This window comes from Heterocephalus glaber, unplaced genomic scaffold (assembly GCF_053883595.1).
Source record: "Heterocephalus glaber isolate CG9 unplaced genomic scaffold, H.glaber_assembly_v1.0 deba00000676, whole genome shotgun sequence".
NCBI classification, from domain to species: domain Eukaryota; kingdom Metazoa; phylum Chordata; class Mammalia; order Rodentia; family Bathyergidae; genus Heterocephalus; species Heterocephalus glaber.
Window position 1 is genome coordinate 19,063,473 of NW_028258156.1, and position 144,179 is coordinate 19,207,651.

The following is a 144,179-nucleotide window of genomic DNA, read 5'->3' on the forward strand; positions in this document are numbered from 1 at the left end:
GTATGAATTTTTATAAATATATAAAGAGTCTGCAATATTTATATAATATATAAACGAAAATATGAAATTGTAAATATATAAACTTTGTAAATATATATAAAATATAAGAATAAACTTTGTACTTTTTAAATATTTATAAAGTTTGTAAATATATAAAAGTTTGCATGTAAACTTTGATCAATTTTTTGTGGTTTCTCTACTGATGTTTCAATAGTTTTCTCCAAATGGTGTTGTAATTTTACAAGGTATTTTGTCTGTGGCATCCAATATATTGCCATGTACATAGTGGGTGAGCTGTAATAGCTGAAGGAAAATAGGCAGAAAAGGGAGGAAGAGAGTTGACAACAGTGTATAAGTACAAGCTTGTATTGTATGATGTGAAAGGTTTTGAGAGATCTCTGCTAAACTACATCTTTTCTGTATATCTTAAATTCCATCTTAAAACTGATTTCAGAATATTATGCACTGTTTTTGTCAAGTGCATCTAGAATGAATCATCAAATCTTTAGAAAGAGTGAGTTTGTGGGGACTGTCTTATAGAAAAAATTGGAATAATATGAGAATACCTGTTTCTATAACAACTATGAACTTGGTATTATTTATAAATATGAGAATACTGCTAACATAAAGGCAAACTTCGTTAGTCCATCAGTATCTAATCCTAAGGAAAAAGGGCTGGTGTAGCAAGTAATTAGAAACTTCTGTAAGGAAAGCAAAATCCATTAGCTCAGAGACTACACCAATGTACTCTGGGTTGTATTTTAAAACAATGAAGAAGGAGCTTTGGCACTTATGGGTACATCTCCAGAGAACTGAACCCCAGATTTCTACTTCTGGCAGGATGTTCACCTTTCCACACCCAGAGCACCAATTATATCTGCGTTGCCTCTGCAGCTGTAAGCCCGCGTGTCTACTTTCTTGTGAATTTTACTGTTTTCAAAGCAGCCTCCAGCCATGCCTAGCATCTGCCTGGCAGTGCGTCTTATCTCTGGAGGCACCAGTTAAGGTGATGGTTAGTGGCTCTGGTTTCCAAACAGACTAGACTTTGAATGATCCTGCCAAAATTTGTTTTTCCTATCAACCACATTATGTTGATGTGATTTTGAAGAATACAGATTTTTGGAAAACAAATACCCAGTTATTGTAGAAGTGACACTAAAGATCATCGAAGTGGTAGGTCGTGTGGGGACCTGGGTAGTTGTTCAGGGAGAGTAAAGGGGTTAGAGACACACATGTAGCTGTGCTTCACAAACACGGTGGACTGGCCTCACCCTGGCCTCTTTTTCTAATACAAATGCCAATTCAGAAGGTCTGGGTGAGATACGAGATGTTTGCTTTACTGCCAAGTTCTCAGGCAGTGCTGATGCTGATGGTCCAGGGCTGATGCTTTCAGTAGCAAGATCCTGAAGGACAGGTCGTGATTAAAACTGGCATCTTCTAGGAATGGCCAATATAGGGCATATTGTCTCAGCCAGAGAAGTGTTTTCTTGATTCACAAACACACCAGGGCCATTATTAAAAGCTTCAATTTGAAACTAATCAAAAGGGATAAAAAGGTTGGTTATATGTGTCTTCCTTTATTTTTCTCACATGTGCCCTTAGGAAGCTTGGTTCATCAACTGGCTATTAAAATATTAATTACTACAAAGAGATTCTTTCTTTGATCTGGTGTTATAAACAGGTTAAGTTATAACCTCCAAATGTCTCCAGGGATAATGAAAGAGGCAGGAGAGATAACTAGCTCCAATCACTCTTATTGACTGAGCAAGCTCTCCAGCTTTCCTTTTAGATCTACACTTTTCACTTTTACTTGTCTGGCTTCTCAATAATTATATGATTTCAATGACATTCAGCATGGCTAAGAGACACCAGAATGTATTGTAAGTTTGGGCTAGCATTTCACAGAGAAAGTGAGGCCTACCCAAGCTAAAAATTTCTTATTTTAACTTTTAGAAACTGCAAAGCATTTAGTGTATAGATAGATGTTGCATGGTTGTATGATTGTACTGAATGAAATCCATTCTTGGCATAAAACAAAGTAATAATGAAATTTTTAAAAAAATCATAGTTACAATTTGTGATATTGTTTAGCATCTTATTGCTTTTCTTATCCAGAAGAACTTTGTGAAGAGATGTTATTAGCTTCATTCCACAAAAGAAGCCAAGTCTTGGAGAAGTGAGTTAATTCAGTGTCACATAGCTAATGAGTGACAAGCCAAGATTCAAACTCAGATTTGTCTGAATCCAGTATCTATCTGCTTAAGCACTAAGCTCTCTATCCATTTGGAGCCACTAAAATTTAGGTAGAAATTATATCTGATTTATATGTTATGACAAACAAAAAGAGCATGAAATTCTCTTTGGCATGGAGCCCTTCCTTTCTAGCAGTTAGCTAAAGTCGTTTTTGGAAGTAAGTGGTGTGTAAATTTTAAATAAAAATTTAAAATGTCCTCTGCTCACCTCAAAGACTTCTTAATACATTTTGTTTTTGGAGAAATAAGTGGGTGCCCAGAGTCCATCATTCCAAGGACCAATGTGCTGAGTGTCCTTGGGGATCACTGTGATGAGACAGTTGAAAAGCACCTGCAGAAATCAGATGCCCAGGGTTTGAAGCAGATGCAGCTGTTACTGTAGTCTGTTCCTTTGTAATTTATTTGATTTGAATCACCTCATGCACTATTGGTAAACTGAGTAACTTTCTTTAAGAATAAAGTAGATGTTGTAGAGGTTATGTTGGCACAGGCACAATTATCCCCAACCTATTAATGTTTTGAAGTAGTCAGGGGAAAATGTGTAAAAATTAAAAAGGCACCTTGACAATGAATGAGGAGTTTACAAAGGGGTAGAAAACCTTAGAAGTGGCTTCCTTTAGAGCAAGAAGTAGTTCTTTAAATCAAAAAGTGTTTGGCTTTCCACCATGTTCAGCTGTCTTGGGAAGTGCAGATGAGACAGATATGGATACATTTCACCTTGAATTAAAATAATGTATGACAGAGGAATTCTGATGAAAACCCTCTATCAAAAGTAAACTCTCCAAGAACCTGACTCTGGAAGCAGGAAACACAGAGTCTCTTATATTGCAAAGGGTTTTCTGACAGTCATGCTTGCAGAGATTTAACTTTACTGGCTCCTTTGTTGGTGCTATTATTGTTTTTGTTATTGCTCTGGTCACAAAGTTCCAAGATAGCTCCAATTCTATTTTTTCATGAATCTTGTTATTTTTAATGGTCAGTTCTCCACGATGTGAAATTGTTCAAGACAAGCCTGTATTACATGAAGCTAGGTAGAAGCAACAAATGAGCAATTTTCTTAAGAGCATATTTTTCTTTCTCTAGAAGGTTCTTGAAAGTTCTGTGGATGAAGTGCTGATGCTTCTCTATGCAGCAATGAGTGGCTTAAACATTTGCTTGACTATCCTGTGGATTAATCTTGGGAAAAGTACCTTGAAGGCAGACAATGTAATGTGGCCTACATGGAATTAACAAGCTTTGAATTTGTCACAAAGAAGTTCCTGGTGCCATTACTTTTGGCATCAAATCAAAATAAGTACATTTATACTGGATTACCCCAGCAGGCATTAGTAAGACAAAATATACAAGTAATAAAAGGTAGATCCAATGAGATAGAAAAACATTTAAAAATTAGTCTGTGAATGGGTTGGCCAAGCTTGTAAGCTCCTGGTCAGGGGAGATGTGCTAATGTAGACTGGAGAAATCTCATTCAGGAGCATTGTGTCGTTGCCACCCACACTGTTTGGGATGTTGGTTATAGTAAAAAAGTTGTTTCTGAAAATAAAAGCTACTATTTCTTGTATTTGACCAGGATTTTTACTCTGGACTAATTTTGTATGCCACTTTCTACATAAGGGATAGATCCCTTTGTCCTCAGTCTACAAATGAGGAAAATAGGGCTGAGAGAAGTTAAGTAACTAGCCCAGGATGACAAGCACCAGAGCCAGCATTTGATTTCGTATCAATAGGACTTTACTGTGCAATGGGATCCCCTGCTGAGGGATATTTGGTGCTCTGTGCTCTTGGTAGTTAAGTCACCTTTAGAATTCTGTGTCTCTTGGTAAACAACAACTACTTATTCTGAGGTAAAGTATGGATGTTGCATATCACAGGAAATGTAAATATTTGATATAGTTGGTGTGGTTAATACTTGCTTTATTTCTAGTGATGTAAAAATATTTAATAACTAAGAACAATGAGATGAAAACTAGGAAGTGGTTTCAAATTCTTTCATAGTATAAAAGAAATATTGAGTAAATGAATGAAGCTGATATTTTGTGTTCTTTAAAATATGCTAAAATTAATATTACGATTTCATATTCTAAAACAAGTGGTACTGATCTATAATTTTTGCTTAGCTTCATTTGCCCTTTGTTGTTGTTTCTATGATATAGTTTATAAAAGTTCATAGGGTTATTCACTTTCCTAAGTAATAATTGATCTTACCTTTTTCTTACACCATGGTCTTGCCCCAGTATTTTACTTAGTTTACCTGCTCATCTGTGGTATTGTGTCATGGCCAATGTGTGACACATAAGAACTTTGTTTACCTCAGGAAAAAATAGTGGGTTATAAAATTAGCTTTGAATGAAAATGATTGTCAATGTCGAGTTAATTTCCTGAGGACTGTAATTGATTTTATGACAGTTTGTTCAAAGATGATGAAGTATATAAATGATCCAGGAACTTCTTGGGGTGTGTAAATATTATGTCACATATACATCAATTTTGATCTCGAGCATCAATATTTATGATGAAAAAGGAGCTAAGTGGAATTGGAATTTTTCCTAGAACATCTGAATCAAGTTTAGAGATTAATCAAATTTATTGCATTATTTGATATGAAGCAGTTACATTACTTATTCATATTAACAAAAATGAAAAAGATAAATTTGCAGTTGTTATGTAAAGGCAAACAGCTTTCATAATTAAGAGTTCTGAAAGTTTTCACCTATAATCATTTCAAAAGTTTATTATCAATTGAGGGTGTCAAAGCTCTGTGGAAGTGATTATCATTAGGTCCTTGTGCTTGCATCCCCTGCTGAGGGATATTTGATGCTCTGTGCTCTTGGTAGTTAAATCACCTTTAGAATTCTGTGTCTCTCGGTAAACAGCTACTACTTATTCTGAGGTAAGCTACAGAGCGAGTTTCCGTGTAGTTGGAACGTAAACAAGAATCTGGCTGTGGTCAGTATTCTTGGAAAAGACAGGGGCAATAAAATTTTCTCCCCTTTCCTTAGCATGAGGGTCCAAAAGACCATTCCTCCATCTCAATGCTTTTCAAAGTTTAGCCTAGTAGTCACTTTCCTGTTACTGAGACAAAATACCCAACATAACAAGGACCTGAGTTCAATCCCCGGTACCAAAAAACAAAACAAAACAAAATACATTATTGCAATGACTCAACTGCCACACAGTTTACTTTTCTTTTTAATATGTGACATTTAATTGTCCATACAAAGAAAACTCACTGGAAGCTTCTTATGGTTCGGATTTGAAATGTCCTCCCAAACACTTGAAAAAGATTTCATTGCCAATGGATGGGGTCTTGAGGAAATGATTGAATTGTGGGAGTTCTGACTTCATCAGGTATATTCATCCATCAGGAAAATGTGACGGGATCATGGGGCATTATGCTCAGCAATGGAGTCATCCATTGATGAGTTTAGTAGTGGAATGTGCTGTTGGGAAGTGGGCCCTCATGGCAAGTGGCCCACTGAAGGAGTCACTCAGAAGGATGTGTTCCTGTCTCTATCCCTTCCCCTCTGTTTCCTGGATGCCATGGGTTCAACAGCTTTCTTCTATCATGCCCTTCCACCATGCTGTTTTTGCCTTGTAGCCAGCCCACCATCAACTGAAACCACAAACCAAAAATAAACTTCTCCTCCCTTATGTTTTATTTAAAAAGAACATGAATTGGTTATGTAAGGGTACATATAGAAAATAAATGATCTGAGAAACAATTTGGAGATGCTTCAAGGTTCTAAGTATAAAAGCTGATAGTTGCTTGGCAAGTATGAATTTAGGGTATTATGAAATATAAATGAAACATATTTTGAAAATTATTAGTATAAAAGTAAGAGATACACTTTGGAAAAGTTATAAAATTTAGAAAAATATATTGTCTCTTAATTTGGACTGCTATAACAAACTACTAGGTATGGCTTAGAAATCAAACTTGCTCCTCAGAGTTCTGGAGGCTGAGGTCTGAGTGAGGTGGCCAGCAGATTCGGAGTCTAGGGAGGGTTTTCTTCTGTGTTGCACACTTCCACCATCTTGTTTTATCTCCATATGGTAGCAAGACAGTGACAGAACTCTTTAGGCTCTCTTACATAAGAGTATTAATCTCATTCATGAAGTCTCCATCCTCATGACCTGACCACCTACTTAGCTGCAGTTCTATTTTCTAATGCCATCATATTGGAGGTTAGGTTTTCAATTTATTATTTTGTGTTCGGCTCAAATACTCAGTCACTTCCATACTCCTATTAATCACTATTACTGGTTTTACTCTCTAATGTTTGAAGTGTAAGTTCCTAATACAGATGGTCCTTATTTAGTGACCTATCCATTAAACAACACTTAGGATTTATGACAGAGAAATGCTGATCGGACTTTCCACCTGCCACTTGGACTTGGGACCAGTCTGTTGTTTGGTTTAACTCTGTACATCTTGTTTAGAGAGACTCAGTATCTTTCTTTACAGTATACTTTGTTTATACAGTACTTTAAGTTGCACTGATTGTATTGTAGAGTATGACACTATACTTTGTGTTCTGTTATACATTATAGCACTGTTATGTAAGAGTTATATAAATAAAAGCAAAGACATCAAGTTGGAGTTTCCTTTGACCATTTCTTTGTTCTGAATATTGTAATGTTCATTCTATATATAATTCCTCTTTTACCGACCAATTCATATAATGACCAACTCGCAGGACTGGACCTTGGTCATTAAATGAGGAATAGCTGTGCTAAATAATGTATATATACCTACCTTGTTTATTTATGGAAATCAAGCTTGAGGAATTTATTACATTTACATTACATCTCCTCCTTCCTCCTAATTTTGGCATTTACATTATTTGAAATTCATGTATTCATCTTTTTAGCTTTAGGTAGAATATGAAAATAGTCTAATTTTGACAGTGTTTCTTGGTTTCCTATCAACTTTTCATCTAGTGTGAAGAGGAATAGTTAAATCTATCGAAGGATTCCTTCAATGAGACCATTGTGTTTTTCTCCAGTCCTATCAATTTCCTTTTGAAACAAGAAAAAAGTTATGAAAAGACTAGCATTACTTTATATATAATTTTAAGTCTGTTGTTTTTTGGCTTAATGAAAAAGAGCTGTATTCTCATATCTCGGCTATTATTTTCAATCTGTTGTAATATCACATATCATTTAGCTCCTGGAAACTTTCATATTATTCATAAGACACAGTTAAAAAATCAAATGTTTTATTATAGTAATCAATGTAAGTTTGCAGATTTTTTAATAATTTCCTTATTTTATGAAAAAATAAAATAAAATTTCATAGCAAGTGAATAACAAGAGTTAATACATGCCATATCATTCTCTTCAAAGTAGTTACACTGAGTACAAGACATAGACAAAAAGATTCTCTTACAAAGAAGAAATAAACAGGTAATAGCACAAAATTTTCTTTTCAGGAAACTAAGAAACTAGTAGTATAAATGAAACAAATCAGCATCTATATTAAAATATTTTTGGAACAACTACAAAGATAATTTGGGGATATTATTTGAACTTCTCCCTACTTTTTTATTTTGTTGTGTGTGTGTGCAGGCTTGTGTGTGTAGAGTAAGTTTCTCATATAAGAAAAACCAGATGATATTTAATCTTGTGAGTCTGACTGACTTCACTTAACATTACATTCTCAAATTGCATCCACTTAACTATAAATGCCTCAAGTTTACCTTTCTTTATAGCAGAATAGTACTCCATTGTGTATAAATACCACATTTTCCTGATCCATACATTGGATCCAAGAACTAGCTCTTATAAACTGTGCTGCTATAAATATAAACATAGATATGCACATATCCCTTAAATATGCTAATTTTAACTTTTTTAGACATCTAAAAGAGGGAGAGCTGGGTCAAGTGGAATTTCTATGTTTAGTTTTTTGAGGAATCTCCATAGATTTCCATAATGGTACTGGTTTCTGCTCCCAACAAAAAAATGTAGAAGAGTCCTTTTCCCCAATATTCTTGCCAGCATTTGTTATTAGATCTTTCAATGACAGCTATTCTTTCTGGGGTAAAATGGTATCATAATGTACTTCTGATTTGCATTTCTCTAATGGCCAGTGATGTTGAACTTTTTTTCATTTATTTATTGGCCATTTGTACTATTTCTTCTGAGAAGTATCTATTGAAAATTTTAGTTGCTCATTTTTTGATTGGGTCTTTTATTTTTGAGGGATCTAATTTTTTAGTATTTTATATATTTTAGATATTGGTGAATCTAACTGTAAGACTTAAAAATTATCATTAGGTTTATTTTTCTCATTGAATGAGAGTGGAAAAACTTTAGTTCCCATCATTTGCTAACTGTATCATTTCTCATTTTCACTTGCTTTTCTGTTTTCTCTACTTTTGGTTCTTTACTTAGCTCTTTTTTATTTCTTTGTCTGCCTTATGAAAAAGACATTTCAGTTTGAGCTATACTTGCCTAGACTTTTATTTTCTTTGCAGCACAATATCTTATTTACTCAATCTCACAAACAATGTGAGAGGAAAATTTCCTTTCTACTTATTGTCCTGACCTGAGTGTCCAAGTAGGCCTACCTTTTACCACCTCGAGCAGGAAACTAATCAAGAAGCCAGTCTGAGTGGGTCATCGAGATAATAGGACCAAAGCATACTGAGCCCAGATGGAGGCCTAGTGTGAATCGTACCCATGTGGAAGTAAACATTTCACCTGAAGTTGATATAGTGTCTCTATTACCTGATGCAAGGCTAAAACAAAGAAGGAAGGAAATGGAGGAAAGGCAAAGTAGGCGAGAAGAAATGGGATAGCTGTATGTATAAAGAACTAAGAGAAAATGAAAGATAAGTGTTAGTTATTCATGATCTTGGATTAGTCAGAGACATCTTCAGATATGATGCCAAAGACATGATCCATAAAATAATTTTAAAAAAGGACAAGTTTGAGTTCTATTAAAAAAAAATCTTAAAACTATTGTGTTTCTAACAATCCTATTAAGAGGATGAAAATAAAGGTAAAAGCATTCTTAGCAACTGATACCAAGTACTCAAAAGTCACACACTGTATCAGGTAAAGAGCTTGTATACGAGTATAAAAGGAGCTCTCTAGTTTCAACTGTAAGAAAATCACCCATTTAGAAAAGTGAACTGAAGGCTTCCATGGGACATTTCATCAAGGAAGATAGATGAAGACCAAATAAATAAATGAAAATATGTTCAGCATTGCTTACTTTGGAGAAATGCAAATTTAAATCCCTATGTCATTATTCACTCTATCAAGATGATAAAAGAAGCAATGAGAGTACGAGATGCAGGCAAGGATGTAGAAAAACTTGGTCTCTCATACACTGCTAGTAAAGTTAAATGAGAGGACCACATTGAAAAGAGTAGGGCAGTTTCTTTAAACGTTAAGTATGTACTTAACATGTGACCTGTCACTTCCCTCCTGTCTTCTCCCCAGGGCTCATTCAATAATTACACCTGTGTTCCAGTTATTGTCTTGAACACAAAGATTTTTAACAACTTTAATACATGCTGAAGTTGTGTTAAATAGCCATCTATTAAGCATGTGTGGGAAAGGTGTTAGTTGCAAGTAAGAGAGTACTTTATGCACAACTGTACAGTAATACCTCCGTTCATGAACACTTCTGTTTGTGAACAATTCAGTTCCATTTGGCAAAATTTTGCTTCAGTTTGCAAACTCTGCATTGGGCGATGAACACAAGGTGGTTTCTTTCCAGTATGAACATGAATGTGGCCATCTTTCCCAGAATGGCAGAAGAATTAAGTTCATGAAGCGAGGCACCACTGTAAGTGGCCAAGCTTTAGAGGCAACAAAATTCAGTGGTGTGGCTTCTATTTCTTGATAGCTTGTTGGTTTCTTATTTTTTGGTTTTAGATTTCATTCTTAGCTGTTCCCCTGTGGCTTTAGAACCACACTTCAGTGACACTGAGATGAAAAAAGAACATTGCTTAAATAAACTTTCAAAATGAGAAATCATCATTTCTAGTTGAACCCAGAAAACATCTGTTGAAATTTCAGTATCTTAGAGTAACTAAAAAAAAAATCATCTCTGCATCAGTGACTTTGTTCAGAAAAATTCCTAGTCTCTGCAGCCTAAACCAAAATTTTTAACAAAGTTCATGGGATTATTTCGCAGTGTCATCATAAAAGTCATGTAAACTATATTTAAGAAGATGACAAAATTTGAGCTTGTTCTGAAAGTTTGTATAATACATATTCTATTAAAATACTACATTTGCTTATATCAAGCAGAGTAATGGAACATCAGAGAATGAATGTGAAACATTCAATCAGTTGAGAATTCTGTAGAATCTATGCTGTCTACCTAGATAGCACTTAATGTTTTTGACAATTGAGATGTCATCTTTATGATAATACATGTAATATAATTTTCTGCAATAAGTGCAATTTTCTGGCTGAGATATCCATCTACAGTCATTATTGAATGATGATAAAAAAGATTGCTTTGTAATAATGAGGCTCATTGCCAATTCATTGGTTTCTCTTTCCTGAAGTAATAATAAATGTGCTTAGAGCCATTTATACTCAGGGCCAGATTTTTCTCAGATTTCATTTGTGGTATAAAGTTTGACTAAAGGCTTTTTCTCTTGCATTGACTGACCTTATTTAGTGACCCAAGCCTTCCTTGCTTTGTGATTCAGTGTCAAGGCATAGATTTCCCATTGAGTCAGATAACAAATCAAACTTGAGTAGACTTGAGTCAGGGAGCTGGGTGAACAAACTTGTCTTCACCTGCAGTACCTTCCAGAAGATTAACTACCTGCCTTATCTTTTCGGTCTGCCTACTTCCTTCTGGATCTTGGCCAGCTGAGCCTTTTAATATTCTCTTTGTCACAGTGCCTGTGGACTAGTGACAAAGGAGCCTGCTCAAGATCCTTGCAAGTAATTGTGCGCATTCACACAATAAATTTTCAGAGTGACTTGATATAAGAATATATTTAAAGCTGAAATCTTGGTGATGTTGGAGGTGCTCCAAGGGGATCGAGAAAATTAGCTCTTTCTCCTTCTGTCAACATTTTCAGCAGGGTCCTCTCACCTCTCCATTACCATCCGTTGCTCACTTCTCCACCTTATTGTTTCATTTTTCACTTTGTCATGACGTCTATAGTTAACTCCTCAGTTCTGTAAAGAAAGACTAAAAACCTAATGAGTAACATTATAAAGCCTGCCATTACCTTATATGCTAATTATTCCTTCTGGCAATATGTACTGATCACATATGCAAGGCTTTGGTAAGGTGTTTCAGAGGATTAAAAAAATAAGACATAAAACAAATTTAAAAAGCTTATCTGGGCATGCTTATTTTAAGCTTAAATATAAATTCATTCTTGTGAAAGGAATGAATGAAGTGCCTCGGCAGATGATTGAGAATGAATAACTAAATGGAAAACAATGCAATGAGCATGGATCCTTCATGGTATATTATATATCCTGCTCCCAAATATTTTTCTATCTCCTCTTTGATGTTTAATGTTTATTGTACTGCACAATTACTTTTTAATTATAGACTTGATCTTTAATGAAGTCATTGATAATTAAATCATTTATACTGAAACACAAACAGCTAGATAATATTATTTAAGCTCACTTGTAAAATTTCTGCATTACAGACCACAAATAAAAAAAAACAAAACACTTTGACCTGCTTTCTCCAGTATCACTCTCCTTGCTTAAGGAATATTTCCAACTTTCTGTAGAATCCATCCTGTCTACGGACATAGCACGCACCAATTAGTTACTTTTTTCTTTTGTACTCTCATAACACTCTACTTAGAGGGTAGGATATTTTATTGTCATTATCCATTGCTGTATTTATCCCTCTTATTAGAACGTATTTAAAAGCAGGCAGTGGATCCTTAAGCATGTCTATTTTCTGAGTGTTTACATCTGGAAAATAGCTATTTCACAAATATTTGGTAAATGAGTGAATACACAAAAACTCAAATGTGTCTAACCTATAATCCATATTTACTGGAATCTATGACCTGAAATTTGTGAACAGAGTGAAAATGAATAATGCCTTTCACCAACTCCTTGCCAATTAAAAAGGCCTGGCTGGGAGTAGCTTTGAAGTGCTGCAACTCTCAGAGGAAATGCTAAGAAAACAGGCGCCTCATCAGGACAAATCTTTCTGATCTACCTAAATGACTGTCTGTAAAACCAAATACCCAAAGATGAGAAAAGTGAGAGGGATTGCTCAGCATCCCAACATTCTACCGTCCTGGCATCATTTCTTCTGCTTTAGACAATAGTTTCAGAACCTGAAGTTATTCGGAATATTTTAAAATTTGGTGTGTGGATACCTATAATTTGGACAGTTCCTTCTCACAACCCTAAGATTCTCAACCTGATTTAGACTGAAGAGGCTTAAATAACACTTGGAAATTGTAGGCTTTTCTAAGGGTGGAAATGTTTCTTGAATTCTAAAGTGTTGAAGAACCCTAAAGTTTTGGTTAGGAGGTGACCTTGAAATCTTTTCAGTGCCAGAGGTCTAATCAGTAAAGGTCAGAATCACCAGGATGCCACTTTGGGATGCATTCGGCAGAGTTCCTAGGATTTCTTTATAGGTATAGGTGCTTTGTTGTAGGATGTGCTATAGCCAATACCTTGGTAATTTTATGGATTTAACATGTGTTGCCTAACGCTGTCAGAGGCTGCTGTGTAATAAATTGATGTCTCTAAAATATTTCCATTCAAGAATAGGGAAAAGGAATAGTGTGGCTCCTTTTCATCTATTTTGAATAGATGCAAAACATTTTAGCTCTTCCCTAAAACTGTTGGGATTGTTTGTTTGTTGGTTGTATTGGTTTTTGAATCTCATCAGATAATAGAGTTGCCTTCTTTTCTATTTACTCTTAGTTTCAAATCAACTAGTTGTTATAAATAATGTAAAATTACCAAAAGGATTTTTAAATAATAAAACAATCTATGGTTCAACTAAAAACCACAAATTTGAGAGAGAAGGAAATGCAAATGATAAAAATAAATAACATACATACTTAATTAATGTGAAGACCATTTGTGAGAAGAAAGTAAAAAAACATACTTTGTAGGAAACAAAACTAACCATAGAAATACAGTATGTTATATTTAATGTGCTAAAATTTAACTTACAATTAGGAATAAATTACTTCTGGACTTTATTTAAAAGTTATATGACATAGAAACTGAAAGCCTTTCATAACATACTTTAAAAATCTCAATGCACTAAAATTCACAAAATAGTGATGATTTATAAAAAGTTGACCTGTATTCTTCTATGTCTGTCCTCTCTTTTTATGTATTTGCACCCATATACCAGGTGGATCTAGTTTTTGATTTGAAGGTCATATAAACTTGAGGCCTCTTTTTAAGGAAAAAAACAAAAGTTTAGATTCAAAATTAAGTTCAATGGTAAACTGTTTTTTAGAAAAAATTTATTTCAAAAATGTGAAGGAATCATAGTAAAATTTAAAACATTAAATGTAACAATACCACATAAGTCAATATCTAGGAGCAAAATTTTTTATTTACTGCCTAATATTCCTTTATAATCTTTATTTATCTTTTTCCTTAGAGCACTCCATTTTGCTTCTTCAAATGACAGCAGCTGTTAGTATTATTTTCTATACAGATGATAGATAATTCAATGTTTTCATCATGGTTGATTAAAAAAATTTAAATTCTGATTGATAATTTATGAGTTCATTTACAATATTGTGTGACACTTTAGAACTAGAATAAAATTAGGAAAAATTGTATTTCTATTACTTTGCTATAAGATCTGTTATCATTTTTTTCACAAACTAAGTTCTGGTTCCACAAAACACAAATTTTGTTTCTCCAATCTTATCCACATACTTGCAGTACCAGATGCCCCTGGAGAGTTTATTTTTCGGGTTATTTCTGCTCTGCACTATAGTGTATTTTCCTACATCTGCACCCTAGTTGCTTTTCCTACATCAGGCTGTTATAGTAACTGCATTATACATGGAAGCAAGTGTAAACCACATAAATATACCCCACTAAACCTAAGCCAAATGTATCTTTAATTCTACATCCAAATAGACAACTCTCCAAAATGTCTAAACCCACTTTGGTTATGTCTGAGTGGAAGAGACAGAAGTCTAAATTGATGGCAGGCTATCTTCATTTTGAGAGTCTACCAACACCATGTCACTATGTGAATGCACTGCCCTAGTGCCTCAGAAAGTTTCATGCAAGTGTGCAGGCTGTCAAACTCAGGTTTTGTTAATGTTGCAGGGAATCTCCCTCTGCATGCAAATAATCGAGTAGGATCCTAAAGAGATTAGATACAGGTATACATATAGAGAGTTGTAAATATAGAATTAGTAATATAGACTCAATAATCTTTGATTATAGATACAACTAATATCCAAATTAAAAGAAATATACATAATTGAAAATTTATAATCATGATCTAGATACTACAATGATTATACAGTATATTATGATAGAGTACTCAATTATAAGCATCAGAAGAAAACTGTTTTAAGTCTTAATAATATGTATTGTTTATGACAACATTTTGTGTCCAAAGATGTTGAAAATACAGAAATATAAAAGTAAATACAAATCACCAATAGTTGCATAATCTCAAGAAATTACTGTATGCATGGAGGTATGCATGTATCTGATTTTTTAAAGTATGTATTATAGCTACAATCCTGTGATCATGCTGTCCATACAATTTTGTGCTCTCAAGTTTTGGCATGTAAAGTCTTGCTAGGAAGATTTTTCAAAGCCATTGGATATTTTAAAAAGAAACAAGTTGAATGGGTGCATGTACGCATTTGATGGATTCTTTAGAGAGGTAAAAGCTTTTACTTGCATACTAATGTATGGACAACTTCATTCCTTTGACAATTTTATAAAGTAAAAATATAATGTTATAGTAATGCTTATTACCTAACCACCAATGAGTTTAACTCTCTTCAGGTGTTTATTAGCAATCTGTATTGCTCTATTTATTGTCCAAACATTTTATTTGTTTTTACTAGAACAACAGGAATTCTTGACACACATACACACATTTGTATGCTAAGCTAAGAAAATAATAAATTATTTATAAAAATACTATAACATTATAGATATTAGTAAGTCTGTTAATGTATACATATTAAGAAGGTATGACATCAACTAAACTACCAAAGAACAAAATTTGGGTAACATTTATAGTTTGAAAACCCTATCAAGATACCAATAGAATAATTTAAAGTAAATTCCCTAAAAAATCCACAAAATAATTCAGCAGTAAAAGAGATATTCTGAAAATTATGTAATGGAGATTACTTCTATCACATGATAAAACCTCTTACAGCACTAACTTATGTTTTGAAGAATAGAAGTGGCATATGATTAGAATGAGTGTAATTTGATTAGAACAGAATATAAAGTCCTGAAGTGGACCCAAAAATATATGGGTTTTTAATGCAATAAAGATAGCATACAAATCCATGGAGAAAAGATGGATTATTTATTATATGCTGTTGGAAGAATCGCTTTGTTCTCTAGAAAATAAAGATAAAATTGGTTCCTTATCTTACGCTTTATACAAAGTAAATATCATATGAGTCAGAACTAATAGTGTAAAAATTGAGGTCATAAAATATTAGTAAATACTTTCTGGTAATGTTTTATAAACTGAGCAGTAAATTTTTTTTGAAGTATGACACCAAATACAGAAGTCATTAAATAATGAATATTTTAAATACATAAGATATTTAAAAAATGGACATGGCAAGAAAAACCATCACAAGGAAAAACAGATAAATAGCAGAGGGGTAAATAGATTAATAACTCTTAGACAAATTATGAGATTCTGTGAATCAGCACAAGACACAAAATCCAATAGAATGATGCAGAGTTCATAGAAAACCAAATGTCTTCTAAACTTAGCAAAGCTTCCCTTATAAAAGGAGAAATACAAGTTAAGGCTAAAGAGAGATTTTTTACTTAAATTAGCAAAAATGAAAATACATTGGTTTCATTTTAAATGTACCCCCAAAGCTCTCATGTGTTCTGAGGTGGGACTTTTAGAAGGTGATTGGATCTTCACTATCCTTATCAGTGGATTAATCCATTGATGAGTTCAGAGCTGAATGCGTTGTTAGAAGGTGGGGCTTGCATGAATATAGTGGGTCACTGGAGACATGGCCTTGAAGGTTTATTCTTGTCTCCAGCACTTTCCTCTCTTCTGGCTCTTTCTTTTCTGCTTTTAAGCTGCTATGGGATTGAGCTGCTTTCTTCTGACTGGCCCTTCTGCCATGCCATTTATGCCTTGGAGCAAGCCAGCTATGGACTGAGCCCTGTGAAACTATAAGCCAAATAAACCTGTTTTGATCCAGCAGTGGGAAAAATGACTATTTCATAAAATTGGTAGCAGAGAAGTGGGGGCATCACTGTAACTGTATCCGACCACATGTTTCAGAAACCTTTGGAAATGATTTGTGCTGGGATTTTGGAAAAGTCTGGAGATACAGTCTAGAGGAGTTGTAGAATGATGTGAGCAGTGATAGATGGGGAATAATTCTCAGGTCAGAAGACTAGAATGCTAATAGGAGTATGAATGACAGTCTTAATGCAATTTCATTTTGGAATGAGGACTTTATTGGAAACTGGACTAGAAACTGTGCATGTTTCAATCTGACAAAAAATTTATCTATGTTCTGTTCATGTCCTAGGACTTTGTGTGAGGTTGAATTTAAAGGTGATGGGCTAATTAATCCGGCAGAGGAAATTTCAAGGCAGCCCAACATTCAGGCTATGACATTGGTACTATGTGCTGCTTTTAGCCAGATTTGCAGTGACAATCATGAGCAAAACCAAAACCAAAAGATGTAAGAATTTTGCAGCTTGGCCAGAAAGTAAGTCTATAAAATTGGGTCTGAGAAACATGTGGCTGCTAAAAATATTAGTGTTATTAAAATGAAGCTAAGTACTTTTTGCATTGAAACAATAGGAAAGATTCCTTGAGAATTTTTCAAGAAATAGCCACCCTTCTCAGGCCCAAGACTGTAAAAGGATATATTCCTTTGAAAAACTTGGCTTTGAGAAGAAATACCCAGAGTGCCCTGCTCATTCAGGACCACTTTTTCTCAGACAAGCTCTTCTGTTGTGCTATTTATGCTTTGGGGCCATCAGAATGTGAGCTAAAACCTTTGAAACCGTAAGCCAAATAAACCGTTCCTTTAATTTGTGGGTGTTGAGGATTTTGTCCAAGTGACAGGAAAGTGACTAATTCAGCAAGGGCTTAAAGAAACAGGTAATTTCATATCTATTCACATTCACTAGAGGAAAATTCACTTGTGGCTACAATAAAATAACTTCTATATCTATAACCACAAACATCTGATAGGAATTTATTTTTGTTGTCACTCAGTTACAACATGCTTTATATTCATTCATTTTAAATGTAGCTTTGTAGCAAAAATTATAAACTGAAATATTCCTCATAACATCTAGTTAAAATACCTGATAATATAATAACCATACAATAAAAATTTGATATGATGCAGCTTTTTTGTTTAAATATGTTTTAAAATGTAAAAAAAAGACCTGGTAATAATAATAGGTAATTATTAAATGATTTCCATGCAAATGTAATATAAATGTGTATACATAAAATATGTGTGAAAATATACTTAAGAAAACAGAAACAATTATTTTCTCTGCAGAGAGAACTGGGCTCGGTTGGAGACAATCATGGTGGGGATATTTACTTTTTACTGTTTATGCATGATTTCCTTTTGAATTTGTACAACTTTCACATCTTTTTATTGAAATAATTTTTATATTCAATGTCTTGATGGAGAGGGTAATAAGGATTGGTAAAAATACAGTAAAAATTGGTGAACAGAATTTTATTTTAAAATGTGATGTTTTATTTTTTATAACATGTACTGATGGGAGTATTTTAGTTATATTCTTTTCATTTTATCATGGAAATTTGAAAATTAATGCATATTAATTGTACAAAGTAATGAGTTTCATTGAGACATTTCCACGTGTGCACATAATGAGCTTATATGAGTACTTTTCTTGAGTTTGTGTAGTTTCTTTGTATTTTCTTAGACCTTCTTATGTGATCAAGGTGGAGTTATGTTTCATAATCATGGTTGTATCAGTAAAAAGTATGCTAGAAACAATAATTCATACTGTTCATATGATTTTTTAAAAGGATTTTAAAAAATTCATCCAAGAAAGTTTTTTTTTTAATTCTCCAAGATGTAGCTAGCTCCCATCTTGTTTATGGATTGTAGTCAGAAACAGGACCCCATTCAAATGAGATAAAAGGTTTAGGTAACTTTCTTAAGAATACAAAGATTTGTTATTGAATCTAATTGAATTAGCGACTCTATCTTCTCTCTCTCAGTTTTGGAGAAAAAGCCTCTATTTCAGATAAGTTTTGAAGGAAACATCTCGTGACACAGTTTTTCTTACTGTCTTAGCTCAACAGAATTATATTCAATTCAATAGAATGATATTCTTAGTTACTTCAAGGCTCTGAACTAGTGACCAAGATCTAGGGGCTCAACTGCAGCTATTGGTCAGGGTGTGAGCGGTCTGTCTGTGTCAATCTCTTCCAAGAATTGGTATCCATTAACTTATGTTTATACCTTTATATGTTTCTCTTTGTTTTGCAGTTAAGTTAATATATTTCCTCCATAGATTTTATTCTAAATACTATAAAACAGAGGTTTGAATTTTCCTCTGAGAATACCCTTGAATGCATTTATTAATTTTTATGCATATTATTTAAATTACATTCTAAATTGACTATATTTGTATTTTTATTTCTCTAAACCAACAGTTAAGGTTTTATTTTCCGTTTATTTTGGGGTTTCCAATTTGCTTGGTGTGTGCATGCGCACAATTCTGCTATTAATTGCTAGTTTTATTAAATTTATTAAAATTGTTCTAAAGTTCAATTTGTGAATTTATTGATTTTTTTCTTTGTTGTTTTTTGTTGTTGCTACTTTTAAAAAATATTCATTGGACATTTGAAAATCATTCATATTCTTCAGTTAAAAGAATCAGTATTTCAACAATTAATTACATTTTAAAAAATGATAGTTCCATTGTATATTTTTCATTATTCCAGTTATCAAAACATAAAGACTTAAATCATCAGATGTTCATTAGGGAATGCCTTTTATTTTTATAATTTAGCTGTGTATGACTTAATATTTTGGGGTCCTGAGTTCTACCTTGTGTGATGATTATCCTGGAGTTTTCGATATTAAAGTTAATAGAATAATTTCTGTGAATACAGTGCTTTTGTGTGCCTGCGTATAGGTGAAACTGTGTGCGTGTGCATGTGTGTGTGTGTGTGTGTGAAAGGAAGATCCTAGAGAGTCCCACAAAAAGTATTGTTTAGCTTCCCTAACTGCCTCTTGGTTGACCTTCAGTCCTTTGAAGAAATGGTAAAAACTGATGAAATAATAAAAGGAATTAGGCTAGTAATTGAGGAGTTTTTGACAGAATTTTAATGCAGAATATTAAAAAATTAATATTTTGTCAACTTATTGCAGCAAAGGAAACTAAACACTTTATGCCTTGATACTCTTTTCAAAGTAGGAGAAACCTTGCTTTATAATTAGGATTATGTACTATTAGAAACTCCCAACCTTCTTTTAATTTTACCCAATTTTTTTCTAATAACTTCCCAAATATCTTTTCTTCTTAGAACCCTAAGCCTTCTCTACTGTTAAAATTAAAATATCCCTCCTGTGTGTTGGCAATATCTCAAAAGACCGCCTGCAATAACTATTTTCTACAAAAGTTATACTTGTACACAATAAGGAACATTATCTGACAATGATGACATTGGGAAAATATGCTTATAGGGATTTAGGACCTGGGATGTGTCCTTTTAAGATTAATCTTACAAAGAGGGACACTGTTTGGGACTGTGATAAGTTTGTGACTTAATAGTTAATCTAGCAAAATGAGCTGAGAGTCTTAGGTCAGTCTGGATAAATGCACTTCTGCTGTGTTCACAGGCAACTTCCAAGGACAGATTGGATTATGTTGTTTTTGTGCAGTGTCAGCATTGCTTAAAAATAAGAATGAGAAAGTATGCTGATGCCATTGCTGTTGAAGCCACAAAGGGGGAATTATGCTGATTTTAGTTCTCAAGAATCAGTATTCAAAATGCCACTACCAATCTGTTTTCCCTTCCCATTGCCACATCTCCTTTTATTTCCTAACAATATGTAATGATATTTCCTTATTTCACACTTAAGATCTTTGAACTCCTCTTTCTGTTCACAATCTTTACCATACTTTTTACCTGAAGAATATTTAAACTACTTAGGATAGTATGAGCCTTTTTAAAGAAAGGAACAGATTTAGTCTCAGAAATGGACAGAGGCTGACTGATAGTTCTTCAGGATGCCAATTCCATTCACTTTCCTCCTCGCAACACTTACTCTCAGGTGAGTCTTCTCTGACATCTTTCTTTATTATGTTCCTTCCTTCTACGCATATATCTTCTTGAGATGTGAATTCCACACACTCTACTTTACCTCCTACAAACTACCTGAATGATAGAAACTCAGAGAAAAAAAGAGTAAACTATTATTTTAAATTGAGAGTATAATATTGTTTCTAAATACAGTCATATGTAGTAGGCATTTTGAGATGTGGCTAAGTGTTAGGGTGTATAGCTGGAAAAGATTGAGTTTTAAAGGGAATAATAAGATAGGAGCTGGAGACAGAGAACATGGATGACTCTTTTGAGAGATGCTTCCTAAAGGGAAAAGAGATCCAAGGCACTAACTAGAAAACAATGGAGAGTGGGTCAATGGATAGACAACTTAGAGATTAGAGCATCATTTTATGTTGATGTGAATAATCAGGTGAAGAGAAATCTAATGATGTTGAAGAGAATTGTTTCCAGAATATTTTCCTTGGCTGGATGAGAGGGCATGGGAACTAATATAATTTTTACATATACATTTTTGGCTAATTTACAGTCTATATATTCTCAAAGTTATTTTCCTAAATATAATTTTAATTTTCTGAAATGAAAAGGTATATTTTATTTAGTCAATTCATAATAGGCAGAAAGCAAAGAACACAGACCTAGATATTGATGTGGTGTTGAATATGATGGTGGAAGACTCCAAGTTGTCTTTGTGTTGCTTGTGTGTTTTCCTGAACTGGAATAAAAGTCATGAGTTTAGGGCATTAAGACAAGGTAAAAGAGGTATGTTCAAGAGCAGAAGGTATGGATTAAGTTTCTGAGGGTTAATAGATGAAGTAAATATGATGACAGGGAGTAGAGACAGACCATAGTTTTGCGTGTATAGTGACATTTTCATCTATGACATCAACAAAGTCCCTTATAAGGAATACAGAAACCATAGGAATCTGAGAAAGTTGGTAAGAGAGTTTTCTTCTTTCAGAAAGGGTGAATGATTGGCAGGGAAACCATCTGTCCTTCGGGCTCACATTCTCCTTTGTGGCCTTGGGGAAACAGAAATAAAAGTAAGTTTTGTGAGAATCTGAAAAGAGTAGAATAAGAGACCAGAGTGCAGAATGGCAGAGAAGACCATATTCTTTCAATGCTGTTTTTTGGTGAACTTTCTGGCTGGGATTTGCTGGTTTACATGTACTCCAAATTTCCTAATGGGTGAATGTGCAGCTGGGGATTAGAGATTACCCTCCCTTGCTAGGAATCAATAAAGAACTGACAATTTTGAGATTAAAGAATATAATGCAATGATAAAATTACTGTCATCCCAAACTGAACCTCTGTTCCCATGTAAACTATTTAATATACCCCCTTTTGTTTTAGAGTTTGTAAATTTTTCCAGGTAAATTTGCTAACCTTCCTTTTTTCCCCCGCCAAGGAAAGTTCCCATTGTCTGATTTTTCTCTTTATCTGTAAATTTAAATTATTCTGTATCTTGGTTATTTGGAACTCCAAAACTGAATCATTAGCTGATTTTTGTGACTGTAAGAGTCAAAGGAAAGCGTCCATTTCCATCACCATAAGGGTTGTTATCCAGTGTGACAGAGACATTAATCTCTTAAAGATTCACATGGGAATCTTGGCATGAGAAGCAGAGCTGGTCCAACGATAGTTTGTGAAGCTATGTAAGAAGTCCTTGTCTATGAAGAACTCTAATCATGTTCATTAGGGTAGATGTTATGTTAGCAGACATATTTTTCAACATTTTAGAGACCTTACATAAAAGAAATTGATTTTTTTTTCTTACTTAATAGTCTTGTGGAGGGAAGAGTGTCAAGCCGGGTTGGCTCTCCTTCACATGATCTTTCAGGGATTCATTCCATATTGTGGTTCTGCCATCACTCTAGGACTTCTAGCGTCACCATCCCATGGGAAGACCGAGAAAGAGGGTCAGAAGCGCATGGGAGATTTTAGGTGCCAGGCACAGGAATCACTTTGAATCATAATCTGGATTAGCAAGAACTCAGTCATATGCTATACCCAGCTATAAAGGAATCTAGGAAAGATGGCTTATCAGTGTTTCCAAGAGGACTAAGAGAATGATTTTTGTGAACTGCTTGAAAAGTCTGTCATACTAATAGAGAGAGTGACCATGACAAGACACAGACATTAGTAGAATTTTGTTTATAGAATGTCAGATATAAGAGAGGTTCTAAAGATTTCTGGCTTTAAACATACTTTATAAAAAACAAAATCTTGCTCTTAATATTGTTTAGGAGAGAACTGATGGTGTAGGAGAGGAGCTACGAATGAGAAATTTGTTGTTGACTCACCCTTCTTGGAATTAGTGGAGGAGATGATAATTTACAGAATATCAGTGACTTGAAGTCCGAACTGATTTGGGTAACTTGGTGTTCCCAGTTCTTATCATTATACTTCTGGCATGATTTGTCCTTATGTCTTTGACTTTAAGAGGAAATACATACTCCATTAGTGTGAGTGGCCTTGTGTGTAAGTGTGGAGCTGGGCTGTAGCGTTCACTTTGTACCTACTCTGACTGCAGCTGCATTAGCAGATGCACCACTTTTTTCTTTTGATCTGAATCAAGATATTTATCCAATCATTTTTTTAAGGAAAGAAATCATGATTTATGTTCCAGGACCATTTCTACTTTAAGTACTTGAAAACAAAAACTTAAATTCATATTAAATTTCCCAATTTAGACCTACAGTACCACCAACTGTAGGCCTGATTATTTCCTTTCTGTGAATACCAAAAATTCCTTTTTCCCCTCAGGTAGTGTATAAAGACCATAGACATCCCATCATTCCTCAAGGCCATGTAAGTGCATCTTCCTGGGATAAGGGCAGGGCTGCACTTTAGCTTTTGATCTATAATATAGAAAATTATTTATAATTATCCAGTCTAGGTCAGCGGTGGCAAACCTATGGCACACATGCTGCAGCTGGCTATTTGTTATCATTGAAATCTCTAAAAGGTTTGCCATCACTGGTCTAGGTAAAAAATAATCAGTTCATATATTTTATCATTACAAAATAAAGTTTAAAAATCTTGAAAATGCAAGGTAATTTCCAATTTAGCTCAGAAATGATTAGAGTTTTCTATTGACTATAAACTAGTATTTATCTTTGTAGCCATCATTTTTCACCTTAAGAATTAAAATACTAATAATTTACTATTCACTTTCCCTCTTATAATTATTCTTAAAAACCTCACATTGAATTCTGCCACTACCAGATACTGATTACCACCCTGGCAATAAGCTTCATTTCTGATGTTTCAGGGTAGTTTTAAAAAGTAGAGGCAGAGAGACATTTGTTCCAAAGCATATGTTTTAGTCAGAAAAGAGAAAAATGCATATTATTTAAGAATTAGAGTGCCTATGTTATCTCATTTAAGATACAATGGACTTTACTGACTCCCAGATAGTGTTTAGCAGCTGTGTACAAGGAGATTCCTGGGCAAAGAAGCCAACTCAATACCTAAGCACTTCATTGATTCAGACAGCCTCTAGTGAAAGTTAAATTATTAGGTAAGGCCAACAGTGTTACCAAAATAAGTGATATAGTAGATAGTGTTCACTCCATCCTCCAAATAATTAATGGCTATATGTGATAATTGGGCATTCATGCCCATAGGAATGCTTAGGTATTTTTCTCCTTCTAAATGGGAATTTTCTCTTTCTCATGAGGAAAATGACCATCTTTTCAAGTGCTCTTTTCCATTGCTAGGAAACAGGGCTGCCAGATAAGTAAGCAATCAGAAATCAGGAAGAAGCTTTTACCAGCAAAAAACATTATTTTTAAGGTTGAATTGAAAAAGCATCTAAGGTAGGAGTTGGAGTTTCACAGCTTGATTGTGAAACAGATTATATGAGTAAGAACAAATGTAAAAGAAATCTTTACTAGCAAGGCAGATTGACTATGCAGGAGCATTTGACCCTTGCAGCCATAACGTTTCGTGACGGAATATATGAGAGTCAATACTCATATTTAGTAAATGATAAAATGTACTGAAAAATATCAAAATTCTTGTATGTTTCCCTGAAATATTTTCTGAAAAACTAGCCTAAATTGTACCACAGAGACAGAATCGGAGATATTTTGATGGAGGGGGAGGCATTGTGAGAGCAAAGGTAATCTCCACTTAACATTTTCCTGGTATTTCCAGTCTCTGTACATGATTGCAGACTTGAAGCCAAATGGAGTACTTCTTCATGACTGCCAACATTTGCTATATATTACAGATTATTCTACAGAGTACCTATGCAGGTTAGACACATGAGAAAGCTTTTAAGCAAGGCATAAGGCCTATTGAATTTCATGTTGCTTCATCCAAGGCTTTTTATGATGCTTTCTGCCTTCATGAATAAATTCAGATAGACCGAAAGAATCAGGAATGCTTAGTGGTCACATGATCAAGACTGCTTATTGAAAGCAGCAACCTTGAATCCTTTCTAGATGGAATGGAAAAATAAATGACTTAACTCATCTCCTAACCTCATTAATCTCTCCAGGAGAGGCTTTCACCAAGTGCACTGCAGAACAAGATTATTTGCAGAGGAGGGGGAGACAAGAGATAGTTTGAATCTAATATTTTTTGTGCCTTTATACACTACACAAATAACTCAGGCCTCCAGGCCAGAAACCACAGATGCAGAGCAGTTCATGAAGGTAGTTTCCCTGATGCATAGTCTGATAGCTATAAGGAGAGGGTGATGTTCCAAATTGTTACTATTATACTTCTGGCATGGCTTGTCTTTATGTCTTTGATTTGAAAAGGTAACACATATTTCATTGAAAGCATTAGTAATCATGTGCATGTGCTATAGTGGTGACGTTGTACCCACTGGGTCTGCAGCTGCATTAACATATACAACAAGTTGTGAGCTTAAAAGTGTCTTTCTGTCTGAATTCAAGTATTCTGAGATAGTGCTGGCCAACTCTAGTGACCATATGGCCAACTGGCCTTGTCATTTAACAGGGTTCTTGTGATGGAGTCAATTTCCAGGAGCTGACATTTTTCCAGGTCGCATAATATGCTTTGGTCTTGACACTCTGAAGAATGATAGGATGGTACGGGCTTCATGTAAGGATTTTGGACATTTTAACTCTGTTAATATGATGGCAAAAGAACCTTCACTTACAAATGTCACATGTCACATGTGACATGTACCCCACAAAATGAATCTGGAACTTTTTCACATCTCAGGAAATATTTCCTGGCTTCCCATTTCTCACTTTGTATGTTTCATGCTAAGATCTTTATTTAGTTTCATGCTAAGACCTTTTATTTAGATTCTACGTCCCTATCTGATCACTTTTAGTGGTTTGTCATACATGTTCCATTTTGCCTTCAGATTTTTTTTAAGTCTGAAATTTTTGCATAAACTAAAATGTTAACATGCAGTGCTGAGGTTCTTTGTTCACACTTCCCTGACACTCTTCTTTCTTCCTAGCCCTAGGGACTGTCATGGATTTGATATCTATCATCCCATCATGTTGTAGATCAACAACAAGTACAAATGTATCCATAGAGTTCCATGGCTTTGTCTTACAGATTTACTGAGTGGATTGTTAGACAATTTTCTTTTAGATTTTAGAATTATTTTCTTGAGATTTATCCATATCGACATGTAGCTTTATTTTAATTTATGTAATCAGCATTACTATACCTTATTTTATTTGTCCATTCTTCTTTAAGGGATATTTTAAACCTGTTTTTCCATTATCCAACAATATGGTAATGAAATCATTTACAATTAGTTTTATTGCACATATGTGCAAAAATTATCTGCATTACATATTGAGAAGTAAATTTCTTGGTTGAAGGGTATATATATTTATGCACATTTACTTTGCTTTTTGCTACCAAATTGCTTGATGGTATATTTATTCCAATTTATAATCATGTAAGCACTTTAAATTCACAGGTTCTCTAGACTTTGTTTTGTAAAACTTAAAGTTTTGCTAATCTAAGAAATGATATGGTATCATTGATATATATATGAATATAAAATTATATATAAATATTAATGAATATTAAAACTATATATGCTATTGCATTCTCTGAATCCTCATGAAGTTTAGCTTTTTTCCTTTTGCATTCTCTCATATAAATGAACTGTTCTTATATATTTTTGAATTATTTAGTGGGTTATTTTCCTTTTTTCTCTAATTGATTTCAGGAGTCCTTTATAAATTGTGAATACAAATCCTCTGACAGTAATATGCTGACAAATATATTTTTCTATACCAAGACTTTATCTTTTAATTTTTTTTGTGATATCTTTTCTAGAAAATAAGATTTGAATTTTAAGGCAGTTAAATTTACTAACCCTTATCCTCTGCTGAATTTATAATCCTTGCATTTTAAGATGATTTTCAACCCAGAGGTCATAAACACATGCTCTTGTATTTCTACTAGAAGCTGTAAAGTTTTGCTTTCCACACTTAACTTTTTAATCCATTGAATTTTATTTTTTCCTATAGTATGAGATGGAAACATAGGCCTATTTATTTTCACCTGTATTGCCACCTGTCCTTCTGCAGTGTACTGAAACTGATTCATCTTTTGCATGTGATCAGTAATACCACCTGTGCCGCATACTAAGTTTTGCCACTTCTTTACACTGTGGGTTTTTATTGATGCATGGCTCTATTCCTAGGCTCCTCCATGTGTTCCAGTAGTGTTTTTGCTCCTGAGCACTGACAGCACCATTGGTCTCTTAACTAACAAAGTTGGTAGCATAAGCCTATTTCTAGTAGGGAGCTGCTCGCACAGGGCGGTTCCTCTTCAGGATTTTTGTGACTGTTCTCTATCTCTTAGGCATCGTACTGATTCCAGGATCCTTTTCTAAATTCCATCCAGCTATCTGAAATCCAATTAAAATAACATTTCTATGTCTATATTAACTGGAGGAAAATTTATCATTATTTGTATTTCTCTAGTGTTTCAGGATTTCTTCCTTATCTATGAAGGGGCTTTTGTGTTTTTGTCAGGTACATTCCTAGATACCATAGAGTTTTTGTTGATACCGAGAGTGATAGCATTTTCTGCTTGCTAATTTCTATGAAAGTGTTTCAAACTTTTGTAGTTAATTTTATATCCAGTAATCTTGGTGAATATTTAAAAATCAATTATTAAATATTTTCCTTTGATTCACTCAGATTTTCAAACTCATCATCTAGAAATAAGGAAAAGTTCCTGTTCCTTTACAATTCTTACATCTTATTTTTGCTTTTGAATTTTTTTGTGTTGGCTAGGACCCCAAATATAACATTGAATAAATGATACCATTGTCTTTTCCCTCATTTAAAACAAAATGGTACTGATTTATCATAAAATAGATTCACAAAATATTTAATTGTCTTAGAAAAATACGTGTAAGCTGAAGATAATGGCCATCCATTGTTTGCCAAGAATTTTCATTATAAATGAATGTTGAAGTGAGATATATAGCTATAGCTTTTGATACCATTTACAAAATAAATTCCAGCATATTAAAAATAGATTTTTCTGTCTTTCCTGCCTACTAAGGTGGTTTAATTTTGAGATCATTGTAGCTTTACAGGCAATTGTAAGAAAAGAAAGTGAGAGATTCCTTTACTCTTCACTTAGTTACTCCAATGGTATCATCTGTCATAACTACCATCCAACATTACAAACGGAACTGCCATTGATACAATGTACTGATCTTATTCACATTTCACAGATCTTATACACACTCGTGCAAATGCATACTTAGTTGTAAGAAATTTTATTATATGCGTACATTTATATAACCAGAACTATCCTAGTTAAGTTACAGAAGATTTGTCACAAAAATTGCTTGTGTTTCATAGCACCAGCTCCCTCCCTCCCTTCTTTTGAATTTTTGTAATATGGGCTCCATCCCGCCAATTTGTTCATTTTAAGAATGTCTCATAAATGGCACTGCATAATTTCATGTGACCTTTTGAAGTTGGCTTCTTTTTCCACTTAGCATACATTCCTTGAGATACATGGAAATCGTTGTATAAAATGGTAGTTTATTCATTTTTCAACTGAGTAGTTGTCTATGGTATTAATATAACTCAGTTTATGATATTATGCAATTGTTGGAAAAAATTTGGAAGCTAAGCAGAGTCGGGCCTAGCTAAATTCCTAGTTTGAATAGGAGAAACATGCATTTAAATCAATGCACAATGATGTATTAAATAGCTCTAAGCATTTAGTTAGTATATATCTCATTCAAAGTTATCTAAATATTTATTTTTTAGAGATGTAGTTTTACATTTTATTTTCTAATTGGAAAATATTGTCCTCACATATGCTGTTTCTCTTAATGAAACTGTCAATAAACATGTCGTACTTTTGGAAAAAGTACCACATTGATTTGAGTAATTTCTATTTTATCTCAAACTTATATGATAATAAGTCAATATATGGTTTTGAGAGATTTCTCGAGTGATTTAGAAACTTTTATATCTATATGTGCTCCTTCAGAAGAATATGTTTGTATATGTACTTTTAACTTTACCTTTGTTAAAAAATGTAGTGGTCTAATAACAAATAGGAAAAACACTACTTATAAAATAAAAGAGAAAAAGAGGAGAAGTAAGTTTTCAGGGAAAGGGAAAGGAGAAATGCAAAGGCAAGAGAATGTAAACATGGGATGACAGAGAACATCCAAAGGACAAGTGAGGAAGCGTTGGACTCAGGCTTTTGGAAGGTGCCAGAAAAGTAATAATGGTTAAAAAAAAAGACACTGGGAAATTGCACAAAATAGTAAGAAGCTGTGTTATGTAGTTAGCCTGACATCGGTGCCACCCTGCAACGCTAATTGATTTTTTTCAGGGTAGATTTTAAACATATGCATGTGACAGCCAATGTTTCCTGTACTCTAAAGGGCAGCTTTGGGCCATTGTTGCAAAAACTTTCAGAGAGTAGAGGTTGCTTTGTGGAAGCCAGTGTGTGGAGGCAGAAGTGGTAGACAAGATACCAGGTGACAAACTGTCTCATGACCAGAGCATTACTGAACACATAAATATAGAAAGATAAAATCAGAAGTAAAGACAATTCTAGAGAAGGAAGAGAAAACAAGGGCCATTTTGGAGAAATACTTTGAAGCCACATTTTTGGAGACACACAATTATTCAGCAGACAGATCCTGAATAAGGGTGAAGAGGGTGCTCATATAGTTTGGGAAAAGGGAAGATGCGTTCAATTTCAAGGGAATGTACTGTCATTCCTTATTTGCCACTTTGTATGGGTTTTAAAATGTGCCTGTATAATAAAAAATTACTATATTCTACCCTGTAAGTAGGATGCTAGATATAAAGTCCTTTTAAGTTTGGTAGATTTATTTAGGATTTGCATGCTTTGTGATATCTCATAAAGAAGATTACAATTTAGCTAAAGTTATGTTCCCATTTATAAGTTACAAAGAACAGACTCTGGCATAGATTGAAGGTATAAAATCTGTGGTGCAGTGGAAACATGGCCTCAGCTTACAAGCAGCAGTTTTACCCTGGTGCCATACCCTGAAAGTCTTTGACCTTTCCCTGATTTGGACTCTTGTACATGAATATGCTAGTAGTTTAGTATTACCAGACAATTTTCTGTCGTATAAAGGAAGAGAAAATGGGAGGCATGATAGCCTTGCTCATGTGAGTGAGATCTGAAATGCTGGAAAAAATAGTTGATTTATTGACGATTGCATTTATGCTTAAAAAGTATACACTTATTTAAAAAGTTAATTTGCTGCTCACTGCAGTCATGATGCTTAAAAAGTGCACAGTATCAAATATTGATTGGAGTAATGTATAAAGAGGGTAAAAAATGTATAGCTGTACAGTGGTATATTTTGTAGAGAAAAATGAATTAAGTGTAGTTTAATGTGAAAAATGAACCTTAGCAATATAAGAAGAAATATTTCAATGAATTATATAAAGGGAAAAGAGAATATTGTATTTATGTTAAACAAGATTTGAGGTTAAACAGACTGATTTGAAAGATATCTCTCTCTGGCCTCTGATGAGAATTTTTATTAAGTTTCTATGCTTTGTTTGTATAATGGTTCAAGAATGCCTATTATAGTATTAAAAAAACAACTCAATAGATACATATCTGAAAATGTCTGCACTAATGATAACAGTATATTGATAACCTAAAGGTTATTGGCACATTAGATATTTTGATTACATACATCCATATGTAGAGGAAGGGAGAGAAGTAAAAAGTTTAGACCAAAACGCTGAAAACAAAATGTTCACATCATATTCTCTGGCTAAGAGAATGTGGAATAGCAGAAGTCCCATGACAAACATACTCCTCCATGACTTTATATAAAGAAAATATATAGTCCTTCCTATCTGGGTACTTGAGTGGTGTCTACCAAAACTATTAGAGTTTTCTGTTGAAGCGAAACTTCCTCTGTCATTGAAACTAACCAGGACATGTAACTTACTCTACTCTTTTCTTTTTTCCTTTCCCTCCCTTTCCTTTCTCTCTCTCTCTCTCTCTCTCTCTCTCTCTCTCTCTCTCTCTCTCTCTCTCTCTCTCTCTCCTATGATTCTCAGGAAACTCTGGTCTTAATGTAATGGCCAATCACTCTAAGTCTTTCACATGAGTGCAATTTTTATATAGTTTTATTTTGTTAAACTATTTGATTGTTATGTATGACTATTTTTAAATTGTGTTTATAACAAAGTAAATATAGATGACAAAATTTAAAAATATATGCTACTAATGGGTGCAGTTTTAGTTTAGAATCAGAAAAACAAATCATTACAAGGGCTAGCAAAAGCCACTTCCATTATAGTAGCAGAATAAATAATTCTCTGTAACAATATTATAGTTGTTTAATGATACTTCCATACTTAAATAATGATGGATGTCTAGAAAGTAACACTGACAACACATTGAGCAAATAACATATTTAGTTGAAAGAGTAAAATAAATGATAGTTGACTTTACCTTTTGACTCTGTATTTCAAAATGATATGTTTGAATCTGGAGGGCTTGCTTGAAGAAGCTCCTCAAATTTCTGCTTCTAGATACTATTAAAACTATTATATGGGCTTCTGGTTTCAATGTGGGTCCATGAATAATTTCTGTTCCTTTCTGCCAATATTACTCTCAAAATAAGAAAAAGACAAAAGATAAAATTCACAATTAACCTTCAGTGAACTGAGAGATGTCAGTACTCCTTACCACGGACTGAAAATCAGTGGCTATTTGGGGAGAAGCTCAGTGTGCTGTGGTGAGGGCTGCCCAGGAAGTCTTAGAAAGTAGAATTGAAGTAGCAGATGCCTGCAGGGTAGTGAAGGTCCCATTAGTTTGGTTGTTGAAAGCTTGTGTATGTTTCAATTACAATCATGCCTTCCCATCTGCAGAACACTAAAGCAACTGCAGCAGTCAGGAGATGCAGAATTTGTAGAATTTGAAACAGAGCAAAGACAGCTCCATGATTGAGAGGACCCAGTACCAAATCAGAATATAATGCAATTATATAATTATAATATAATTTTTGTTCAAAAATTAGGAATTTCAACAGAGCGACAGTAGAGAATTAAATGAGCTCTGGGGCCATTCTAAGGCTGAGTCCCTGTATGCCTGAAGTGATCATAACTCCAGGAAGCTCCTATTGCAGCAATCGTCCAAACTCCAACAGAGAAGGGCAAAAATGAGCAGTGGTACTGGAAATGGAACTATGCTAACATCTGTGTACTTATTGTCGAGGTACCAGTCTGTCTGTCCTTTACACTGTCATTCACACTATCTGTCTCACTGAGAAGTCCGGAGGACCCGCCAGGGTGGTCGGATATTGGTAGTCTGTTAAAATCACGTGCTTACTTTCCAATACTGAAAAAGCCATGACCACTTTTGTTCTGTTTTCTGCATTTTATGAAAGTGCTTCCTACTGGTATGGCATTATGTCAGCAAGATTATAAGAAATGAGCTTCTCGGGTTTCCAGATCTTGTGGTAGAAGAGAAAATGTGAAGGAAAAAGTATTGCTAAAAGGCGATCTGACACTGTTATGCTTATTATTGTTGTTTAATATTTTCCCTTTGCATTGTTACCCTGCTGCCGACATTGCCTCTGAATGCCTCTACATTTCTCTCAATTGTTTTCCCTCTGTGTTTAGAGATCTTTTGTTGCTGCTGCTGCTGTGTTGTTAAGAGTATTTCTTCCAGGGCTGGTGACTCTTGGTGGAGCCCTACAGGCCTCCACAAGCTGGGTGTACATGAAGGGCTATTACTTCATAAGGTTGAAACGTACTTTCACATGATTTCTTAGTGTATGTGTTCATGCCAATGGCTTCCTCTAAGGTCAGTTTGTTATTTCATTGTTTCAAAACTGTCTTCAGTGTGGCAGACTTCAGTCATGGTCTTCTGAGATTTCTATAACTTCTTGATTATTTGAAAATTAGTAGTGGATTTCACCTATGTTCTGTAGTCTCTCTGTAATTTTAAGAACCTATACCTTTGGATTATGTACCTTTTTGTTTGAAATATCTAGTGGGATTTGTATTTTCCGTACAGAAAAAGAGAAAACTCTTACTCATAAAACGATAGCTACTATTTATATAGTGTTTTAAGTTCAAAGCACTGTTCTTTATGGCCATTTGTGTTTGAGGCATATTTTATTTATTATAAACTGACAATTTTATATGATTGAGATGTCAAACTATTGGAGAGATACATGCACAATACAAAGATGCATGTATTCTCTCTTGTACCTTTCTTCCTATTCCCACCCCAGCAGTATGTAAAAGTTTTAATATTTTTGTTTATACTTTTTGTCTAATTTCAAATATTAGTATTGAACTTAAAAACCAAAGATATTAAAATTCTAGAAAATACATTATATTTATGATATATATTATATATTCAGTAGATTGAACATCTAATAAGTTCTATAAAAGAACTGTCTAAGAAAATGGACACTGTTTTATAAAAATACCAAAAAAAGTTTTTTCAGAGCTGAAAGTTATAGTTAGTTCCACAGTCCAAAGGACCCATTGGATATACAACAAAATTACTAAGCCAAGGCATAACAAAACACCGGAGATAAATACCAAAAATATAGAGAAAAGCTCACAAATTTCAGAAGGAAGAAGGAAATCACATAAAGAACTTGACATCAGAATTCTGACTTGTCAGAAGCAGTATCAAATGCAAAAGGACAACTGGATAATGCTTTTAGAGTGAAGTGATTTTAATCCATAGTTTACATCCACTAGAAGTACCAAGCAAGTGTGACAGCAATGAGATGGATTTATCAAAATATAAAGTTCATCTGTACTCCTTCTTAGGAAGCCTGTGGAAAATGTGTTCCATCAAAATAATAAAAGTAGGTCAAAATAAGAGATCTAGGAAATGAGGGATCCAATATAGGAAAGAGAACTAGGAATTTCAAAGCCCATATTTTTATAGTTGTATACATGGTAAGCAATCAGGCTCTATAAAACTGGAGGAAAGAAGAAAGAAAATAGAACTGACAGATTATCTGAAGTGTAACTGGAGAACTATGCAGGATATTTGAAGAAAAGCAAATGAAAAAATGAGATAATTCTCTTTGATACGTACAATACTTACATAGAAATGAAATATACAAATATAATCATAGTGCAAAAACTTGAGGCACCAATGAACCATATATACATAGTCATATCAATGAAAAAAGTATGAATTTAACAAAAACCTGTCATATTAATGTTGGGAGAACAAGAGAAAGAAAGGAGTTGGAGTAGTGAACAACTAGTGCTTCCATGTCCAATAATTTGACAAATGTAAATATGAATTGAGGATGAGATCAGGTAGAAGCAAAACCACTGTTGGTTAAGAATGTATTTTATCTAATTGAAGAGATCATAATTATAGGTGGTACTGCTTATTCTAGATTTTCAAGAGCTACTTAGGGACACTATCTCATGACAATAAGGCTTTAAAAAATAAGGGTCACATCAGACTCACTGGAATGTGACTCTTCAATACTGCCTTTTAGGTGTGTTTCTGAACTTTGAGCAGTTTGTACTCAAAGACAGATTGTTGTTAAATTACTTTTAAGTTTCACAAAATAGAATGAAGTTCATCCAGACTTGAATATGTTCTTCATACATCACCTTTAGCGTCTCCTGACTGCTTCTCTCTGTTTCCAGCACATCCCTCCCTTCAATCCTAAGTAGAAAAAACATAAGGGTCAAAAAATTCTAAGTCTCTTGGATTCATATTCCAATAATGATTCTGAAACCTCTGTTATTTTCCTTTTTAAAATTCTAAGTACGTGCTACTTTGACTACTAAAAAATAAAAACATGGTGTTTTTATTTAAAAATTAACCCTGATATTTCAAAATTGAGTGGAAGGAAAAGGGTTTTGATACTTTTTCTGCTTTGAGTACATTGTGAATGCAGTTTCAGAAGGAAGATCAATGCAGGATCCTTTTTTGCCCAGATTTCTTACTAACACCTTGCAGTAACTTTCTCCAGTCACTTGAGCAGTGATTTGTACCTGGATCTGTTTACTCTGGCAAGCTCTCTTTTTCAGTGATAGGAAAGCAATAGTAACCACAACAACAAAAGTCGAAGAAAGGTAGATTTGAAGGAAATACTCCTCTAAATCTAAGTCCTTGTTGCAAGATGAAAGTTAACCTTTGCCCATCTTGCTCCTTGCATCTAAAGTATTTGTGTGACCTCTGTCAATCTACCAAAATTGATACTTGCTAAAAAGACTCCTGTATTTACTTCTAGGACACTAAATAATATTTCACACATTTGCATACATGTATATATGCTTTATTTTTGAGTCATATATTTTTCTACCTCTTAAGATTAAAATTTTGATTTAATGCCTCTACAATGAGGGAATAGTGTTTTGGAATTGAAAAGTTCTCAGACAATTTAACTGGTCAAAAATTAACTGGATTAGTGGAAAATTTTCCACCACTCAGAAAGACCATAAATGTTTCACCTAAGTTGTTTGCTTTAGCTTTTTGCTCTGTCTTAGCTTGGGGATAAGGAAGCTTGATAATCACTAAAATTATCCTGCTGAAATAAGGGTTTTAAATCTTACCATATAAGCTACATTTGATAATCTTAAATAGTTCTTTAGGAATTGTTCAGGAATTGAACTTGTTATGTGCTTAAGTCTTTCTGCCTCTCCTTTCAGATATTTAAAATAAGATTTCGCCCTTCTTTTGGATTTAAACAAACATTTCTTAAGCAGCAGTGAACCTTGCTGCTCTGATTCAAGGATAAAGATCATGGCTTTCAAGCTTGTTTTAATATTAGTGCTGATGACTACATAGGTAGTCATGTAATCTATTAGTTGTCTAGTTAGATTTATCACAAAGTAAAATAGAAAAATTTTGGCTCTTTACCCATAGTTTTTCTTTATCCTTATAACATTTACAAACTGCTCTTTATACTCCTCCTAATTGATTCCTTTGAATAAACACCATTTTCCTTCCCTGTTCGGAAATGTAAACAAAACAGCTTAACATTTGTCAAAGCTCTTATGTGAGACAAGGGACTGTAGCAAGTCATCTGGTTCAGGTGCCTATTTTCAGCCAGGCACATGCTACTGATTTATATTATCAAATTCAGCCAGCTACAGTTTGAGATAGCCTATTAGTGAGAAAGGTTGATGCAACCAGTCAACAAGTAAACAGTTTAAAATCTTTACATTTCATCTGATGGGATTCTGAAAAATGAAGGGAATGTGACCCTAGTAGCACTGAAAACAGTAAAGTAGAAAACAACTCACAGAGAACTCAATGGAGCAAAAGTAGACCATGGTAAGATTGCCACCATCCAATTGTAGACCCCTCTGTCTCAAACTGACTGTCTTGGAAAGTTGAGATTCTGCATCAGACTGATGCAGTTATTGCTGATTATTTTGACTTTTTCAGATAAAATTGCCTTCAGATGCTGTATGACCAATCTGTATATTTAGGGAATCTGAAGTATTGATAGGGATGAGTAATAATATTGATTCTGATCTTTTGTTTTTTCAGAATCTTAGAACGGGCATTTATGTCTAAAGTCTGAAGTGGAAGGACTGGTGCCCAACATTTCACAGAGTTAGCACAAGCAGAAGATCTTTACAGTGTTTTCATTTTAAAAGACAGTGTTGGAGATAGCAGAATTTTTATGAGGAGAACTTATATTTAAATTGTTATCAGGGAAGCAAGGCATCTTGAATGAAATAAATACTGGTAGATGTTACAAAAAGGACAGATATGATACTCTCCCTTGGCTATGATTATAATTAAGATGCTGAATAAATTCTAGGGTCTGATCTGAGCTGTTGTAAGGAAACTGTAAAGCTTCTTAGGAAAAATTCATGGTAAGTATTCTAGTTTCAAGCTTTAGCTTTGGTGTGATATGTATTCTGAGACCTGTAGACTCCTGTGTACATTTTCATTATTGGAAAAGTGTTAGCTACTTATGAACTCCTAAGCTGTAGATGAATGGATAAAGGGAATGTGGCAGTTACACATAATAGAGTACTATGCCAAAAAAGGTAAATGCCATTTGGTTGCACCTATGTATCATAATGGTAAGTGAAATAAATCAGACACACAAAATATCACATGGTTTCTCATATAAGAAATAAAAATTATAAAGAGTAAAATAAAAGATAGATAATAGGAAGTATGTAAGAAAAACCAAGTTGGTGAAAGCAGGTGTAATCCGTAATTACCTTGTAGGTTCTTTGGGGTCAACACCTCTCATCTGACTGTTGAATCTTGCTCTGTCGTCAAAATTCAGCTGGGTCTGCCACTCTGGATAGCACTTTTCTCTGGGCCTTCCCTTCTTCCTTCAAGTCCTATACTTGGCTTGGTAACAGGGAGCAAACTAGGTACAGCAACATTTGCTAAACTCATTAGATCCTGGGCATCCTTAATAGTACAAATTTCCAGAGTAATTCTCTGAGTCAATAATGTGACTCTCCTGCTGAGACAAATTCAGGAAGCTTCATGATACATGAAAATATCAAATCTAGCCTATCCTAACTAGTATTTGTTTATTTTAATAAAACAATAGCTTAAGTAATTCTTCATCTCTCACTCTCACTGGCAAATAGTGGAGATTTTATGGTGGGTTTAGCATGCACTTAGTTATCTAATACTTAATCATTACTTAATCAAAGTTTTAGTCATTGGAGATACATTTGAGGAAAAGCCAACAATACAGTGTCAGCTCTTGCAGGGAACAGGAAAAGGGGATATTACTAGAACCTCTGCAGTAAGTCCTAGTCTCCTGTGAGCCACGGCAGCACAAGGCGAATTACAGGAAAGGTAGAAAAATGAGACTGAGAAGAAGCTGAGCTTCGGTTCTGATCTGTGCTGCTCTGGGCGGCAAAGACAAAAGCCCCCCGGTTTACTGCACCTTTTATTCAGTACATCGGGAGAAACAAATGTAACAAATGACTTTCAGAGAGTTCAGTACATCCTGGATAAACAAGATGTAACAATCCAAGAACAATGAGGAACTGAGTAGATGTTTGTTCCTCCCAGAATGTTTTCAGCTGGTGTAATCTTGTCCTGGAGAATCACAGCATCACCGGATCATTGAGGTCTCAGTTGTGACCAAAGGTCAAAATGGAATTATGTCTCAGAATTCCATAGCTGGGATGTAGGCAGGAGAACTAGGCTAACCAAATGATTTTACCCTAAAATTATGCAGCATTGCTCCCGACAAGCTCTCAAGAATTTTATGAGGTATATTAATGAATATATGTGATTTTATTTTATGGGTAACCTAAATAAGAAAATTAACCTAGCCTATGTACACTTACTTCATATGAGTCTGCTGAAAGTTATATTGGAGCAAAATTTATATGAGAAAATAAGCTAGAGGAAGCAGACAGAGTTTTATCTGTCTGCACAGCTACATCTCAGTACTTCAGAATGTGTAGGATGGAAATATAGTAAAAGTGGAAGACAAGATTGATGGGTATTTGTTATGGTTTGGGATATTAAATGTTCATTAAAGGCTGATGTGTTAAAGACTTGGATACTAGTGCAGCAGTATATACAGGTGGGGCCGTTTGGAAGGTCAGTAGATCATGAGGACTCTTCATCGGTGGATTGATGGATTCATGATTTGATGGCATTATTGGGAAGTTCTGGGAACTTAGGAGGGACCTAGTTGAAGGGAATGGAGAAATGCTCTTGGGTTTCTATTGTATCCCCATTCCATCCCCCACACATTCTCTCCTTTTCTTCCTAACTGTCCTGATGTAAGCAGCTTTTGTCAGCCATGCCTTTCCACCATGATGTTTCTGCCTTATTACAGCCCTAAATGTAATGCACCCAGCTGAAAGCACTTCTGAAACTATGAGGCAAAATAAACCTTTCATTTATGTTGTTATTTTCAGGTATTTGATAATAGAGGTAGAAAGCTATCATGGTGTAGCAATTAGGATGAAGTTTCAACTCGATTGGCTTTGGGATCCCCTTGGTAGAGTGGAGGATTATACGTCTGTGTATGTCTGGGTAGGACATAGATGCATTCCCTTTGGGTTCATGGCTGATTCCTTGTCTTTTCCTCTGTAGAATTATTTTCCTGCTCTTCTTCCTGGCCAACATAAACAGAGCAGCTTTGTTCTTGCCTGCCTTTCCTCTTTGATGTTTCTGCCTTGAGTCTACCAACCATGGACTGAATCCTTGAAACTATGAGGTAAATTAAATCTCTCCTTGAAGTTGTAGGTGTCAAATGTCATTTCACAGTGATGGAAAAACTGACTCATGGAAAACTTGTACCAGGAGTGAAATTATTATCCTTACAGTGATGTTTGAAAACCTTTGGAGGGCCAGGAATTTAGCTCAGTGATGCCGCCACCTGCCTCGCAGGCACAAGGCCCCAGTGTCCCGGTGTTGGGGTCCCCTCAGTGGGAGACTGGAACCTGAAGACAGTATCCAATGAAACCTGTTAAAAGAAGGGCATGGGGAACCAGAACTTTGTGTGGAGTTAAGGCAAGGTTTATTGGTAATATTCTTCTTTTATACATTTTTTCTGTAGGATACATCAATCACTAATAATTTACAATGCTAGTCAACTAAGCACCAGTTATATCTTTGAGTACATAAAGCATCTAAACAACCATCTATGCTCCTTTAATCTTAGTGCATTTTATCTAAATCATCCTGGCTACTTAAAGCTTCTAAAAAGTTAGCTATTCTTATCTAGTCTTATACCAAGCAAATATTTGAGAATCTCAAGGGACCACAGTGGAACGAACACTGTGGGATCGACCAACAGCCTTCTGAAGTTATCTTTAACTTCTCTATCTGGGCCTGCCACAGACATCAGGACAATCTGTCTTTCCAAGGCTGTCTAAGGGCCTGAGAACTTCTCATATCCTCCACATTCCAGTACCAAAAAAACAAAATAAAGCAAACAAACAAAACCCTTTGGAACTGGTTGGTAAAGTTTGAAGAGAGGAACTAGAGTAAAACTAGACTGATGCAAGCTGAGACTGACTGGTGATTCTGGTTGGAGCTCAGAAAACCAGAAATGCAGACAATAAAGGCCAGGCTCAGGAGGTTTCTTTCAATTGGAAAGAATAGCTCCACTGGCAATTAGACTAGAGGTCATGTGTGCTACACTCTGGAAAAAATTTTCTTCACTTTGCTCATGTCCTAAAACTTTGAAGGATACTAAGATTAAGGTTAGTAGACTGATCTGGTAGAGGAAATTTCAAGGAATACCAGTGTTAAGACTGTAGCATATTTACTGCAGGTTGCTTTTAGCCAGATTTACAGGAAAATTGAAAGCACAAAGAAGAGTAGAACAATTTGGAACACTTAAATTTTGGTCCAAAATGAACCACATATAAATTTGGGGACAAAGGGAGTGTGGTAATTAAAGAGATTAGCACCATTAAAATGAAAACAAATACTTTGTATAAGGACAAGAAGAAAACTACTTTGAGGGCATTTTAAAAATCACCATGTTTCCACCCATTACAGGCTCGAGAATAAACAATTTTAAGTGTTCCTTTTGAGAAGAGATCCCTTGCAACTGATTGAGAAGGACCTTCTAAGGCGGTGGTAGTGAACCTATGGGATGCTTTCCATAATAGGCTATTTGCTGTCATTGAAAGCTCTACAAGGTTTGTCATCACTGTTCCAAGGAATTGTATTTGTTTCACTTGTTTATTCATGTAAATATTTAGGGCACAGTAACCATGGTTCAAGGGAGCAGACTACTCTTGCTGAGAGCAAACCTTGGCATTGTCTATGTGATGTTGGCTTTACCAGCATGAAGAATGCAAGAGCTGTGGGTTTCATCCACCCTAGTTTTAAAGGAAAGCTTGAGAGGCTATTCATGGGTCCCCTGAGATGGCAGTATACAAAGCTGTGGGAATAAAGGCAAAGGTGCAATGAAGACTCCAGGAAGGCAGAGATGCCAGGAACATAGATCATCTGCTGAGGAAAGATGAAGGCCATGAATGGTTTCAGCCCAGGAGAGAGGTTGTGTGTGCAGCAGCCAGCAAGACCAGAGGAGTATGGCTTCCCAAGCCCTTTGGAATTCACATTTTGCTGGGTGCTCCACAGGACTGAATGTTTGCCTGGCTGGGTTTCAATCTTTCTTTGGTTCTAGTCTTTTCTATCCCTCTATTCTTCTCTTTTTGAATTGAATATTTATTCTATGCTATTGTATCTTTAGATTACATAACTTGCTTTTTTAATTTTTGCAAAAGTTCACAGCTAAGTTTGCCTTGAATCTCTGAAGAGAGTTGGACTTGGACTTTTGAAAAATGCTGGAATTGTTGAGACTTTGAGGAACGGATTGTTGCATTTCTGGTTTTATGCAGGATAGTTGTATTATGTCAGGGGAAATTATGAACTTATTAGGAGATGTGTTTAGGCATGAACTTGACAAAGGTTAGGGTGTGGCATTTAGGGTTGACTGGCTTTGGGATTCTCTATGGGGGACTGGTAAAGGACACTTCTGGGTATATCTGGGTGGGTCATGGAGATGTGTCTTTGGGCTATGTTTGGCTCATGTCCCCTTCCTCTCTGTCATTATTCCCCTGCTCAGTATCTCAGCTGGCATGAACTGAGCAGCCTTGCTCCTCCTTGACTTCTACCATGATGTTTCTGCCTTGGAGTCAACCAACATGGACTGAATCCCTGTAACTGTGAGGCAAATTAAATGTTTAAGTCATGGGTGTCAAGTATTGTGTGCCAATGACAGGAAAATATATGGGGTGTCACATCTTATAAGTTATAGTTTATTTTCTTTGTATATGAGTGGAAGTGTTCTTGATTTTCCAAATTCTTAGTTTATTGAACACATTATGTAATTCATACCCATTCAATAAATAATTCTTTTTCCTTGTATGAATTATTTTTGTAGTAGTCCTAACTTTTGCATATTTTTGGAGTCAAATCTTTATTCATCTTCTAATTCAATGTGATGGAAATCACACATGGTTGCCAGCTTTTAGCTCCTTTTCCTATAAACTGAAGACAAGTTTTGCGTCTCTCTCTCAAAAGATCCAAGAATACTGTGTAAACATGTACAAGCTAGAAATAGATTCTGTCCTCTTTTCAGTTATTATGTTAGTCTGATGCAGGTTTTATATCTTTCTGCAAGATTGTCAAGCTACCTGAACTTTGAGGAGCTTCTTTTAAAAGTACCCTATTTTTAAGGGCACCAGAAAAAATATGTGTACTGTTAAGTAAAAAAAAATTAAATTCCATGTGATTAGAGTTAAGAATGAGGAGTCATGACTGCATGATAAACTGAGATTCTCAGAGGGGCCACATGAGGTGGAATTAGGCTCAGGAAATGACATCAACTTCTTTTTTTTCTTGTGGTCATAAAGTAGCAACAAGCTTCTGGGTCTTCCTTGTAGATTATTCTCAGATGCATCTCTCAACTTCATGTATCCACAATGATGAAGTTGCCTATTAATATATGTACCTTACCCTTGAGAAGTTTGAGTTGTCCTTTCCGGTTTAGTGCTCTATAATAAATCTGGAGAAATATCTGAAGAAACTTCTACTTATATTGAAATATTTAATTTTGTTTTAATTTTTGGAAGGTCTTTAGTCATTAGTCCAGGAGGAACTGTATAAAAATCTCATTTCAGTGCTATTCAGAGACTAAAGGACTTCATCTTGTGGAAACAAATGATTGGGTAGCAGAAGCCAGTGCTGAGCTGGAGCTGGTTTGCCTTGCTCTCAAAAGAGATTATATACTTTTCTTCCCAGCAGGGCATTAGTTGCTTCATGTTGGTTACTTAACATCAACCACTTTAGGAGAATTTACATCAAAGAAGTAAAAAACAACTATAATTCAGGAACTTTATTTTGCGGGGACAGAGATCTTTGTGTTAAAATGTTTACTATGAACATGATGATGGCAGAGCAGATTTCCTTACCTCCTGCACACAACTTATGTTTTACCTTCTTATGTCTTAAGTTGGCATCTGCACAGTTGTAGAATCATTGAGTTGCATTAGACAGTTTCTCTTCAGCTGGAAAAAAGCAGTCATACAGTAATGATAGTGGGAAGCCGTGAGTAACATCTAGCTCCAGGAGGTGATCTTATTTATTAACAGCAGTGTAAAATGATATCAAGTATGAAAGTCCTAATTCCTATTCGTATCACTCTTTCTGCTCCTAACACACCTGCATAAACATCATCAGATCAACAGAATATTGAGCACCAAATCCCTCAGCAGGAATGTTTACTCTTCAAACCGTTGATTTCCTCTTTCAATAATAATATTTTATTTCTGTCAGAGAAATTGCCCATAAAAGCCCTTCACCATCACCTACATAGGGATTATTTTTCAGAATGTTGTGTATCAATGAAAATGTCCTGTATTTACTCTGCCAATAAAGTAGTCGAAACCTCCATGTGGTTCTTCAACGCTTGTCATGTTGTTAGTATGGGGAGAAAGTACATTTTAATTTAATTCAACTTCATTTTAATTTCAATTTAAATAGCCACAAGGGGCTAGTGATTACTATTTTGTACAACTCAGTCTAGATTCAGAGATTTTTTTTTCCTTTTCTAGGAAATTTGTTTTATATTCAATACTTGATTACCTTTTACTACCTTTAACAAGTCTTTTGTTTTTAATAGATAATTTGTGAATCTGAAGTTATTTTTGGCTAATTTTACAAAGTGAGTATTTGTCAGTTTTGAGCTGCAGCCCTGTACACGCAGACTCAGAATCCTAACCAACAGAAAATACCATTGAGTAATTCCAGTTCAAATAAGTTGGAAATGTAATGTGTTTTTCCTAATTGAGAGCAATGTACTGAGGTTTTTGAAAGTTTCAAAAGAATATTTGAATTGAGTACAGATTTTGCACATGTGCAAGTATACAGCCTATTTGTCAGTTTCTGTTCCTAAGTTTTATTTGTTAAGGAATAACCTGGGCAAATGATCTCCTCTAAAACAGATTCGAAATCAACTTAAAATATTGAGACATACGTTAAGAAAAAAAAATGAAATTGCCAACATAAATAAGGAAATTGAGATTTATAAAGTACCTAGTTGTGACAGTGTGCTAAGTGATTTCACATTAGAACCTGATTCAAAAATTTAAAGAGTTTCAATTTTTGATGGAGACAATTTTTGATGGTGAGTGTAAGTGACTCACAGAGATTAAAACAGTATGGAGCAGAGATAGAGCAACACTGAATGCAAGGTTTGGCAATGATTGCATGTTACAGGAACTATTGGCAACAGCTGAGAGCTAAGCAAACTTTTTCACCATAGTACAAATTTAATACAAATATAAATTATATCAAAATTTTGAAGCCTATTACTGTTTTGTTATCAAAATTTTGGTTGTCTGATTTTTAAAGTTTGACACTGTATAGGGAGAGTAAATTCCCAGACTATCAGTTGCTAATTTATACCTGAAATAAGGTTTATAATAATACAATGAATATTATGTTTCTGATGGAGGGTCAGTGGATGAAAACATTATATTTTGGATTTGTTATGATTTTTATACTTAAATTCTATTGTATTTTGCTGGAAGAAAATTTGTCAGAGGTGTTATACGTGATTTTGGAGCTTTTCCTTTTTGCAAAATTGTAGAGGCAAAATTGGTATTTGACTTTTAATTCATCCTCAAAAATTCTGAAGAATTCCCAAATATGATATTGTCATGACTCATAACTTAATAAAGTTGGGTTTTAAATGTTATTTTGCTTAATATTATGAATGCTGGTACTAATATTCCGTTGTTTTATTACTTAAATTTTCAGAAATATTTATTCCTCAGAAAAAACGTTCTTCCAGAAATTATATAGCAAGCTCGTTCACTCTAATTATTTATATTTTGTCCAAAAGATGGCTTTGCTGTTATTACTGTCAGTGCTAAACAGCTTGCACGTGACAGGAACTTATGATGCCCTACAGTCATTGACCAGTCACAAGTTCAGAGATTCCAGCAATAGGTTTAGAGTAGAAATTTGTCCAACACACCTTTTTCTAATTGGCAAATCTGACCTAATACCAAAACCAAACCAGAATCTTGGTGAATTCTCATTAGGATTCCAACCAAATCCACATTTGCATTTCATTTTACATCTTTTCTGGATTACCATCTCAAATGGAGTACTGACAAATCTGCTGCTTTTCTTTTTAAATCTATCTGGAAGCACTGACAAAAACAAGGGTAAACAGGAGAATGTAAGGTGAAACCATTTAATAACTGAAAATGACTGACTCATTCACATAACTGGAGTAAAAATGCTACTCAGACATGAAGGAAAAAAGTTCCTCTGCATTTAATTTTTCATTGTTTAGTTTGCTTAGAAAATAAAATGATTTAATTTTAGCGCAATAAAGGAAACTGTACATAAATATTATTATGCTAATTATGTTGCTTTCATGTTTATTAACTTGTTCACTACTTTGTGTCATACTTTCTTCCATCTATGAAGTGATACATCCCTGCTGAAGTTCCTCCTTTAAAATTTCCTTCAATGAGGATCTGTTCTGTCACATATTTTTCCACCTTTATTTCACTTTTATTTTTGAAGAATATTTTTGAAGAGTATAGATTTCCCTGTTGACAGTTTCATTTTTTAGCATATTGAAAATGTCCCATCATTTCCTTGATTTTATTACACCTATTGGAAAACATCATCCATTATAATTATCACTTCTCTGAAAATTATTGTTTTGGAATCTTTCTAGGTGCTATTAATATTTTCTACACAGTTTTGTTATTTTTGAAGTGTTCACTAGAATAGATCTAGATACAGATTTATTCTTGCTTATACTCTTAGATATTCTGGGTTCTTAGGTTATTCTTTGTGATCATTTCTGGAAACCAGACTTATTATCTCTTCTTATATTATTTCTTCTATTTTCTTTGTTCAGTCTGCCTTTGTGATATCAGTTAAATTAAGGCTAGGCCTCGTACAATATTTGCTAGATTTCTTGCTTGAATTCTATAGGTCTTCATTCTTTTGTTTCTTTGCTCTACTTTCTAAGTAACATTTTTTTTCTATTTTGCACTTGATTAATTTTGAAGACTTAATGAACTTGAATATTCAGTTGAATATTGAATTGAGTCAAATATTGAATTCTTTTTTTATTAAATAACTATTATCAAACACAAACACATCCAAAAATTTAAAACCACTCGAAGAAGAACCATGGAAGGGGAAAAACCCTACAATAATATTCAAATACAATAGAACTCAACCAGAACAAAACTGAAAAGCACTTAAACATTTTTCCATGTAAATTAAAAAAGCATCTCAAGCACCAACAAGACACCAGAGGATGTGATTTATTTCAGAAAGTTCCCCAAAACCAACACTGAACAAATAATGATCTGGAAAAAAACTCCAGTTAGTTAGCAGACTCCACATAAGCCAAGCTTCTCCCTAATTTAAATTTCGATGCAGTCATATGACACGCGATGGAAAAACAATCTGAGAAATATGTTATTCGGCCATTTCATCCATGCGTATCCTTAATTACACTCTCAGTTTCTCACACTAGGGAAACTATTCGGTAAATATTGAATTCTTATATGTGACTATTTTACATTTCTAGAGTTTTAATTTTTTTCAAATATTCTTTTGTGTTCCTTATTTCTCAAATGCATTTTCAAACTTATATTTTAATAAAGTAATTTTATATTCTCTGATAGTTTTGATACTTCTTATATTGCTTTTCCTATTATTTCTTCTGATTAATATTTATGTTTCTTTATATGACTGATACATCCTTGACTCTGTACTCTGAATAGTATTTCCAAATTATTTCTAGAAAAATTTGAATCTTAGATGATAGTTCCATTCTATGGAGAAAATTTACATTGACTTCTGGGTAGGGGATTTGCCAGTGCAGGACAACCTTCAGCTAAGTTCAAGGATTCTTTCTAAGGTCACTTAGGACATGAATACTTGGGTTACGTGAGTATTCATTTTCTTTCTTTCCATGGTAGCGTTAATTCTTAGGCTCTGAAGGTATACTGTTGCATCAGTCAAAACTTTTCGAGCAAAAATAGAAATTATACTAGATATTTCACAAAGAGATTTACTATAAGGAGCTGACTAAACAAATATGGAGAAATAAAAAGCATAAAGAGAGCAGGGAGGTAAGAGAAATAATACCTTATATCAGCCAACGACAAAGTGTTATCGGAGGTCTCAGACTTGGGAGACACATCTGAGAAGGGAGAGCTTCTGGGAAAGTGATGACACCTTGGATATGTACAGTGAGACTGGTTTTGGTTCTGGGGCTGCTGGGGAAAATAATCCAGAGATTGCCCGAAATAGCTGGGGCTCCAGTAAAGGACCCTTCCTAGAGTCATGTTAACAGGAGCAGCAAGCAAACAAGATCCTTCTTGTTTGTAAAATCTTTCTCCCCATCTCCTGCCTCTTAGACTCTGCAGCCTTCCCTACTGGAGAAGCCAAATAAGGATCTAGCCAGCTAAGGAAGGAAAATTTTTGCAGATTTCCAGTTTCAGCATTAAAATGTAGAGTTGATAAAGGAAAATTTGATATGAAGGCATAGTGTCAGCCTTTCCACCTCCACAAATCTCAAGACCTTTGTTCCTCCAGCTCAGGATGGTCAACAATTTTGGAGTTGTTTCTTTAAGTTGACAAGACCTTCAGGACAATTATGGTTTTCTGTTCTGGGTTTATATCTACAGATTCTTGTATTTCCAAGATTTTTGTCCAGTAATTCTCACCTTGTTAGTTTGCTGTTGCTTTCAAAGTAACAGATTAAAAGAATATTTCACTGAGGTTTTAGATTTTTTTTCTTAGTGCGTAGGTAATATCTACACATATTAAAACATAAAGCATATCACATTAATACTTACAACTTTGTTTTTATATATCAATTAAACTAAATTAAAATAAATAATATTAGTAAATATTTACTAAGAGTGGTGATCAAGTACCACTGATTAGTTTCCACACTCTGAAAAATTGAAAATTCAGTTAAAATTAAGTTACATTTTTATTAATCTTGCTGACTTCTCACGGACAGAATCGTTTTGCAGAGTTTCGACATTTTTGTAAATGTTCCTGTCCATTTCTGAACGATTGGCTATTTATTATTCTTTTCTTATATAATTGCAGATTTACATCCTTATGTATTGCCTAGTTCTGTGTTATGTATTTCCATAGTCAAGTGTGTATGCTTGCCTTTTGCCTACTGTAAATAATTAGAAGTACCCCATTCCCTTTGGAAATCTTCTATGGTGGGTTTAAATTATATTTTGTAGACAATACTATTATAAAGGTGTTCTTCAGGGTAAGGCAAATATCATAGGAAAGTATTTCAAAAATTCTTTGCTAATTATAAGTCATTAAAGTCAACAGGCTGTTCATATTTGAAACTGTGTTAGAAAATTTTTATCTCAAATATTGCCCAATATTGTAGACAGATATAGTCAGTTGAATGGTGGAGTGTTAAAATCAAGTTTGCATTTTACAAAACTTTTCTGTGTTTCCTTTTATGTGTGATTTGGAATTTGACTGTCTTAAAGCCAAGGGAACAGTGTGCATCTGAGGTGCTCTCTCAGTGCCTTGACACCTCTGAGTTTGTGGGGAAGGAGGCACTTGTAGAGTAACCTATCAGAGCATCTTCTGCATCTGGAGCATAGCAGCCTTAAGGAGAAAATTCACATGCCCACCATTGCATTCTTCTTTTATCGTTTATTTAGTTTAATGGCAAAGTTTCCTTTCCTTTGTTACTCTTTGATATTTTAAACCATTTCACTTGGTACTCACTACTTATCTGGAAGAAACAAAAATAAAATAAGCACCCTCACACCCTTATTTGACTGCATTCCTCTGACTATGCCTTTTCTCCATTATAGGTTGCATATCCTGGAGATCATTAACAACAAATAAAATGATGGAAGCATGCACCTAATGAACATTTTATTCTAGTAGTCCTTGAAAAGAGAAGTAGTCAAAATCCAAGTACATGCAAGACTTAGGGAAATAGTTGCATGATACTTCTTAAATGTGTGGATGTGGAATTCAGTAACTCTGGTCTAGATTAGTTCTGGTTACATTTTTCATGAGTTGAACTATTGCTTTTATGTATTTAATTATTTTGAACTATTACTTTTATTTCCTTAAAATTCAAATGCTATCGATAAATCCTGACTATTGAGTCCCATGTAAATGAGTATGAAATTTCTTTATCTTCTTGTTTTCCCTTCTAGTTTTTGGACATTCCTCTTTTCTCTCCTTTGCTTCTTACTCTCTTCCCATCTCCTGGTTCTATTATTGGTCCTCTTGTATGTATCACTCTGCATTCTCTGCCTCATGAGAATTTTATCAGTTTCTATAACTTCTATGTATTGCTTTTGTGAGCACAATTTCCATAACTGTATGGCTGTTCAAGACTTTCTAAACCTTACAGGTGCAAGTCTGACCTCTCCAACTGTTTGTTTTGAAAGCTCTTTAATATCAACTTTTCAAAAATCGAACTTTCTATGTTCACTTCACATGCTAGTCACTAGCTTTCTTTTAGTGAATCAAAATCAAAACTGAAGATCATCTTTGGTTCCATATTGGTCCTTTTTAACATAAATCAGTTCCAAAAGTCAGGGACATTTTCCCTGTGCACCTTTTACTAACTGTGTCACCATCCCGCTTGATCAGCTTGCCCCTATGAGACTCATTGTTTCCCCTCTCTACTCCGGGATCAGTGATCTAACTGATGATCAGTTCATATTTTAAGTTCTAGTTTCAATTGCCTTATTCCTCTGATAAAATCCTCCAGTACTTTCTCAGTTGCTGTATTATTTACAATCATCAATCACTTAGGCCCTGGTTTTAGTTTAATATCTTACTACTCTGGTTACTCTGATGATCCTTTCCAACATGGTTATTTCCTCAAAAAAACATTCGCTGTTTTCTCTCCTCTGTTCCTTTACTCACATTTTTCTCCAGTGATCCCATATGATTTGTGATGGAAAGTTTACCCTGTGGATAGCATCCCTTTCAACACAGCTATTTGCAAACCCAGTCACGTAGGTTTTTCTAATTTTATTGAGGTGTAGCTGACAATACAAATTGTATATATTTACAATGCTTTTATGTATGCATACATTGTGAAATGATAATCACACTTAAGCTAATTAATGGATATATCACCTCATATCGTTACCATTTTGTTTTGGAAGTTGTGAGAGTACTTCAATTCCATTTTTAGTAAATTTCAAGTATACAATGTAGTATTATTAACTATAGTCATCATTTTCTATATTAGATTCCAGGAATTTATCTTTTATAACCAAAATTGTATACCCTTTGACCAACATCTTCCCATTTCCTCACCCACTTAGTAACTACACCTACTTTTTTTATAACTCTTTCTTAGTTTATATATTTTTGTGAGATAATAGAATATTTGTCAATTTCTGGTTTATTTCACATAGCTCATGTCCTTCAGATCATCCATGATGCCATGTATGACAGTATCTCCTTTTGAGGGGCTGGATATTATGTATACATATACATATACATATATATATATATATATATATATGCATGTATACATACATATTACATTTTCTTGGTCCATCTATTGATTAAAATTCTCCCATATATTGGTTATTGTGAAGACTACATAATGAAGTTGTAGACATCTTTTCAAGACAGTGATTTAATTATCTTTGTATATGTATTCAGGGTTGATATTGATAAGCATATGGTAATTCTACTTCTAATGTTTTGAAGACCCTCTGTAGTGTTTCCCATAATGTTTCTACCAATTTACAGTCCCATTAAGAGTGTAAAGGATACCTTGTTCTCAATATCTTTCCCAACACTTATCTTACGAGTTTTGATAATAGTCATTCTAAAACAGTTGTAGAGTGATATGTCATTTTGGTTTTGATTTGCTTTTCCTTGATGATTAGTGTGTTGAGCACATTTTCATATATACCTGTTAGTTTTTGCATATTGTTTTTGGGAAAAAATGTTCATTCGGGTCATCTGCTCATTTTAAAATTGGGGCTACATTTTTAAATGTTGTTATTAAATTGTATGAGCCATTGTATAACTTGGATATTAATTATCATATATAAAATTTGCACATATTTCTACTATTATATGGGTTGCCTTTCCATTTTTATTATTTACTTTGCTGTACCAAAGTGTTTTAATTCAAGTTTCATTCATTTATTTTTGCTTTTGTTACTCAGACTTGACAGTTTATAATGTGCAAATTGGTATGAAGGCCAATATTATGAATCTTTCCCATTTTTCTTTTTGAATAGCTTTATGACTTCTATTTAAGTCTTTAGTCCATTTTGAGGTGATATTTGCATATGATGTATGATAAACATCCAAATTTATTTGATGTGTGGATATGCTTTCTTCCCCAACACCATATATTGAATAGTACATCTTTTATCCATTTTCTGCTATTGGTACCTTGTGAAGAATTACTTGACAGTATATGTGTGAGCTTAATTTTGGGTTTGCTATTCTGTTTGATCTGTTTGTGTGTCTGATTTTTTTCCTGTAGAATACTGTAGCATACTGGATCCCTGTAGGTGTGTAATCCAACTTGAAATTAGGAAGTATGTTGCATCCAGCTTTGTCAGGCTTGCTTAATATTCTTCCAGCTATTTGAGGTCTTTTGTGGTTCCTCATAAATTCTAAGATTCTTTTCTCTATTTTTGTGAAAATGCCACTGAAATTTTAAAAAATGAACTTATTTTTATATTGACACATTAAATCTGTATATGTTTATGGCATACAACATATTTTGGTGTATGTATGCACGTATTGGGGAATGGATAATCAACTAATTTACAAATGAATCACTGGTAGTGTTTATTCTTCTTGGTGAGAATATTTAAAGTTTATTCTTCTAGCAATTTTAAGGGATACAATAGATTGTTATTAGCTATAATCATCATGTTGAACAAATGTCCTGAGTTTGTCCCATTTAACTGAGAAAATTTGAGAAAGATTTATATTAGTTATTCTTTAAATGTTAGGTTTCATTTGTAATGCCATTAAGTCCTGGTCATATCTTTACTGGGAGATTACTGATTTCATTGCTGGTTGGATTTTCTATTTCTTTTTAATTTAGTCTTAGAAGGTTATGTGATTTTAGGATTTAGTCTATTATATCTTTTATGTATCTGTGGCATCACTTGTAATTTCTTTTTTATTTCTCATATCATTGGATTCTTCTCAGTCTAAATAAAAGTCTTTACATTTTGTTTATCTTAAAAATATCTAAATTTCATCAATCTTTTCTATTGTTTTTATGGTTTATATATCATTTATTTCATTTTGGAATTCATTCCCTTCCTTCCTCTAACATTGGCATGCTACAATGTTGAGTTGTCAAAAATATTTCTTCTGTATTACTGTGGATGTTTATTGTCAATTTTTATCTTAGATTTGTTTTTCCTGTATCACTTCATTTTGGTGTTTTCTGTGTCCATTTTCATTTGTCTCAAAATATTTTCCAAGTTACTTTTAAATTCTTTGATCTATGTTTTATTTAGGAATATGATTTTTAATTTCAGTGGTTGTGATTTTACTTGGTATCATTTCAGTCTTCCTGGATTTATTGATACTTATTAATAATTACCTTGCATATACTTTTTTATATTTAGAATAATTATGTAAAGAGTGGAGAAAGTCTCTGCCTTAAATATGCTCTATCTTAGAAAGTTTTCTGTATGTGCTTGAGAAGAATGTGCATTGTGCGCCTATTGGATGGAATGTTCTGAATATGTTGAATTCATTTGGTTAAAAGTCCATTTGGTTTCAAGGCTGCCTTTAGAATTTTCTCTCTGGCTAATTTATCCATTGTTGAAATTGGAATTTTGAAGTTCCCTACTGTTACTTCATTGCATCTATTTGTTCTTTCAGATCATTTACTATTTGCTTTATATATCTATGTGTTCTGATATTGAATATATGTTCGTGATTAATTCTGGATGAATGAACCTCTTCATTATTCTATGATGATACCCTTTGTCTTGTTTCACAATTTTTGACCTAAGTCTGTTTTGTCTGATGTAAGTATAGCTATAATGCCCACTTTTCTTTTTGTGTGCATGGAATATCTTTTACCATCTCTGCGCCTGTAGTCTATGTGTCTATCTATATGCACCTCCAGTCTGTATGTATCCTCAACAATGAAGTAAATTCCTTTTTAGGCAGTTTAAGTTGAGTCTTTTAAAAAAATGTATCTATTCAACTACTATATCTGTTTTTATTGGAAAATTTAATCCATTTATATTCAAAGTAATTATTAATAATAACTTATTAGTGTCCTTTTGATTGTTTTTTGACTCTTTGTCCTTTTTGCTCTCTTTCATTGGGATATGGTGGTTTTCTGTAGAATTATATTGAGTTCTTCCTCTTTTTTTGTGCTGGAGATTGAACTCAAGGCCTCACACATGCTAGGCAAGTTCACTGCTACTCAACCATAATCCCAGGCTGGATTCTTTTTTTTGAAGTCTGTGCCTCTACTATAGAATTTCTCTTTTAGGTTCCCATAAGCATAATAAAAACAGCTAAAAGGTATTTGATGATAACTTATCTTGTATTACATACAAAAGCTCTGTATCTCTTATGCTGTCAGCTTTTAATGTTTTTGATGTTGCAATTTATGTTTTTATATTATGCATGCTTTAATAAATTATTGTAGTTACAGCTATTTTAATTAGTTTTGTCATTCAATGTTTATACTACAGATATGTGACTTTGTGCTACCATTATAGTGTTAAGACTATTCTGAATTTAATCATTTTTATGTATATCATTATTGTAGACAGGTAAGTTAATTAGATAGATATCTTGTAGGCAGTTAGACAGGGCCAGCTGTCAAGAAGCCAAAATGGCGGACAGTGAAGACACATTCACTGAAGGCCAGCATTGCAAAAGGAGAGAAACTACTGTCTTCATGTAGGATGAATAACAGTGATTGATATTCTAAATAGGTATCAGTCACCTGGGTGAGGGACCAAGACCCTTCTAGGAAAGATCCCTGATCCATCCCTTACTGGAAATCCTGTTCCGTCCTTGTACACTTCTTATGTGACTTGCTTCCCCATTGGATCCCCATTTAATCAATATTACCTAAATGACTGTACTTGTAATCTTACTAGTTCACTATAGTTTTGTCCCACCTTGAACCTGCCCCACTTCATAACTTTGTTCCATAAAACACCTTTGAGAAGCAGGGTGGGCAGGCAACCCACTTTCCAGTCTCCCTCTGTCTCTCTTAGACAGAAGCTATCTTGATCTTCATAAATTTTTCCTACTCTTAACCTCCATTGTTCCTATAATTAATTCTTTGTAGTTAGGGAACACAAACTCACATTTTGGTAATATAGCAGGTTTGGGAGATGCATCCATTCCCTCTCTATCACCATGAAATGTTTTGCTCATACATACATTTTCATGTTAATTAGCATACTTTTGTTTCAACTTGAAAAACTTCTTGCAGTGCAAATCTATTGGTAATGAATTCCCTCAGCTTTGGTTTGTCTGAAAACATATTTTCCTTTAGTTTCTGAAGGACAGCTTTGCGGTGTATAGTATTTTTGTCTGGAACATTGTTTTGTATTTCTTTTACCATTTTGAATATATATTCTCATTCTTCTCTGTCTTGTAATCTTTCTGCTGACAAGTCTACTGTAGCCTTATGGGGGTTTCCTTATGTGGTTTGCATATTTTCTCTTGCTACTTTCAGATTTTCTTTCGACAGTTTGATTATATTGTGCCTTGAGGTTTTCTTCTTTGAGTTAGTCTTGCTTGTGGTCCTTTGAGCTTCATGAATCTAGATATCCATATCCTTTCCAAAATTCAGAAAGTTTTCAGACATTATTTCTTTTAATAGGCACTTTTCCCCTTTCTCTTTCCTCCTTTAGATTTTCCCAGAATCCACATATTCATCTGCTCAATGACATCCATAGATCCCTTATGCTTCCTCAAATTTGTATCTTTTGTTCTCTTTCCCTTTCAGATGGGCAAATTTGAATGACCCATTTCTGTGTTCACCCATCAACTGTGCTTTTGAAAGTTGCTATTTTGAAAGTTGCTTTTTGAAAGTTGCTATTGTTCTCTTTTGTGCCAAAATTTCTGATTGGCTCTTTTTAGTGGTTTCTTTGTCTTTATTAAACTTTTCATTATGTCCATGTATTCTTTTCCTGACACCCTTGTGCTCTGTTCTCTTGAGGTTCCTTAAAATAATTATCTTGAATATATTGTCAGGCAATTCACAGATCTCCATTTCTGTGGGGCCACTGACTGTAACAGTATCATGTCATTTTGGTGGTGTCATGTTTCTTTATTTTTCATGCTCTTTGAAGCCTTCCCTTGTGCTCTTCACACAGGTAGAAGCAGTCACCTTCCCCAGGCTTTTACTGACTGGATTTTAGAAAAAAAAAAAAAATGCCTTCACCAGTCAGGCCCATTAGGAATTGAGCTTTGCCATACAGTTTTTAATGAATGCACCCTTTCCACACCTCCTGCTTGTTTGGGGGTGGGGGGGGGATGCTTATGATCATTTGCCTTATCTCAGTCCTGCAAAGCCAGGCTGGGTGCTGAGGTCCTCCCATCTGTTTTCTCTAGGGAAGTCCTTTGAAGTATTCATGTTTGTATACCTTGTTCTAGACTCTAGCTGGCCTTCTTCATGAGATTCTTGCATTGATGTTTTGTGAGCTCTACCTGGCGTTGGCCTGGAGGAAGTGGGCAGTTAACTACAAACTCTTTCTGGTGCCTACGGCTGGTGGAAGGAATTTGCAGGCAAAGAAAGTGTCCTGACTGCCTAAAGGAAAGGCTTCCTGGCTGAATCTGTGGAGCTATTTGTAGGGTCAGTGGCCTCTTTTCCCTGCTCTCAGCTGCTCCCAAACTCTGAGCTTTGCAGATCATCTCAGGGATCTGAATGAAGCAAGGGAAAAGTGAGCCTCTAAGGCAGCATTTTGCATGCCTGGGGAGCTGGGATCTCACTCTGCATGCTTTAGGAGCCAGGTGCTTTTCTGGATGCTTTCACTTTCCTTTTTTTTGTTGTTAAATTCTTTTATTGGTACATTTTAGGTACACAACACAATTACATTTCTCATTGGGAATAGTACCTTTACATGATGTATCTTGGTTTTTATTTTTTTCCCCATTCCCCTGACCTCCCTTCACCCCCTCCACCCTTCCCTATTTACAAAGACTTTATTTCCATTTTTTTCCATTTTTCAGCATTTTTCCTTTCCCTTCTTTCCTTTCCCCTAGTGGGGATTTAGCTCAGTGGTTCTGGCACCTGCCTTGCAAGCACAAGATCCTGAGTTCAATCCCCAGTACCCAAACAAACTTGCCTTTCTTAGTTGGTCCGAAGGTTGTGGGTTATTGTTAAACTGCTTTCACTTTCTTACGTGGAGAGACTGCAGGCTGAGTGTGTCTGTCTGAGCACTCAGTTATATTGTCTTGTGGGAAGAGTGGTGGTGCAGATTCCGTGAAATTGTTCTTACCCTCTTCAATGTATCTTTTCTCAGGTATATTGTTCCAGGGACATGTTGGAATATCTCTGACTTCTGGATTCTTGCAAAACAACTTGGCTGCGAATAGTTGTCAAATTTGGTGCTCTTCCTGTCGGGGAGGGTGATAGTAGAAAACTTCCACTCTTTTATTTTCCTGATGTTGTTCCTCTCATCCTTTCTGATACCCTCAATGTATGGCCTCATGGCTAAAGTAAGTAGCGTGATATTTTTATGTCATATTTACGTAGTGCCTGTTTGAAGAATCTCTGAGAACACTTTTGTCTTACTTGAGTACTAAGCACTTTGTAGAAACACAGGACCTAGGTGATAGTTAGTCTAGAGTTCATATGACAGTGAGCCACTTGCCTGGCCACAGAAGAATGGAAGAAAAAAATATACTACAAAGTTGGTAGCAGGGCCATTTTCTCTTTATTCCTTTTTCATCCTCTTACCTTCATCTTAAACATGTGCCATCCAGCATGAGAGACCTGGTAGATTTTGAATAGAAAGATAAAACTTTACATCAACTCTGTATAGAGTATTAAGTATAATTTAACAGCTGCCAGAGATAAATTTTCTCACCAATGAAAGTGGAGCCAGTCTCTCACCATTTTGCCTTTGCAGATGAACAACTGGGAGGGTGACAAATGCAAACAACTCCCTCCAGATCATAGTTTTCTAAGTCTCTATTTTTTTCCTGTTCCTCTCTGAAACGATGTTGATAATTTTCTCACCCAGAAATATGCTCACTGGAGCATTCCTTTAAATAGCTTGATAAAAACAAGTAAAAACTATAGGGCAGTGTTACTTCTTCGTTCATCCTGTGGTTACTGTGTAACACGGGAAAAGACTCTGAGATGTGAGGTACAGGGTGTGACTTGAAGGAGAAGGAAGAACGTGCCACAGTGTGCTCACCTCTCCACAGTTGCCAAGACTACTTATATATTATGTTAAAAGACCAAAAATGTAAAATACACAGAAGGGGGGGATATCAGAGTTTCCTTGTTATTTTAATTCTAGTGAAAGTAGGTTAAACATCATTCAAGTGTCAGTTCTATGTACCTGATGATAATATGGTCTTTATTATTTGGGAAGGTGGTAGCATTTTTTGTCTCCTTGCTTTTAACCATTCCCTAGCTTTACCTACACAAATCCAAAGATTATTTATATTTATCTTCCTCTAGGCAACTTATGAGTTACATCTTGCCAGCGATACACTCAGACCCTAATTAGAAAATTTGTCTTAGTGATGCTCATAGGAAACAAAAATAGTAGTGCTTTAATATGTAGCAATAAATGCTATTTTCTTGTTTATGTCCCTGTGCTTATTATATTCATATAACTAGACATTACTTAACATCACAAGCATCACAGCATTCAGGCATGTGAGAAAGACATTAAGAGGCAAATATTAAGAGGCTGATTTTGAGGCTGTTAAGATTGTGGTGCTTTTAATGACGCTATAAAAAGGAGAAGCAGTCCAGTGACTGTGGTTGTATGAGCTTCATACCTAGTACCATTATAAGCACAGATACTCAGCTGCCAATATATATCAATTTGCTTCGAGTAGAAGCTTCTCAGGGACGTTTCCAGCAAAGGACATCACAACCAGTATAATGGGTTACCTACAATGTGTCTTATCATGGGCAGTGACCACTTCTTAGCAACTGTGTTTACCATTTGTCACAATTCCCCTCACTGAATTTGATTCTGTCTGAGGTACTTGTACCATAAACTAAAATAAATATATTTTTTCCAGGTGGCCACTTGGTGTAACCAAGTAATAGTAAAAAAAATGATGTATAGCAAGTATCTCATTAGTCTAGATTCAGGCAACGAATAACTCCTGTGCTCAAATCTAATAAACTATGTTACCAACATGGTTTTTGATGACTTGGGTCATGATTATTTGTTTTGGTAATAATTTGGTTGAAGTAACAAATTATCAGTAAAGAACATTTTCAACCACTGACTTTTCATGTACTGAGCTTCGACTGATGAGTGACTAGGTAGTTTAGTAAAACACATCATTCAATTTTTGTATCCATTCTTGAGAAATTATAGTAATTTTTACTTTATTTTCTACCATTCACAACAATTTTGCAGTTTATATAGAAATCAAATAAAACAAATCATTCATCTTTGTTTTCTAATTATCTAATTGAGCTATTGTTTTTCCTGTTTTTGCATGTCTAAGACAGTTGGCATTAGGGTATCTAATGTTTAAGGCATTTTAAGGAGAATGAAAAGAATAATATACTCTATAACAGGCAGGCTTTTATTTTACATAAGCACATGGACCTTGTCAGTGGTAGAAATCTCAAGTGATGTACAGGATTAAGGAATGTGGATAAATGATTACTGTGGCTTGAATATATCCCTCATCTGTTCATGTGTTGGCAATGTAATTCCCAAATTCATATGTTCATGGCACTTTGTGATTGGGCCTATAGAAAGTAGTGTTAAATAATGTTAAGAAGGTAGAGTCCCATATACCATTAGTGGCTTTCTAAGAAGACAGACTTGAACTAGTGTGCATGGGTTTCCAAATTTATTATGCAAACATTCATACATTATAATTGCTCCTTATCATGGAGGAGATTTACTACTCCAATTTTAGAAATTATTTATTTTTTCCATAGAGTATAAGCATATTTTAAATTATTTTTGAACTAATGAAATTCAAAATTATACATATTAACAGAGTGTTATGTGATTGTGATATTATAATCCCTATATTTTAGAAGAACACTTGATCAGCATGCATGAGATTCAGGTTCAATTCACTTGTATTATTGGTCAGCATACCCATCACTGGGACCATACCTGATACCCAGAACTTAGATGAGGAGAGGAGTTTTCTTGCTCATGCTTTGAGGGATTTTAGTTCATGGTGGGCTGGCTCCAAGGCAGACATCATGGCAGGAGGCCATGGCTGAACAAAGCTGTGCTTTCTTGGCATCTGGCAAGTAGAGCATGGGCAGGGGTACCAGAGAAGAAGGGGCTGGGGAGCAGAGAGAACACCCATGGACGTTCCCTATGTCCCATCCAGGCATACTAGGAAGTGTACTTAGCTGAGTGCTCCAGTTAGTCAAGTTAACAATCGAGATTAACATCGCCCCAGCACAACAAAGACAATCTAGATTTAAAAAGAAAGAAAAAAAGTCATGTCAGAAATGGGACTATGTAGAACTTCCAAAACCATTTTATGTAAGACAGCATCTTTTATGCAAAATAAGTGCTAGGTGTGTTTTAGTTCCTTGCCTCTTTTGTATAAACATTTTATATAAACATTTTGTATAAACAATTTGTATTTTCAAGAAACAATTTGAGTATAGACTTGATCATGAGTCTAAAGAGATGATGTGGGTGACACTTTATGGAATTTCCTCTTTTTAGGAAATGTTTAGATCATGCCTTGATGTTAGCTCTGTTCAATAACAAGGTGACAGAGGATGATACTAGAAAGAAGGAGCTCTTTAAAGTCTTGGATTTGTTTCCTCCTGGCCAGATAATACTGAGCTATGAAAAGCTGTGAGTTTGAAGCTTATTTCTTGTATTAATTCTGATCCTGAATTTCTTCATGTATAATATTGAGCCATGTCTTAGTCTGTTCATGTTCACCTGGGAGTTGGTAATGTCTAAAGAACAGAAATTTATGTCTCCCAAATTCTGGTGGCTGAGAAGATCAAGCTGTAAGACCAAGGAGCTGACAGATTCACATTTGGTGAGGAGTGCCCTGCTTCTAATGTTATGGTCTCTTCCTGTGCCATGTCCTCACATGGCAGAAGGGATGGAAGGGCCAAAGAGGTTCCTTCCAGAACTCTACAAGGCACTAATCTTACTTATGCAGGTGGAGTCCTTATGGCCTAATCTCTTCCTATGTCCACCTCTTCATGGTGTTGAATTGGGTCTTTAAGTTTGAATGAGAGCTTTGCAAGGGATGTAAACATTCAAACACATTCAAATCACGGCAAGATTCAGACCATAGGTCTGATTGGATAATAAACAGACACTGTGATGAGAAGGTTTATTGAGGAAAAGAGATTGCCATGGGGTACAAACTCTGTGCAGAAGTGTGAGGAGGAGAAGGAAGAGTCAGGTTTCCACACATTTACAACAGAAGCCCCATCCAATCTTATGGGGAGCCCTGAGCTGGAAAACTTCAAATCAAGGTATCTTGAAATGAGCAGGTAATTCAGGCCTCTGCAATATTATTTATTATGGGGATTCATAGGACTGTTTTGAGGATCACATGGTGTTACATGTGAATTGTTTAACAATTATTAAACACTAAAACTCACAATTAAAATATAAGTTTGTTGTTTCTTTTTGAGTTGTCTTTAACAAGTTGTTTCTGTGGGCACAGAGGGAGCACACTGAGAAGAACTGGAGATCATTTCAGTCACTGTAATACTCCTTGCATCATCCAGGGTCCATTCGTTTCTGTTGCTTCTTGCCTAACCCAGAATATACTATACTGCTCCAAGGTTTAACTCAAAAGTCAAATAAAGACATGCATGGGGGCCCGAAGTAAGTGTTTAGAGGAGACTTTCTAAAGCATTAATTATTTTCATTGGCCAGTTAACTGGCTTTGAATTATTTTTAATGGATAAGCATTTTAGCAACATTCTCTGGAGACTGCTCTGGTTTCAAATGAAGCATTTCCAATTAATCTAAGAAAGACATCATGCACAGACAAGTTAACAATCTCATAGCAGTGGACAATAAAATATTTCTGAAAATTATTGCAGCTTTTATTTACTAGGCAATTGAAAAAGTTATTTGGATACAATCAAACCCATCCATGCATTCCCAGAGTCTCTTGGGATACAGGTGTTATTGCCTCATCATTAATCCCTACAGAATATGTTTATGGTGGATTATCATGGGGCTTTTCCTAAACCTTGAATTACTAAGATCTGTGAGCCCATGGGTGTCAGTTCTGTGGTTATGTGTATGTGAAGCGTGGTGGTGTGGTAAAAATGAATTTGGGAAAAAGACAACACAGAAAGAATAATAAAAATTGTTAATTCACCATTTAACACAAAGTATTTCTTGCCTTCATAAACTTTCTCTATATATGTCAGATTCATGATCATTAATGTCTGGCACTCCTGATTCATCAAAATCTCCTTAATAACATCTGATGGATTTCTATTAGAAAAGAAGTTTACCTAAGGAAAGGCTTTGTTTTACTGACCAATCTGAATACATAATGTCAGTGTCCATTTACAAGGTACATTTAGTTTGTGGTTCATTAACTAGTGCTTATGGTGCTTTTCTATTCCTAGTAAGCCCCACTTAATTTCACTTTGCATAAGTGTACCAAGGGCAGAGAGTAGATACAGGTGAACCCAAAAAGAGGAGAGGACAGGATCAGGTAGCAGCTGGAAACTGAAATACAGGTGCCAAGTGTGTACCACACAGCGCTGGGTCACCACACAGACTTTTGCACATATCTTATTATTTGGGATTTGTGAGTTATTGACAACAGCATGTCTGACCCATCACCTGGAAAATCTGGCTCTGAATACAAGTAGTATTTTGGTTCATAGGTATAATAAAGCATTTCTTATAAGGTCCCCTCTTAGTTGGGATGGCATACATGAGTGAGAGAATAGAGGCATGTGTCTGGAAGCTGCTACTGTTCCCCCAGGCTGAGAAGCACACTGGGCTCCCAACTGTTCAGATGATTGTCCAGGAACATAGTTGAGAAAAACGGAAAGTATTTCAGATTTATGATGTTCGAACAGAAAAGCTATGGTGCTTGAGGAAAATCGCTTGCATTATTTTCACCTACTATAAAATGGAAGAATATGAGTTTCTAAATTCTCCTTCTCACGGGGAAAGTAAATATCAAAGATGATTCTAAAACAATGGATAAGGGACATGCGAATATAAATGACTCACTCATTCAGCTTTGGTTGAGAAACAGCCTATCCTAGACTTGGCTATATGGATTTTAAAATTGTGTTCCTTGTTAGTGTATCTTAGGTACCTACCTAAAATTAAAAGGGTGTTATTAAAAACCCATAAAATTGGGGTTTTTAAAAACATTTTCTGCTAATCAAGACAAGCACAAAAGAAGATTTTCCCATCAGAGTTTGGAATTCTGGAGTACCAGTACTGTGATTCTGCTATTTCTGAAGCTAACACCCTAGCCATTTCCTGTCTGTGTTTTAACACTAATGTTAACATAAACGTGTGTGCCGTGCCTTCTCTGGATGTGGCTGGTATAGCTGATACGTTGTGAAAAATATAAAGGATTCTTTACTTCTGGGAGTACATTATCTATAGCTTAATGAATCAAATATGACTGAAAAAGTTCAGTATCTATTTGCTATGGTATATTTATTTTTATTTTAAATTTTTTTCTGGTACTGAGGTATTGAACTCAGGACCTTGCCCTTGCGAAGCGGGCGCAGCTTCACTGAGCTAAATCCCCAGCTGCTGCTGTGGTTTATTATTGCAGTCCTACAAATAATAAAATATAAGAATTATCAAACTCAAAACACCATAACACATGGTGAATCAGATAGATAAATTGCTGAGTGGTAACCAATTTACCACTCATCCAGCTGTATTCACTGATAGGTGGAATTATATTCAGTTCAATGCTCATCTATTAAAGAAGTAAGGCTACAAAGATCTGTAAGAAACCATGCATACCAGTCAGTATTTACTAGAGAAACAGATATAACACAAGATACACAGACATATGAATTTACAAGATTGGCTCACAATGACCACTCACGGAGTCGGATGAGGAGTGCAGAAGGTCTGTCTGCACACTGGAGACTGAAGGATCTGGTTGAAAGTCAGGAGCTCACTGCAGTATCCCATGCAAGTCAATGTCAGGAGGCCAATGGGTCTGTGATGTAAAGCTGAAGAGTCTACTCTGGAAGGCGGAGGATCTGCGCCAGAAATCGAAGAGTCTGCCCTGGAAGCCAGCAAATGACATTCAAGGTGAAAGTGAAGACTGCAGCTACTCTGAAGAAACAGAAGCAGATCCATCCTTCTTTATTTCATCCACATACCATCCCGGTGAGGAGCACCCTAGGGTGGGTCTTCTACACCCTGGGGCATGGAATTGCTGAGCCAGTTTAGTTAAACTTCTCTTCAGCAAATTTCTCAAGTTGACACAATCAGTCAACCATCACACCATGAGTCCCTCCTCCAATAACTTGCTTTCTTAATAGACTGAGAATATAAGTGACTATTATATATGGGAGACTATGGTAAATTCAATAGGAGAGATATAAACTAAAGATTATAGTGATTTAAAAGAAATAAATACCACCACATTTGGAGTAGTTGATAGAGGACCAGGGAGAGAATATGTGCAGAAGGAAAAACAGAGAAGTAAGGCAGTGGCGGAAGAAGAGGAGTAAAAATAAAGTGTACCGGGTGCTCATGAGAGAGTAACTACAGGAATCTGTTTTATTGTGCAACTCTTTCAGGCAGATGATTGTGGAATCACATTTAGGAAGCTATAATTTGAGGATTGGCTCTATTGGTACCTGACATCAGGCAAATTACTTGAGGTAATTGAATCATTAGCCTTATCCGAGGAAAGAACAAAATAATGAGATTTGCCCAATGATATCTAAGGTCCTTTTGACTCCTTGCTTTGATAATATGGATATACTGTAGGCCCATGCCATTGTAAGGGATGCCATAGTCATGCCTATATAATTAAGAAGATGCACTTAAAGAAGTGAGGTAGGCAGAATTTGTGTCTACTTCATGAAAGTCAAACAGAGCATCCTTATGGTATGTTTTCAGGGTGGAGGAAGATTCACATTAATTATTCAAAAATTACAACCAGTGTGTAGACTTACATGTCAAGATGCAGCAACATGGGGCTGTGTGACGTGGATATACACAGTGTTCACCCTGGGGTCTGAGAGGATGAACAAACGCAGAGATGGATGTTCCCAAAGGCTCCCCTGTGGTGGGTCCTGGGCTGCTGGTGTTGCAGAAAGTCACTGTGCAGACATGAGTTGGGAAGCACAAGAGCTTATGGAGCCAGACCTGCGCGATTAAGTGGGAACAACGAGGCTTGGTCAGTGCTGGGTAACGACAAAGGGAAATAGGAATCACTGTTGATGGCAGTGTCTGGGTCAGCAAGAACATGATTCAGGCAGTGCTTGAGAGGAATGATTTCACTATTAAAGACTGAAAGACCAACAGGAGGTAGTGTTTTGTGGATACATGGAGGACCTGGTCTGTAGTATGCCGCTGCATGTGAGCGGAGAAAGAATGCATTCATTGCCCTAGGCAATCAACTAGCAGGATTTTTGAGCCACCTTCTCAGTATGCTGTGAGGAAAAGGTGAACAAGAGGTTATTCATTGTTTCTGAATAACTTAGTCGAGAAAAACTGACCCATGGTGAGTGAGAGAAGATGGAACAGAAAGTTACACAGAATGTTGCTTGGTATTTAAACTAAGCTTTAGTGACCAAACAGCCCAGTGTTAGACAGTTTCAAAGTTCAAACTTTTTTTAGTGATTATCATTGAAGCAAAACTATTTTATTCTGTCATAATTTTTATTTCCAGATTTATTTCATATTTTTCTTTGTGTTTTTAATAAGCAATTTAGAAAGTACACAATCCGAAAATCCCTTCTATCAGTTTAGGAAACATTATAGGATTGGGAGGCTAAAAGTGAACAAGTTTTGATAGTTTCTGCACTGTTACTCTGACAGATGTCTTAACAAGTATGGTAGCTAGATGAATGTATAACTGATGAACAGCATAACACTTCAGATCTCTGGTGTGTACATAAATAAAGAAAAGCTATTCAAGCCTCTGAATGAATTTAGAGAAATCAAAGTTTTATCATTTGGATATTTCCACCAAATGATAGGAAACTATAATGGAAAATCTATCCATTATGTTACCAGTTGCATCATGATTTTTCAATTAGACTCAAGCTATACTGTTTTAGAAACAAAATAGAGCAATATCACACAACCTTTTAACTCAAGAAGATACCTGACCTTCTAGGTGCACTATAAGCTCCTAAAATACGGCTTATCGATATCTGTAACCCTAGTACTGCCACACAGAAGATGTCTTAAATGTATTTGTGGAATGAAAAATGTCTCTGTGTGTTTGTCTTTGCATAAATATGGCTATCTATCTATATCCATGCGTACCAATATGAGAATGTGTTTTTTTAAAATTCTAAACACCTTTTAAATTCACAGTGAATAATAATCAACCTATGACATTGGCTTTCAGGACTCCTCAAACTTCAGGTCTGTATGACAGAACTGTGCTCCTGGGGAAGAGTGAGCCATCACCCAGCTGTCTGAATGGAGCCAGGCAAAAGGCCCACTGTCCCTGCTGGGAACCACCATTACGCCGCTTGGCTTGGGGCGCAGGTTCCAGATAAGAAGGCGGGCTTTGGCACAGAAACTCCATTTGACCTTGGGAGGCTGATGGGTGGGCTCACTATTCAGAAAAGCCAGCAGAGGGCGCACTTACAGACAGCTGGGGAAAGTACTAATTCTAAGGATTGGAATAAGAAGAGGGGCACCGTTCACTTTTACTTGTAAGAGCTTATTTTCAATATTCAAATTTAAGGTCTTAATATCAGATGACTATCGGACTTTGGTTCTGGTCTTTATACCTTAAGAGGGATACTGGCTCTTTGAGTCACTCATTTTCTCTTTTCTATAATTAAAAAATAGCTCATCGGTAATATTTATTATGCGTTCGCAGAATTACTAAGTAAGAAATGAAGGCAATGCTGTGTCCATTTGATGTATACTTCTAACTATATTTAGATAGCCCTCCAAAGTATTTTTAAGGCAAGATATGTGATAGGTATGTGATTTTAGCATTTCTAATAAAAAGGCAAAACATGTTACAGAACATTTCAGCTGGGATAGCTATGTAACATAATCTCTGTATTGCATTCCTAGCCTGTCTTGTTTCTGTAGCAAAACTGAAAATTAGAACGTCCCTATAGAAGCTATCTAAATCCAAGAGATTCTGCAGTTGGCAGAAGTGAGGGAATGTTTAAGATTTTCAGTTTATTGATAAGCAGTTCAATTATTATGGGTAACGTGAAGTTTCATATTTGCTTGTATGAGGGGCCCATCTTTTCAGGGATTTAAAAGTAATCTCTTTCAAAATATATATTCTATAATTTATATGTGAGTGTGGTGATTTGGAAATCATTTTACACCATCTTTTAATTTAGCTCCAAATACACTGGTGATTTTTCCAATGTATGTATTCATGTTTTTATCCTTAACTTTGATTTGCATTACTTTGGCTAAAGAAGCAAGATAATATTCATCACACCAGGAAAGTTAGACAAGATTCCAGCTAAAACTTCCTTGGCAGCGTCTCCTTAAGCATTCTCTGACTTGGCAGGCCGAGAGGCTGGCAGCCACAGAGCAAGGGCTCCACTGCCTGCTCTGGTGGAGCTTTCTGGTGGCCCCCAAATACACAGCAAGGGTGGCACTGTGCCCAGGGAAGATGGCCTCGGTGGCAGACAACTGTGCTAGTAGCACCTGCATCTGGCCAAGGGCCAGGCCCTGCCCAGGTCTGCTTTGGTGACTTGCTAGCTGGTGATCAAGTAGAATTTCTTCACCTTCTTATCCAAATCTCCACGTATGATTCATGGTCCATGTCATTTCACATCTTTGAGTAATTTTTTCTGTAAATAATCTTCGAAGTAACTTCAGTGTCATATAATATCAAATAATTTTCTTATTAGATGTAAGTTTTATCTGCTAAATGTTGCTAAGTATTTGACAAATTCCAAATTTGTACCTTCAGTTCTGGATTTTCTAGCCAAGGTCAAATAGTATTAAAATAAGCAAGAAAACATGAGAGATTCAGATTTAGTCTACCTATTTGTTCCCTCTTTTTCATCCCCATTATACTCATCAAGTTTAGTTTGATTTTTTAAAAATTTTCACAAGTAGCACTTGAAAACCTTCTTGTTGTAAAAGAATGTAAAAAACAGAGAAAATAGCAAGTAAATGCTAAAGTTCTTTCCCATTAAGGTGTTCTCCTTTTCTCTCTGTGTTTCATCTCAATTCCTTCCCCAAAGGAGGTATTACCCATAGTCAGGAGCCCAGTCTGCCATGGAATACTTGGGATTCTGGAAATGATCCATCTCTGCATTATACAATATTTGAAACATGGTAATGTAATTAAGGAAGTTAATTTTTCATCTTTAATTAATTTCAACTAATTTTTATAGGTCATATGACTATTAGCTCCCATCTGGGAAAGCACAGGCTTGTCATCTGCCCTGGGGCTGCTACCATGGACTTACCAGCGACCCTGAAACTAGGCTTATTTACCTTCTTCCCAGCATGAGCCATGTACAAATCTGGTCATTTTTGCTTGTTATAAATCCCCCATGTGTCCCCTTCCACCATGACATGACTGTAAATTGTGTTCAAATGAGATACGATGCCCACTATGATCAGGACTTCACCTCCTACAATTCTGCATGTTTCATAGGACACATCACACGTCCTCTGTGCCTGTGCCTTCCCATATGCTGTTGCCTCCTTTTAGTTCTGTCTGTCTTTATCTACCTAACAAATTTTTATCAGTCTCAGGTAACTCATTTTGAAGCCTTTTTAATTTTTTCATAAACACTTATGTAGCTATGATAAGTGCTTCCATATGTGTTTCTTCCAAGAGTCAAAGCAGAGCTAGCAGGTTCTCCTGTTGACTGCCACCCAGTTTACTAAACCACTATACCTTGTAAATGCTCTTTGTTGTCACTGGGGGAGGAAAAAACACAAAAGAAGTAAATTTACTAGAATACAAATTTCACAGGGGAATAAGGATTAGGTTTTTGTTCACAAATATTCTTAATTCTTAGAACAGTCCCCAGAACACAGATTAGGAGCACATTAAGAATATTTAGCATAAAAATGAGTGAGTTATTTTTCACATACATTGTAATTACTTACAAGAATCAAAAGTCTGTCAATTTCCAGGTTTTAAAGAAATCTTTGTAAATTCACAAAATACAGAATTAAAAGCAACTATGACTCCAAATTTGCCTACTCTTTGATAATCTGCTTTTGTTCAGGCAAGGAAAATGATTGCTTTAGAACAAAACACATCAACAAACAAAATTCAAACATCAGCTCTCTGAGATGGAATCCAAAGTGATGTTTATCTAAAGCACCTGTTCCCCCGCGCCTATAATTTTGTTCTTGCTAAAGTCCAGCACAATACTTCCTGTCACTTTTCACCACGCTACCATTTTCATAATCAGCAAATGTAATTAAAGCTAATTTTGTCCCCATTAGTAAGTATTCAACTAAATTCTTTGTTGATTATTAAACCCAACACCTTTTAATGCAGTTCACTGCTATGTGAGATGATTGGAGCCTCATCCAATGGACTTCATTAATATTAATTTGTGCGTAATTTTTGCTTAATCTCAAAATCAGTTTTCTTTTTTGGTACCAGGGATCGAACTCGGGTCCTTACGCTTGCGCAGGAGGTGGCAAAACCACTGAGCTAAATCCCCGCCCCTCAAAATCAGTTTTCTATCCACAGGATTGTGTCCATATCCAAACCAATTTGTATTGATTTTGGAAGTCAAATATCGGGATATTATGTCAAAACCATTAAGGAAACCTTAATAGAAAACATGTATTGTGTTCTGTTCCTGTTCACACCCTTCAATGGAATAATGCTATTAAGTAAAAGAAAATCTATTAAGTACAGCTGTGTCTCAAGACTGACTTATTGCTCTTGATTTCACTGCTGACTCCCCAGATACTTGGATATATTATCTTTGTATTACTTTTATACTTAATTGAATGACCATTTCTGTGTGTAGTTATTTTACCTCTTGGTAGAAGTTGTGGATTTGTAAATGACTCAGGATTTGGCAGGCAAGTTATTTAAGCTACAAATCAAATAATTGTGTTAACATGGGTATTGTTGCTCCAAAAATTTATATTAATTTTGTCAGTGTGTCTAATTTTTTAATTTTGAAGTACTTTCAAATTACCCACTTAGACAACAATTGAAGATAGTTAAAAAATTGAACATACTGAGATATTTAAAGAATTGTAGTGGAAAGGTTTTATTTTTATATTATTTTTAGGACAATGGTTTTTATTAAAACTGTTTCTCATTCCAGTAGCTCATGAAGAAAGGCTATTCTTTTTTCTTTACTGCCCATACCCACTGGAGATTTTTTTCTTCAGAAGTCACTTAGATTGGACTTTAACATAAGGCTTTCTTATTTTGTCATTTCATACTTGTCATTTCACAAAGAAACTGCAGAAGTTTCAGTTATAGCGTGATCATCCAGTCTCATTGAGGACTGACATCCTTTCTCAATACTGCATGCCCAACCAAGATACATCGTGTAAAGGTACAAGATCCCAGTGATGAATGTAACTGTATTGTATACCTAAAATGTACCACTAAACTTAATGGAAAAAAATACTGAATGCCCAAGCTTAAATATCATATGCTATCTCTCATTTGAGTAAAGCAAAGCACAAACAGAGTACAATAAAGGATAGATAGCAAGAGACAAAGGAATGCATCTCTTGCAAATGGGAAAGGTGTTCAAGAGAATTTTGGCAAGAGAGGGGCAGGGAGAGGGGACAGAGAAATAGATAGAATGAAGATATCCCACGTACAGGAACCTAATAACCTAAATGAAAGTAAACATTATAGATCATGAATGTAAGATGAATGATAACAAGAATGAAAATGGGGAAGGGGGATTCTGAAGAAGAGGGAGGGATGTGGGAGGGAAGGGGAAGGGGATTTTTAAAAAAGGATCAAGCTGTATGATGTATATGTACCCCTTCACCAAGATGATTGTATTGCAAACATGTACCAAGAAAAAATAGTCCATGCCCATTATTTTTTAATTATTTTAAATGTGGCTTATCCCCTGAGGTTCCCATTAGGACAAATTTATATTTTCCTTGGCATGGTCTTGCAGTTTATTCACAGCCCACTAGCAGTAAATGTAAGATGGATTGACCTTTCTAAGAGTTGTTTTGAAAGTTGAGGCTGGGTAGAAATTTTATTATTTTACAACCATGTTATTTGTAGGACTTTCTTTCAAAAGTGTTTAACTTGATCCTGGCAGCCTTTTAGGCATTAGGGAATATTCCTGCTGTTCCTGTATTTCTTCAATTGGATTTATTAGTCATCCAAAAATCCTTATTAAAATACAGAACAAGGAACCTGGCTGTTACATTTGATGCCAAGAGAGTATAATAGAACAAAATATAGAATTCCTTACATACTTTTTCCACTCATGAATATAATAAAGAAACCATGTCCAATATTGAAATCTTGTACTTGTATGTGACCTTCAACTTTGTATATTCTCTTTGAAAAGTAAAATAAAATTGGCATCGAAAAGTCACAGCTTCTTGGTAGAATATTAAGTAATGTACAAAATGTAAGAGAACAGTCTCTGAAGAATATTTAACAAAATGGAAAGTAATATTTCAAAAGTGTTCTAGGTATCTCTCAGTGTACTTATGTTCATTCAGGTAGCTTTACAGGAAATACGTATCAAATCCTTAATATGATCTAGTCCTGGTTCTAGGGCTAGAAAGCTTGTAAGGAAGATATAAAAACTGCTTTACACAGCTAATTCTGGCAAGGGAAATTATAAACAAAGAAATGCATGGCAAGATTCCAGATAAGCATCAAGTTTTAAGAAAGACCAAAAAAAAAAAAAAAAAAAGTAATGGAGTAAAAATGCTGAGTGGGATGCATTTTGAGGAGGTAATCAAAGAGGTCCAGCATCTCTCTGAGGAGGAGATAGCAGGAGTGGGGCAGAACCCTCAGTGGAGGGAAGAGCCATCAGCTGCCTGGAGAAGGAGCAGATCAGAAAAGGGCAATATCCTCCAGGCCAAGGCAGGAAAGTGCTGGGCAGCTAGGAGGCTGGAGATACGGCAGGGAGGATGGACTAGAAAGATAGCAGTGGTGTGGGACAGGTAAGAGACAGTGTGCCAAGGGTGATGGAAACCCTTGAATGTGTTGAGCAGGGAAGTATGTGATTAACTTTACATTAGAAACTTTAAAAAATGGAAACAAAAAAAGGGGTCACTCTGGTGACTGTAAAGAGTAGACTGTAGGAACGGCTGGATTCAGAGAGCTTCACACCCTCAGAATGATGTATAGAGTGCCATAGAAGGCTGGGAGTTTTCACTCACCATTGCAGTGCTCAGTGGGTGCACTTAGATATGGTCAGAGGGTTGCCCAGGAGTGGCACCGTTGACATTTTGGTGCAGGTAAGTATTGTGGGGCTGCCCTGTGCAACACAGGATTGGTTGTAGAATTTCCTTCCCAGTTGTGACCAGCAAAAATCTCAGAAGATACTGCTATTTTTCCAGTGGGGAAAGCTCACCTCTGACTGAAAATGGCTGGGTTGGGCAATGCCATGGTAACAAAGCCTTCACACCGCAGTATCTTTGCTGTGTGCATTAATGTCTCCCTTGTGCAAAGTCTGCCGTGAGTCCACAGATACTCAAGAGCAGCTTTCTCCGATGGTGTGAGATCTCAATTGTAATACATAGCAGCACCATCTGGCATTAAGGTGACCACAGCAGGCCAGGGAGTGCTAACTTTTATTGCTTTGATCCCAAGTGACACTTGTCATTTCTTTTTTTTTCACTAAGTTTATTGGTACATTTTAGGTGTACATTATGAGCGCATTCATCGTAGGGAATTTGTACCTGTAGACATTACTGTTCATTTCTGTTCACAGCTTGTTAGTTGAAACCCAGCATAGCTTTCTCTTACTCCAAAGGGCTGAGGAGAGTAGGGAACACATGGATGTTTGAGAACCAAACTATTTCTGCTTCTCCTTTGGGTCTAAAACAATTCTGAAATTCTGCTGGGCAGGTACTGTGAAAAATCTCTTATCATAGAAGTGGGAGAGCCTTGTGATTAGGCCAGAGAAGGCAAAATATCTTTGCTTCCTCTCAACTCTGAAGCTCCTAGACTCTGCTCATCATGTAGTATTTTTCTTTTCACCTTTCTTGGGCACATTGGAAGTGGGTGTTAGAGTTTTGTCCTCTTTGGTGCCTCATAGATTTGTTGACCTGATTTCTGCCCAGGAACAACTGTGGAGCTAATGATTGTTTCAAATTTTGATCAATCACCAGTAAAATATGCTCTTCTTGACAGTATAAATTTCTTATAACCTGAAAAGGCTTTCAGATTACCTTTATTTCCACTTGCCAGTAACCTCATGCATAGCTCTTTAAAGCATATTCCTTCTGTTTTATTTCTTTCCCTCCTTGCCCTCAAAGATCTTTCTCAATTTAATGATACGGAATTGCAGACTCTCTTGAATAGGATGTAAGAAGGCTATGCCTGTTAAGTTTTTAATATCTATATTTATTTGCATTATTCTGAAAGTAGACAAAGTTTTTCACTACGTATAGAAATAACTACGTAGTCTGGATCGATTCCTCAGTTATTCTCCATTCTTGGGTAACGTGATGAAAGCCACATAGCTGTTATATTCCTTGTACCCTGATGAGTACTATAAATTAAGAGCCCTCAAATATGATTTACAGACTTGATGGAGAAAGACAACTTTGTCCCCTTCCTCTTTAGAGAAACAGGAAGTATACTCTCTCATATGAAAACATTCTCCTTGGAAAGAGAAGTCAAAAACCTCTGGCCTTTACACACTGGAATATAGATAAACATCTGCACTGGTTAGAATGGGATAAAGTGGGCTACTCTGACTCTTTCCAGGCCCCCAGTCTCTTTCTCCTTGAAAGATAATACAAACTTCTAGAGAGGTAAATCTCTAGTCTCTTCCTGAGATGCATTATTTACTCAGTTATCTTTTAAATTCCAAGCCTTGTCCTTAGCCTGGAATTTAGTAGTATGTATTTTGAAAAACACTTCCTGGAAATACCTTTAATCTAATTTTAGCCTTGAAGTTTTCAATGTTGGATACACTTTACTGTGCATTTTTCATTCAAGTGACTTTTGTCAACTTAACCAAAATGGCAGCTTCTTTTATTGAAGGGACAATTCAGTAACAAATGTCAGAGCTATTTATATTTGCTGTAAAATAATAGGAGAAAAAGTTAGTGAAGTGATAGTTTGCATTTCTAAAATGTTATTTTATTTCTTTTGTATATTGTATTATACTGGTGAGATTAATATAGAAAATCTTACTAAATGTATACTAGTTACAATTGTACTTATTATATTAATTTCATACTCATGGATATATTGGATTAACAAATCCAATATCTCTAAACTTTCAATTATTTACATTCTTTCTAATTCCAGAAATGCCTATACATATATATAATATATAGTCTTTTAAATAATTTAATTTCTTTTTTAAAAGCATCACATTCCACAGTGACTTAAACCAATTCATACAAATATTTTGCTAATCTTTTCTGTAAAACAGTTTGATCGCACAATGAAAACATGACTTATTATATATAAAGTTGAATCTAGAAGGAAAGCTGTATTTTTCCATAAAAAAAGTTTGGTAAGATTTCTCTCAAGTATACATTTTTGGTATATAACATGCTTTGATCTACCACTGAACAAATCTTTATTTTCTAATATCCATAGTGTTTCACTCTTTTTAAAATTTTCTCTTTTGTCCTTGAGAGCCTGCATTTTGATTCTTCCATTGACAGGTGTTATTGCTGGTATGATACAGCTGAATTCCTCTAGTCCTGTACCCTGCTGGGCCCTCTCTTCCTATGTCAGAAACAGCTCTGGCCTGTAAGGGAGCCTTGGTGAGGGCACCTTATACTTCACCATCTGAAGTCAAGCTCTTTCCTGCAGTTACCTCTTGTGTGCTATGCAGACATAAGGACTGCATTACGTTGGGAGCTCTGCAGTCACTGGAGGACAAACCCAAACAGCAGACTCTTATAGGCCCTAGAATTGGCCCAGGGCTACAATGAAAGTCAATTAGACATTCTGGGACACAAGGAACATGTTTTAGAAGAGATGCCACAGGCTTTGGGTGGGTTCTTTCTGTTCTGTGGACTGAGGCTCCATAGTAGGACATGGATTGAAAAGGACCACAATGGCCTTTCAGATTGTAATATCTGAGAGAAGAGCACGATAATGTTTAGGTAAAGAATAACGTGAATCCTTTTATTAAAGGCATTCCTACATTTATTACTTTATCATATTTCTTCCTTGGTTGTGTTCTTTGATGTAAGATAGCACATGAGTTCATCTTGAGTTTTATTGCCAAGTAATATATTTGCATAACTTCTATGTATGTTTATAATAAATGTTAAGGATAACTTCTGACAGGATTTCCACACACAGAATCTGCAAAACAATGTACATATACTTCAGAAAAATAAAAATAGCATGTTTTTTCAGCAGATGATATTACCCTCATACGAGGGACCCTAAATGATGCCGTATATTGTAGGAAATCAACTACACTGCCACCCCTTAGAGAAGAAATTGAAAATGCATGTGCAGCACTCTAAATGACCAAGGTTACCCAGGCAGCAGTCTGCCCTACTAATAAATATCTGGAAGCTAATGGGCACCACTTTGCGAACCTCTTGTAATTGTAGAGACCAAAGGTAACTTGTATTAATCTCATGATATCTCAATAAATTTAAAATTAAAATATTTATACAAGTCTTTCTTTCTTGAAGTGTGTATACAGTTTTTTGGTGGATTCTTTGTATAACATTTATAGGACTTTCTTTTCTCTCCTGGGTATTAAATTTTTAGTAAGATGAGATTTCATCAACCTTATTATATTGTTAGGGCTCCTTTTGGCTCTATTGTAATATTCTTTGATAACAGGTAAGGGCTTATTTTTAGTTGATACATTTGCCACATTCATTCTTATAAGGTATGGTTTATTATCTAAGTTCTCTTACTTGAAATAAAAGTTTTTATTATTTTCAAACTTTCTCTTGCTAATAGTCAAAGTGATATTTCAAAGTTTCAATACTCTGATGCTGACTAAAGCTATAATTATGTCCCTTCTCATTGTATTGTCAAAGTCAAGTCAGGAAAATGAATATCATTATAGATGTTTCTATACAAAGAATTTAATACAGGGAGTTGATTTAAAAAGTTGTATTGGTGATCTTTTTTTTTTTTTAAATTGAGCCACAATACCTGTATCAATCAGTGTTTACTAGCTAAAGAGATATGACACAAGATATACAAATATAAAAAGAATTTACAAGATTGGCTTACAATGGCCACCCACAGTTAGATGTGGAACAGTGTGTAGGGTCTGTCTGCACGCTGGAGACCAAACAATCCAATTGACAATCTGGAGCTCACTGCAGTGTCCTGTGTGAGTCCATATCAGGAGATTGATGGGTCTGTGATGGAAGGCAGAAAAGTCTCTCCAGAAGGCTGAAGGACCTGTATCAGATGCAGAAGAGTCTGCACTGAGAGCCAGGACATAGACACTGACATCCAAAGCATAGACTGGAGTTCCTCTGAAGAAATAGAAGCAGATGCATCCTTCTTCATTGCCCCTTTATACCAACCAGACAACAGGCCACCATTGGGTGGCTCTTCTACACCCTCGGATGTGGAATCAACGAGCCAATTTAGTTGAGCTCCTCTTACTCATGTTGATACAATCAATCAACTGTCACAATACCCAACACTGAAAAGTTAAAGGCTTGCATTTGCAGTGAGTTCAGTTCATGGTCAGTCAGCTTTGGCTTGGTGAAAGAGCCTGATAGAGAAAAGCTGCTTATATAATGGCAGCTAGGAAGCAGAGAGGAGCTGGGGACAAGAATACATCCTTAAAGGTTTTGCCCCCAGTGAATTACCTCTTTTGACCAGGTCCCTACTACTAACAGTACACTCAGCTATGAACGACTCAGTGAATAACAGCCTTTAATCTAATCACCTTCCAAAACCCTCACCTCTGAACATGAGACTTTTGGGGACATTTTAGATTTGAACCTTAAAAAAGGAAGTGAACACTGAACAACCCAAAAGAAACACTTAGTATGACAGAGATGATAAGTGAGAGAAGAAATTGCTACCTCTAGGGCTATGAAACAGTGAGAAGAGGTTGGGGACATTCTATGAAGCTCTGACAGAGCTGGAATTCAATCTCATAAGGGACAGTTGTAGCCTGGCTGCTGCTGGCAGGATATCAAGAGAGAATTCCTGAAAAGCTGGAAACTTTTATCTCTGGCGAGGGGACATTTTGGCTACTGCACGTAATCCTCCAGTGCACTGTGATTGGGTTGGTCATAGGAATGATAAACAGTAGCGATTGGGAGCCAAATATCACTTCTGTGTTACAGAACCATAAAGTGGGGTTTCTTTCTAATCTGAGTTCTCTAATGGGTTAATATTTACAGTAACTGGAAGAAACCAGAATAGGATAACTCTTTTCTTTAATCCAGGGGATTTGGTGTTTTGTCTCATGATATTCCATCTGCCCCTAGGAAGGGAGCCAAGGTGAGGATTCTCTTGGTTCCTGTATAGATTTACTTCAGTTATGTAACCAGGGCATGGGGCTATATCACAGGGAGCTTCTATCCTCAAGGAAGAGCACAACAAGGTTGAGACTCTGACATCTTGCAAGAAGACACGTGGCTACTTCTGGCTCTTCAGGAAGTTGGACAGGTTTAGTTTCGGTGTACAAGCACTGCTTGGAAGAATCCAGCTGGAAACCCCTGCAAGGGTGTAAGGAAGCTGATTCTGAAAAATCTAAAAAAAATTAGAGACTTGTACACTTTTCTGAGAAAGGAGATATTGCTGAGATGCTACTGCTAGTAACAGCAAGCACCCAGAAAAGAAGCAAAGCCCTCTTCTCTCGACTGCTTTGACTGCCCCATTTATCTAACGGATTCCAGCTGCAAATCAATAAATGCCAGCTAAAAATAAAGTTTATAGAGGCATGGCTTCATAATCACAGAGAAGAGAGCAGAGAAAGGTAAATTTAGGGCTCAGAGATAATGACTAAATATACAGAATATTCATTTTCATTTTAATTTTAGGGAGTTGTTCCAAAATGCATTTTCTAACTTTGAGAATCAATTGTTGTTTTCCTAGATAACTAGACCTCACTGTCAATTTGGTGTTTTGAAAAATGTTCTTTGGGGAAAACATTGCTTTTGGATTATATTTTTATTCTTTTTATAGGTTTAACATTCAGAGTCTTTTTTTTTTTTTTGGTACCGGGGATCGAACACAGGTTCTTGTGCTTGCGAGGCAGGCAGCAGCACCACTGAGCTAAATCCCCGGCCCCCAGAGTCAGTTTGTAAACTGGGGTTTTATGCTCAGATTAAATATTTGTATGTTTATACTTTTTAGCCACAGTGATTCTATCAGCAGTTTACTGCTGCTGCATATATCCAAATTTTTCTATTGGTAAATACATTGTCTAATTATCTTGCATCTTTTTGCATCTCTCCATCAAATAATTAACTCTTCAGACTTCTAGATAGATCTGCCTTGGATTCTTCCTTTACTGACTTGAGCCCTTGAGCCCTTTTTCTTGCTCCAGCTACACTGTCATTTAGTTTTATGGTAATCCACTGTGAGGAGTTTCCTATAAATCTCCAAATCAGTTTTGACCAAGTCTTTGAACAGTATCTAGAAATCTGGCCAAGTTACACTTCCTGCCTTGAATCCACAGTGAAATCCTGTGTGCCGTTCATTGCTAGGATTTATTCATTTGCTGCTGGTCTTGAGAAATGGCAAGGCTTGTGAAGGTGGACCTGCAGTGGCACAATTTTGCTTTTCAGCTTTATGCAGATTCTCCAAGTCACTGTGGCTTTCAAAATCACCTGTAATCTTATATTCAACTCTTTAGGGTCAGGAGGAAACATACTGAAAACTCCAAGTCCCTAAAATTATCTTTGATTTCTTGCGAATTTACTAGTTCTATCCTGAGCCTATGGTGTTCTTGAGCTTTCAACATATACAGTCAATTCACAATTAGTACATACTATTAAATACTATTAACCACCCCAGAGCAATAAATCATTAGATGTCATGTTATCAAGTCTTCAGTTTTATCAAATATTCTGCTACTGTATATAATGAATTGTTATCTCCATGCTCTCTGAAAGTAGTTTTCTTACTACCTTCCACCTGATTACTAAACCAATGCCACATATTTACTTATTTCTTAGGAGAATGCCATATTTTTGCTATAAATCAGGTTAAATTAGTTTTTGGTATAGTAATTCATAAATATCCAAATCTTGCTGACAACACCTATGTTTCTTAATCTCTTAATGTTGGTTATTAAACTTATAGGCATCTTCCATGTGGCGTCCCTGCAATTTGGACCGTGTGCCTTGCATATACGCTGCTTTGAACATATGGCTATGAGGTAAGGTGCAGAGGGAGGTGAATATTCACATACTAGCTTTTAAGTGGTTCAGAATAGAAGTGTCACCCATCGCTTCTGCTTACTAGTCATTATTCATAAGTGACCACATCCTGGCTTAACTGAACAGGTGCTGTAAAATATGAGGGAGTACCTAGATACATGGAGAGATCTATGAGGGGTAGAAAATCCAGAAACTCAAATGAAAATTGATATTCATGATGACTTTTTAAATGGAGGTGATATGCTCCAGTGTAATTAGACACCCAGTGGATAGAGATTTAGTCTGTTTCCAAGCTCCTATTAAAAATTGCTCCTGTGAACACTTCTGGTTAAATGTCTTTGCACATTTATTGATGTATTTCCATAGGATATATTCTTGGTAATGGAATTACAGAATAAAAGGCATCTTATTTTCTTGCACTGTGAGGGATAAAAAATTCTTCATACTATCTATAATGCTATGTATTTTCAGTCTGTTTATATTTGATAATAGGGAAGGTAAGAGCAGTATTTTATTGTTTTAATTGCATTTCTCTAATTGCAAATGAGTTTAAATATGCTCAGTAGCAATACTTAAGCTTTTAGGGTTTACCTTTTGGATTTCTTTATTATAAAGCTTATATTCATTTACTTTGGCTAAATTTTGTCTTTAAATAAGAACATTTTTCTGTATTTTGCAGTTTTTCATATGATGACCCTATGATACTACAGTGAAAGAATCATGCCTTAAATCTATAATCTTTTGTTCTTTATGTCCCTCTGTTACGGGTACTTGGAGATGCTCTCTCTGAAACTGATCATTATAATTCTGTCTCAGCTTCACCCCTCTGCTTCCCCTTCCAAGATCAGTGAGAAAAAATTAACTATATCACAGGTTGTCTGTGGTCATAAAGGCTATCACAGTTGCAATGTCTTACAACTAATAAAGTAATCCTGTGCTCCACAAAGTATGTAGGAATAACATATAGGATTGTTATTGGTTGTTTTTCAGTATTTGTTAAATGTTTAGAGAACATGCCATCCATTTCTTTTTTTTTTTTTTTTGGTACCGGGGATTGAACTCGGGTCCTTGTGCTTGCAAGGCAGGCGGCAGAACCACTGAGCTAAATCCCTGGCCCCAATACCATCCATTTCTGATACTAGGCTGATACTAGACTTACAGACATTGATAATAATAGTTCATTGGGGTATTACAGTGTTCTTATATATCTAAAAATGTATTCAATACACCTGATGGCCTATTCCAATTGTATTATTTCAGTAATGTTTTATCTATATTTACCTTTTATTTATCAAACTTAAAAATATTTGGTAAAAGAATATTTTCTTACTTTAAAAACCTATAAGTGTATATATCTTGCTATACACAGGAAAGTATAAAAACATTTTCAAGGGACAAGTTAAAATTCATCAAATCAGCTTACTGAAAGTTCCTGGAAGGTATACTACCTACATTGTAAATGCGACATGGAACAGATGACTTGTGATTTAGCAAGAATATTGTGGCAGTGTTTTGATAGAGAACCCTGGGAATAACTCTGGTCAATTTCATTTAAAATTATGAGACTCCTTGGTCACTGATGAGAAAGATATAACAAAATAATGGCTGATGTTAGATGCCAATCACACACACACAATTCTCTAGTGGTCATTCTGTTTTCAAAAGAACTCACTGTGTCATTCCAACTCAAAGGATGGCTCTCTCTGTATTTCAGTTCACTTTAATATATGTATCTCTCTGTGGAGAAAATTTTTCTCTTAAAGATTGTATTGCAGTTGTGCATGGATTTATTTCCATTATTTAACAGCTGTATGTACTTAATTGGCAAAGCCAAAAAATATATAGTTGAATATAACTTCCTAATATGTATTAGAATATGATTAAAGGAAAGGTCAGTGTAATACTCATAGAAATCCTTTGAGATACTGCATTTTAGCAATTCGAGTGAGTTGACACAGATTTTCTATGGCTCATTTGGGTACTTCAGTTTCAAATGTTAGTGAGAAGATAGTGTCATCCATCTACTTTCCCTCTACACTTACAAAATATATCTATGATGTGTTTATGGAATGTTTTTTCTCATAACATAGATTTGTCTTCCTTATGCATTTTTGTTATTTTTTCCAGACCTAATTTTGATAGATTTCTTTATGTGTTTGAACACATTTAGTGTTATTTTGTCCAATGTTTTAACTTACAATAACAAAAAACCAAATTGGACAACTTGTATTTAGGAAAAAATAACATTTTTATGTTATCCAGTATAAAACACATATTGATGGTCTTTGAAAACTGTGAATAAATCATGTTGATAAAAATCATATGAGTCTTTTAGCCAATAGGAGGTGAGTGTGTGTGTGTGTGTGTGTGTGTGTGAAAGAGGAAATTATATAATTTCTAAGATCCTTTCAAGCATGAAAATTTTGTGATTTCATGATTCTGTTGTTTTCAAATATTCAAGTTTTCCTAGCCTTAAAGTCATTTTTTTTTCCTGTGAGGCTGTATGTGAGTGATTAATCATGAAAAAGCCTCCTTAAGCACTTCATAACTTTCCTTAGACTCAGAGGCCAGAACAACCTTCATGATGATGTCTTTATATTGTTTTCTTTCCTGTAGGAGTTATTATCTTCTTAGCAAAGATTTATTGTAGAAACTTGATAGTCGAGTATGTTAAAATGACATATGCTCGAATAATTCAGATTCATAGGTGCAAAAAATTTGACAAATTTCAAACTCCCCAGTGATTATATGGAGTTTAGAAAAGAGCACTATGAATAAAGGAACAAGCATAATGGCTCTGGAGAGATAGTGGTCCTTCTACACATCCGATCTTTGTCCAGTGTGAATTACAGTGCATTCATCAGCCCAGCTACCATGGACAGCAGCTAGGTAGAGATTGGCAGCTCTATGAGATCTCTGCCTTTTTTGGTTTTCAGTAGTAGGTGGGACTAGGGCTCAGGATTTGGTTCTCTTTTGTACCTGATTAAACTTGGGGCCTAACAGAGGAAGCTCTCAGGAAGAGTGGGGAATCTGGTACGTGGTAAAAACTGGCTTGTGTAGATCTTCTGACCCCTGAGAGAAAGGACACAACCATCTTTCCTGAGTCATCAGGAGGGAGGATAACTTGGTAGTTTTCTTGGAGGTTAGGAGTTAAGGAGCAGAGAAGTGACACGTTGGCAAGAATTCTTGAAGAACAATGATGACCAATAAAAGATCACACAAGATTTATTTTGAAAAATTAATCAAATGAACAACAAACACATGTGAGACATAGAAAAATACACAAAAATCACCTGAAAAAAGAAAGCTGAAATTGAATAAAAATCCAAATGGAAAAATCTCATATCAAGATGGAAAATATTATTAAATGGCATCTATTAATTTATATCTTTGGAGGAGGATGGTATGGGGTGTGCAAATATACATAGAGTGTTAAACATATTTTCTGTAAAGAATGTGTATGAATGTATGTGTGTCAGTTTGAGAAAAATAGCCTTTGACTTCTACAAGAAATTGTTTTTATGTTCACCAATTAGACTAAAGTAAGAGACTTCTTTCTTTTCAAGAAGATAGTGATGTCTTTGGAAACGATGGTGGTAGTAATGACAATAACCGCAGTGATATCAATAAAGCACTGGGTAAGTGGATGAGGTGTTTTTCAGTTAATTGCATTTACAGTCTCTTCTCAGTAATATGATAAAACTTTCATTTTACTAATGAGCCAGCCGAGGCTCAGAGAGCTAACTTTCTAAGCCTCACTGTCATTTATCGATTAGTTCTAGAATAGAGCTTATGGTTGCTATGGGGTTACGTTAGAATATGCTGACTTAGACTGCATTAAACTTGGCTTCCAAATCTCAGTGGCATAGCACAGACAGCATGTACTTTTAGCACATGGTCCATGGAGACGAGGCCTGGGTCTGATGCTCTGGACCATACAACCATAGAGCGACCAAAGCTAAGGAGGCTCAAGTGCCTTGACCTCATCATTGCCCAGAATGTAGTGAACACAGAACTTCTGCCCACTGCCCACTGCTGGTCAGCAAGCTCTACTTGAGTGCAAGGGGGCTGGGAAGTAGAAGCTCCACAGAGGCAGAGAATCGTATTATTAGTGACGCTAAGAGTGTCTGTGATGGATTTATTAAAATTGTAAAGTCCTCTGGCCAGTGGCTATCAAGTGGGAAATCATTCACTAAAAGAAATAAATTATTATGATTATAAATCATACTCAGCATTACTTACCCTCATCAAATGAAAAGACATCCATGTGATTATTTTGTAGCAATCATGAATATTATCAGAAATTAGGGATGTGAGTTTATAGGAATTTAAATAGAAATTATGAAAGAGAAAGAGATGGCACTAATTTTGCTTAATGATAGTAGGTACAATGAAGTTCTCAAAAATATGTACATTTTATATAAGAATATGTACATTTTGGGTACAACAAAGAATCATTAATACCTTTTTCTCTTTGCTTTTCAAGAGTTTAAACTATCAGGACAAATTAAACATGAAAAATCTCAAGGGAAGAAATATAAAAAATATTCTAAGCAGTAAAATAAATATTTACAACTAGAGAAGCAAATAATGAAAAGTGTATGCTACAAAAGCAAAACTTAAATAGAAAAGCTAAAAAAATTGAACTACCCATAAAATCTTTCTGCAGAGACAGGACAAAGCAATTAGAGTTATAGAAGAAGGCAAAGATCAATAAATGGAGCAGTCTCACATCTGAGTTTGTCCAACTAAAACAGCATAGCGGGAAACTTGAAAGTAAAGCAGCTACTTTAGGATAACAATGCAAAAAAAACCTTGGAACATTTACTCATGAAACTTTTAAACACAAAAATAAGAGTTTATTTCTTTTTCCTTCTTACAAGACAGACAGGGGTTTTATGAGAGCTGGTTATTAGATAAAGGGTGAAGAGACAGTTTAACTGAAGGCACTGCTGCTGGGTATTGAGGGTGGAGTGAAGCTGTGGACAGGGCCCTGCAGAGGTCTCTGGGACTCTGCCTTTGCAGAATTCCAAGAAATCCTGAGGGCTCTGTAGACCAACCTTTGTCTTCTTTCCTTGGTGGCATAGGGGAGAAAGGTGAAATGTCCAGCACAATAAAGCAAGGTCTGTAGAACAAAGTCTGTCACTACTACTTCATGAAAGCAATGGCAAAGATGTTAGAATGGGGGGGGGGGGCATCTGCAAGCAGCAATTAAAGATTTGCCCAAAACTTTTCTACAGACCTGGAGGAAAGATGAGAGACACACTGATGTATAGCATGTGTGCATCTGTGAATTTAGGAGAAATCAAAAATCACATGGAGGGAAAGCTGCAGGATGTTTACTATGCTGTGTCTGGGAGAATTAGTTCTGAGGATTAGGAAAAAGCACAGCTACAGTTCAGTAATCAGAATTTAAAAACGCAAACTCCAAAGATTTCAAAGTCTGCAACTTCTTATGCCATCAACATGATGAAACAAGTAGAAAACCCCATGCTATGAAACTTCTTTCATGCATAAATTATGTAAAATATTGCATAAAATTAGCTTCAGCCTAGGTGTTAAAAGAGCACATGAAATAGAAATTAAATTTGTGTTTAGATTTGGTTCCATCCCCAAGATATCTTCTTGTGAATATGCAAATGTTCCAAAATCTGAAAAAGTCAAGAATCTGCTACAGTTCTGGCTCTATGAACTTTGTTTGAAGGATACTCTCAACCTGTGCCAGTATATATTTTTTTAGTTGTACATTTTAGGTATACAATTCGTTTACATTTATTATTGGGTGTGTGCCTGCACATGATATATCTTGGTTCTTATTTTTTTTCCCCATTACCTGTGCACCCTTCACCCCCTCAGCCCTTCCCTATTTACATAGATTTCATTTCCATTGTTTTTTCTTTTCTCATAGTTTTTCCTTTCCCTCTTTTCCTTTCTCCTTTCCCTCCCCTCACTCCTTTGTCTTTGGACATTTTTTCCTATTTCAAATTATAAATAATTCATTTTAATCATTTTAACCCTTGTTTACACTATCAGTTTCTCACACTAGTGAAACTATTCATGTCCTATTTATTTCACTTAAGAGTATGGCCTCGATATCCATCCATTTAGCTATAAATGACTCTAGTTTTTCATACTTTATGGCTGAGTAGTACTCCATTTTATAAAAAAACCCACATTTTCTTTATCCAGTTTCCAGTTGATGGGCACTTGGGCTGCTTCCAAGCTTTAGCTACTACAAACTGTGCCACTATGATCATGGGTGCACATATATCACTGTGGTATGATTCTTTTAATTCTTTTAGGAAGATACCCCGCAGGGGAATAGCTGGGTCAAATGGGACCTCTAGTCCCAGTTCTTTGAGGTATCTCCATACTGACTTCCACAGTGGTTGCACCAGTCTGCAGTCCCACCAGCAATGGAGAAGGGTTCCTTTCTCCCCACAGCCCCGCCAGCATTTGTTATTGGTTGATTTCCTGATGGCAGCCATTCTTTGTGGGGTGAGGTGGAATCTCAGTGTTGTTTTCATCTGCATTTCTCAAATGACCAGTGATGTTGAACATTTTTTCATATATTTATTTGCTGCTTTTACTTGTTTCTCTGAGAAATGTCTGTTCATTTCAGATGCCCATTTTTGAATTGGTTTTTGAATTTGTGGGGTCTGATTTTTCTTTATTTCTTTATATATTCTAGATAGTAGTCCTGAGGTACAGCTGCTAAAAAAATTTTCCCACATTGTAGCTTGCCTCTTAGCTCTGTTGGTGGTTTCTCTTGCAGTGCAGAAACTTTTTAATAAGATGAGATCCCAGTTGTTGATTCTTTGTGCTGGTTCCTGTGCTACTGAGGTTTTGTTCATAAAGTCTTTTCCTATGCCAATGCCTTCAAGAGTTCTACCTAACTTATCTTCCAACAAGTTTAGTGTTTCTGTTTCAATATTTAGATCTTTAATCCACTTTGATCTTAGTTAAGTGCATGGTGATAGGTATGGGTCTAGCTTTAATCTTTGGCAGGTTGAAATCCAGTTTTTCCAACATCATTTATTAAATAGGCTATCATTCCTCCAATGAGGGTGGTTGGCTCCCTTGTCAAAGATGAGATGTCTGAGTAGGTCTGGAGTTGTTTCTGCATCTTTTAATGTATTCCACTGATGCTCAGGTCTGTTTCCTTGCCAGTACCATCTTGTTTTTATCACAGTAGCTTTATAGTATAGTTTTCAAGTTGAGGATTGTGATACCCCCAGCCATGTCTCTGTTGCCTAGAATTGCTTTTGCTATTCTAGGTCTCTTCTGGTTCCAAATGAATTTCAGTATTGTTTTTTCTATATTTGTGAAGTATATTGTTGGAATTTCAATCGGTATTGCATTAAATCTATATAGCAGTTTTGGAAGTATAGCCATTTTCACTATATGGGTTTTTCCTACCCAGGAACAAGGGATGTCTTTCCATTTTGTTATATCCTCCTCTATCTCCTTTTTCAGAGTGCTGTAATTTTCAGTATAGAGGTCTTTTGCTTCCTTTGTTAGACTTATTCCTAGATATTTCATTTTTGGGATGTTATTGAAAAGGAGTTGTTTCCCTAATTTCTCTCTCTGTGAGTCTGCTATTTGTGTATAAGAAGGCTATTGATTTTTGAGTGTTGACCTTATATCCACCTACTCTACTGAATCTGTCAATTAAGTCTAGAAGTCTTTTGGGAGAGTATTTTGGGTCTTCTATGTAAAGTATCATACCATCAGCAAATAATGATAGTTTCACTTCTTCCTTTCCTATCTTTATTCCTTTTATTTCTTTCTCTTTTCTAATTTCTGTGGCTAATGTTTCCAGAACTACATTGAACAGGAGTGGTGATAGTGGGCGTCCTTGTCTTGTTCTTGATTTTAGCACGAAAGTTTTCAGTTTTTGACCACTTAGTATGATGTTGGCTGTTGGTTTTTCATAGATAGCCTTAATCAGGTTGAGATAAAGACCTTCTACTCCAATTTTCTGTAGGGCTTTTATCATGAATGGGTGTTGAATTTTGTCCAGTGATTTTTCTGCATCTATTGAGATGATCATATGGTTTTTGCCTTGACTCTGTTAGTATAGTATATTACCTTTATTGATTTATGAATGTCGAACCATCCTTGCATCCCTGGGATAAATCCGACTTGGTCAGGGCATATGATCTTCTTGATGACCCTCTGCATTCTGTTTGCCAGTATCTTGTTGAGGATTTTTGCATTTATATTCCCAAGGGAGACTGGCCTGGAGTTCTCTTTTTGGGTTAGGTCTTTCCCTGGTTTTGGAATCAAAGTAACACTTACTTCCAGGAATGAATTTGGAAGTATTGCTTCCCTTTCAATTTCCTTGATGAGTTTAAAGAGTAATGACAATAGTTCTTTAAATGTCTTGTAGAATTCAGCAGTGAAGCCATCTGGACCTGGGCTTTTCTTTGTTGGTAAATATTTTATTATATTTTCAATTTCACTCATTGTAATTGGGCTGTTTAGAATTTCTATATTTTCTTCATTTAACTTGGGCAATTCGTATGTATCTAGGAATCTGCCCATTTCTTCTGTGTTTTCCATTTTATTAGAGTAGATGTTCTCAAAGTAGGTATTGATGATCCGCTGGATTTTTGTTGGATCTGTGTGACATCACCTTTTTCATTCTTAACTGCATGTATTTGTGCCTTTTCTTTCCTTTTTTTGATGAGGTTGGCTAAAGGTTTATCAATTTTATTTATTCTTTCAAAAAACCAACTCTTTGATTCATTGATTTTTTTGAATTGTTCTCATAGTCTCCATTGCATTAATTTCTGCCATGATCTTTATAATTTCCTCTCTTGTATGAGCTTTGGACTTGTTATGCTCTTCTTTTTCTATGAGCTTGAGGTTCTGCATTAGGTTATTTATCTGAGTTTTCTCTGTTTTCCTAATATGGGCATTCACTGCTATGAATTTCCCACATAGAACTGCTTTCATTGAGTCCCATAGATTCCTGTATGTTGTACTGGTATTTTCATTTACTTGTAGAAACTGTTTAATTTCTTCTTTAATTTCCTCTGTGACCCATTGGTTGTTCAGGAGGGTGTTATTCAGTTTCCATGTGTTTGTTGGGGTTTTGTGGTTTCTTATGTTATTGATCTCCAATTTTATTGCACTATGGTCTGATAATATACAGGGGGTAACTTCTATTCTTTTACATTTACCTAGGTATGTCCTATGAGCTAGTATGTGGTCTATTCTGGAGAATGACCCGTGTGCAGCTGAAAAGAATATGTATTCTGATTTTGTGGGGTGGAACACTCTGTAAACATCTATTAAGTCCATTTGTTCAATAGCTTGGTTCAGTTTTAGAATTTCCTTGTTAACTTTTTGTCTAGATGATCTGTCTATTTGTGATAGTGGGGTATTGAGGTCCCCCACTACAATTGTGTTAGTGTTTATTGGTTTTTCATGTCTATTAATATTTGTTTTGTATAGTTGAGGGCATTTGTATTTGGTGCATATATATTTAGGATTGTCATCTCTTCCTCTTGGATTGTTCCCTTCACAAGGATGTAGTGACCATCTTTGTCTCTCTTAATTAGTATTGGTTTGAAATCTACTTTGTCTGCAAATAGGATTGCTACCCCTGCTTTCTTCTGGGTTCCTGTGGCATGGAGAACTGTTTTCCATCCTTTTACTTTCAGTCTATGAGTTTCTTTTTGAGTTAGATGTGTTTCTTGTATACACCATATTGTTGCATTTTTGTTTTTAATCCATTCTGCCAGTCTATTTCTTTTGATTGGTGAATTGAGGCCATTAACATTGAGAGTTATAATTGATACATATTGATTTATCCTTGTCATGATGTTTTACTTTTGTTGGCTCTTTTATTTCTTATTTTCCCCCCTTTCCCTTTAGTGTCTTACCTTGCCTGGTGGCTTCCCTCTGTTGGGCCTCATGAAGTTGTGACCTTCATTGCTTTTTTCTAGGATATTGTTTAGAATTGCTTGTAGTGATGGTTTGGTGTTCATAAAATTTCTCAGGTGTTCTTTGTCACAGAAGTATCTAATTTCTCCATCAATTTGGAAAGATAATTTTGCAGGATACAACAGTCTAGGTTGGAAGTTATTTTTTTTTCAGAGTTTGAAATACTGCACTCCAGGCTTTCCTTGATTTGAGGGTTTGTGTTGAGAAGTCTGCTGTGATTCTGATGGGCTTTCCTTTATAGGTGATTTGTTTCTTTTCTCTAACTGTTTGTAGGATTTTGTTTTTCTGTTGGGTTTCTGGGATCTTAACTATTATATGTCTAGATGTAGATTTTTTTTGATCATGGCTAGTTGGAGTTCTATATGCCTCACTTATCTGTATGTCCAATTTTCTACCTCTGTCTGGGAAGTTTTCCACTGTTACTTCTGTGAACAGTTTTTTATGTCAATTATGCTTTCTCCTGTTTTCTCATGGACTCCTATCAGTCTTATGTTATTTTTCTTTGCATTGTCTAGCAGTTGTTGGATTGATTTCTCATGGTCCCTTACTATTTTGAAGAGATCTCTGTTTTCATGGTCTTTAACCACAATCCTGTCTTCTATATCTGATATTCTACCTTCAGATTCCTTTAATCTGCTGTGGATACTTTCAGTGGAGATTTGATCTCCTGAATGTCTGTTTGAATCTGTTTCATGGTTTCCATTTCTTTCTTATGCTGGCTATTCATGGCTTCCAACATGTTTCTGAGCTCATCTGTTTTTTCATCTGTTTCTCTTCTAGATCCTCTAATCATGTCTTTCATTCTGCTCACCATCTCTGTGGATATCTGGGATATTATTTCTGCTTTGAATTTTTCTAGAGCCTCATTCATCTGTTTTGTTTCTTCCTGTGCTATCAGTTCAGGGTATCCAGGTGGTTGGTTATGGGACTTTTCCATCTCATTTCCCCCAGGATTTACCCTTGGTGTGGTGGAAGTCTGAGTTTGTGCCTTGCTTAAATGTCCTCTCATTTTTGTTTTTGGTACTGTCCTTGATTTAACTCATGGGTTGATAGTTTGAAATTGCTTATTGTAGGTATCTTTGTTGCTTATAATTAGAACCCTTATAGAATGATTGCTTCTCAGAGGTGTCTTCCAGATGTAGCTGGTCTTTAAGTTTTGAGTCTCTAATGACTCTAAGGTTAGCTTATTTTCCTTATACTAGGAAGGTTCATTGACTAGATCAATACCAACACCTTAGTCCAAGTGATACAATCAGCAACCATTGCATCAAGTACATCTTTGAAAATGACATTTTGTGGTAGTTATTAATATATCACCTTTAGCTGTGTGAATTAAATCAAGATTGAGGACCAACCCAACATATAGTGAATAAACTCTTCAATGGGACAACTTTACCCTTTGGGATGGGGAGTTAGAAGGGGTTGGGGAGGGTGGGATAGATGGAAAGAAGGATAGGGGAAGGTTAGCAGTGTGGCCAGAGGACACAGGTGAGAAGGAAAAAGAGAATAATAGGAAAATAAAGAAGAACTCCAAATGAGGACCAAAACAGGGACAAAAAGGGAAGATGAACAATGTGGGAGAGCAAGAGGGTGAGTGTAAGAGAGAGAGAAAGGAAAGAGAAAAGAAAAAAGAAAAGAAAAGTAAAAAAGGACAGAAAAACAAATATTTGCAAAGAGTAGGAAAAAAATTAAAGATCAGAGGAGCAAAAGAAAAAAGAAAAAAAAACCAAAATAATAAAACTAATTTTGGGAATAAAAAATAACCATTAAGATGAAGGACCTCTTTCAGGGTATGTCTCTGCTGTCACAATAGACAACGTGGGTTGTAGTGTGCAGATATAAGTCAGTGAGTCTCAGCAAGCTAGTCACAGACCCATAAAATTTAGGCAGGTTTCTGGCTGCAAGTCCCAAGTTGAGCTCCCTGTCCTCCTGTAGGGTTGAACTCTGCAGAGTTATATTGCAGGTTCCAGCTGCCCTTCCCCTGAAGATAGTCCCAGTCCTGATGGGAGGTGGAGATGACTCCAACTTACCCAGTACAGTGGTATGGTGGTCTGGTGTCCTCTGCAACTTTGTGGTGTGGAACCAGGTGGCTGTACAGAGCACCGGGGAGGGGGTGTCCAGTGGATTGCTGCTGGGGCGCGGGCTGATTCGGCACATTCTGCGCGACTTGGTGTGCCAGTCTATTTTTGACAGATCCCCTGTCCACCATGTGGGGAGTCCAGTCTGACACCAGCAAGGCCAGTTTTCTTGTTCACTTGTTGGTCATTTGCCTCTCTTCTACTCTCACTTAATGTGGAAATATCTCTTGTTGTTGCTGAATCTCAACGAAAAAGCTACTCATAGATTTCCTTCCAGTTACTGAGGATGTGGGTAGTTCCAGGCTGAGGTCTGTGGCCATTGCATTGGAGAGAAGTGCTGGTACCACAAGGCACCTAACTTTTCATGAGGATTTACCATGTTCCAGGCATGGTTCTAAGCATTTCTGACACACCATTTGATTTTAATTCTCACACTATGGACACCCTGCATCCTGTATATACTATAGAAAATAATTATGGCTAAGAAGATAACATATCTTACAAGAAGAGAGATTGGCCTGGTTGATATAGAATTGTTTTTAGGTTATCTATTTTATTCTTTAATATGAAGGCAGAAAATAGGATAGTGAGTATTCAAGTTCATATTCTACCTGCTCATAATGAAATATGAGAAGAGAGTGTTCTGCTTAATGGAACATTTTAAAACAAAAAGCCAAGCTATGAACAGGATATTATAAGGATAGTTAATCCTCAAGGACTGAATCATGTAGGAAGGCAGAAAATTATTGCCTAGAAAAAAATATAAAATACACTTGTACTCATCAATGAGAAAATACCATATTTAAGGAATCAAGATATTTTTACAATGCCAAAATAATTTTAAATTAATAGCTGCTGTTTACTGAGGTGCTACTGTATGCATCATTACTCTAATATTTTCATTTGGGCTATTTTACTTAATCTTCACAATATTCCTGCTAAGAAGTGCTTTTATAGGTACTAAAATAAAGTAAAGGTTTCCTGTGTGCTGCCTTTCACTCTGAGCTGTGGGTAAGAGTAACACAAGTTGAGGGTCGAAAGGGACAGTCACGGCCTAAATGGAAAATATAGACAAGAGATGACACCATGACATTTATTACCTGGCTGTGCTACTTCAGAAGGCTTTTAAAGGCTTTTAAAGCCATTGACCAAAGATCATGGAGAAAATGTATAAATTACAGTTTTTGGAAAAAATTCTTTGATTTTATAAAAAATAAAAATGGAAGGAATGAAGAACTAATACTTTTATAGTTTCACTCTTTCCAGTAGTGAAAAAGATGTAGAAACCTATGAATATGTAGCAAAATCTACAGAAAGTCCCCTATTGTAAAACACATGATGTAATAAAGTAGGATGAAATAGATTACGGAAGATCAATAAAAACATCTCTGCATTGGATTAATTAGGAACCCTGTGCAGTCTGAAGGATTTGTGTTGATATTCGTTGGAGAATTATTTATAGGTATTGTATGTAAATAAGTTGAGTAATAACTTGTGAGGATCAAATGAATGTTGGACAGAAGAATTTGAAAGGATCTTAAGGCACTAAACAGACATTTATTTAGTAAAATATGTCATTTCACTAGATGCCGTATCAGTGTTTTTTACTTAAATCATCTCTGATCTTTAAAAAGATCAAGAAATTTATGGTGCTGTGTGTGTGTGTGTGTGTGTGTGCAATTGAAAACTAGGGCTCCAGGGTGAAACTACATTAGCTATTTGTGAAAACTTGCTAATTAGTTACCAGCCATAAGCCTCAGTTTCCCAGTTTTAAAATGGGCATAGGAGCAGAATTCATGTATACTAAAACTGCAACCACAGTGCCCAGCTGTTATATTAAATTTAATCAGGTACTGGGTATATTCTTATCCAGGTTGAATACCCCTTACCTGAAATGCTTCAGATCATATATGTTTCAGAGTTTCTAAAATTTGGGATATTTGCCTGTCCATAATGAAATATCTTGGGGATGAGACCCAAGTCAACACAAAATTCATTTATATTTCTTATACACATAGCCTGAAGGTCATTTTCTATAATATTTTTAATGTGTATGTATTTTAACTGTGACCTAGCATATGAAGTCAAGTGTGAAATTTTCTATTTATTTTAGAGATTTCAAATTTCAGACTTTCAGATTAGGAATGCTTAACCTCTACTGTATTATTACATTGTGTTTTTATAAATTTATGCACACAAATGACATGTATATTTCCAAGAAGACAAGACTGATCCAAAGCACCTACAATAGTGCTAGAATGTGTGAGAATACAACAGATTTCAGTTCAATGACAGTCACAGCCTAAATGGATACCTTCTATGTGTATATCCTTCCCATATCTTTCTTTCTGAGGGTAAGAATATATATAACTGTAATAGCCAAAAGTAATAATTCACAAGTGGAATGAACACATTCATGATGGGGGTATAATTCATGTGTCTCACTGCTGAGTGGTTTGAACTTCTGGTGGTATATGGATGACTGTTGCATTGGGTGGCTTTTTATTGATTTTATTTGTACAAAGACAGAAAAGAGTGACTAGATGCATTTGTACCACCAGTGGTACACACTGGCTGATGGAACAGTCATGCATGTACGTCAGTGGTTCAAGCCAGTGGGAACGTGTAAAATATGAGGGAGATAAAGTGGTTAGAGTGTGGACAGAAGTAAATATTTTTTATCAATGAAGGGAAAACTTTATCACAGAATTTGATGTTTAGCTGGGCATTGTAGTTAGTGTAGGATCATTTGAGACAGAGAAGTGAGTGTGTGTGGGTAATGCAATTTCAGAAAAAGACTATCCTGAGAAGAGATACAGGAAGTGTGAAATATTTTCAGGGACTGGCATTAACATATTAAAATAATAACTCATCATCTCCAGAATTTATCTCATTTCTTTGTTTCTTTCTTCACTCAAATTTCTTCACTATTTTATTTAATCTTCAAAAATCTTAAAATACAATAATTGAGAAAAGTTCTATTCATCACAGAGATCATATTTGACATATTTACATGATATCTTTTTAAAAAATAAAATCCTTGAAGGACACTTGAAGAATTTGCATTCCTCTGTTAGCTCTTTTGTTTCCTCTTTAGGAGTAAAGTGACTATAAATAGAGCATTAGTAGGGCCAGGGATTTAGCTCAGTGGTTCCAGCACCTGCCTTGCAAGCAAGCACAAGGTCCTAAGTTCGATCCCTGGTACCAAAAAAAAAAAAGCAAACAAAGAGAGCATTAGTGTTTCTTGTTTGTATTTTTAAATATTTACTACATATATATGTATATTCATAAAAATATACACTATCATCTTTATTAAATCAATATTAACATTGTAACAATAATCTCTCCTTTTCAATGCTTTTCTCACTCTTCATTAGTCTTTTGAATCTTATCCAGGTTGGTTGACACAGGCAACTAGTTCATCAATGCTGAAGTTCCTCAGAGCCTGTCTTCACATTTTTTTTTCCTATTAAAGAAAATGAACTGTTTTTCTCCATAGTCACTCCCAGAATGAGTCATGCATTTCCATGGTGTTAATAGTAACTCTACATTGATGAGCCCCCTCTATATTCCTCCTCCAGTGTCTGCCATTTCTAACATTAATATATTTAATCCTTTTTGCCTTCTTCAAAGAGACATCTCTAAGTCATCTGGTCTAAGACAGCTCGTAGCCTGTTCTCTCTTATCCTGCCATCTGTCTACTCCACTGATGTACATGAGTTGAAAATGTCTCAAGATATATTCTGAATCTTTGCTTTACTTTTGACCTTTATCGCCATCACACATGTCCTGCTGCCGCTGTCTCTCGGCTGAATTCTTTCGGATTTACCTGGTGTGTGTTCCTCATTCCTCTCTTTTGTGTCTATTTTTCACATAAAAGACAAAGTGGTCATTCACAAATGCAAATTTGATTATGTTATCCTCCTAATGAAGTCCTTTAAAACATTTTCCATTATTTTTAGAATAACATCTGATTGTCTTAGTTATACCCTACAAAGTCCTGCATGGTCCGTCTTTTCCTCAAATATCTAATTTCAGTGAGACTCTCTCTCTCCCCGCTTCATTGTTTTCCCATTGTAGTATCAGCCTTGGAAAGTTCTTATATCATCATCCATGTTTTCTTACCTTAGACCCTTTGCGCACCATTTGTCTGTTCTTTGCAACAGAAGCTGTCAGCCTGTCTTTATGTGACATCTTACATCTTATCACTTCAGCTGTGACCTCTTGGTCCACCTAGTCTATGGTCCTCCCCATTATTCTCTATCACAGAATTCTGTCTCATGCATTTTATCAACTAATAAAGAACTGATTTTGGCCAATGTAAGAAAATAAACTTGTTCGAGATAGTTCACAAAATTGACCCAAAAACTGGAGGACAGGCTCAGTAAGTACAGAGCAATCTTAGGAAGGTAAATGGCCAGATGACCTCAGTCCTGGTCACAGTACAGGAGCAGCCTAGCGGGAGTGTTCACTGCTGGGCATTCAACTCTCTGCTCCTGGACACTTGTTGCTGTTGTAGACAAATTGCCTTCTGGTCCTGGAAAGAACCGCCTCTCTGGATTCAAGTTCTTGCTGCTTATATCTGATTAGGGAACTCTCTAGTCCCAGTAAAACCTAATCAACAGCATATTTTCCAAACATAAAGAAGGCTCAGATGCAAGATAAGAATAAGCAGACAATTAAATGCAGATATCTATAGATTGACCTATGACTGTATATTTATTGATTTCTACAGTTGTCCACTTTCCATATCTCCTGATTATGTGTTAGGTCCATGGAAGCAGAACAATGCTTCACTCCTCTCTATATTCTTGATTCCTGAATTGTCTGGATACTCATTGGATCATAATAAGTTTTTGATACATGTCACTCAAATTAAAATAACAATCTTGATCATGTAAAGCATGGCATGCAAGTAGTCTCTGTCATTAAAATATTTTTTTTGTTTGTTTAAAAACTCACTTTTACCCTTAGGAAACTATCTGGCTACATAATTACTGCTTCAACTCTGTGATTCTGTGTTTGTGTGGACAGTGCGCGTCAGCAGATGCACTTTCCTCAGAGCTAAGTGTCTGACCCTAATCAGCAATCCTCTGTAAGAATAAGTTGAAATATGGTGCTAGAACATGGCAAAGAAGTTTTGGCCAACATGTCCTTGGTGATCTTTAGATTTTTCTCATCTCCTTAAAAGTTCTCAAGACATATTTTGTTCAAAATTGAAGTGTTTAAGTGCCTTTGGGACGTACTTTGACAGTGACTTGATGGTACTGCATTTTACTGAAAAGAAGGGAGCAGAGGTAGGCTTCATATCATAGCCCTGTCCACTAGAACATGTCTTTAGAGGACTTCCTGACAGCAGAAAGAAAGCTACTCTATGTTTTATCAAAAAAACGTAAGGAAGAATCCCTTCTCTAGCCGTATTGATGCTTATCTCTCTCAGTCGAATGAAATAATGACAGAGATGTTTGAAACATCATGTTGTTGTACAAATACTTTTTCTTGACTTTACCTTAATTGTGATGTGGGATAAATGCTTTTGAAATCATGCCAGCTCAGAGGAAAGTCCACACAAGTACAGTCTCAGAAAAAAAATACCTGATTTTAAATTTCCTGTATAGTGTGATAACCAAATAAATTAAAAAATGTAGAAAATGTATAAGTTTAAAATATAATTTTAAATTAACAGGGGCCATACCTGGGATAAATCATATCTCAGAGAAATAGTTTACCTTTCATGTAAGTGTCAAAATACTTTCCAAGATAGTGGCATTAGTTTTTATCATTGAAACAGGCATGAAATTTCTAATTCTTCTAGATCTTGCCAACATATGATATGCTTACACTTCTAATTTGCAGTTATTTAAATAATTGAGAAGAATTATTTTATGCTGGTGATTTTGTTAATTTTTGCTTTTAAATTTTTATTTTTAACCTTTTTGAGGTAATCAATATAAAAATTGTCCATATTAAATGTACACATTTTGATGAGCTTGAACATATGAATAACTATACTATTGCCATAATTAAGGTACTAAACACAGCCATTGTCTCAAAATTAGCCCTGTGTTCATGTTTTTGTGTCTCTCTGTGTGATTTTTTAATGGTAAGAACTCTTAAGATTCATGATCTATGGTGTCAACGTGTTTTAAAGTGTACAATACTATAGTGTCAACTATAAGCACTATGATTTACAATAGATTTCTAGAACTTATTCATCTTCTATAACTAAAATTTTATACTCATTACACAACAGTTCCTCATTTCTTTCTCCACCAGCCTTGCAAGCATCATTCTATTTTCTACTTTAATTAGTTTAACTTTATTATCTACCTCACACAAGTGGAATTATTTCTCCTCCTGGAGCTAGTTTGTTCCAGTAAGTATAATGTCCTCTAAGTTCACCTATAGCATCCCACATAGTAGGATGCTTTTTCTCCTTTTCAAGGTTTAATATTTTGTTGTGTATACTTATGTAGCTCATTATGTATTTATCTATTGATGGCCATTTAGGTTATCCCACTATGTTTGGGCTGTTGTGAATAATGCTATGAACATAGGGGTGCAAATAACTCTTTGAGATTTATTTTAATTATTTTAAATATATACCTAGAAGTACAACTGCTGCATTACATGGTAGTTGTATTATTAAAATTTGGGGGCAACCTCCATACTGTTTTTCATAGTGGCTACATTGTTTCCCCTTGCCTTCAACAAAGTACAAGAGCTTCCTTTTTTCTACATTCTTGTTAGTACTTGTCTTTCCTTTTAATACATTAGTCAACCTAACAGGGGTGATGTGTCTTATCTCATTGTAGCAGGGATTTACAAATTTTAGGATGATTAATGGTGTTTATCACCTCCTCATATGCCTCTGAGCCACTTATGTTTTCTTTGGAGAAATGTCTATTTGTGTCCTTTGTTCAAGGCCATATTCAATAAATTCATACTAACGTTATCCTCAGTGGTGAAATACTGACATCTCTTCCTCTAGGAACAAATCAGGGATGCCCACTCTTGCTGTTTCTATTCAAAATAAAACTCTTAAGTCCTAGCCAAAGCTATTAAGCAAGAGAAGTAGATGAAAAAATAAAATAAAAAAAGAAGAAGTAAGCATTATTTGCCTACAATATTACCTTATATGTAGAAAAGTCTAACTCTTACCCCAAAACTCTTAGAACTAAAAACCTCATTCAGTAAAGTGTCAGAGTATACAACCAACATACAAAAATTACTTGCATTGCTATGTATTAGCAATGAACTGTTGCTAGTATGAAAAAGAAAATAATCCACCTATAATATGATCAAAAAGAGTAAAATACTTAAGAATAAAATAATTGAAAGAGGCAAAACATCCAAACACTGTAAACTATAAAAAAAATGGAAGAAATTAAGGAAGATACAAATAAAAAAAACTTCATGTTGATGAATTAGGAGGATTAGTATTATTAGAATGTTCATATCATCCTGATTTAATGATTCAGCACAATCACTGTCAAATCACTATCAAAATCACTTTTTTTTTTTTTTGGTACCGGGAATTGAACTCAGGTCTTTACGCTTGCAGAGCAGGCGGTGAAACCACTGAGCTAAATCCTCAGCCCCAAAATCACTTTTTTTTTTTTAACGGAAACAATAAAAACAACAATTCCACATGACATAACAAAATATCACAAATAATCAAAATAAGTTTGAGGAAGAGTAAAGCTTGATGGATCACACTTTATGATTTCAAAATATACTACAACGCTCTAGTAAATAAAGCAAAAGAAACACAGATGCATACAAATATATACATCTATGGTTGGCTGATCTCCAATAAAGATGAAAAACATAGAAAGGGAAATGATATATTTTCTACAGGTCATGCTGAGAAAACTAGATATTCATATGCAAGAAAATGAAATTTAACCCCTATTTTATACCACATACAATAATTAAATGGGTTAAGGACTTAAATGTAAGAACTGAAACTACAGTTGTCTTAAAGAAAATAGCAGGAAAGCTTCTTGGCATTGTTCTTGGCAATTATTTCTTAGATTTGATGACAGTAGCTCTTGTAGGGAAACCAAAAATTGCAAATGGGTCTATATCAAACAAATAGCTTTTGCTCAAAAGAGGCAACAATAGAGTTAAAAAAGGCAACCTGAAGCAAGGGGAAAAATCTTACAAATCTATCTGATATAAGGTTAATTCATTGCAATTTAATTTTGCCCTTTCCTAAAGACTTTGAGTATATTCTATGTGCTTATTTGCCATTTATGAATCTTTTTAGGGAAGTGGTCTCTTCAATTTTTTTGCTAATTTTTCATTAACTTTTATCATGTTGACAAATTTTAAAAGTTCTTTATATTTTAAATAATGTAATTTCTCAGCTGTGTGCTTCTCAAGTCTGTGGTATATAAAATCACATATCCGTATAAAAAATTATGCATGTGGTTTCATAAAAGCTGTATTTGTAATAGTCCAAAGCTAGAAACTACCCTAATTTCTATCAACATGTGAATGAAAAACAAATTAATCCATACAATGAAGTAGTATACAGTATTAACAGGAGTAACTATTGACACATACACCAATATGAATTAAACTTGAAAGATTTGTACTGAGTGAGAGAAGGCAGACAGAAGTGTTATAGTCTATGATTCATTTATGTAAAATTATTTAAAATGTAATCTATAGTGAAAGAAAGATTAATGGTTTTATGGGAAGTTGATGGGGTAAGTGGGATGAAGCGGAAATAAGCTTGAGAATATTTAGAGCATGTGGATATAGTGTTCATTTTCTTGATTGTAGTGATTTATACATATACATATGAATATTGTCAAATGGTATCCTTGAAATAATAGGTACAGTTTATTTTTCATCAATTATACCTCGATGAATCTACTGAAAGCATGATAGAGAATTTCTTTGTTAAAAAGAAACCTAAAAAAAAAAAAATCCTAAAAAAAAAAAAAAAAGGAAACCTAAAGTGAAGAATTCTTTCCTAATGCAAATTCCCCCTCCACTATCAGCCTGCTAATGTAGTGTTTAAAATTTGGGTTGACATTTGGATACGGTTCTTGTCTGTGGGATGTTTGTCTCAGTACTGGGCCACTTGTTGCTCCGTTGGCTGGGTTTTAAAGGGTCTAGTACTACGTGTTTCTTTTGCTTATGGTGCTGCACCATGACACCTAGAAGTACCTTGGTAAGGACTCATCAACCTGGATTCATCTCTTAATCCTACAGCTGTCAACGCAAACACACCACATCTGTCTTTTATTCTTCTAGGAAATTCCAGCTGGCCAACTGACAAGGTGACCTCCATGTTAATTCTGAGAGCTGCTTTGGAGTTGCACACCATAGCCCACTCTGTATAGAAGGAGGATCTTCTGATGAATGCTTCTGTATTTTCCTTTTAAATTTTATAGGTGTAGCAGGGCTATTGATTTTGGTTTTTAATTCAATCAGGCATTTTAAAATTATTCTACAAAGTATTTAACTGATGCTTTAGTCTAAATTCTAACCTGCTTTTGTTAGACACTAGACTGAATTTGTATTGTGGGTAGCTAGTAGCAGATACATTATACAATTTCTGCTGCCCATTACTTGCAATTAAATGTTCTCAACTGAAGGGAATTTATTAGAATAGTGGAAGATCTCTTCTGAGGACTATATCCAGCATATCTTAGCAGCGATGGCGAACCTTTTAGCACTTTCAATGATACACATAGCTCACTGAGGCACATGTGCCATAGATTTGCCACCACTGTTAGGGGAAAGAGGAATAGAAAGATTTCAATAGTGCCCAAAGGCCTTTATGTAAAAATGCCAGAAATATTTCTTGATGGGGGTATAGTAAGAGGCAAATTTTCTGTGATTGGCATTTTGCCTTATAGATCTTATCAATGATCTATGTATATTCTTACTTGGTTAAAGTATCATACTTTCTGGAAAATGATGTGTACTGGATACCACTTTAGTTCAGGGACTTTTATAGCCTTGAATAAATTTTGGATAGGTTTTATATGGAAAATGATAATCCTGTTGCTCAAGTTTTGGCAAAAAATCTTACATATTAAATAAGCTGGATACTCAATAAACATATTTATATGACTTTCAATTTTAATGAGTATTTGTTCATTTTTTGTTAATGTTGTTGTGATATTTGGAAATCAAACCCTGGGCCTCACACATCCTAGGCAATCACTCTGCAGTGATCCTCTTCCCTGAGCCCTTAGTATTTTTAAATTTGTCTTGTGAAAATTTAAAATCACTTAGCAGTTACCTTAAAGATAGTATATTCATATATGTAGTGTAATCAGGAATGTTAATTTGAATTTGTAATCAAAATAGAAAAAAACCTCAAAATCATGAAGAATGGCCCAAGTAGCTGAATACATTTGTTTGTGTGTCCCACATAATACATATGTATACACATATGACTGGAAAGCAAATATGAATTGAAGTTTATTTGTAGACTCATTTTTACTTTGAAGTTAATCATAATTTCAAGACTCAGTCTAGTGTGAAAAGAATTTCATATTGTTATGACTGTTGTGATATTGCCAAATTTTTAGAGTCCTTATATATTCTGAATACAAGTAATTTCTCAGAAAACTCATAAGTCTGTGATATATGAAGCCCTAGGCCTGTACAAAAAAAGTGTACATGCACTTTCATGACAGATTTATTTGTAATAGTGAAGAACTTAAAATAACTCTTGTTTTAATTTATTTCAGATGAGGCTCTAATTATCAATGAGTATTTCTCCCTCTCTAGAAAAAAATGATTCCAGTGGACAAACACAGTTTGAATACTGATAATACATTACATATTACTGCATGCTTTGATAGGTTGATTGGTCTTGTTTTTGGATATATTTTGTTTGTTTGTTTGTTGTACCAAGGTATTGACCCCAGAGCTTTCCCTTTTGCAAGCTACATCCCTAAGCCACTTTTTCAAATTTTGAGACAAGGCCATACTAAATTCCTTGCCCAGGCTGGGGTGGAACTTGAGATCTTCCTACCTTAGCTTTCCAAAATGCTGGGATTATAGACATGTACTTAGCTTTTGCTTTTTCCTATCACAAGAGCTGAACTTTATTCTTTTCAATTTTATTGAGGCACAATTGTATTTATTCAGGGTATACAATGAGATGATATATATGTCTCATATAGATTTCATTTGATGTGTATATATATCAAATGATTACCACAACCAACATCATTTTTTATTAGCATAGAAGTGCTCTTACTTTCTCTCTGAGTACCACTCCTATGACCAAAATTGGAAGAAGTATCAAAGATAATTTTACATTTAGGTTTATAAGATTTTCCATTGAAATTCAGAAAAAAAAATAGTGCAGGAGTTTATAGTTATAAATACTTCGAAACATTTGAAATTCTGTTAAGTCAGTATATTACTGTACCATAATAATACTAACATAAGTATAATAGTGAATAAAATAGTCTCTCCTGGTTAAAATCATGAGTCTGCAATGCAGCAGTTTTGACATTTGAGAATGTTTAGAAATTTTGAGAATATTTCTCAAGTTTAGGAGGTATGTAGGATATTAAAAATAAAACCACCAACTATAGTAAATACTAACACAGGTATAAATGTCCATGACGTACATACTTCCCTGAAAGTTAGCATTAGTTTTCGTTATACGTTGAAACAAAACTAAAAGGAAATGCTTGAAATATTTCGTGATTTGTGCTCTGAGCATATTTAAGAGAAGTCAATACTTATAGCTATCATCAAGACATTGCTCAAGTTATTACTATTTACTAATGAAGCACAGTTATTTTGCTGCAACTGAGTTTTACTGAAGAAGAGCCGAGGGGTCACATCTGCTAAGAGTTAAAACTGACAGAGATTAATTTGAATTCATTCAGCAGTTCAGTGGAGCTGACTGGTAAGTAAGGTGGTAGTCATAATTTATCTGTACTCTGAAAATGTTCTGACCTTATTTGCTTTCCAAGATATGAATGGATGATTTCTAAATGGCTCTGCATTCAGACTGTGTGCTGGCAAGTAAAATTCCGTGAGACAGGAGGAATAATGTGACAGCAGATGTTTAAAGCCAGAGTCCTCAGCAGTGGCTCTCAATAAGAAATCACATATTTCATATATTCCTGTTTAAACTCTTCCTTCCTGGATTCTCTTCTTTTCCCTCCCTCTTTCCTTTCTTCCTTCCAACCAACTTATTCTATATCTTGGAATTGATTTATAATTATAAATATTATGCAGTAATATTTTCCATTTAAAAGCAACCTACATTTTTGAAGTAAACAAAAGAATTAGCTATAGACAACACATAAAAGATGTGCAGCTTACTTTTCACTCAGTCTGCTTTACTTTCATTTTATATATATTAAATCTCATGAGCATCTAGAAACAAATTGTCAAATAGTTGAAGTCCTTCTGCTTGCTTTTTAGCACTGCTCACAATTTCTGTTCTTCTTGTTCTGACATAAGATACCCAAGATCCTTTTCTGCCTCCTTTTATTTGAGGATTTTAAATAAAACTTTACTCTGTAGAATATGAATGTATACTCCTCCCATATGAGAAAACTGAAAGCTTAAAGTTGATGAGAGGCCTAACTTTAAGAATGTATTTGCTTGTGTTTCCACATAGAGCACATATTGTTACCAACCCGGAGCTGTAGTTAGAAAACCAGGATTATCTCCATTGTATGAAGACCCTTGGCTTGGAAAGGTTAAGTTACATAACCAGTGCTGTTAAATTAATAAGTGACTAAGGTAGATTAAAAACCCAGGTATCTGATTCATACTTCAGAATTCTTTTCATGGGCCTATTTTGGAAAGGTACTGGTTAGTCAACTTAAGTGTGGCATTTCTATATGAATAAAGCATTCTTTAGCATTTATCCCATAATGCATTGGAGATAACTTCTAAACTAAATTAAGTTTATTTATGCAGCGGTGGTAGACTGTCAAATGGTTGCATTTCACTTACTAGTGAGCAAGTAGTGGCAGGGGAAATATTTTAGGAAGGGTCTTCTTGGTATTCACCGACATAACCTCTACTGATTTCACCTGTACATAAACCAGACCCTTGCAAATCTAACCCTGTCTTAAATAAAAATTATATAATAATTTTTGTCATTCAAATCTTGGCAGTAGATATGAAAAGGACAATTCTTCATACATAATACACTTATTTAGAGCACAGGCTTGGAAATGAGACACAACCGGGTTGAATTTCCAGCTATATCTTACAGAGGTTTGGTTAATGACCTCTCACCGCATAAAATGGAGATGATGAGGTCTAACACCCAGCAGTAAGCCCCATATGGCTGCCTTGGTAGCTAAATCTTTAAGAGCTATCCTGACTCTTAAAAAGTTCTACCAGTTTTCAGATAACTACTTTATTTCAGTATAATTTTTCCATGCTATAATTTGCTAAATGAAGCTTCAATATAAAGCAACATATTGATACTTCACTTTCAAGGACAATTAATAGCATCAGTCTTTGGTCAGAGAATATCACAGGAAATAATTTCTAATTGTGAACTGTGACTGGTAATCATTCCATGTCAAATGTTAAGTAGAAAGATTAAGAAACACCTAGCAGGTTAGTAAAGCACAGAGTTCTGGCTGTGTCTGTCGGTGATTGATATGTAGATAGATCAGCAAACTGAGGGGGGGAAGAACCACCTGGGATGGAGCTGGCAGCAAGCAATAGATTTGTAGCCTGGATGGAATAAAAAAGGGAAAGGAGAGAAACTGTGCCTGTTTTCAAGATGCCCAGTCTTCTTGAGAGGTTCATTCTTTGCTGCCAACACCTCTGGACTTGTTCTCCATTTTCTTCAGGCTTCCAATGCAGACTCTGACTAGTGATCCTCCACTGAGCTTCCTGGTTTTCCACTTCTGACTGGTGCTGCATTCTTGTTCCCCAACATTAGTGGCTTCTCTTCTGGGCTAAGCCTGGTGGCCAGCCGTTATGGCTCTTCCCGCCTCTGATCTCAAGCCTACCTAAAATATCTCTTTGTAAGTTACTTTCTATTGATTCTGTTATCCTAGAGAACCCTGCACTCATACATGCCCAGTGGGAGCATGTTTGTTTTGAGTTCTTACACCAGGCAAGAAGTAAGAAGAGGTAGCTGCTTTAATGATATTTCCATCTGTTATCAGTATGCATTATTTTCATGTATTTCTAAGTCCTTTTAGATTTGTGTCTATTTTATGTTACAGGTGTTTTTATACTGTTTTATAATATTTTAAGTGCAATTTGAGTGCAAAATAACCAGGTCCTTCCCAAAGAGTTTATATGAAAGCCAATCATGGCTTTTCATCATTCCTTCCTCTCAGTCTGATTCCTCTGTACCTTTTCCTACCCACCTCTACCCACTGTTGGGGCTTTGTTTCCTTCTGTATCTTTACAGTAAACTTTAATTATGTTGCTTGTTATTCAGATTTTTTTCTATCTTTAAAACTTACCTGAATATCTTGGATTAGGATGAAATGCAGCAAATCTTTCCCATTAAAACTAAAGAAGTTTTGTTTTAAAAATTAACAGCTGTGCAATTAATCCCAATTAAATTATAAACATATTAAAATCATTTTCTGTGAGAAAGCAATTGGTAATAAGTACGGCCCTGAATCCTTAAAGTGTCTGACAATCAGCCTGCTTACCTGAGTGTTCCCCTAGAAAACTGTGCACATACTTTTACACCCAAGGAGTGAAAAGGGTAATGCTGACCTAAGAACTCTGCAGAACTTGGACCTAAAATAGCTGGCTTGCTTTCTGAATGACCCATATTGTTCTTCTGTCTCTACCTTTATTTTATTAATGTTGTTCCTACCAACAATACCATTAGAAGAGATCCTAAAGGTTTGTTTGGGGCATGAAATATTATAATGTGTACAAAGAACTCTGTACTTCGTACATACCCAGAAAATGGTAGCTGTAGTAATCATACTATTTTTAAAGATGTAACATCTTAAAAATTAGCGTGTTTGTGTAAGTAAACACTGTAATATATCCATTTTATAATTATATTGTGTTAAACATTAGCTTCTTTGTTTGATATCCTTAGTTGTGTTTCATCAATGAGGAATAATGCATTTGATTTTTGAATTGGATATTCATTGGGTTGGACAAAATCCAAAATAACAACCTATATTAGATATCAGAAATCTTTGCAATTGATTTTTTTTCTACAGAACTTAAATATTAATACAATACACCTTATATGGTCACCTACATTCTGAACTTTAATCACTTATTGTATCTAGTCATTAGTGAGTAGTCACTGAACAAATAGTACACACCAAACTGTAGCCTGCCTGAGGGCCAGGTGTGTTTCTGAGCATCCCATGTACATTCTTCCAATCCAAACTGCCTGGGTGTGTGATGGCCTGGGTTAGTGCCTGGATTGGTGACCCAGAAGTTGCTCTGTCTCTCTGTGTTTCTTTTTTCTCCCCTATAAAAAGAAGACAAAGATAACATCTACCTCAACACTGTAGTGAGGACCTACACAGTTAATACATTAAACACTTATAGGATAGTGCTTGGCAGAGAGCAAATATTTTATTAAAATCAGATACTTTTTAGAAGATATTCCTTTCATTTACTAGCTCTTGAGAAGAATTAAGTGTTATCAGTTTGGACAGTGGAGATCTTACCTGAGTCTTTGTGTTTCTAATCTCAACATTTAAATTTATTTTCATAAAGGTAGATAAATTGTAAATAAAAACGATCTAGTATATTTTAAATTACTTAGTTTTATCTAGCAAAATTTTATTGCTGAATTTAAAATAACTACAATTAAAATAATTTAAATTAAAATAAAAACTTAATTATGATTGTTATACTCTGAAATTTAAAATGAAATTGAGAGGATGAGTAGTTTTTGAAGACAAATTATATACCCCAAATCTAGTTGAATCTTCTTAAAGCACTTAACTGAGTCCATTGGAAATGAGGGAAAACTTCTAGTATGTGAAATACATGAATGATTCCTGTGCAGAGCAATCTCTTCTGAAGTCAGTAAGACACAGTTACATGTGGCTTCCTACAAAAGTAGGAAACAGAATTAAAAGTGATAATGCAAATTGGCTTCCTTTGTTCTAAAATACTTTGCCTATTGCCTATGAAGCAGGATAGGCTCAGATGAATGAGACAGGAATGCACGAGAGAGGCGAAGGATTGCAAATGATAACAAAGCGTGCAACAGCAGAAAGAAGAAAAAGATGTGGCATGTGATTTGGAAGAAGCCAGAAAAAATTAAAAAATAGCACAAGAAGTGAAAATGAGCAAGAAGAAATGAGAAAGAAAAGAATGAGAGATTGCAGAATCTATGGAAACAGGAAATATCATAGCAAAAGGTATTAATAAAGCACAGGGGTAAATTTAAGGTATGAATGAGCATTTTCAGAAAGAAAGAATATACAAAACAAAACAAAAGGAAAGAGAAAGTGAAGCAAAGCTTTATTGGAACCAGCTGTTGAATATTGGTTTCCACTAAAACGTAGATATGTAATAGTTTAATACACTCATTATTTTTTTTAAAAAAATTATGAGATATTAACATTGTCTACAAATTTTCCAGTTGGAAAAACATTCCTTCTAGGTTCCAGTATTATTTACTTGTACAAATATTATACTAAGAAACAAGTATTCCCTTATTCTAAACAAAGATGCTAATCACTTTATAAGGTCACCATTCTCAGTGTTACTGGAAGTGATTACAAGATTAAAGAATGAAAAAAATTAGGCCAAGAATATGCAAATGAATTTACATTAATTACCTTGCAGTGACAAGGATGTATGGTCTCATTTTAAAATCAGAAATCATTCCTGAACTAGCAGTTCACAATTGACATTTATTGTCATAGTACTTCCAATGTGACATTTAAAAAGATCACTGAAATAGTGTATGCATATACTTTAAGTAATAGACCTATTATTAGCCTTCCAATATATTCATACTTATGTGTATAACATGTACTTATTTAACTCATTTTGTTGTCCAATTGTTACTTGAGGCTTTAAAACTATAAGAAAAATAAAACTGAGTCCTTCAACCCTAAATTTTCTGGCTTGAGACAAATACCTAAAACAAGTGCAATAAATATATATGTTATCACAATTTGTTGAAGGCAAGACAATGGAAAATGAGAATGAAGTTTTGAAGTAGGGTTTATCTGTTCACTTGATACTGAGACTCAAACCTGGGGCCCCATTTCTGCTAGGCAGGTGCCACCCCAATCCCAGAACAGATGTTTCTAAATAGGATCATAAGTTACCAATACAAGAACGGGCAAGCTGAACTCATCAGAGGTGCCCCAAACAGTGAGTCAATAAAACACAAGGGAATTGTTATTTCTTGTTATTTCTTGGGGGGAATTCTCAGGATTCCAATGCTCTATTTGGCATCCATTTAAGCTTACCCAAAGATCTAACTGAAAAATTGAAGGACTAAACAAGAGTAGCAGTAACAGTAGCAGTGTAGCATAATTAATTAATCCTGAAGTGTGAAATACTTTTTATGTCCCTTAATGATTCACTGGTACCTTGATATATTAACAGTGGAAAAGATGTTATATTTAACCAAGACCTATGTACACAAAGCTTAGAAAAAATGATTAGAGTTTTTAGCATTATTTTAATGGAAAGATTTAAAATAATTATACTCTGTTAAATGTCCTCCACAGGTTGATAAAATGCACCCCAGTCACAACAAAATGTATTATCCAAAGGTAAATTTCTCCCAAAATAGTTTTGTTTAACATACAGGTTTTAAATAACTTGTGCTCAGCACTGGTAGCTGCTAAAAGCCAGGCATAGGCTCAGGTAAATAAAATGCTGTTTCCTCATATACTACCAAGGAAAGAATGCATAGAAAACCATATTAGAAGAGGCTGAGTATGCATGAGGTGGATGATGATGATAATCTAGAAAGAAGGCATTGCTAAAAGATATTTTTAGAAGCTGTGTTTGCAAAGCGTACCTGCCATTTATATATATTACGTGCTCATTTCAGAAGAAGAACCTTTCCAGAGGCTAATGGGAGATGATTGATGGGATTAAAATTGTCTTTTGGTGACATGAATGACTATAATCACAGCATTTCCTCAGGAAAAAAAGTCAAGTTGTTCCACTGGAACTTCATTCAACAAAACTAGAAATAGCCAATTAAAAGAATCTCATAGTGAAATGTTTGCTATGCAAAACAAAAGGACCTAATACAATTCAGTGGAAGAAGACTCTGGTTTGGATAGGACAAACAAATGTATAGTAAAGACTATATTACAATTTATTCAGAATATCTAGGAGAAGAAATGAATGAAACAGTGAAAGACTAACTTCATCAAAGTGTGTTAATCAGATTTCTATCACAATGACAAAAATACTCGAGATAGAGACAGTCAATTTAATGGAGGAAAGGTTGATTGTGGCTCATGGTTTCACAGGTTTCAGTCCATTGCCACTTGGCCTGTTCCCTTTGGGCCTGTGGGAAGTAAGCATTATTCTGGGAATCAATGGAAGAGGAAGCTGCTCAACAAGTAGTGGCTGAAAGGCACAGATGGCACAGATGGAAAGAGAGGCAAAGCCAGGATCCCCAAATCTCCTTCAAGTGGGCACCCCCATATAACTGGGAAACTTCACCTGGGCCCACCTCTGAAAGGTTCTGCCACTTTCTAATAATGCCACGGGCTGGATACCAAACCTTGCACACACGGGCCTTAGGGGCACTTACCCAACTTGTAACATTAAGAAACTTACAGATGCCTCGCAGCGAAAGCTGAGCATAGAAACCACAAATACAACTCAATGTTAAGTTCAAAAGTATTATGCAAAATGCGTGAAAAATATAAACCACTGTAGAAAGCCAGAGGGGGGCCTGGATGAGAATATAAATGTTTGAGATGTAGCACCAGAATGAGGACATTGAACTCTGCAGAGACCAAACCATGTTGAAATATTAATCCCAGGGCCGGGAATTTAGCTCAGTGGCACCATGCCTGCCTTGCAAGTGCAAGGTTCTGAGTTCGATCCCCTGGTACCGGAAAAAAAATATTAATCCCAAAAGCCAATAAAATATTTCATCAAACTCTAGTACACTTGTCAACTGGGCACACTGGAGGGGCTGAGCCACTGTCTGGAAGCATATACAAGTTTCTGTCCCCATTCTCAAATGCAATAACAGTTGTCATGCTGATATTTTAATGAGTTATCTTTTTAGTGCAGAGATATTTTCATGTCTCCATAGCCTGCACTTAGGAATAGGCTGCAGTCCCTTTGTAGCAGAGAAACTTGATCTGAATAGTAACTGTATACAAGTTAGAGCTTAAAAGGCTACAAAACTAAGAAATTGTAGTATATATCTTATCTTTACGGCTTGCATTTCACATTCCCTCTCTCAGGTAGAATGCTGAGTAGCGACCCAACAGAGTTCAACAGTTGTCAGGGTAAAAGAGTGGTTAACTAATGAAAGTCTTATTGGTACACAAACAAAAGTTACTCCTAGAAGTAAGGTTTTAATGTAACACTATATCTCTCTTGAGTCCACGGTCAATTGCTGGATATCTTTTTGTTAAACAGTAAATATATTGCTTGGGTCTCCTAGTCAGGACCTTCCACCTAGGACTGTAACTGGGACTGAATTGGTTTTAGACTTTTGGGTTTTTTTTGATAGTGTTGTTGATTGAACCCAGGGACTTGCACATGCTAGGTAAGTGCTAGATCACTCTGCTACATCTGTAGACCGTAGATATGTTTTATTGCCCATCACTTTTTCTCTCTTCTGAGAATATTTATAACAGTATGTGACATATTTTGTGGACAAAGTAAACAACACTCAGTTTAAGTTTTGGAAGAACTTCCTGCCTTTGGTTATTCTTTAGAATACCACTCGCCATTCTGCAAGCATTTTTCAAGCAGTTACTGTGTTCTTCATACTGACCTAAGCATTGGAGGTGAATACTATAGTTTCTGCTTTTACCTGAATTTGGGAGATAAGACTCGGCAAGCAGCAATGGAGAGGAATAGCTATAGCAGTTTCACAGGAAGAAGAGATTACTTTCAATTGAGGAATCAGGCTAAACTCCAAGGTGGATCTAGCTTTTGTGAAGGGCCAGGAAAGTTGAGTAGTCTTGAGTAATTGAAGGTCAGAGGAGTTAGGAGAAATACACACAATTACAGGGAGAAGGCACGGGATAAGCAAGAGCTCAGAAAAAGGAAATGCTGAGTATTCTCAAACACATTTTGATTGTCTGCTAGCTTAGGACACCTTCTTTGGTACAGCCTATGTTAAGTCATCCTACTGATTGGCCAGCTACTAATCAGTCTGTTTTTCAAAACTTAGAAGAAAGTAAAGCCCTGGTGTGGGTGGTAGGCATGAGTTCATGGAAATCTCACACAGACTCAGGACAGTGGGAGGTATACTTGATGTGTTTTGTGATGAGAAGCAAGGAAAGCTTTGAGAGACTGCCTGAATCTATGATAGTTTCCCAAGTCCCATCTCGAGGTTAATGAGATGTAAATATATTTTGGTCCTAGATCCTATACCCTTTCAATACTCTCTCCTTTGAGCTTGCTTGACTATGCTTCTATTCTTTGAAGTCACAGTCTTGACTAAGATGTTATAATTGAATAGTGAATCCAGTCTGATTAGTACTGAGAGTGCCTAAAGTGAATCAGTTGGAACTGTTTGTGAAGGCAAATGGGATGTGGATTATTGAATTCTGTGAATCCACTCAGTTTTCCTACTCCATGAAATACAAAGTTTCTGAGTAGGATAGTGGTGACATGATCAAAGCTATATTAAAGCAACTCAGCTTCAAGATTCACAGTGCATTGAGGAAAGAGATTCAAGTAGACACATTAACACTGAATAGGTGAGAGGATTGTGAAATAAAGTGATGACAGTAATATTGAAAAATACTTTGTGAAGTAGTTAAAAGAGGGAGAGATAAAGAATGCCTTAGGCAATTACCACTTAAATGACTGCCAGAAAATGAGGTGCTTTGGGTTATAAATTCAGGAATTAATTCCACGCAGGTAATATTTTGAATCACAAGATGAGATCACTAAGCGATGTAATGTAGAGAATTATGGAGAGAGATTTGACAACAAAACCTGAAATATTTGCATTTCCAAAAAAGAGAAGGATAAAAGCCCAGATTAGTAAAAAAGAGATTTTCAAAGAAATAAAAATTAATGATATGTTTCCTATAAGGTCAGTACTTTTTTTAAGGCAAGTTTGAGGAGATGAGGAAAAAAGGACTTGTAAGAAGTGAAACATTGTTGAAATTGTTTGAATACAATTTCAAATGAAGTGGGTAAAGATAAAGGAAAGACTGCTTTCTGAAGATATTAAAGATATTTGTAGTAGAGAAAGGGGAATGTACTTGTGGGAAGGGATAGTAATTACAAGAAAAGACGTATGTGAGAGAAGCTTGTATTGTAGGTTGAAATGGCACAGAAAAGTGAATATTCAAGAGCATGATGAAGATAATTTTTACAACAGTGGTTATAAAGAAAAGGATGAATGCAAGACACAAGAGGTTGCATTAACCTTGACTGAAAATAGAGTAATAAGAATGTTTGAAAAGGAAAATGGGAAAATGGAAAAATGCCTTCAGAAAATTTTTTGAAAACCAAAGCAAACGTGCTTTAAAATGAATAATTGAGCTTAAGTAAATTGAGAAACATAACCAAAGAAGCATGCAAATGAAGAAACTGTAGTGACTTTGGGAATGTTTGCTTTTATTAGGAATTGGAGTTGACTTTTGAAGGTAGTTTTGTGAAATTAACAGAACATCCAGGCCTCTTACAAAGGGAAACTTGGGATTTAGACTATCTGATATAAAATAAACCCCCTCAATGTTAGCAAAGGAGTAATAGAAAAATCAAGTCCAAAAGCCAGTGAAGATGATAAGATAGCTTGTCTGTTTTAGGTAGATTTGGAATAGCAAAACAAAAATCTCTAGAACTTGTAACTGTGGGCCTTCTTCACGTTAACAGTAATTTAAATTTATGCAAATTTCAAGGTTCAGAAAATCAAGTCAAAAATTTTAAAGAAGGCTTGGGTTGGTAGAACTGCAAGCCATGTGAAAGAAACAAATTCAAATCATCTAGTTCCAAAAAGCCTAATATGAACACAAAAGAAAATTTTTTAAACACATAGGAAGCAAGCCCCCATGAGTGAAGGTGAACAAAAGCATATTGTATTTGTCTTTCTAAGAACACTTGATACTGTAATTTTTTTCATTCAGAATATAAAGCCATTATTTCTAATTTAAAGTCCAGAGTACTCACCATGGAACCATGGAACCATGGACCATTATTTCTAATTTGCTTGAAGCAAGAAAACATGGATTTAAAAACCACAATCAAAAAGTAAGAAACTGTCAAAGTTATAGAATAATTGTCATTCTATATATTCTATAGTCTAATAACAAGTAAACAACAAAATCTTTAGAAATGAAAGGGAGTATCAAATTTAAGAATGCACTTGATAGATAAGCAGAAGACTGTATTAAAAAGAAAACACACGTGTAAATTCTGAATAGTTTCTCTGGTGTGAGAAACTGGAAGTGTAAATAAGGATTAAAACAATTAAAATGAATACTTGATAATTTGAAATAGGAAGAAAAGGTTCAAAGGGGTAGGGGAAGTAGGGGAAGGGAAAAGTAAAGAAGGGAAAGGAAAAATGATGAGAAAAGGAAAAAATGGAAACAAAGTCTTTAAAATAGGGAAGGGTGGAGGGGGTGAAGGGAGGACAGGGAATGGGGAAAAATAACCAAGATGAACGATGTACAGGTGCAAGTACCCAATGATAAATATAAATGTATTGTATACCTAAAATGTACCAATAAAAGAATTTAAGAAAAAAAAGAAAAAAAAAAGAAAGAAAGAAAACTAGGCGGTCTTAGGCTACCATCTCGACAGAGTACAATTCAAATGCACAGATCACCCCAAATATAGTACAAATGGTGCTGGGCCAAAGCTGGAAAAGCAGCTACCTGAAGACTCCAGAGAGCGAGCACAGGCAGAGAGACTGTGGAGGGAAGTTGAAACTCAAAGCAAAGTACTGGCATAGCTGAGTCTCATTTTCGTGAATTGGCCATTTTCTCAACACAAAGTAGAACAGTTAAAACTTAATTAAATTTTTTTTTAGAAAGAAAAGAAGGGAAAAGAAAAGGAAAAAATGGAAGCAAAGTCTTTGTAAATAGGGAAAGGTGGAGGGGGTGAAGGGAGGGCAGGGAAAGGGAGAAAACATAAGAACCAAGATACATCATGTAAAGGTACAAGATCCCAATGATGAATGTATTAGGTATTGTATACCTAAAGTGCAACAATAAATTTAATGGGAAAAAGAAATTAATAAACAAAACTTATTGCCTGGGCTAGAGAGAAACACATTTCTGGAAAAGAGTGACTATAGAAAGATAGCTGTGATCAGTAGAACTCAGTGGCGACTTCAAGAAGCCAGCCCTGCCAGGGTCCTCGGCAGTGCGGGGTGAGGCTTTGGCCGTCAGTCCCGCAAACCCTGAGCAGCTGAGGAAGGAAAGTGTCACGGTGCTGTTGGATCCCGACTCGGGGTAGCCCGAAGTCCTGCCGCTTGGGCCGGATGGCAGGGAGAAGAGGAGGCTCCTGGAGCAGCAGCTGTGTCCCTCCACTGCGGTTTCTTCCCCAGGAGGCCCGGCCCGTGGACCCCAGTACCAAGAGCCTCCGTGGGGGGGCCCAGCCACAGCCCCCTACAGCCTAGAGACACTGAAGGGCGGCACCATCCTTGGCACCCGTGGCTTGAAAGGAGCGAGTTGCTGCCTTTTCAGGAGGCTGTGGAGCTGAGACATATGCCTGGAGCATCCTTTGGTGTCGCGGTACTATGCCTTGCTGCAGCACAGGACGCCCGACCCAGAGGGAGAATGCGAAGGCCACGGGCAAGGCTTTTACCTGTACGACCTGGGAAGTACGCGCGGCACTTTTCTCAACAAAACTCGCATTCCACTCCGTACCTATTGTCGGATCCACGTCGGGCACGTTTTTCGCTTCGGAGGCGGCACTCGGCTCTTTATCCTGCAGGGACCAGAGGAAGACCGAGAGGCAGAATCCGAGTTAATGGTAACGCATTTGAAGGAACTGAGAAAACAGCAACAAATATTATTGGAGAAGAAGATGCTGGGAGAAGACTCAGATGAAGAGGACATGGATACCACGGAAAGGAACGGAAGTGCTAGTGGCCACCATGATGATATGGGCTGCACCTGGGGAATGAATGGGTGAGGCTGCTGTAGAGGGTGAGGCTGAAGAGACCAGAGAAGTTCAGATGACCATTTGTAAAGTCTGGTGACTGGCCTTTTCTCCCATGCTCTTGGCTGCTTAAATTTGTCTGCCCATCTGATTCTCCTGAGATTTTGGTATTTATGTCCAAAAGGGTATGTGTATATATGTAAAAAGGAAACCACATACTTTGAGAATTAGAAAAGTGAGACATGTGATCCTATTATAAGATGAGAATACAAAAAAAAAAAAGATAGTTGTAATCTGTGTATAATCACTACCTATATTTGTATCTTATCTGCACACAGCAGGTAAGCATGTTAAAACCAAAAGCCAAACTGGCTCAAAAACCTCTGGTCTTGGGAATTGGATCGTTGCCTAGTTCTGATGAGATAGAGACTTGAGTTCAAGTCTATAATCAAATTAATTGCTTTCTAAAAACTATGTAACAATTCTTGGAAGAATTTAACAAAATCAAGATTCTCTACTACTTCACAATATCTAGGGTACAACATAAAATTATTTGATATAAGAAGAATATGGACAATGTGATGAATCTCAAAGGAGAAGAAAATCACAGATCAGGATGTGAAAATGGTAGAATTATAAAAAATAACAAATATTGAACATGCTAACAACGAAAAAGGAAAATGTATTTGCAGTAAGTGAAAGGATAGGAAATCTCAGCTGAAAAACAAATTGTGAGAAAGAAGTGAATAGATACTTTAGAATTTAAATTATTTTTTGAAATTAAACTCAATGGATAAATTTAACAAAAGAATAAAGGTGAAAAGGAAAGGATTGGTAAACATGATGATAGACGAATAGAAATTATGAAACCTTAAAAATAGAGAAAATAGTGTTTGTAATATTTCAATACTGCAAACAACCCAAGCAACTAACAACACTATTGAATAATTACTGGTATATTCACATAATTGAATACTGTGTAAAAGTGAAAAGTAATGATCTAGAGTTACATTTATAAATATAATAGATGAATCTTTCGAAGGTAATATTGAGGGGAAAAAATAACACATGGATCTTTATATAAAGTTCAAGAATATGGAAAATATTTATAAAATGTTTCTAGAAGGAAATTTTCTTTCCTGCTGGCTGGAATATGAAGAGTTTTCCTAAGCCATCTTAAGTCATGGCAAGAAAGCCAACGTTCTGGGATAAAGTAAAAATAAGGAGCAGGGGCCAGGATATCATGTAGCCACATCTGTGCTACCATCTGTTGGAACTGCAAACTCGGAATAACTTTCCAATTTGAACTTGGAAAGAAATGAAGACTAATAGTCTGTAATTTATGAAAATTATAAGAAATTGATATTAGAATATTTACAAATTATTAGCTGTCCTTAACACAAAAACAGGTAGATATTTTTTCTTTCTTTTAGTGTAAGTACCTACATAATGTTCTCTTAGCCTGTAAAGGATAGCACAGTTGCCTTTGAGCCTGCAAAAAATAAAATACTTAACTATCTTGACCAGTATGGAATGAATGTTTGTTGACCCCAAGAGAAAAGGTGTTTGATTCCTCAATCTCATAATGGAAGACTACCACCTACACTGGCCTCCATCTATAATGTCGACATTTCATAAATATATGGCAGTATCTTTATCTACTACCATTATATGCTCCTGATAAAGCTGTCAAAGAAATCCTTTGTCCTACCATAATTCTATCGTACAAGTACCAGTCAGGCAAACAAGAACCATCTTCGTATTTCAAACAATGGGAATTCATTGGAGGGATTGAGTACTCAAGTATTAGAAGAGCAACAATGGAGAAAAGATATAAACCAGAGACAATACTAAAGGAAGCAGCCGCATGGGGCTTTGAGTATAAAGGAAAGAGATGGAGATATTTGACTGTAGGAGCTTGGACATGGAACTTCGTGTCGTGCCAAGATTTCTACAAGAGGATGTTGTGTAACTGTATTGGTTCTGGGAGTACTAAGAGAAAGTGAACACTAGAGCTGCCTCTCCTGCAGCACTGATGCTGATATAAGTAGGGAAAAGAGAAAAGGACCCCTCTTGGCACCTTTGAATAATTCTAGATGGTCTGGGAACTACAATTTGCTGATTTCAACTGGAGAGCCCAAAGCAGAGTATAGAGAAGTTGTCTCCCAGTTGTGTCCTGATTTCCCAGTCAACAAAACAACAAAAATCAAAAGTTGTTTACCAGTCATCCCACTTGGAAAATCTTTCTCCATTGATTTTTTTCCAAATAACAATATTTCTCAGTCACACAGAGTCTATAAAAACTGCATATCTCACCTCTTATAATAAATGACCTTTTACTCCCTAAACAGATTCTAATTTTAAAACACTTAAAAGAATCTACCATGACCACAAACTGTTCCATTTACAGTGCAAGAGACTAAAGATAAGTAAGATATTGATTGAAATGACATTTTAATTTTTTATTCATTTTATAACTGAATCCAAATGACGTGATATGTCACACCTATAAAACCACATGGTAATAATCACGTTACCTAATACATTTTTATTTTTATTATTCTCCTTAAAAAATTACTTTAGAAAATGTTTGCAATTCACCTTCCAAAGTCTAAAATATGAACACTTAAAAAATAAAATAAAATATGAAGACTTTAAATCAAGCACACATTGATACTAAGGGATAATGGTATTTGAACATCAAGTGTTTTATTTGTAGTAATAAACTCTCCAGACAAAGGTTTAAAGGCCAAGATTCAAGATTCAGGGATAATGACAGTCTCTTTACTTTCACTATTCAACCATTACTCCTTTTCTTTTATTGATTTTTCTGTTCTTACTACTGAGGCTGCTTCTTTTTAAGGATTTCAAATAAAATCTAATTAAGAATTTATTTTGAATGCAATGCCATAAAGTTCTCCACATAAATATTGATTTAATACTTTGTGATCTCCTACAAATCAGAAATTTAATTATAAATACTAATTAATTTAAGAGTGGACAGTTCCTAAATAAATCACATTATTCTTAGTAGTAGGAAACACATAGGGATAGAATATGAGGTAGATATTTTTAAATGACATATTAATTACCATATAGAGTACTAATACATTTTGCTGCTGGTCCAAAAAAAGAGTGAGATTCTATCCATTCCTTTTGGGAGTCAGTACATGTACATAATACATCTTTTTTCATGCCCTTTCTCCTCCTCCCCAACTCTTGATCCCCTTTCCATTTGAACAAAATCTATCTCCCTATTTTTAATTATGTATCTTTTATCTTGCTCTTTATTTATAATTTGGGGTTCTTTTATAAGAGAAACTGTGTGGTATCTTGTGTGTCTGATTTAATTCACTTAAAATTATGGTCTCAAGGTGCATCCATTTTCATGCAAATGACTCAAGTTTATCTTTATGGCACACCAGTGCTCTACTATGTATAAAACCACATTTTCTTTATCCATTCATCTGTTGATGGAAATATAGGCTGCTTTCAAGATTCAGCTATTATGATTTCTGTTGCCATAAACATGGGTGTGCATGTATCACGGTAATATGATGTCTTTAACTCTTTTGGGAAAATACCTAGAAGAGAAATAGCTGGGTCAATTGAAGTTTCTAATTTTAGCTTTTTGAGAAATCCCCATACTAGTTTCCATAGTGGTCTTGTCACATGGAAGTTACTCCGAACCTGTTTAAATGCAGATGTACCAAGTTCGTGTCTCCTGGTATTGAAGAATGGACTCGAGGGCAAAGGAGATTAAGAGTAATAAAATTTTGAGAGAAAAATCCTGAGAGACAGGAGGGATCCTAAAAGTGGGATGCCAGTGAGGCTCTTTGTCCAAGGATATTTTATACTTCAAAATGAGGACTTGAGTAGCTATGGCTTAAACTACAATCAACCTATAGCAATGGTGGCAAACCCATATGGGTGCCACAGCTGGCTGTTTGTATCATTGAAAACTCTAAAAGGTTTGCCATCACTGATCTATAGGGTGCCAAGTATCGTAACTTAGCTACTATTGATCCAATAGGGAAGTGAAGCTCATAACGAGGGTATATCGGCAAGCTTTATTAATTTTAACTTAGTATACCTTTTAATGTAGAAGGAACAAAGGTATTCCTGGAAAAGGATGAGAGTAGATTATCCACCAATGTGTTTGAGGTATCATCTGGGCTCACAGGACCAGGTGGTGCTAATTATAGCATAAGGTCAAGTTGCTGTTTCTCTCTAGGGAGGCTTGCAGACCTTGTTATTGTGGCTCGCTCTTGCTGCCTGGCTCTATTCAAATTTGCTTCTAGCTGCGTCTTTAGGGCCCAATCCCTCCTCTGACTGGCTATTAATTTCTATCTTATTTACCTGTCTATATTAGTTTCACTAGTTAAAAATTCCCCCCAGCAATGTAAAAGGGTTCCTTTTTCCTAACAGCCTCACCAGCCTTTTCTATTTTATGTCCTGATGATAGCTGTTCTTTCTGTACTGAGGTAGAATCTCAATGTTGCTTTGGGATCAGGATGTATGTCCTTCCCTTTCTTCCAATTACCTGTGATTTTAGTTGATTTTTCTCTGAGTAGGTCCAACGCGATTCCTCCTCCTTTCAGCCACATTGAATCTTCCTCGATGTTGTTTTAATTTGCATCTCTCTGATGGCTAGCAGCACGGAACATTTTTCATGTTTTTATTGGGCATTTGTACTTTTTTTCTGAGAAATGTCTATTCATTTCTGTTGTAAAGATAAAGTAGGCATACGCAAAGACTTTCTGTACAGATTCACTTTTGTGAATGTGGCCTTGAAACCCGCCAGCTGCTCTTCACTTAGAAATTGTTATAAAATATGAACTTGGAAAAATGCTCAGAGAGTTCTAATTTTGTTGAAGTCATGAAGCAGACAAAAGAAAAAGAAAAAAAGTAAAAAAGCCTGAGACTGATTTTCTGCTGTAGATTTTCTCTTACTTGCTATATGGAAATTTATTCGTTAATATTTATCTTTGAAGCATGTATGTAAGATATTATTTCTGCTTCTTACATTTCAGTTAGCATAGGATGAATAAAATATTTTCCTATCATCAATCTTATCCTGTACTGTATCTTTACTAAGATAACTAATTTGAATTTTTCCTTAAGCCTTTCTTTTATAGTATAATTTAAAATCCCTTACAAGTTGCTTCATAATTTTCAATCCTTTCATGTTTTAAGTATGTTTTATGCTGCTCTTTTTTTTGCTTCGTTTTTAGTTTTATGAAGAACATGAGTCTTACCTTATATTTTAATAACATCCCTTCTGAAGAACTTTTATATAAAGAAATAACTTTAACTCAGGGCATGAAAAGAGACTACCAAAATGGAAGAATTAAGAAGCTATTTAGTGTAGTTAAATTATTCTCCTAAGTGAAATAAATCTCACTTAAACTTTACAGGAATGTTTGTAGTTTTCTATTACAACTTTTAAGCCTAAAAGTTTTAATAATCATAGTATTATGAGGCAAAATGGTATTTCACAATATGTAACATTGTTACATACATTTTTATCATTTAAGTTTATAAATTAACTGCCCATATTTTGTTGTTGTTGCTTCCAAATTTGGAATAGTTTTGCTTTCCAGACTTTAAAAAATTAGAGAAACTCAAGCTAGTATACAGTCTTTGTGATGAGGCAAATAGTAATTTCATAGATAAGGCTAGATATTATACCACAAATCACTTTCTATACTCTTCTTGAAGTGATTTGACTAAAATAACCTAAGGTGTCTGTCCTTGTAAGTAGGAGGTGTTGAAATTCATTTCAGAATATTTGTCGAGTCATGGAATCTTCCTTCCTGTGTATAACAACTGTTCTTTGTGTACTGGTTCAGAATTTGGGGGAATACGAGAAGTGGATAGTGATGAAGGAAAAAGATGCAGCATTTATGAATTGTAGAGAAACATAGCCTGTGGGAGTAGCTCCAAGATACCTAAGATTATAAATACTAATCAGTTTAAGAGTTGAGAGTTACTAAATTAAAGGTACTGTTCTTAGCAGTAGAGATCAGAAGAACAGGATATGAGATAGGTGCTTTTAAAAGTAAAATACTATATTAATTATAATATTATTAAAACATTTTTCAATTGGTCCAATGAAGATGGAGATTCTATCCATATGTGAGAATATGGAGCAAAGGAATAATGAGGGAGTATCATCACTTCTGAACCTATAGTTTCAATAACTGTAGCTTTTTCAAATGTTCAATCTTGAATATTCCTTCGGAATTGCTATAATATAAACCTAATAATATAGAGAACTGGGAATAGAATAATAAGACAGGGCAGAGCTTGCTAAAACATCAGACAAAGGAGTAATGTGGAGAACGATGAATTGTTCCAAGGTAGTGCACAGAGGTGAGACTGACAATATTGTAGTTAGGTGAAAAGGGTTGAGATTTTTGGTTGAGCACCATGTTCAAAGTGGATGGGCTTAGAGTTCAGTGGAGAGTACAATTGGGAGAACACCACTTGGTCCACCAGTGAGTATATGTCAAATCTTTTTATTTGAGGCACTTCAGTTCATCTTCTATATTTGGCATCATTTCAATCAGCAATGTTAATACATAATATCCATTTCTTTTTTGTGCTTTCAAAATCCGAGGCAAAATAGATAAAAAAGATTTTACCATAGTGATCCGTGTTTAATATCCAGTAATCATCATTTATCGTTTAATTGCTTGCAAGTATACATTTAGTTTTATGTGTTCAATCTTAAATTCCCTCTTTTGAGTTAGTGTTTAAGAATCTCTTCCCACCACCAATTGGGCTTTCCCACCACAGGTCATCTAGGAGGTAATATTGAAAAATAGGAGAGTGTTCAAAAATTTATTTTCTTTTTTACATTTTTACTTTTATTAGTAATTTGCCATACATAATGACTGCATTCGCTGAGGGAAGTTGGTACATAACCCATCTTAATTCTTTTTCTATCCCTGTCCCCTGCTCTCCCTCCATCTCTTGTTCTACTTCCCTTTGTAATATTTTATTACAACAAAAACATCGCCATTATTCTCCCTCAAAATATTCCCCCCTCACTGTGAACATATTTATCTCTTCATTCTTGACACTTTCTGAAGTACTTCTGAAGCCCTCTTTCATGTCTTTAGTTGTGCTGACCTGGCTACCTTCATGTCCTGTGTTGATGTGAAACGTTTATTTTTCATGGTCATTTTGACTTTGGGAAAGATCCAGAAGCTCCATGGTGCCAGATCTGGTGAAGAAGGTGGGTGGGGACATGGTGTAATGGTTTTGTGTGACTCTTTTTCCACTGAGTGGTGTCCAGCAATAGCATTCACCATATTTGATCATACCTCATAAAGTGACTCACGAATGAAGACTTCCAGAACTGCTTCAAAAAGTGGCAAGAATGGTGGGATAAGTTTGTTCAAAGTAAGAGGGAGTTATTTTTGAGAGAGATTAACAACAATGTTTCTCTTACTCTAATATGGTTTTTAAAATTTAAAAATTCACTGTATAGTTCTCTTCATTCCTTGTATATGTTCTGCATCACTTCACCTTCATGTATAGCTTTCTTTACAATTGAACTCTCAGTTAAGATTAGACCTACATTTCTATTTGCTGCAGGGTACACTCTCTGTGGCCGGCAGATCCAGCCAATGTTTAAATTCAATATTTCTGTTGTTTGCTAAAATGTTATTATTTTCTATGGAGATTTATTTCAAGTCAATTTTTTTTGTGGGAGTGTTTCTATTTTTGTCTTTCTCTTTCCCCACATATTATAATACTATAAATATTTAAATGAAAATGCTGAATCATTAAAAGAAAAACCTTTGTGAACTATATACACTAATGTTCACATAAAAAAGACTCCTGGTAATAGAAATTTTCAAATGATATTTTCCATGTGATCTGTATAATTAAACATGACTATAACTGAGAGATTTCCTTATTTTCATAAGACTTGATACTTTTTTATACTTCCCCAAATTTTTTAAACTTTTCAATTTTTTATGAGTGTGTCACCTGTTACATTCTTCAATTCTTGTCATAAAAATTTCATGGAAATAATCAATAACTCCATGAAGAAAAATGAAGTATTTATGACACAAAGAAAATGATGAGTTCAATTCCATATTTGCTTTGATAACTTACAGAGAAGGGTTTCTTGATATGTTGTATATGGTGTAATAGTGCATCATGGGAGTGGTATATGTGCATGTGTGTGTGTGTGTGTGTTTGTGTGTGTGTGTTTGTGTGTGTGTGTGTTAAGAGATGAAGGGAGAAGTTTGAAAACAACCGTTTCAGCATCCATTCCCACTGGGAAGTTTTTAGCAGGGTCAGTGTTTAATCAGTTGACTTCAGAGAGCTCTGCATCATTTCTGTTTTTAGACTTCTGGAGATGCCATCTGCAGTGATTCCAAACTTCTAAAATATAACTACTATAGTGATTTTCTATTTGTAAATATCCTTCATATTTATTTATCCTATTTTTATCAATCTCTTTATATCAGGGTCTTGTTATATTCATCTTAAATTCAAAATTGAGAATACTTAATAGAATTCTCTCCAAAGAAATTTCCGTTCTTATTAGCTGGATCAGTAATTACACAGCTGGACTGAACTATTAAGCAAAAGAGCAAAGTAAATATGGCTAACCAATGTTTACTAATTTTTCCTTGTGGCAAACACTCAAGTGGAGTTTTTATGCATGTATTAATGTATGCAAACAGCATAGTTATAGTAATTCATGAACTGCACATTATTAGAACATGTTTCTATATTTAGTTTTAAACTTTTATAACTGCTCAAGATTGGACTTTAGAGGGAGGTAGAAAAACAAGAAGTATGGAATTCTGGAGAGATGGAAAAATAAGGAAGGTGAAAAGCAATAGATTCTGGAGAGAGAATGGAAAAAATTAGAAAAGTCATCAAAGGACAGAGGAAACATTTCCCCATTAAGTTTATCAGTACATTTTAGGTATAAAATACATTTACATACATCATTGGGATCTTGTACCATTACATGAGTATCTTGGTTCTTATTTTTTTCCCCTTCCCCTGCCCTCCCTTCACCCCCTTGACCCTTCCCTATTTGCAAAGATTTTGTTTCCATTTTTTTCCTTTTCTCATATTTTTTCTTTTCCCTTCTTTCCTTTCCCCCACCCCACCCACTTCCCCTGCTCCTTTAGACCATTACTTCCTATTACACAATATCAATTATACATTTTTAAAATTAAAATATCTAGACCTAGGAGACATTACCACAGACTTTACAGAATTTAAAAGGATATAGAAAGCATATTACAAAAATTTGCTTTGAAATGTTTGACAACTTCTAAGAAGTACCTTGGAAGACAGATTAATGAAACTAAGTCTGGAGGAAATATAAAATTTGAATAGCACCTATTAAAGAAAGTATATTCCTAGCTTGAAAACCTACCTATATGACAACAGGCTCATATACATTTTAACAGATGAATTATATCAAACATTTAAAGCAGAAAAAAGAAGGAACACTTCATGCCTCATTTTTGGAAATCAACATTGTGCTAATCCTAAAACTGGACAAAGATTATAGAAGAAAAAAGTATGAACATAGGTAAAAATTTGTTTAACAAAGCAAACTATTAGAAGTCAGATCTGGCAGGATGTAGAAAGTGGTTTTATTACAGAGGTGGCAGTGTTGGTTCAGGATTGGAAGATCCACCCCCCCAAAGTCATCATTTTAACAGAGGAAAGGAAAAAGCCATATGATCCTGTCACTAGTTGGAGAAAAAAGTATTGGACTAAATTCCACAGCTGTTCATGGTAGAAGCTGTCATGAGACTAAAAGTATAACAGAACCTTCTCAACAGGTTAAAGACATGTACTACATACTTCCAGCAAGAATGCCTTATATAAATGGAGAAGGTACAATGCTTTCTCCTTAAGGTGGGGAACCAGGGCAGATATGCTTACCCTTTATCTGTCCATTAAACTTTGAAACCTAGGCCCAAATCAAAATAATGTGACAATAAAATGACACAATTAGGATAGTATTGGCAAGGTAGAAGCAAAATCTTTAAATGTTGATGAAATGATCATCTGCAGAGAAAATACTAAGAAATCTCTAGGAGCCCCTAGAACCTGTATTTGAATTTAGCAGGATTAGAAAACACAAGGTATATATAAAAATTCAGGTCTGTGTATACTTGCTTGAAATGAAGAATTGGATATTGAAATTTAAAAGTTATGTAGGAGTACAAAGGACCTAGAGAAGTAAAAAAAAAGTGTTGGAAGACATTTAGTACCTAATTTTAAGACTTCTTCTAAAGCTACACCAATCAAGGCAGTGTTGGGTTAAGGAAAGACATATAGATCATTGGAATAAAACAGAGAATCTAGAAATAGAACCACACATATATGGTCCACTGAGTTTTGAAAGATTATTTAACATTAACATTTTATAGAATATAAACTCAATTCAAGAGCAGAGGAAAAGATAGCTTTCAGCAAATGGCACTAGACCACTTGGTATCCATATATAAAAAATTAACCTCAATCCTTTATTTCCATAAGTAAAAAATAACTTGAAGGGACCTATGAACCTAAATATGAAAGCCTAAAAGTATAAAACTTTAAGAAGTAATTATAATGGAAAATGTTTATGAATTTAGGGTAGGCAAGAACTACCTAGGATACAAAAATCATGATGTATAAAAGAAAAAAAATTGATAAATGAGAATCCATCAAAATTTAGAACTTTAAATGACATCACTAAAATGAAAAGTGGTCCTTAAACAGACCATATTTACAATGTGTATAACCTATGGCCAGAATATGTAAACAACTCTTACAGCTCATTAATAGACAACCCAATGAAAAAGTAGACATAAGAAGATAAAAATAGCCAGTACAGTACAAGGAAAGGTGTGCAACTCTAGAATCAGAAAAATACTAATCAGTACAATAACAAGATTGAATTATACACCCATTAGGGAGATGAAGTTAAAAGTTTTAAAAGCCTTGTCATGATGTTTTCTTTTTGTTGGATTCTCCCCCTTTGCATTTAATTTGTCACGTCCAATGGATTCATTCTGCTGGGCTTCCAGGGGTTGTGATCCTCATTGTCTTTTCCTAGGATGTTGTCTAAAATTTTTGGAGTGCTGGTTTGGTATTCATGAAGTTTCTGAGCTGATCTTTATCATGAAAGTATCTTATTTCTCCATCAATTTTGAAAGACAGTTTTTCAGGGTTCATCAATCTGTGGTGGAGGCTGTTTTCCTTTAGGACTTGAAATTCTTCTTGCCTTGAGGGTTTTCATTGAGAAGTCTGCTGTGATTCTGATGGGCTTTCCTTTGTATGTGATTTGTTTCTTTTCTCTCACTGCTTGTAGAATTTTGTTCTTCTGTTGGGTTTCTGGAATCCTAACTATTATATGCCTATGTGTAGATTTTTTTTTTTATCAAGGCTAGCTGGAGTCCTATGTGCCTCATTTATCTGTATGTCAACTTCTTTTCCCCTGCTTGGGAAGTTTTCTGCCATCACTTCTGTGAACAGGTTTTTTATGTCATCTGCACTCTCTCCTCTTTCTTCATTGACTCCAGTAAGTCTTATGTTATTCTTCTTTGCACCGTCTAGCAGCTGCTGGATTGATTTCTCATGGTCCCTTACAATTTTAAAGCAATTTTTCTTTTCCTGGTGACTAATTGCAATCTCATCTTCTATCTGAAATTCTATCCTCACATTGGTTCATTCTGCTGTGCAGACTTTCAATGGAGTTTTTAATCTCTTGGAAATCTGTTTGCATCTGCTTTATGGATCCCATTTGTTTCCTATGTTGGAATTCCATCATGTTCCTCATATCCTCTATTTTTTTATCTGTGCAGAGGAAACATTTCATAGGGGGTTTCTAAAATATACAGCAGTCATCAATCATAATTATATTACTCTGAGAATACATGAAGAACCTTTGCCATCTGCCATTCTTCTCAAGATGATCCTCTCTTCCCTGTGATGTCATAGCAGTTTCTTTTGAGAATCAACAAAGAAATGACACAGTAAAACATAGTGAGAAACAGGTATGTATTTGTGGGAAAATTACACATACCTGTGGAACATATGGTCTCCAAGATCCCAGTTGTATGAATCACTGTCCTGTATAAATCAAGTAAAATATGGTTATATCCCATGCACTAGCTCCTGGTGTTACTCTGGGAAAATAAAGCTATTGGAAGGACATTTATAATTCATTATTTAGAAATACTTTTATAAGAATAATATTATCAGAGCCATGGGGGCAGAGTGCCCTGGGCTGACTGAGCCCAGCCTTGTCTAGCAGGCTATACCCACATGCGACCAGCAATGCACCCCCCCCCGCCCCCAGCCTCTGGCCTCTTGGCTGTGCAGCTCCTGGGTACCACACTACAATGGCACAGTGGAACATAAAGCCCATTGTCCTGAGATGCAGAAGTGAACAATAGAGAAAGGACCTCTCTCAGGCTCCCTGATGAAAGCTGAAGCCCACTGGAAAAGTGAAGAGAATCTCTGTAATAAAGGCACACCAGACCACTGTACTTGATAAGTTGGAAGGATCATCACCTCCCATCAGAACCTGGACTATCTTCAAGGAAAAGGCAGCTGGAACCTGCAATAGAAACTTGCACAGTTCAACCCTGCAGTAGGACAGTGAGCTCAGCTTGGGACATGCAGCCAGAAATCTGCCTAAATCTCATGGATCTGCAACTGGCTTACTGAGACTCATTGACTTATAACTGCACACTGCTGCTCATGTTATCTATTGTGACAGCAGAGACATATCCTGAAGGAGTCCCTTCATTTTATCTTTTTTTGTTATCTTCAAAATTACCACTATTTTTTGGTCTTATTTTTATTATTTTTTCTTCTTTTTGTACTCTTTTAAAGATTTTATTTTTCTCTTTTTTTTCTTTTCTCTTTTCTTTCTCTATCTCTTGCCCTCATTCCCTTGCTGTCCCACACTGTTCTTCATCTCCCTTTGTGTTCCTTTTCTGGCCCCCATTCAGATTTCTTCTTTATTTTTCTTTTCTTCTCTTTCCTTCTCTCACCTGTGTCCTCAGACCTCACTGCTAAACTTCCCCTATCCTTCTACCTACCTATCCCTCCCTCCCCAACTCCTTCTAACTTCTCATCCTGAAAGGTAAAGTTGTTATATTGAAGAGTTTATTCACTATAAACGTATGTTGGATTGGTCCTTGATTTTGATCTAATTCACACAGTTAAAGGCGATAGATTAATAACTACCACAAATTGTCATTTTCTAAGAAGTACTTGATGCTATTGTGATGCTGACTGTATCACTTGGTCTAAGGTATTGTGATTGATCTAATCAGTTGTCCTTCCTGGTATAATGAAAATGAGATAGCTTCAGAGTCATTAGACACTCAAAACCTAAAGACCAGCTATATCTGGAAGACACCTCTGAGAAGCAATCATTCCATAAGGGTTCTAAATACATCAACAAAGATACTTACAATAAGCAACTTCAAAGTATCAACACAGGAACTAAACCAAAGGCAGTACCAAAAACAAAAATGAGAAGACATTTAAGGCAAAAATTCAGACTTCCACCCTACCAAAGGCAAATTCTGGGGGAAATGAGGTGGAAAACTCCAATAATCAACCACCTGGACACCCTGAACTGATAGCACAGGAAATAACAAAACAGATGAATGAGGCTCTAGAAAAATTCAAAGCAGAAATAATCTCCCAGATAACTACAGAGATGGTTGAGCAGAGTGAAAGACATGATTAGAGGCTCTAGAACAGAAACAGATAAAAAAAAATAATGATCTCAGAAATATGCTGGAAGCCATGAATGCCCAGCATAAGAAAGAAATGGAAACTATTATTGCCCAACATAAGAAAGAAATGGAATCCATGAAACAGTTTCAAACAGATATTCAGGAGATTAAAAACTCCATTGAAAGTGCAAGGACCCGAGTTCAATCCCTGGTACCAAAAACAAACAAACAAACAAAAAAACCTCCATTGAAAGCATGCAGAGCAGAATAAGGGGATCTGAACATAGAATATCAGATATAGAAGACAGGATTGCCATTAACCATGAAAACAGAGATCTCTTCTAAATAGTAAGAGACCATAAGAAATCAATCCAGCAGCTGCTAGATGTTGCAAAGAAGAATAACATAAGACTGATAGGAGTCCATGAAAAACCAGGAGAAAGTACAATTGACATAAAAAAAAACTGTACACAGAAGTAATAGTAGAAAACTTCCCAGACAGAGGTGGGGAATTGGACATACAGATAAGTGGGGCATATACAACTCCAACTAGCCATGATCAAAAAAAATCTACACCTAGACACACAATAGTCAAGATCCCGGAAACCCAACAGAAGAACAAAATCCTACAGGCACTTAGAGAAAAGAAACAAATCACCTACAAAAGAAAGCCCATCAGAATCATGGCAGATTTCTCAACACAAACCCTCAAATCAAGGAGAGCCTGGAGTAAAGTATTTCAAGCCCTGAAAGAAAATAACTTCCAACCTAGACTGTTGTATCCTGCAAAATTACCTTTCAAAATTGATGGGGAAATTAGATACTTCCATGACAAAGAACACCTGAGAAATTTCATGAACATCAAACCAGCTCTCCAAACAATCCTAAGGAATATCCTACAAAAACACAGTGAAGCCCACAACTCCATGAGGCCCAACAGAGGGAAGCTACCAGGCAAGGTAAGAAACTAAAGGGAAAAGGAGGAAAAATAAGAATTAAAAGAGCCAACAAAAGTAAAACATCTTGACAAGGATGAGTCAGTATCTATCAGTGATAACCATCAATTTTAATGGCCTCAATTCTCCAATCAAAAGAAATAGACTGACACAATGGATTAAGAAGCAAAATCCAGCAATATGCCATATACAAGAAACACACCTAACTCAAAATTCATAGACTGATAGTAAAAGGATGGAAAATAGTTCTCAATGCCACAGGAACCCATAAAAAAACAGGCATAGCAATTTTATTTGCAGACAAAGTAGATTTCAAACCAAAACTAATTAAAAGAGACAAAGATGGTCACTACATCCGTGTGAAGGGAACAATCCAAGAGAAAGAGATGACATTCCTAAATATATATGCACCAAATACGAATGCCCCCATCTATACAAAACTAATGTCAATAGACATGAAAAACCAAATAAGCACTAATACAATTGTAGTGGGGGACCTCAATACCCCACTATCACAAAAAAACAGATCATCTAGACAAAAAAATAACAACGAAATTCTAGAACTGAAGCAAACTATTGAACAAATAGACTTAATAGATGTTTACAGAGTGTTCCACCCCACAAAATCAGAATACCCATTCTTTTAGGCTGCACACAGGTCATTCTCCAAAATAGACCACATGCTAGCTCATAGGACATGTCTAAGTAAATGTAAAAAAATTGTAGTTACCCCCTGTATATTATCAGATGATAGGGCAACAAAATCGGAAATCAGTAACATAAGAAACCACAAAACTCACACAAACACATAGAAATTGAATAACACCCTCCTGAACAACCAATGGGTCACAGAGGAAATTAAAGAAGAAATCAGAGAGTTCCCACAATTACATGATAATGCCAGTACAACACACAGGAATCTATGGAACACAGTGAAAGCAGCTCTATGTGGGAAATTCATAGCAGTGAATGCCCTTATTAGGAAAACAAAGAGAACTCATATAAATAACCTAATGCAGAACCTCAAGCTCCTAGATAAAGAAGAGCAAAACAAACCCAAAGCCCATACAAGAGAGGAAATTATAAGGATCAGAACAGAAATCAATGCAATGGAGACTAAGAGAATAATATGAAAATTGATGAATCAGAGTTGGTTTTGCAAAAGAATAAATAAAATCTATAAACCCTTAGCCAACCTTATCAAAAAAAGGAAAGAAAAGGCTCAAATCCATGCAATTAAGAATGAAAAAGGTGAAGTCACAACAGAAGCAGCACAAATCCAGAGGATCACCAATACCTACTTCAAGAACCTGTACTCTAGTAAAATGGAAAATACAGAAGAAATGGACAGATACCTAGGTTCATATGAATTGCCAAAGTAAAATGAAGAAGATATAGAAATTCTAAACACCCCAATTACAATGAGTAAAATTGAAAACGTAATAAAATATTTACCAACAAAGAAAAACCCAGGTCCCGATGGCTTCACTGCTGAATTCTACAAGACATTTAAAGAAGAACTATCACCATTATTCTTTAAACACATCAAAGAAATTGAAAGGGAAACAAGGCTTCCAAATTCATTCCTGGAAGCAAGTGTTACTTTGATTCCAAAACCAGGGAAAGACCCAACCCAAAAAGAGAACTCCAGGCCAATCTCCCTTAGGAACATAGATGCAAAAATCCTCAACAAGATACTGGCAAACAGAATGCAGAGGGTCATCAAGAAGATCATACACCCTGAGCAAGTTGGATTTATCCCAGGGATACAAAGATGGTTCAACATTCATAAATCAATAAAGGTAATATACTATACTAACAGAGTCAAGGCAAAAACCATGTGATCATCTCAATAGATGCAGAAAAAGCACTGGACAAAATTCAACACCCATTCATGATAAAAGCCCTACAGAAAATTGGAGTAGAAGGTCTTTATCTCAACCTGATTAAGGCTATCTATGAAAAACCAACAGCCAACATCATACTAAGTGGTCAAAAACTGAAAACTTTCGTGCTAAAATCAAGAACAAGACAAGGACGCCCACTATCACCACTCCTGTTCAATGTAGTTCTGGAAACATTAGCCACAGAAATTAGAAAAGAGAAAGAAATAAAAGGAATAAAGATAGGAAAGGAAGAAGTGAAACTATCATTATTTGCTGATGGTATGATACTTTACATAGAAGACCCAAAATACTCTCGCAAAAGACTTCTAGACTTAATTGACAGATTCAGTAGAGTAGGTGGATATAAGGTCAACACTCAAAAATCAATAGCCTTCTTATACACAAATAGCAGACTCACAGAGAGAGAAATTAGGGAAACAACTCCTTTCCAATAACATCCCAAAAATGAAATATCTACGAATCAGTCTAACAAAGGAAGCAAAAGACCTCTATACTGAAAATTACAGCACTCTGAAAAAGGAGATAGAGGAGGATATAACAAAATGGAAAGACATCCCTTGTTCCTGGGTAGGAAAAACCCATATAGTGAAAATGGCTATACTTCCAAAACTGCTATATAGATTTAATGCAATACCGATTGAAATTCCAACAATATACTTCACAAATATAGAAAAAACAATACTGAAATTCATTTGGAACCAGAAGAGACCTAGAATAGCAAAAGCAATTCTAGGCAACAGAGACATGGCTGGGGGTATCAAAATCCTCAACTTGAAAACTATACTATAAAGCTACTGTGATAAAAACAAGATGGTACTGGCAAGGAAACAGACCTGAGCATCAGTGGAATACATTAAAAGATGCAGAAACAACTCCAGACCTACTCAGACATCTCATCTTTGACAAGGGAGCCAACCACCCTCATTGGAGGAATGATAGCCTATTTAATAAATGATGTTGGAAAAACTGGATTTCAACCTGCCAAAGATTAAAACTAGACCCATACCTATCACCATGCACTTAACTAAGATCAAAGTGGATTAAAGATCTAAATATTGAAACAGAAACACTAAACTTGTTGGAAGATAAGTTAGGTAGAACTCTTGAAGGCATTGGCATAGGAAAAGACTTTATGAACAAAACCTCAGTAGCACAGGAACTAGCACAAAGAATCAACAACTGGGATCTCATCTTATTAAAAAGTTTCTGCACTGCAAGAGAAACCACCAACAGAGCTAAGAGGCAACCTACAATGTGGGAAAAAATTTTTAGCAGCTGTACTTCAGACAAAGGACTACTATCTAGAATATATAAAGAACTAAAAAAAATCAGACCCCACAAATTCAAAAACCCAATTCAAAAATAGGCATCTGAAATGAACAGATATTTCTCAGTCAAAGAAGTAAAAGCAGCAAATAAATATATGAAAAAATGTTCAACATCACTGGTCATTTGAGAAATACAGATGAAAACAACACTGAGATTCCACCTCACCCCACAAAGAATGGCTGCTATCAAGAATTCAACCAATAACAAATGCTGGCGGGGCTGTGGTGAGAAAGGAACTCTCTCCATTGTTGGTGGGAGTGTAGACTTGTGCAACCACTGTGGAAATCAGTATGGAGATACCTCAAGGAACTAGGACTAGAGGTTCCATTTGACTCAGCTATTCCCCTGCTGGGTATCTTCCCAAAAGAATTGAAAGAATCATACCACAGCAATATATGTACACCCATGTTTATAGCAGCACAGTTTGTATTAGCTAATGCTTGGAAACAGTGCAAGTGCCCATCAACTGGAAACTGGATAAAGAAGATGTATTTTTTTTAATAAAACAGAGTACTACTCGGCCATAAAGAACAAGAAACTAGAGACATTTACAGCTAAATGGATGCATATTGAGGCCATCCACTTAAGTGAAATAAATAGGACACACGTGAAAATGCCGAATAGTTTCTCTAGTGTGAGAATCTGAAAGTGTAAATAAGAATTAAAATGATTAAAATGAATAATTGATAATTTGAAATAGGAAGAAAAGGTCCAAATGGGTAGGGGTGGCGGGAGGGGAAGGAGAAAGGAAAGGAAGGAAAGGAAAAATTATGAGAAAAGAAAAAAATGCAAACAAAGTCTATGTAAATAGGGAAGGGTGGAGGGGGTGAAGGGTGTACAGGTAATGGGGAAAAAATAAGAACCAAGATACATCATGTACAGGTACAAGCACCTAATGATTAATGTAAATGTATTGTTTACCTAAAATGTACTAATAAAAGAATTTATAAATAAAAAAGAGCAATATTACCAAGAATGACTTGCTAAATCTGATTTCTAAATATGTGACTGAACAAAATTTTATTTAAACTGTAAATTATAATATAAAATTGGATGGAACATATTGTCTTAATAATGAAACACATTAATGAGTAAACTATCACCCATGTTTTGCTTAGTACATTGTTGGAAAATGTACATATTATTAACATTTCTATCCATAGAAAGAAGCCACGTTAACTTATGAAATATTCAGGACAAGGTTAACAGTATTTTATCTTTTGATGTTTACTTTCTGATCTTAGTATATTTTGTTTCTAGCCATTTGAAATCAATTTAGTAGGCAAGCTTATATTGCTATTTGATTCTTTCTCAACAGCATATTTTCCAATACTTTTAAAGAGTGCATAATATAGAGCAGGCCAACCTGTGAAAAACAGGAAATTAAAGGTCTCAACTGTAATTTCTTTCTAATAAAACTGGACTTTTACCACTTGTCAAAAAGAGTTTGACTTGCTAAGTCCCCAACGTGAGCATAGGTTTTCTAAATATCACTATGCTCAGATACTCTTAGCCCTTTTATTTCTTTTTCAACTGGTTCCTATGTGTATATCTGATCTCCTTATAGGAATTTTAGGCATGAAGAGCATAAGGCCAAGGGCAATATCATTGTTTCATATATAATTTTCCCAAAAATTTATCAAATTTGATACACATATGATTTGAAACAACACTGATCACACCTATATGATCTTTAATATGCTGTATATTTTGTTCTTTATTTAGTGTTTGAATGAATATATATGCGTTTTAAGTATGTGACATGTACTTAATCTCTAAATTTTTAAATCATTTTTCTAGCTTATAATATTTGAAGATGCCAGTGTTTCTTTCCTCCACATTTCCTCTACTCATTACATTTCTACCATTATTAATTTGGCCTTGGTAGTTTTCCATTAGCTCTATTATGTTTGATGTTGATATAGCTTAAGACATATATTTCATTTGGAAAATACCTTATGTAGAGACTTCAGTAGTAAAAGCTTCATTTGAGTCTGTAATTTCAATATCCAAATAATTCTTAAAAATCACTGATATTTAGCCAAACTTGACTTCACTGAACTCACTTGGCGCTGCAAAATTTATTGGCTGCAAAATTTAACTTAAATGACGTTGGTTTACTATGGTATTTATCGCTGTTACTCCAAATAGCCATGTAACTTCCTACCAAATTGTCAATATATTGGACTCTTGTATGCTAGCCCAGATTCTGTTACGGTGCTTTCTAATATGCAATGACTGATTGTCATAAAATTTTGTAATATTTAGGATATTTTAAAATTTGAAAAATCATCTGACTTCAAGAGGTTCAAATAAAAGATTATGATATGACAAAATTTTGCAAGAAAAATTCAACAATATATTTTAAATTAAGCATTTAATTGAAGTGACATTAATTCCTTGATGGGGCCAAGTCAAAACTATTATTTTACTGTTTTTCTGTCCTCACTCCATAATGAGTAATGTCTCAGCACAAATAGGAAAGTCCCTTACCTCATGGAGAAAAAGAAGTGAAGTAGAACATTCTCAAGAGAGCAAGTTATTTTCTCCTTGTTTTTCCTTCCTTATCTGAGTTGTTTTATATTTTATAATGGCAAGAGTGTCCATATCAACAATACTGTATTAGTTTTGACGTTGTTGCAATAGATTGCAGTTTGTATCATGAAAAAATTTAAATGGAATAAAGAAAAAATATATTTAATGTACCTTTTCACCAGGCTAAATTCAACAATCATTTTCAAATATCTAAGCGTGTTGGTTTTAGAAGTGTGCAAGGGTATGTGCAGTGCTGTTTGCACTGTAAAAGAAATTAGGCTCATTGACTTTGTCCATTATTGGCCCCTTCCAAATAATACATTTTCCAAAAAGAATGTAGTATTATGTACTGCAAACATATACTAATAAAAATAAAAAATGATAAAATGTGCTAGAAATCATACCAAGAATCTGTTCAAGTATAAATCATGGCACATAGCTCTGAACTTAAATGTTTCAAGACTAATAGAGGATACAAACATTCACACAGTTTACTACAGTGCCATATGAAAATTTTCAAAACAATAAAAGTGCAATACACTACTAAAGAAGCAGAAATAACTGACCCTTTACAAGGAATTTTCCCACAGATGACATTTTAGTGAACAATCATAAAAGAGATACTATACAGAGATTTTCAAGCAGGAAGTCAGGAGTAGGCTGAGAGTAGTTGGTGAATAACATAGTGTACTCTTCCAAATGCAATGTTCTTAATTCTATGATTATATTTTTCAAAACAAAACAAAAATGTACTTTCTCAATCTGGTTCTCAAAAATCCATATGTGCATTCCATATATACTTGTTTATCTTCCCTGTTCTCCTCCATGCCCTAGAATATGGACCAGAGTGATATTATGTTTGGTAAGCTCAGTGTCCCATCTGGGAGACAGGAAAATACAAAATTAATGGCAGAACGATGTTGCAGGAATTGGACATTTTTGTGACATTTTAGGTGATGAATAACACCAAGTCTTTCCCCAAAGTCCCAGTGAAATAGCCCTGAAGATAGATGCACAAATCCTGGCCACAGGACTACACACTGAAGGGACAAATGAAGTTGGTGTCTAGAGAAATTTACAGACCTCCTTGCACTATACCTTTTCCACCTTCTGACCCAGCACATCTTAAATTGTATCCCTAAATCTGAGATTCAAGGATGTTGTCAAGCAGAATTGCATTGGAATGGTCTAAGCTGGTCAAAATGGGGCTTATTTCTTACAACTATCTCCCTCACATTTTCTTGTTCTGCATTATTTTCACTATAACTGGTATTCCTAGGATTCAATATATATCAGTCACTATTTTTAATAGCAAACAAAGAAATCATTTCGGTTGTTTCTGGAAAGAATAAATTGAAAAAATAGGGTGTAGAGTTTCCTGGCAGGCTGAAACACTCAGTGGGGAGGAAACAATGCCTGGAACCATGGTTCTATAGCACTTCTGCCCTCACTAAGCTCTGGAGATGGTGCACCGTACACCTGGCAACTCTGAGACGGGACACTGGACACCATCATTAGTGTCTGTGGCACTGTGACTTCCATGTCATCCATACACCTGCCACAGAAGCTTCTCTGTTTCAGTTCTTTATCATGGCAGCAGCAATCTTTCTGGAGTCCAGAATAAATGTATCTGGGACATAGATCCACATCTTAGCTACAAAGTAGGCTATGTCAGTTAGTCAAGATCTGCTGTATTTTGTCAATTCAAGAAATGATTAGATCTTACAAAAAGAGTAGATTGATATCGGCAGTGATGAAAGAGCTGAAACTCCAAAGAAGTCTGTGAGAGCACAGAGATTGCAATGAAGGGAATCTACTAACCCTTCTGGAGCTAGAGGAACCATGAGTGCTACTAGAGTGGTTGGATCTAAAGTTAAGAAATGGCTAGAAAATGTTGGAATCATGAGGGAGACGTTGTCCCAGGAGCTATAGTCATGGAGGAAATGCTGCATGGGACAGAATGACGAAAGAGAAATATTCTGCATAGCTTATCCACTATTTCCAAACATTCATCAATGCCTTGCATCCAGTCTCCTTAGAAAGCCATTGTATTTGTATTTGTCTTACTTACCTTTTCTCATTGCTGAAACAAAATACTCAACACCCCAAATTAAAGGAAGAAAGGTTTATTTAGCTCACATTTTGTAGATGTTTCAGTCCATAATTGGCTGGCTCCAAGCAGGGTGATATGGCAGATGGGCATTGCAGAGGAGAAACTGTTCTTAGAAGGCAGAATACAGGAAAGCAGCAAAGCAATGAAGAAGCAGTGAGCAATAAGAAGTGACCCTCTTGCTGTCCCTTACATCCTATCCAGGCTACCCACCCAAAGGTTAGGTAGCACCCAAACCCAGGGTGAGGCCGCCTTAACCCTACCATCACACCATGAATCAATCTCAGCATCACATCCTTGATCCCAGCATCCCACACCCTGGATCCAGCTACCTCCACAAAGCCCTACCTATGACCTATGGGAGGACATCCAGATACAGGCCATAAGAGTATTTTACTGAGATACAGAATTGAACAGGGAAAAGAAAGAAATGGATCTGAGCAAAAACAAGCAAGTTATCTGAACAGGGGAGAAGTCATCGCTGGAATGGTGAACTTCAGCAGGAATTACAGACTATGCCTCTCACCAGGTTGCAAAGGGAAGCCGTCTTCATTTGAAAGAGTTTCAGGTGGTGGACAATGGAAAGCACACACAAACTACCAGGAAGGGAACTAAGAGTAGTACTGCAATGGCAACACTTCTAGGAAAAAAGGTCAACATAGAAAAAACCTTATTAAGAAAGAAATAAATAATAATAATAATAATAATAATAAAAAGATTTGGAGTAAAATGTGTTGGGAAGTGTAGAAGTGTAGTCCTTAATTTATGCAGAGATGAATGTCTCATTCTAACTCTCTGCTTTCATACCGGAATTCCACAGTCAAAGGAGATTGCTGAACATTACCATGCAGTACAGCACCCACTCAAACTGAGAGGGGGAAGGGCCAGCTCCAAAACCAACAGTGGAGGGCCTTGGGAAACCTCATGATTCTGTTGTCATTTTCTATATTGCATCGCAGAATTAATAAAGAAAGAAAGCTATCACTGGCCCTGTGGCACTAGTGAAAGCATTTTCTAGAGGACTGAAGAACAAACTTCTACATTTTTCTTTTGATCAAAAATGTTCTAAGCTTTGCAGAATCTTAACATCACTTTTAGTTGCTGAAACCTTTCTTGTGTTTGTAGATGTGATCTATATCTTTCTTCTGACACTACCTCGTTTTCCAAATACTATGCCATTTATTCCCCTTTTTTGCATGTGATCCTTTTCGCCCTGCTCTGAAGCCTAACTCTTACTGTCCTTCAGATTTTTTTGTTCATTATCCTTTGTACTTGACATACGATTATTGAAAGTTATGACTTATGTTTTTGTAATTTAACAGTTATTTCAATGGCGTACAAATTCATCCCTCTAGTTCCTGATCTGCTATTATAAAGGTCTGTGTACCTAAGAAATTGTGCGAACATCTTTAATCTGTCCTCAAATAAATCCAGTCTTCTCCAATAGTAGTTCTTGATATGTTCTTTAATTCAGATGAAGACCCTAGTCTTTCTCCAATCACTCTGTCAACCTCTCATATCCTCCGTGTCTTTCATCGCAAAGTCCAATCATGTAAAAATTTCTATCCTCAGTCTTAATTATACATTCCTTGTCCAGTCCTAGTCCTGTTGTCCTGATGTAGGTCTTCATCATCTGTTACTGGACAATTGTTACAAATAAAAAGCCAATCTTCTTGTTTCATTTTACGCAAATATATTCAGACTGTTGCCAGAAATCTATTTAAAGATGTGCATGTCCTACTTCTTTTCCTGAAACCCCTCAACAATTACTCATAACATAATAGGTAAAGATCCAGTCCCTCAGGGTCCTCCATGACTTGTACTGTGGCTTAACCCTTTGGTTTACACTGCTGTCTATCAGTCTTTCAGCCACGGACACACTCCCCTTCCTGCAGGTGTGTTTTTTCTTGGAAAGAATTCCCCATTCCCATTTCAGTAGACTTTACCTGGAAAACTCCTATTGAATTTTTAAGCATCAGTTCAAGATTATGGTTTTCAGTAATCTGTTCAAACCAGCTTAATTGAATTAAATGTTTCTACTATCTGTTGTCATCCAAAGAGCACTGAACATAATTCCAAGACTGTAGCTGTGATCCTTTTACCCAACACTGTGTGCTTCTGGTGCACAGGATGTACCTCTTTCATGTTTATATCTCTAGCCCTTATCAGAAATTGGTGCCTAATAATATTTCAAGTGTAAATAACATTCATTTATGTTTTACTTCTGGTGTTTATCACCCACGTCATAAAAAATAGCATTTTATTTCCTATAATGTTAGCGTTCTTATCCATAAAGTAATATAATATCTATTTACTTATATCTTTTTTCATGAGTCTCACAGAGCTTTCTCCAGATAGTTGTTTCATACTGTGTGAAAAATTTATACATTGATTGCTTTTGTTAATAGTATTGTTTTATTGGTAATATTATTAATAATTTGAGTTTAAGGATTTTTTTTAAGAAAAATAGCTTAGGAGTAAATATTTTGCTTAGAAAAAGAATAGAGAATTTTTGTTTGGGTAGTAGAGAATTACCAACGAAAAGGCAATGTATGTAACTGATAAAATGGATATGTAAAACTACATTTATTTTTCAAATCTATATGAGTCTTCGAAAAGTCATGCCAAAATATAATTTATAATTGGTTGGTTTTGATTCTAGGAAGTGATTTAATTTTTCTTGCAGTCTGATATGAAAGTTACGAGAAAGAAGCGAAAGAGAAGTGGAGCAAACAGAAACTTGTTTACGTGACTTTTAAAACCTTTGCAATAAGCACACAATTTATCATTGTGATAGTCAGAAACTAATTCAGCTATCTATTTACATATCTAAGAAGTCACTAATCTTTCCAATATGCCTTCTGTCATCTATTTTATTTCCTGTTTCTACATAAACATGCATGAATTATTTAGAAATGATAAAATATCTGTGGAATTATTATAAAGAACTAAATAAGGGCCGGGGATTTAGCTCAGTGGTGCTGCTGCCTGCCTCGCAAGTGCAAGGTCCCAAGTTCAATCCCCGGTGCCAAAAGAAAAAAAAAAAAGAACTAAATAAACACATAAAAATTTATCAGTTAAAATGCAACATAAAGTTTCAAATGCTTTATAAAATAAAATATGCACCTGTCCAATTTACAACTGCTAGTTTTAAAGAACAGCACAGCATAGTTTAAAAAGTAATTAATTGTGAAATAGGTAGGAAATTTTTATTTTCAGACCCCTGGAATATGATTGTGTTAATTACTTGTTCAACCATTTTTGCTGACATTATCTATGCAAATGAAATAAAAACAGGTTAATAAAGAAAAATTTTATAATTTACCAGTTTATTTTGGAAAAAGACAGCCTGAAAACTCTGAAAAGCCATTTCATTTATAAGTTTTAAAGAATGTGTGCCAAGGGCAACAAAACTTCACTTAATAAACTACCATTAATGAATTGATCCGACAAGTTTCCAAAGCAATTTTCTTAGAGCTAGGACAGTATTTCTAAATTTTTCTACTATGCCACCCTGAAATCACAATTCAGCCTAAGGAAGGAAAAAGAACCCTAGCCTTACTTCCACCAACAGCACTTTTATTGTTCACTCTTCTCTACCAGTAATAAGAATTTACAGTGAAATAAGCAGGAATGAAAGACGAAAGAGAGGGTAGGGGACAGGAAGGAAAATGAGGAATTGGACCGAGGGACAGAGGAAGTGCTACAAGACATTATCTTCAATAAACCAAGATTTACATATTTTCATGCTCCTGAATCAGTGAAAATAATTGCTATTTGAGCTTAGCTTTAGAATTATGCTACCCACATATCACTTAGACCTGCCCCCATTCCCAGGTGTCCCATGGATTCATTTTTTCCTTGCTTAAATAACTAAAGGTGCAGAAACAATCTCATTCTCTGTTTTGTTTGTTACAAAACATGAGATTTTGATTCAAATAAACTCAATCTCCTCATATTTAGAGTACATGTTTGCTTGCTTGAACAGCTGAAATGAACGAGTCACAAAAAGCACATCCACGTATATCAAAGTAATTATAATGCTGTTGCTAGCAGCACTCATTCCTATGCTATGGGAGTTATTATTTTTCCTATCATTGTATGATAGACTGCAATAAGTGTGGATTGGTCAGGATAAATAATGCTGTTACCACATAATAAAATAGGGGTTTAAGTTAGCCGGGCAGTAGCTGCTTTTCTATGATAATTGAAATAACCTACAAACACGTGGAGTGCTAATGATGCTGGACTCCTTTAGGAATAGCCTTTCAGAATTTTCCTCTTTTCTAAAAACACAGAGTACTCTCCCGATATTACCTAGTGTCTACTTGTTCCTCTGCAAAATTATATTGCACAGAACCTATTTCTCTTGCTGCTCTCTTATTGCCTTGATGCAGGAAATGGTGTTCTTGGAATGGAACAGTCAGAACTCTCAGGGAGCCCCTGGTGCCTTTTCAATTATTTGTGTTAAAAATAAGGCTCTGCCTCTTATGGGGAACAGTTTTTACATTTATCTGAGGGGCACATGGCACCTGATAAATCATTGCACATACAAACAACCTTACAGAAACTGTGGCTTAGAAATCAGTCTTTTGAAAATTAGTTCAATAAAGAACCACAGAAAGAATCTAATCCTTCAGAAGGGTGGACTTCGTCTAAGTCCTGCAGATTTTTATTTATTTAGAAAATTAAATAGATCCTTTCTGTGAAGTTAAGAATAATCTTTCCAATGTGATTACTACTGGTGATCTTCCAGCAGTATCTTTGAAGGCCATCAAGTAACCTTTGAGAATTAAAGACATAGTGGCCTGGAACCTTATCTCTTTTTACAGAGTTGTCATTCCACAAAGTGCAATCAAATTACCATGAGGAAATTGTTACAGGAGAGACTCTTTCATAGTCCAACTGCATCCTTTCGAGGACTTATAGGTCTCTTCCCCCTCTTTCCATGGCCTGGGATTCACTTTGAGGACAGAGGTTTCAGAGGTGGGAAATTTTGGCAAAATTTTGTCTTTGGTCCAGAATATACACTTTTGTTACCATTTAGAATCTGGAATGGTGTTCATTTCTGCTGCTTCTACTGACTGTTTTCTTCTTGCTCACAAGATTTGTGGAATGCTAAGGCTGCACTGTAGAGACCAGTACAAAGCTGGACTTTCTTTCCTTCACTGATCTGAACATTTTTCTTCCTTGATCTGAATATTCTCCTGTGACACATTTCCCAAGGCCAGATCCCAGTGATGGTAAGAAATCACCATTCTTGCAGAATGACATCAACTTTCTTTCAATATATTTTAATAATTTCAAGATATATTATTCTTTCTTAAGGTAATTTTCTTCAGAGAATTATAAAAAGCGTCAGTAATTTCTACACATTCATACTGCTTGTCTGTGTGCCTTCATTCGAAGAGTTTGCCTTCATTGGAATATTAAATTTTCTTATAGAAAATGAGAAGTTTGAAGGAGATTATTTTAATAATACCAAACTATAGCTGATTCTGTAATGTGATGATAGAAGCAATAAATGATTATATTATCCCTGTCTTTTAGTTTTTGTACAAACTATTTGTAAACAAGAATGACATTATTAGCAATTTAAATGTTTGCTTTCTAAAAGGGGATTTTTACTATCATAGGAAAAAATAAATAGTTCTTGACCCTACCTAAGGGAGGAAAATGGAGTATTTAATCTAAATAAGGCTTACTTATAATCTTTTTTCTTTCAAATTAAGCCTTAGTGATACATTTATAATTTGGATACCAATATTAAATTTATTATTTATTTAAATAGTCAAAAGATCTAAATGGATCTTATCTTGTTTAAGGCCCAGACACATTTAATAAGCTTTGAATGAAAATGAGTCTTTCTCAATTTAAATCTGTAAAACTTTTACATGGAAACATTAAACAAGGGAAATACTGAGTGAAAAGGATTCATTGCATTCTCCTTCTCATCCCTTTCATTCATTCCTCTGCCAGACTTATTAGTCAAGTTAAAACAAGAAAATGTGATGAAACATAAAATTCTGGGGTATTAAAAATTGTTGTGAAAGAGGGAATGGTAGACAGTTGGTAATTGAAGAAAAAGGAATGTTCTTAAAATGATCCACATTTATTTATCTGTCTTCTCTGTGGGGGCCCATTATCATTAAAAAACTGAACTCTTTTGATAAATCCTTTCACTGTGTATTAATACATTGTACATTTCTTAGTGACCCCTCTCTCCAAAATTCTCATTTGTGGCCTGTTCTGTCCCAACTATATTTTAGATACTCCCTACTACTTGTTTTTTTTTACTTATTATTTCTATAGAAT

General features: G+C 35.3%; 1 pseudogene; it reads left to right on the forward strand.

Annotated features, from left to right (window-relative positions):
- The first annotated feature begins 63,553 nt into the window (after nt 1-63,553).
- LOC147829277 (kanadaptin pseudogene) lies at nt 63,554-115,385 on the forward strand (annotated as a pseudogene).
- Nucleotides 115,386-144,179: the final 28,794 nt, after the last annotated feature.